The sequence below is a fragment of the Lepus europaeus genome, unplaced genomic scaffold (genome assembly GCF_033115175.1).
Source record: "Lepus europaeus isolate LE1 unplaced genomic scaffold, mLepTim1.pri SCAFFOLD_116, whole genome shotgun sequence".
NCBI lineage: Eukaryota > Metazoa > Chordata > Mammalia > Lagomorpha > Leporidae > Lepus > Lepus europaeus.
Genome location: NW_026909030.1, coordinates 368,894 through 513,072, shown reverse-complemented (window position 1 = coordinate 513,072; position 144,179 = coordinate 368,894).

Below are 144,179 nucleotides of genomic sequence, written 5' to 3'. Positions count from 1 at the left end.
AAACATTCAAAACAATAAAGTCCATTGATAATATCCAGAAAACACAAACACAGAGGCTGTAGCCATATCAGGAATTGAATAAGTAAAAAAAAAAAAAAAAAAAAAAAACCGAATATTTCTGGTTTCTTCCTGTAATATCCAGACAAAGTGGTTTGGAATTCGTATGCAATGGAATGAGAAAATCACAGTAAAAATGGTTTTGGAGAAAAGCAACGTCTTTTCGTTATACAAGTGCATAAAATGTCATAAATACAAACAAAAATATCATGTTTGTTTGCCACAGTTCCTCTAGCTTTCTCCCTAGAAAATACGAATGTGTAGAGCTGGTGTCTCCATTTGGAAACAATTAGTATATCCAAGCTCAAAATAAAATGTTCCCCAATAAAAAACATTCAAAACAATAAAGTCCATGTTTAATATCAGGAATACACAAACACAGAAGCTGTAGCAATATCTGGGATTGAGTTAGCCAAAACAAAACCGGATATTTCTGGTTTCTTCCAGTCCTATCCGGACAAACTCCTGTGGAATTCCTATGCAATGGTCCGAGAAAATCACAGTACAAATGGTTTTGGAGAAAAGCAAAGTCATTTCGTTAGGCAAGTGCATAAAATGTCATCTAGAGAAACAGAAATATCATGCTTGTTTGCCGCAGTTCCTCTAGCTTTTTCCTAGAAAATACGAATTTGTAGAGCTGGTTTCTCCATGTGGAACCAAATAGTATTTCCAAGCAAAAAATGAAATGTTCCCTGATAAAAAGCATTCAACATAATAAAGTCCGTGGATAATATCAGCAATACACAAACACAGAGGCTGTAGCAATATCTGGGATTGAGTTAGCCAAAACACAACCGGATATTTCCGGTTTCATCCAGTCATATCCGCACAAAGTGGTGTGGAATTCATATGCAATGGACCGAGAAAATCACATTAAAACTGGTTTTGGAGAAAAGCAAAGTGTTTTCGTTAGGCAAGTGCATAAAATGTCAACGAGACAAACAGAAATATCATGTTTGTTTGCCGCAGTTCCTCTAGCTTTGTCCCTAGAAAATACGAATGTGTACAGCTGGTGTCCCCATGTGGAACCAATTAGTGTTTCCAAGCACTAAAGTAAATGTTACCTGAACAAAAACTGAAAAAAATAAAGTCCGTGGATAATATCAGGAATACACAAACACCGAGGCTGTAGCAATATTTGGGATTGATTTAGCCAAAACACAACCGGATATTTCTGGTTTCATCCAGTCATATCTGGACAAACTGGTGTGGAATTCCTATGCAATGGACCGAGAAAATCACATTAAAACTGGTTTTGGAGAAAAGCATAGTCTTTTCGTTAGGCAAGTGCATAAAATGTCATCGAGACAAACAGAAATATCATGTTTGTTTGCCGCAGTTCCTCTAGCTTTCTCCTAGAAAATATGAATGTGTAGGGCTGGTGTCCCCATGTGGAACCAATAACTGTATCCAAGCTCAAAATAAAATGTTCCCCGATAAAAAACATTGAAAACAATAAAGTCCATTGTTAATATCCAGAAAACACAAACACAGATGGTGTAGCAATATCTGGGATTGAGTTAGCCAAAACAAAACCGGATATTTCCGGTTTCATCCAGTCATATCCGGACATAGTGGTGTGGAATTCGTATGCAATGGACCAAGAAAATCACAGTAAAAATGGTTTTGGTGAAAAGCAAAGTCTTTTCATTAGGCAAGTGCATAAAATGTCATCGAGACAAACAGAAATATCTTGTGTGCCAGAGTACCTCTAGCTTTCTCCCTAGAAAATATGAATGTGTTGAGCTGGTGTTCCCATGATGAACCAATTAGTGTTTCTACGGTACAAAAATAAATGTTCCCTGATAAAAATATTCAAAACAATAAAGTCCATCGATAATATCCAGAAAACACAAACACAGAGGCTGTAGCCATATCTGGAATTGAATTAGCCAAAAAAAAACCGGATGTTTCCGGTTTCATCCAGTCATATCCGGACAAAGTGGTGTTGAATTTGTATGCAATGGACCGAGAAAATCAGAGTGAAAATGGTTTTGGAGAAAAGCAAAGTCTTCTCGTTAGGCAAGTGCATAAAATGTCATCGATACAAACATAAATATCATGTGTGTTTGCCGCAGTTCCTCTAGCTTTCTCCCTAGAAAATACGATTATGTAGAGCTGGTGTCTCCATGTGGAACCAATTAGTGTTTCAAGGGTACAAAATTAAATGTTCCCTGATAAAAAACATTCAAAAAAATAAAGTCCGTGGATAATATCAGGAATACACAAACACAGAGCCTGTAGCAATATTTCGGATTGAGTTAGCTAAAAGACAAACAGATATTTCTGATTTCATCCAGTCTTATCCGGACAAAGTGGTATGGAATTCGTATGCAATGGACCGAGAAAATCAGAGTGAAAATGGTTTTGGGGAAAAGCAAAGTCTTTTCATTGGGCAAGTGCATAAAATGTCATTGATACAAACAGAAATATGTTTGTTTGCGGCAGTTCCTCTAGCTTTCTCCCTTAAAAATACGAATATGTAGAGCTGGTGTCTCCATGTGGAACCAAATACTGTATCCAAGCTCAAAATAAAATGTTCCCCAATAAAAAACATTCAAAACAATAAAGTCTGAGGATAATATCCAGAAAAAACAAACACAGAGGCTTTAGCAATATTTGGGTTTGAGCTAGCCAAAAAAAAAAAAAAAAAAACAAAAAAAACCGGATATTTCCGGTTTCATCCAGTCATATCCGGACAAAGTGGCGTGTAATTCGTATACAATGGACCGAGAAAATCATAGTACAAATGGTTTTGGAGAAAAGCAAAGTCTTTTCGTCAGGCAAGTGCATAAAATGTCATCTACATAAACATAAATATTATGTTTGTTTGCTGCAGTTCCTCTAGCATTCTCCCAAGATAATAAGAATGTGTAGAGCTGGTGTCCCCATGATGAACCAATTAGTGTTTCTACGGTACAAAATTAAATATTCCCTGATAAAAACATTCAAATAAATAAAATCCGTTGATAATATCCAGTAAACTCAAACAGAGAGGCTTTCACAATATTTCGGCTGAGTTAGCCAAAACACAACCGGATATTTCTGCTTTAATCCAGTCATATCCAGACAAACTGGTGTGGAATTCATATGCAATGGACCGAGAAAATCACAGTAAAAATGCTTTTGGAGAAAAGCAATGTCTTTTCATTAGGCAAGTGCATAAAATGTCATTGATACAAACAGAAATATCATGTTTGTTTGCCGCAGTTCCTCTAGCTTTCTCCCTAGAAAATACGATTGTGTAGAGCTGGTGGCTCCATGTGGAAAGAATTAGTGTTTCAACAGTACAAAATTAAATGTTCCCTGATAAAAAACATTCAAAAAAATAAAGTCCGTGGATAACATCAGGAATACACAAACACAGAGGCTGTAGCAATATTTCCAATAGAGTTAGCCAAAACACAACCAGATATTTCTGGTTTCATCCAGTGATATCCGGACAAAATGGTTTGGAATTCGTATGCAATGGACCGAGAAAATGACAGTAAAAATGGTTTTGGAGAAAAGCAAAGTCTTTTCGTTAGGCAAGTGCATCAAATGTCATCTATACAAAAAGAAATATCATGTTTCTTTGCCCCAGTTCCTCTAGTTCTCCCTAGAAAATACGAATGTGTAGAGCTGGTGTCTCCATGATAAACCAATTAGTGTTTCCAAGCACAAAATTAAATGTTACCTGAAAAGAAACATTCAAAACAATAAAGTCAGTGGATAATATCAGGAATACAGAAACACAGAGGCTGTAGCAATATCTGGGATTGAGTTAGCCAAAATAAAACCGGATATTTCCGGTTTCATCGAGTCATATCCGGACAAACTGATGTGGAAATACTATGCAATGGTCCGAGAAAATCACAGTAAAAATGGTTTTGGAGCAAAGCAAAGTCTTTTCTTTAGGCAAGTGCATAAAATGTCATCTATACAAACAGAAATATCATGTTTGTTTGCCACAATTCCTCTAGCTTTGTCCCTAGAAAATACGAATGTGTAGAGCAGGTGTTCCCATGATGAACCAATTAGTGTTTCCAAGAACAAAATTAAATGTTGCCTGATAAAAATATTCTAAACAATAAAGTCCATCGATAATATTCAGAAAACACAAATACAGAAGCTTTCACAGTATTTTGGATTGAGTTAGCCAAAACACAACTGGATGTTTCTGGGTTTATCCAGTCATATCCGGACAAACTGGTGTGTAATTCGTATGCAATTGACCGAGAAAATCACAGTAAAAATGCTTTTGGAGAAAAGCAAAGTCTTTTCAGTAGGCAAGTGTATAAAATGTCATCAAGACAAACAGAAATATCATGTTTGTTTTTCGCAGTTCCTCTAGCTTTCTCTGCAGAAAATACGAACGTGTAGAGCTGGTGTCTCCATGTGGAACCAATTAGTGTTTCCAAGGAAAAAATTAAATGCTCCCTGATAAAAAACATTGAAAACAAAGTCTGTGGATAAAATCAGGAATACACAAACACAGAGGCTGTAGCAATATCTGGGATTGAGTTAGCCAAAACAAAACCGGATATTTCCGGTTTCCTCCAGTCATATCCGGACAAACTCAGGTGGAATACGTATGCAATGGACCGAGGAAATCAAAGTAAAATGGTTTTGGAGAAAAGCAAATTCTTTTCGTTAGGCAAGTGCATAAAATGTCATCTACACAATAATAAATATCATGTGTGCCACAGTACCTCTAGCTTTCTCCGAAGAAAATACGAATGTGTAGAGCTGGTGTCCCCATGATGAACCAATTAGTGTTTCTACGGTACAAAATTAAATGTTCCCTGATAAAATCATTCAAAACAATAACCTCCATCAATAATATCCAGAAAACACAAACACAGATGCTTTCACAATATTTCTGATTGAGTTAGCCAAAACACAATCAGATATTTCTGGTTTCATCCAGTCATATACGGACAAAGTGGTGTGGAATTCGTATGCAATGGACCGAGACACTCACAGTAAAAATGGTTTTGGAGAAAAGCAAAGTCTTTTCGTTAGGCAAGTGCATCAAATGTCATCTAGACAAATAGAAATATCATGTTTGTTTGCCACAGTTCCTCAACCTTTCTCCCTAGAAAATACGAATGTGTAGAGCTGGTGTCTCCATGATGAACCAATTAGTGTTTCTACGGTAAAAAATTAAATGTTCCCTGAAAAAAAAACATTCAAAACAATAAAGTCAGTGGATAATATCAGGAATACACAAACACAGAGGCTGTAGCAATATCTCGATTGAGTTAGCCAAAACACAACCAGATGTTTCCGGTTTCATCCAGTCATTTCCGGACAACTCTTGTGGAATTCGTATGCAATGGACCGAGAAAATCAGAGTGAAAATGGTTTTGGAGAAAAGCAAAGTCTTTTCATTAGGCAAGTGCATAAAATGTCATCTAGACAAACAGAAATATCATGTTTGTTTGCCGCAGTTCCTCTACCTTTTTCCCTAGAAAATACAAATGTGTAGAGCTTGTGTCCCCATGATGAACCAATTAGTGTTTCTACGGTAAAAACTTAAATGTTCCCTGATAAAAAACATTCAATTCAATAAAGTTCGTGTATAATATCAGGAATACACAAACGCAGAAGCTGTAGCAATATCTGGGATTGAGTTAGCAAAAAAAAAAAAAAACTGGATATTCTCGGTTTCATCCTGTCATATTCGGACAAACTGTTGTGGAATTCGTATGCAATGGACCAAGAAAATCACAGTAAGAATGATTTGGAGAAAAGAAAAATCTTTTCGTTAGGCAGGTGCATAAAATGTCATCGATACAAACAGAAATATGATGTTTGTTTGCCACAGTTCCTCTAGCTTTGTCCCTAGAAAATAAGAATGCGCAGAGCTGGTGTTTCCATGTGGAACCAATTAGTGTTTCCAAGCAAAAAATTAAATGTTCCCTGAAAAAAAAACATTCAAAACAATAAAGTCCGTGGATAATATAAGGAATACACAAACACAAAGGCTGTAGCAATATTTCGGATTGAGTTAGCGAAAACACAACCGGATATTTCTGGTTTCATCCAGTCATATCCGCACAAAGTGGTGTGGAATTCCTATGCAATGGACCGAGAAAATCACATTAAAACTGGTTTTGGAGAAAAGCAAAGTCTTTTCTTTAGGCAAGTGCATAAAATGTCATCGAGACAAACAGAAATATCATGTTTGTTTGCCGCAGTTCCTCTTGCTTTCTCCTAGAAAATACGAATGTGTAGGGCTGGTGTCCCCATGTGGAACCAATAACTGTATCCAAGCTCAAAATAAAATGTTCCCCGATAAAAAACATTGAAAACAATAAAGTCCATTGTTAATATCCAGAAAACACAAACACAGATGGTGTAGCAATATCTGGGATTGAGTTAGCCAAAACAAAACCGGATATTTCCGGTTTCATCCAGTCATATCCGGACATAGTGGTGTGGAATTCGTATGCAATGGACTGAGAAAATCACAGTAAAAATGGTTTTGGAGAAAAGCAAAGTCTTCTCTTTAGGCAAGTGCATAAAATGTCATCGATACAAACATAAATATCATGTCTGTTTGCCGCAGTTCCTCTAGCTTTCTCCCTAGAAAATACGATTGTGTAGAGCTGGTGTCTCCATGTGTTACCAATTAGTGTTTCAAGGGTACAAAATTAAATGTTCCCTGATAAAAAACATTCAAAAAAATAAAGTCCGTGGATAATATCAGGAATACACAAACACAGAGCCTGTAGCAATATTTCGGATTGAGTTAGCTAAAAGACAAACAGATATTTCTGATTTCATCCAGTCTTATCCGGACAAAGTGGTGTGGAATTCGTATGCAATGGACCGAGAAAATCAGAGTGAAAATGGTTTTGGAGAAAAGCAAAGTCTTTTCATTGGGCAAGTGCATACAATGTCATTGATACAAACAGAAATATCATGTTTGTTTGCGGCAGTTCCTCTAGCTTTCTGCCTAGAAAATACGAATATGTAGAGCTGGTGTCTCCATGTGGAACCAAATACTGTATCCAAGCTCAAAATAAAATGTTCCCCAATAAAAAACATTCAAAACAATAAAGTCTGAGGATAATATCCAGAAAAAACAAACACAGAGGCTTTAGCAATATTTGGGTTTGAGCTAGCCAAAAAAAAAAAAAAAAAAAAAACGGATATTTCCGGTTTCATCCAGTCATATCCGGACAAAGTGGCGTGTAATTCGTATACAATGGACCGAGAAAATCACAGTACAAATGGTTTTGGAGAAAAGCAAAGTCTTTTCGTCAGGCAAGTGCATAAAATGTCATCTACATAAACATAAATATTATGTTTGTTTGCTGCAGTTCCTGTAGCATTCTCCCAAGATACTAAGAATGTGTAGAGCTGGTGTCCCCATGATGAACCAATTAGTGTTTCTACGGTACAAAATTAAATATTCCCTGATAAAAACATTCAAATAAATAAAATCCGTTGATAATATCCAGTAAACTCAAACAGAGAGGCTTTCACAATATTTCGGCTGAGTTAGCCAAAACACAACCGGATATTTCTGCTTTAATCCAGTCATATCCAGACAAACTGGTGTGGAATTCGTATGCAATGGACCGAGAAAATCACAGTAAAAATGCTTTTGGAGAAAAGCAATGTCTTTTCATTAGGCAAGTGCATAAAATGTCATTGATACAAACAGAAATATCATGTTTGTTTGCCGCAGTTCCTCTAGCTTTCTCCCTAGAAAATACGAATGTGTAGAGCTGGTGTCTCCATGTGGAAAGAATTAGTGTTTCAACGGTACAAAATTAAATGTTCCCTGATAAAAAACATTCAAAAAAATAAAGTCCGTGGATAACATCAGGAATACACAAACACAGAGGCTGTAACAATATTTCCAATAGAGTTAGCCAAAACACAACCAGATATTTCTGGTTTCATCCAGTGATATCCGGACAAAATGGTTTGGAATTCGTATGCAATGGACTGAGAAAATCACAGTAAAAATGGTTTTGGATAAAAGCAAAGTCTTTTCGTTAGGCAAGTGCATCAAATGTCATCTATACAAAAAGAAATATCAGGTTTGTTTTTCGCAGTTCCTCTAGCTATCTCCGCAGAAAATACAAACGTGTAGAGCTGGTGTCTCCATGTGGAACCAAATAGTATTTCCAAGGAAAAACTTAAATGCTCCCTGATAAAAAACATTGAAAACAAAGTCTGTGGATAAAATCAGGAATACACAAACACAGAGGCTGTAGCAATATCTGGGATTGAGTTAGCCAAAACAAAACCGGATATTTCCGGTTTCCTCCAGTCATATCCGGACAAACTCGGGTGGAATTCGTATGCAATGGACCGAGAAATTCAAAGTAAAATGGTTTTGGAGAAAAGCAAAGTCTTTTCGTTAGGCAAGTGCATAAAATGTCATCTACACAATAATAAATATCATGTGTGCCACAGTACCTCTAGCTTTCTCCGAAGAAAATACGAATGTGTAGAGCTGGTGTCCCCATGATGAACCAATTAGTGTTTCTACGGTACAAAATTAAATGTTCCCTGATAAAATCATTCAAAACAATAACCTCCATCGGTAATATCCAGAAAACTCAATCACAGATGCTTTCACAATATTTCGGATTGAGTTAGCCAAAACACAATCAGATATTTCTGGTTTCATCCAGTCATATCTGGACAAAGTGGTGTGGAATTCGGATGTAATGGACCGAGAAACTCACAGTAAAAATGGTTTTGGAGAAAAGCAAAGTCTTTTCGTTAGGCAAGTGCATCAAACGTCATCTAGACAAACAGAAATATCATGTTTGTTTGCCACAGTTCCTCAACCTTTCTCCCTAGAAAATACGAATGTGTAGAGCTGGTGTCACCATGATGAACCAATTAGTGTTTCTATGGTAAAAAATTAAATGTTCCCTGAAAAAAAAAACATTCAAAACAATAAAGTCAGTGGATAATATCAGGAATACACAAACACAGAGGCTGTAGCAATATCTCGATTGAGTTAGCCAAAACACAACCAGATGTTTCCGGTTTCATCCAGTCATTTCCGGACAACTCTTGTGGAATTCGTATGCAATGGACCGAGAAAATCAGAGTGAAAATGGTTTTGGAGAAAAGCAAAGTCTTTTCATTAGGCAAGTGCATAAAATGTCATCTAGACAAACAGAAATATCATGTTTGTTTGCCGCAGTTCCTCTACCTTTTTCCCTAGAAAATACAAATGTGTAGAGCTTGTGTCCCCATGATGAACCAATTAGTGTTTCTACGGTAAAAACTTAAATGTTCCCTGATAAAAAACATTCAATTCAATAAAGTTCGTGTATAATATCAGGAATACACAAACGCAGAAGCTGTAGCAATATCTGGGATTGAGTTAGCAAAAAAAAAAAAAAACTGGATATTCTCGGTTTCATCCTGTCATATTCGAACAAACTGTTGTGGAATTCGTATGCAATGGACCAAGAAAATCACAGTAAGAATGATTTTGGAGAAAAGAAAAATCTTTTCGTTAGGCAGGTGCATAAAATGTCATCGATACAAACAGAAATATGATGTTTGTTTGCCACAGTTCCTCTAGCTTTCTCCCTAGAAAATAAGAATGCGCAGAGCTGGTGTTTCCATGTGGAACCAATTAGTGTTTCCAAGCAAAAAATTAAATGTTCCCTGAAAAAAAAAACATTCAAAACAATAAAGTCCGTGGATAATATAAGGAATACACAAACACAAAGGCTGTAGCAATATTTCGGATTGAGTTAGCGAAAACACAACCGGATATTTCTGGTTTCATCCAGTCATATCCGGACAAAGTGGTGTGGAATTCGTATGCAATGAACCGAGAAAATCACATTAAAACTGGTTTTGGTGTAAAGCAAAGTCTTTTCGTTAGGCAAGTGCATAAAATGTCATCGAGACAAACAGAAATATCATGTTTGTTTGCCGCAGTTCCTCTTGCTTTCTCCTAGAAAATACGAATGTGTAGGGCTGGTGTCCCCATGTGGAACCAATAACTGTATCCAAGCTCAAAATAAAATGTTCCCCGATAAAAAACATTGAAAACAATAAAGTCCATTGTTAATATCCAGAAAACACAAACACAGATGGTGTAGCAATATCTGGGATTGAGTTAGCCAAAACAAAACCGGATATTTCCGGTTTCATCCAGTCATATCCGGACATAGTGGTGTGGAATTCGTATGCAATGGACTGAGAAAATCACAGTAAAAATGGTTTTGGTGAAAAGCAAAGTCTTTTCATTAGGCAAGTGCATAAAATGTCATCGAGACAAACAGAAATATCTTGTGTGCCAGAGTACCTCTAGCTTTCTCCCTAGAAAATATGAATGTGTTGAGCTGGTGTTCCCATGATGAACCAATTAGTGTTTCTACGGTACAAAAATAAATGTTCCCTGATAAAAATATTCAAAACAATAAAGTCCATCGATAATATCCAGAAAACACAAACACAGAGGCTGTAGCCATATCAGGAATTGAATTAGCCAAAAGAAACCCGGATATTTCCGGTTTCATCCAGTCATATCCGGACAAAGTGGTGTTGAATTTGTATGCAATGGACCGAGAAAATCACAGTAAAAATGGTTTTGGAGAAAAGCAAAGTCTTCTCGTTAGGCAAGTGCATAAAATGTCATTGATACAAACAGAAATATCATGTTTGTTTGCGGCAGTTCCTCTAGCTTTCTCCCTTAAAAATACGAATATGTAGAGCTGGTGTCTCCATGTGGAACCAAATACTGTATCCAAGCTCAAAATAAAATGTTCCCCAATAAAAAACATTCAAAACAATAAAGTCTGAGGATAATATCCAGAAAAAACAAACACAGAGGCTTTAGCAATATTTGGGTTTGAGCTAGCCAAAAAAAAAAAAAAAAAAACGGATATTTCCGGTTTCATCCAGTCATATCCGGACAAAGTGGCGTGTAATTCGTATACAATGGACCGAGAAAATCACAGTACAAATGGTTTTGGAGAAAAGCAAAGTCTTTTCGTCAGGCAAGTGCATAAAATGTCATCTACATAAACATAAATATTATGTTTGTTTGCTGCAGTTCCTGTAGCATTCTCCCAAGATACTAAGAATGTGTAGAGCTGGTGTCCCCATGATGAACCAATTAGTGTTTCTACGGTACAAAATTAAATATTCCCTGATAAAAACATTCAAATAAATAAAATCCGTTGATAATATCCAGTAAACTCAAACAGAGAGGCTTTCACAATATTTCGGCTGAGTTAGCCAAAACACAACCGGATATTTCTGCTTTAATCCAGTCATATCCAGACAAACTGGTGTGGAATTCGTATGCAATGGACCGAGAAAATCACAGTAAAAATGCTTTTGGAGAAAAGCAATGTCTTTTCATTAGGCAAGTGCATAAAATGTCATTGATACAAACAGAAATATCATGTTTGTTTGCCGCAGTTCCTCTAGCTTTCTCCCTAGAAAATACGAATGTGTAGAGCTGGTGTCTCCATGTGGAAAGAATTAGTGTTTCAACGGTACAAAATTAAATGTTCCCTGATAAAAAACATTCAAAAAAATAAAGTCCGTGGATAACATCAGGAATACACAAACACAGAGGCTGTAACAATATTTCCAATAGAGTTAGCCAAAACACAACCATATATTTCTGGTTTCATCCAGTCATATCCGGACAAAGTGGTGTGGAATTCGTATGCAATGGACCGAGAAAATCACAGTAAAAATGGTTTTGGAGAAAAGCAAAGTCTTTTCTTTAGGCAAGTACATAAAATGTCATCTAGACACACAGAAATATCATGGTTGTATGCTGCAGTTCCTCTAGCATTCTCCCTAGAAAATACGAATGTGTAGAGCTGGTGTCCCCATGATGAACCAATTAGTGTCACTACGGTACAAAATTAAATGTTCCCTGATTAAAACATTCAAAACAATAAATTCCATCGATAATATCCGGAAAACACAAATTCAAATGGTTTCATATATTTCGGATTGAGTTACACAAAAAAAACAGGAATTTTCTGGTTTCATCCAGTCATATGCGTACAAACTCCTGTGGAATTTCCAATGTATTGCACTGAGAAAATCACAGGAAAAATGTTTTTGGAGAAAAGCCAAGTCTTTTCATTAGGCAAGTAGATAAAATATCATTGATACAAACATAAATATCCTGTTTGTTTGCAGTAGTTCCTCTAGCTTTCTAACTAGAAAATAGGAATGTGTAAAGCTGGTGTCTCCATTTGGAACCAATTAGAGTTTCCAAGCACAATATTAAATGTTCCCTCTAAGAAACATTCAAAACAATAAAGTCCGTGGATAATATGAGGAATACACAAACACAGAGGCTGTAGCAATATCTGGGATTGAGTTAGCCAAAACAAAACTTGATGTTTTCAGTTTCATCCAGTCATATGCGGACAAACTGGTGTGGAATTCCAATGCAATGAACCGAGAAAATCACAGTAAAAATGGTTTTGGAGAAACACAAAGTCTTTTCCTTAGGCAAGTGCATAACATGTCATCTAGACAAACAGCAATACCATGTTTGTTTGCCATAATTCCCCAAGCTTTCTCCCTAGAAAATACGAAAGTGTAGAGCAGGTGTCTCCATGTGGAAACAATTAGTGTTTCCAAGCACAAAATTAAATGTTCCCCGATAAAAAAACATTCAAAACAATAAAGTCGATTGATAGTGTCAGGAATACACAAACACATAGGTGGTAACAATATCTGGGATTGTGTTAGCCAACACAAAACAGGATATTTCCGGTTTCATCCAGTCATATCCGGAAAAAGTATGTGGAATTCCTATGCAATGGACCAAGAAAATCACAGTAAAAACTGTTTTGGAGAAAAGCAAAGTCGTTTCGTTAGGCAACTGCATGAAATGTCATCCACACAAACATAAATATCATGTTTGTTTGCTGCAGTTCGTCTAGCTTTCTCCCAAGAAAATACGAATGTGTAGAGCTGGTGTCCCCAGGATGAACCAATTGGTGTTTCTACGGTACAAAATTAATTTTCCCTGATAAAAACATTCAAAACAATAAAATCCATTGATAATATACAGAAAACACAAACACAGAGGCTGTAGCAATATCTGGGATTGAGTTAGCCAAAACAAAACCGGATATTTCTGGTTTCATCCAGTCACATCCGGACAAACTCGTGTGGAATTCGTATGCAATGGACCGAGAAAATCACAGTAAAAATGCTTTTGGAGAAAAGCAAAGTCTTCTCGTTAGGCAAGTGCATAAAATGTCATCGATACAAACAGAAATATCATTTATGCTTTCCGCAGTTCCTCTAGTTTTCTCCCTAGAAAATAAGAATTTGTAGAGCTGGTGTCTCCACGTGGAAACAATTAGTGTTTCGCAGCACAAAATTAAATGTTCCCTGATAAAAACATTCAAAAAAATAAAGTCCATGGATAATATCAGGAATACACAAACACAGAGGCTGTAGCAATTTTTGGGATTGAGTTAGCCAACAAAATTCCGGATATTTCCGGTTTCATCCAGTCATATCCGGACAAACTGGTGTGGAATTCGTATGCAATGGACCGAAAAAATCACAGTGAAAATGGTTTTGGAGAAAAGCAAAGTCTTTTCGTTAGGGAAGTGTATAAAATGTCATCTAGACAAACAGAAATATCATGTTTGTTTGCCTCAGTTCCTCTAGGTTTCTCCCTAGAAAATACGAATGTGTAGAGCTGGTGTCTCCATGTGGAACCAATTAGTGTTTCCAAGCTCAAAATTAAATATTCCCTGAAAAAAAACATTGAAATATATAAATTCCATGGAAAATAACAGGAATACACAAACACAGAGGCTGTAGCAATATTTCGGATTGAGTTAGCCGAAACACCACCAGATATTTCTGGTTTCATCCAGTCATATCTGGACATAGTGGTGTGGAATTTGTATGCAATAGATCGAGGAAATCATAGTAAAAATGCTTTTGGAGAAAAGCAAAGTCTTTTCATTAGGCAGGTAGATAAAATATCATCTATACAAACAGAAATATCATGCTTTGCCGCAGTTCCTCTGGCTTTCTCCCTGGAAAATACGGATGTGTAGAGCTGGTGTCTCCATGTGGAATGAATTAGTGTTTCCAAGCACAAAATAAAATGTTCCCCGAAAAAAAAATTTCAAAAAATAAAGTCCATGGATAATATCAGGAATACACAAACACAGAGGCTGTAGCAATATCTGGGATTGAGTTAGCCAAAACAAAACCGGATATTTCCAGTTTCATCCAGTCAGATCTGGACAAACTGGTGTGGAATTCGTATGCAATGGACCGAGAAAATCACAGTAAAAATTGTATTGGAGAAAAGCAAAGTCTTTTATTTAGGAAAGTGCATAAAATATCATCTATACAAACAGAAATATCATGTGTGTTTGCCTCAGTTCCTCTAGCTTTCTCCCTAGAAAATACGAATGTGTAGAGCTGGTGTCTCCATGTGAAACCAATTACTGTTTCAACGGTACAAAATTAAATGTTCACAGATAAAACCATTCAAAATAATAAAGTCCATCGATAATATCCAGAAAACACAAACACGGATGCTTTCACAATATTTCGGATTGAGTTAGCGAAAACACAACCAGATATTTCTTTCTTTTTTTTTTTTTTTTTGACAGTCAGAGTGGACAGTGAGAGAGAGAGAGACAGAGAGAAAGGTCTTCCTTTGCCGTTGGTTCACCCTCTAATGGCCGCCGCGGTAGCGCGCTGCAGCCGGCGCACCGCGCTGTTCCGATGGCAGGAGCCAGGTGCTTATCCTGGTCTCCCATGGGGTGCAGACCCCAAACACTTGGGCCATCCTCCACTGCACTCCCTGGCCACAGCAGAGAGCTGGCCTGGAAGAGGGGCAACCGGGACAGGATCGGTGCCCCGACTGGGACTAGAACCCGTTGTGCCGGTGCCGCAAGGCGGAGGATTAGCCTGTTGAGCCACAGCGCCGGCCACAACCAGATATTTCTGTTTCAATCCAGTCATATTCGGACAAAGTGCTTAGGAATTCGTATGCAATGGACCGAGAAAATCACAGTAAGAATGATTTTGGAGAAAAGAAAAATCTTTTCGTTAGGCAGGTGCATAAAATGTCATCGATACAAACAGAAATATGATGTTTGTTTGCCACAGTTCCTCTAGCTTTCTCCCTAGAAAATAAGAATGCGCAGAGCTGGTGTTTCCATGTGGAACCAATTAGTGTTTCCAAGCAAAAAATTAAATGTTCCCTGAAAAAAAAAACATTCAAAACAATAAAGTCCGTGGATAATATAAGGAATACACAAACACAAAGGCTGTAGCAATATTTCGGATTGAGTTAGCGAAAACACAACCGGATATTTCTGGTTTCATCCAGTCATATCCGGACAAAGTGGTGTGGAATTCGTATGCAATGAACCGAGAAAATCACATTAAAACTGGTTTTGGTGTAAAGCAAAGTCTTTTCGTTAGGCAAGTGCATAAAATGTCATCGAGACAAACAGAAATATCATGTTTGTTTGCCGCAGTTCCTCTTGCTTTCTCCTAGAAAATACGAATGTGTAGGGCTGGTGTCCCCATGTGGAACCAATAACTGTATCCAAGCTCAAAATAAAATGTTCCCCGATAAAAAACATTGAAAACAATAAAGTCCATTGTTAATATCCAGAAAACACAAACACAGATGGTGTAGCAATATCTGGGATTGAGTTAGCCAAAACAAAACCGGATATTTCCGGTTTCATCCAGTCATATCCGGACATAGTGGTGTGGAATTCGTATGCAATGGACTGAGAAAATCACAGTAAAAATGGTTTTGGTGAAAAGCAAAGTCTTTTCATTAGGCAAGTGCATAAAATGTCATCGAGACAAACAGAAATATCTTGTGTGCCAGAGTACCTCTAGCTTTCTCCCTAGAAAATATGAATGTGTTGAGCTGGTGTTCCCATGATGAACCAATTAGTGTTTCTACGGTACAAAAATAAATGTTCCCTGATAAAAATATTCAAAACAATAAAGTCCATCGATAATATCCAGAAAACACAAACACAGAGGCTGTAGCCATATCAGGAATTGAATTAGCCAAAAGAAACCCGGATATTTCCGGTTTCATCCAGTCATATCCGGACAAAGTGGTGTTGAATTTGTATGCAATGGACCGAGAAAATCACAGTAAAAATGGTTTTGGAGAAAAGCAAAGTCTTCTCGTTAGGCAAGTGCATAAAATGTCATTGATACAAACAGAAATATCATGTTTGTTTGCGGCAGTTCCTCTAGCTTTCTCCCTTAAAAATACGAATATGTAGAGCTGGTGTCTCCATGTGGAACCAAATACTGTATCCAAGCTCAAAATAAAATGTTCCCCAATAAAAAACATTCAAAACAATAAAGTCTGAGGATAATATCCAGAAAAAACAAACACAGAGGCTTTAGCAATATTTGGGTTTGAGCTAGCCAAAAAAAAAAAAAACAAACGGATATTTCCGGTTTCATCCAGTCATATCCGGACAAAGTGGCGTGTAATTCGTATACAATGGACCGAGAAAATCACAGTACAAATGGTTTTGGAGAAAAGCAAAGTCTTTTCGTCAGGCAAGTGCATAAAATGTCATCTACATAAACATAAATATTATGTTTGTTTGCTGCAGTTCCTGTAGCATTCTCCCAAGATACTAAGAATGTGTAGAGCTGGTGTCCCCATGATGAACCAATTAGTGTTTCTACGGTACAAAATTAAATATTCCCTGATAAAAACATTCAAATAAATAAAATCCGTTGATAATATCCAGTAAACTCAAACAGAGAGGCTTTCACAATATTTCGGCTGAGTTAGCCAAAACACAACCGGATATTTCTGCTTTAATCCAGTCATATCCAGACAAACTGGTGTGGAATTCGTATGCAATGGACCGAGAAAATCACAGTAAAAATGCTTTTGGAGAAAAGCAATGTCTTTTCATTAGGCAAGTGCATAAAATGTCATTGATACAAACAGAAATATCATGTTTGTTTGCCGCAGTTCCTCTAGCTTTCTCCCTAGAAAATACGAATGTGTAGAGCTGGTGTCTCCATGTGGAAAGAATTAGTGTTTCAACGGTACAAAATTAAATGTTCCCTGATAAAAAACATTCAAAAAAATAAAGTCCGTGGATAACATCAGGAATACACAAACACAGAGGCTGTAACAATATTTCCAATAGAGTTAGCCAAAACACAACCATATATTTCTGGTTTCATCCAGTCATATCCGGACAAAGTGGTGTGGAATTCGTATGCAATGGACCGAGAAAATCACAGTAAAAATGGTTTTGGAGAAAAGCAAAGTCTTTTCTTTAGGCAAGTACATAAAATGTCATCTAGACACACAGAAATATCATGGTTGTATGCTGCAGTTCCTCTAGCATTCTCCCTAGAAAATACGAATGTGTAGAGCTGGTGTCCCCATGATGAACCAATTAGTGTCACTACGGTACAAAATTAAATGTTCCCTGATTAAAACATTCAAAACAATAAATTCCATCGATAATATCCGGAAAACACAAATTCAAATGGTTTCATATATTTCGGATTGAGTTACACAAAAAAAACAGGAATTTTCTGGTTTCATCCAGTCATATGCGTACAAACTCCTGTGGAATTTCCAATGTATTGCACTGAGAAAATCACAGGAAAAATGTTTTTGGAGAAAAGCCAAGTCTTTTCATTAGGCAAGTAGATAAAATATCATTGATACAAACATAAATATCCTGTTTGTTTGCAGTAGTTCCTCTAGCTTTCTAACTAGAAAATAGGAATGTGTAAAGCTGGTGTCTCCATTTGGAACCAATTAGAGTTTCCAAGCACAATATTAAATGTTCCCTCTAAGAAACATTCAAAACAATAAAGTCCGTGGATAATATGAGGAATACACAAACACAGAGGCTGTAGCAATATCTGGGATTGAGTTAGCCAAAACAAAACTTGATGTTTTCAGTTTCATCCAGTCATATGCGGACAAACTGGTGTGGAATTCCAATGCAATGAACCGAGAAAATCACAGTAAAAATGGTTTTGGAGAAACACAAAGTCTTTTCCTTAGGCAAGTGCATAACATGTCATCTAGACAAACAGCAATACCATGTTTGTTTGCCATAATTCCCCAAGCTTTCTCCCTAGAAAATACGAAAGTGTAGAGCAGGTGTCTCCATGTGGAAACAATTAGTGTTTCCAAGCACAAAATTAAATGTTCCCCGATAAAAAAACATTCAAAACAATAAAGTCGATTGATAGTGTCAGGAATACACAAACACATAGGTGGTAACAATATCTGGGATTGTGTTAGCCAACACAAAACAGGATATTTCCGGTTTCATCCAGTCATATCCGGAAAAAGTATGTGGAATTCCTATGCAATGGACCAAGAAAATCACAGTAAAAACTGTTTTGGAGAAAAGCAAAGTCGTTTCGTTAGGCAACTGCATGAAATGTCATCCACACAAACATAAATATCATGTTTGTTTGCTGCAGTTCGTCTAGCTTTCTCCCAAGAAAATACGAATGTGTAGAGCTGGTGTCCCCAGGATGAACCAATTGGTGTTTCTACGGTACAAAATTAATTTTCCCTGATAAAAACATTCAAAACAATAAAATCCATTGATAATATACAGAAAACACAAACACAGAGGCTGTAGCAATATCTGGGATTGAGTTAGCCAAAACAAAACCGGATATTTCTGGTTTCATCCAGTCACATCCGGACAAACTCGTGTGGAATTCGTATGCAATGGACCGAGAAAATCACAGTAAAAATTGTATTGGAGAAAAGCAAAGTCTTTTATTTAGGAAAGTGCATAAAATATCATCTATACAAACAGAAATATCATGTGTGTTTGCCTCAGTTCCTCTAGCTTTCTCCCTAGAAAATACGAATGTGTAGAGCTGGTGTCTCCATGTGAAACCAATTACTGTTTCAACGGTACAAAATTAAATGTTCACAGATAAAACCATTCAAAATAATAAAGTCCATCGATAATATCCAGAAAACACAAACACGGATGCTTTCACAATATTTCGGATTGAGTTAGCGAAAACACAACCAGATATTTCTTTCTTTTTTTTTTTTTTTTTGACAGTCAGAGTGGACAGTGAGAGAGAGAGAGACAGAGAGAAAGGTCTTCCTTTGCCGTTGGTTCACCCTCTAATGGCCGCCGCGGTAGCGCGCTGCAGCCGGCGCACCGCGCTGTTCCGATGGCAGGAGCCAGGTGCTTATCCTGGTCTCCCATGGGGTGCAGACCCCAAACACTTGGGCCATCCTCCACTGCACTCCCTGGCCACAGCAGAGAGCTGGCCTGGAAGAGGGGCAACCGGGACAGGATCGGTGCCCCGACTGGGACTAGAACCCGTTGTGCCGGTGCCGCAAGGCGGAGGATTAGCCTGTTGAGCCACAGCGCCGGCCACAACCAGATATTTCTGTTTCAATCCAGTCATATTCGGACAAAGTGCTTAGGAATTCGTATGCAATGGACCGAGAAAATCACAGTAAGAATGATTTTGGAGAAAAGAAAAATCTTTTCGTTAGGCAGGTGCATAAAATGTCATCGATACAAACAGAAATATGATGTTTGTTTGCCACAGTTCCTCTAGCTTTCTCCCTAGAAAATAAGAATGCGCAGAGCTGGTGTTTCCATGTGGAACCAATTAGTGTTTCCAAGCAAAAAATTAAATGTTCCCTGAAAAAAAAAACATTCAAAACAATAAAGTCCGTGGATAATATAAGGAATACACAAACACAAAGGCTGTAGCAATATTTCGGATTGAGTTAGCGAAAACACAACCGGATATTTCTGGTTTCATCCAGTCATATCCGGACAAAGTGGTGTGGAATTCGTATGCAATGAACCGAGAAAATCACATTAAAACTGGTTTTGGTGTAAAGCAAAGTCTTTTCGTTAGGCAAGTGCATAAAATGTCATCGAGACAAACAGAAATATCATGTTTGTTTGCCGCAGTTCCTCTTGCTTTCTCCTAGAAAATACGAATGTGTAGGGCTGGTGTCCCCATGTGGAACCAATAACTGTATCCAAGCTCAAAATAAAATGTTCCCCGATAAAAAACATTGAAAACAATAAAGTCCATTGTTAATATCCAGAAAACACAAACACAGATGGTGTAGCAATATCTGGGATTGAGTTAGCCAAAACAAAACCGGATATTTCCGGTTTCATCCAGTCATATCCGGACATAGTGGTGTGGAATTCGTATGCAATGGACTGAGAAAATCACAGTAAAAATGGTTTTGGTGAAAAGCAAAGTCTTTTCATTAGGCAAGTGCATAAAATGTCATCGAGACAAACAGAAATATCTTGTGTGCCAGAGTACCTCTAGCTTTCTCCCTAGAAAATATGAATGTGTTGAGCTGGTGTTCCCATGATGAACCAATTAGTGTTTCTACGGTACAAAAATAAATGTTCCCTGATAAAAATATTCAAAACAATAAAGTCCATCGATAATATCCAGAAAACACAAACACAGAGGCTGTAGCCATATCAGGAATTGAATTAGCCAAAAGAAACCCGGATATTTCCGGTTTCATCCAGTCATATCCGGACAAAGTGGTGTTGAATTTGTATGCAATGGACCGAGAAAATCACAGTAAAAATGGTTTTGGAGAAAAGCAAAGTCTTCTCGTTAGGCAAGTGCATAAAATGTCATTGATACAAACAGAAATATCATGTTTGTTTGCGGCAGTTCCTCTAGCTTTCTCCCTTAAAAATACGAATATGTAGAGCTGGTGTCTCCATGTGGAACCAAATACTGTATCCAAGCTCAAAATAAAATGTTCCCCAATAAAAAACATTCAAAACAATAAAGTCTGAGGATAATATCCAGAAAAAACAAACACAGAGGCTTTAGCAATATTTGGGTTTGAGCTAGCCAAAAAAAAAAAAAAAAAAACGGATATTTCCGGTTTCATCCAGTCATATCCGGACAAAGTGGCGTGTAATTCGTATACAATGGACCGAGAAAATCACAGTACAAATGGTTTTGGAGAAAAGCAAAGTCTTTTCGTCAGGCAAGTGCATAAAATGTCATCTACATAAACATAAATATTATGTTTGTTTGCTGCAGTTCCTGTAGCATTCTCCCAAGATACTAAGAATGTGTAGAGCTGGTGTCCCCATGATGAACCAATTAGTGTTTCTACGGTACAAAATTAAATATTCCCTGATAAAAACATTCAAATAAATAAAATCCGTTGATAATATCCAGTAAACTCAAACAGAGAGGCTTTCACAATATTTCGGCTGAGTTAGCCAAAACACAACCGGATATTTCTGCTTTAATCCAGTCATATCCAGACAAACTGGTGTGGAATTCGTATGCAATGGACCGAGAAAATCACAGTAAAAATGCTTTTGGAGAAAAGCAATGTCTTTTCATTAGGCAAGTGCATAAAATGTCATTGATACAAACAGAAATATCATGTTTGTTTGCCGCAGTTCCTCTAGCTTTCTCCCTAGAAAATACGAATGTGTAGAGCTGGTGTCTCCATGTGGAAAGAATTAGTGTTTCAACGGTACAAAATTAAATGTTCCCTGATAAAAAACATTCAAAAAAATAAAGTCCGTGGATAACATCAGGAATACACAAACACAGAGGCTGTAACAATATTTCCAATAGAGTTAGCCAAAACACAACCATATATTTCTGGTTTCATCCAGTCATATCCGGACAAAGTGGTGTGGAATTCGTATGCAATGGACCGAGAAAATCACAGTAAAAATGGTTTTGGAGAAAAGCAAAGTCTTTTCTTTAGGCAAGTACATAAAATGTCATCTAGACACACAGAAATATCATGGTTGTATGCTGCAGTTCCTCTAGCATTCTCCCTAGAAAATACGAATGTGTAGAGCTGGTGTCCCCATGATGAACCAATTAGTGTCACTACGGTACAAAATTAAATGTTCCCTGATTAAAACATTCAAAACAATAAATTCCATCGATAATATCCGGAAAACACAAATTCAAATGGTTTCATATATTTCGGATTGAGTTACACAAAAAAAACAGGAATTTTCTGGTTTCATCCAGTCATATGCGTACAAACTCCTGTGGAATTTCCAATGTATTGCACTGAGAAAATCACAGGAAAAATGTTTTTGGAGAAAAGCCAAGTCTTTTCATTAGGCAAGTAGATAAAATATCATTGATACAAACATAAATATCCTGTTTGTTTGCAGTAGTTCCTCTAGCTTTCTAACTAGAAAATAGGAATGTGTAAAGCTGGTGTCTCCATTTGGAACCAATTAGAGTTTCCAAGCACAATATTAAATGTTCCCTCTAAGAAACATTCAAAACAATAAAGTCCGTGGATAATATGAGGAATACACAAACACAGAGGCTGTAGCAATATCTGGGATTGAGTTAGCCAAAACAAAACTTGATGTTTTCAGTTTCATCCAGTCATATGCGGACAAACTGGTGTGGAATTCCAATGCAATGAACCGAGAAAATCACAGTAAAAATGGTTTTGGAGAAACACAAAGTCTTTTCCTTAGGCAAGTGCATAACATGTCATCTAGACAAACAGCAATACCATGTTTGTTTGCCATAATTCCCCAAGCTTTCTCCCTAGAAAATACGAAAGTGTAGAGCAGGTGTCTCCATGTGGAAACAATTAGTGTTTCCAAGCACAAAATTAAATGTTCCCCGATAAAAAAACATTCAAAACAATAAAGTCGATTGATAGTGTCAGGAATACACAAACACATAGGTGGTAACAATATCTGGGATTGTGTTAGCCAACACAAAACAGGATATTTCCGGTTTCATCCAGTCATATCCGGAAAAAGTATGTGGAATTCCTATGCAATGGACCAAGAAAATCACAGTAAAAACTGTTTTGGAGAAAAGCAAAGTCGTTTCGTTAGGCAACTGCATGAAATGTCATCCACACAAACATAAATATCATGTTTGTTTGCTGCAGTTCGTCTAGCTTTCTCCCAAGAAAATACGAATGTGTAGAGCTGGTGTCCCCAGGATGAACCAATTGGTGTTTCTACGGTACAAAATTAATTTTCCCTGATAAAAACATTCAAAACAATAAAATCCATTGATAATATACAGAAAACACAAACACAGAGGCTGTAGCAATATCTGGGATTGAGTTAGCCAAAACAAAACCGGATATTTCTGGTTTCATCCAGTCACATCCGGACAAACTCGTGTGGAATTCGTATGCAATGGACCGAGAAAATCACAGTAAAAATTGTATTGGAGAAAAGCAAAGTCTTTTATTTAGGAAAGTGCATAAAATATCATCTATACAAACAGAAATATCATGTGTGTTTGCCTCAGTTCCTCTAGCTTTCTCCCTAGAAAATACGAATGTGTAGAGCTGGTGTCTCCATGTGAAACCAATTACTGTTTCAACGGTACAAAATTAAATGTTCACAGATAAAACCATTCAAAATAATAAAGTCCATCGATAATATCCAGAAAACACAAACACGGATGCTTTCACAATATTTCGGATTGAGTTAGCGAAAACACAACCAGATATTTCTTTCTTTTTTTTTTTTTTTTTGACAGTCAGAGTGGACAGTGAGAGAGAGAGAGACAGAGAGAAAGGTCTTCCTTTGCCGTTGGTTCACCCTCTAATGGCCGCCGCGGTAGCGCGCTGCAGCCGGCGCACCGCGCTGTTCCGATGGCAGGAGCCAGGTGCTTATCCTGGTCTCCCATGGGGTGCAGACCCCAAACACTTGGGCCATCCTCCACTGCACTCCCTGGCCACAGCAGAGAGCTGGCCTGGAAGAGGGGCAACCGGGACAGGATCGGTGCCCCGACTGGGACTAGAACCCGTTGTGCCGGTGCCGCAAGGCGGAGGATTAGCCTGTTGAGCCACAGCGCCGGCCACAACCAGATATTTCTGTTTCAATCCAGTCATATTCGGACAAAGTGCTTAGGAATTCGTATGCAATGGACCGAGAAAATCACAGTAAGAATGATTTTGGAGAAAAGAAAAATCTTTTCGTTAGGCAGGTGCATAAAATGTCATCGATACAAACAGAAATATGATGTTTGTTTGCCACAGTTCCTCTAGCTTTCTCCCTAGAAAATAAGAATGCGCAGAGCTGGTGTTTCCATGTGGAACCAATTAGTGTTTCCAAGCAAAAAATTAAATGTTCCCTGAAAAAAAAAACATTCAAAACAATAAAGTCCGTGGATAATATAAGGAATACACAAACACAAAGGCTGTAGCAATATTTCGGATTGAGTTAGCGAAAACACAACCGGATATTTCTGGTTTCATCCAGTCATATCCGGACAAAGTGGTGTGGAATTCGTATGCAATGAACCGAGAAAATCACATTAAAACTGGTTTTGGTGTAAAGCAAAGTCTTTTCGTTAGGCAAGTGCATAAAATGTCATCGAGACAAACAGAAATATCATGTTTGTTTGCCGCAGTTCCTCTTGCTTTCTCCTAGAAAATACGAATGTGTAGGGCTGGTGTCCCCATGTGGAACCAATAACTGTATCCAAGCTCAAAATAAAATGTTCCCCGATAAAAAACATTGAAAACAATAAAGTCCATTGTTAATATCCAGAAAACACAAACACAGATGGTGTAGCAATATCTGGGATTGAGTTAGCCAAAACAAAACCGGATATTTCCGGTTTCATCCAGTCATATCCGGACATAGTGGTGTGGAATTCGTATGCAATGGACTGAGAAAATCACAGTAAAAATGGTTTTGGTGAAAAGCAAAGTCTTTTCATTAGGCAAGTGCATAAAATGTCATCGAGACAAACAGAAATATCTTGTGTGCCAGAGTACCTCTAGCTTTCTCCCTAGAAAATATGAATGTGTTGAGCTGGTGTTCCCATGATGAACCAATTAGTGTTTCTACGGTACAAAAATAAATGTTCCCTGATAAAAATATTCAAAACAATAAAGTCCATCGATAATATCCAGAAAACACAAACACAGAGGCTGTAGCCATATCAGGAATTGAATTAGCCAAAAGAAACCCGGATATTTCCGGTTTCATCCAGTCATATCCGGACAAAGTGGTGTTGAATTTGTATGCAATGGACCGAGAAAATCACAGTAAAAATGGTTTTGGAGAAAAGCAAAGTCTTCTCGTTAGGCAAGTGCATAAAATGTCATTGATACAAACAGAAATATCATGTTTGTTTGCGGCAGTTCCTCTAGCTTTCTCCCTTAAAAATACGAATATGTAGAGCTGGTGTCTCCATGTGGAACCAAATACTGTATCCAAGCTCAAAATAAAATGTTCCCCAATAAAAAACATTCAAAACAATAAAGTCTGAGGATAATATCCAGAAAAAACAAACACAGAGGCTTTAGCAATATTTGGGTTTGAGCTAGCCAAAAAAAAAAAAAAAAAAACGGATATTTCCGGTTTCATCCAGTCATATCCGGACAAAGTGGCGTGTAATTCGTATACAATGGACCGAGAAAATCACAGTACAAATGGTTTTGGAGAAAAGCAAAGTCTTTTCGTCAGGCAAGTGCATAAAATGTCATCTACATAAACATAAATATTATGTTTGTTTGCTGCAGTTCCTGTAGCATTCTCCCAAGATACTAAGAATGTGTAGAGCTGGTGTCCCCATGATGAACCAATTAGTGTTTCTACGGTACAAAATTAAATATTCCCTGATAAAAACATTCAAATAAATAAAATCCGTTGATAATATCCAGTAAACTCAAACAGAGAGGCTTTCACAATATTTCGGCTGAGTTAGCCAAAACACAACCGGATATTTCTGCTTTAATCCAGTCATATCCAGACAAACTGGTGTGGAATTCGTATGCAATGGACCGAGAAAATCACAGTAAAAATGCTTTTGGAGAAAAGCAATGTCTTTTCATTAGGCAAGTGCATAAAATGTCATTGATACAAACAGAAATATCATGTTTGTTTGCCGCAGTTCCTCTAGCTTTCTCCCTAGAAAATACGAATGTGTAGAGCTGGTGTCTCCATGTGGAAAGAATTAGTGTTTCAACGGTACAAAATTAAATGTTCCCTGATAAAAAACATTCAAAAAAATAAAGTCCGTGGATAACATCAGGAATACACAAACACAGAGGCTGTAACAATATTTCCAATAGAGTTAGCCAAAACACAACCATATATTTCTGGTTTCATCCAGTCATATCCGGACAAAGTGGTGTGGAATTCGTATGCAATGGACCGAGAAAATCACAGTAAAAATGGTTTTGGAGAAAAGCAAAGTCTTTTCTTTAGGCAAGTACATAAAATGTCATCTAGACACACAGAAATATCATGGTTGTATGCTGCAGTTCCTCTAGCATTCTCCCTAGAAAATACGAATGTGTAGAGCTGGTGTCCCCATGATGAACCAATTAGTGTCACTACGGTACAAAATTAAATGTTCCCTGATTAAAACATTCAAAACAATAAATTCCATCGATAATATCCGGAAAACACAAATTCAAATGGTTTCATATATTTCGGATTGAGTTACACAAAAAAAACAGGAATTTTCTGGTTTCATCCAGTCATATGCGTACAAACTCCTGTGGAATTTCCAATGTATTGCACTGAGAAAATCACAGGAAAAATGTTTTTGGAGAAAAGCCAAGTCTTTTCATTAGGCAAGTAGATAAAATATCATTGATACAAACATAAATATCCTGTTTGTTTGCAGTAGTTCCTCTAGCTTTCTAACTAGAAAATAGGAATGTGTAAAGCTGGTGTCTCCATTTGGAACCAATTAGAGTTTCCAAGCACAATATTAAATGTTCCCTCTAAGAAACATTCAAAACAATAAAGTCCGTGGATAATATGAGGAATACACAAACACAGAGGCTGTAGCAATATCTGGGATTGAGTTAGCCAAAACAAAACTTGATGTTTTCAGTTTCATCCAGTCATATGCGGACAAACTGGTGTGGAATTCCAATGCAATGAACCGAGAAAATCACAGTAAAAATGGTTTTGGAGAAACACAAAGTCTTTTCCTTAGGCAAGTGCATAACATGTCATCTAGACAAACAGCAATACCATGTTTGTTTGCCATAATTCCCCAAGCTTTCTCCCTAGAAAATACGAAAGTGTAGAGCAGGTGTCTCCATGTGGAAACAATTAGTGTTTCCAAGCACAAAATTAAATGTTCCCCGATAAAAAAACATTCAAAACAATAAAGTCGATTGATAGTGTCAGGAATACACAAACACATAGGTGGTAACAATATCTGGGATTGTGTTAGCCAACACAAAACAGGATATTTCCGGTTTCATCCAGTCATATCCGGAAAAAGTATGTGGAATTCCTATGCAATGGACCAAGAAAATCACAGTAAAAACTGTTTTGGAGAAAAGCAAAGTCGTTTCGTTAGGCAACTGCATGAAATGTCATCCACACAAACATAAATATCATGTTTGTTTGCTGCAGTTCGTCTAGCTTTCTCCCAAGAAAATACGAATGTGTAGAGCTGGTGTCCCCAGGATGAACCAATTGGTGTTTCTACGGTACAAAATTAATTTTCCCTGATAAAAACATTCAAAACAATAAAATCCATTGATAATATACAGAAAACACAAACACAGAGGCTGTAGCAATATCTGGGATTGAGTTAGCCAAAACAAAACCGGATATTTCTGGTTTCATCCAGTCACATCCGGACAAACTCGTGTGGAATTCGTATGCAATGGACCGAGAAAATCACAGTAAAAATGCTTTTGGAGAAAAGCAAAGTCTTCTCGTTAGGCAAGTGCATAAAATGTCATCGATACAAACAGAAATATCATTTATGCTTTCCGCAGTTCCTCTAGTTTTCTCCCTAGAAAATAAGAATTTGTAGAGCTGGTGTCTCCACGTGGAAACAATTAGTGTTTCGCAGCACAAAATTAAATGTTCCCTGATAAAAACATTCAAAAAAATAAAGTCCATGGATAATATCAGGAATACACAAACACAGAGGCTGTAGCAATTTTTGGGATTGAGTTAGCCAACAAAATTCCGGATATTTCCGGTTTCATCCAGTCATATCCGGACAAACTGGTGTGGAATTCGTATGCAATGGACCGAAAAAATCACAGTGAAAATGGTTTTGGAGAAAAGCAAAGTCTTTTCGTTAGGGAAGTGTATAAAATGTCATCTAGACAAACAGAAATATCATGTTTGTTTGCCTCAGTTCCTCTAGGTTTCTCCCTAGAAAATACGAATGTGTAGAGCTGGTGTCTCCATGTGGAACCAATTAGTGTTTCCAAGCTCAAAATTAAATATTCCCTGAAAAAAAACATTGAAATATATAAATTCCATGGAAAATAACAGGAATACACAAACACAGAGGCTGTAGCAATATTTCGGATTGAGTTAGCCGAAACACCACCAGATATTTCTGGTTTCATCCAGTCATATCTGGACATAGTGGTGTGGAATTTGTATGCAATAGATCGAGGAAATCATAGTAAAAATGCTTTTGGAGAAAAGCAAAGTCTTTTCATTAGGCAGGTAGATAAAATATCATCTATACAAACAGAAATATCATGCTTTGCCGCAGTTCCTCTGGCTTTCTCCCTGGAAAATACGGATGTGTAGAGCTGGTGTCTCCATGTGGAATGAATTAGTGTTTCCAAGCACAAAATAAAATGTTCCCCGAAAAAAAAATTTCAAAAAATAAAGTCCATGGATAATATCAGGAATACACAAACACAGAGGCTGTAGCAATATCTGGGATTGAGTTAGCCAAAACAAAACCGGATATTTCCAGTTTCATCCAGTCAGATCTGGACAAACTGGTGTGGAATTCGTATGCAATGGACCGAGAAAATCACAGTAAAAATTGTATTGGAGAAAAGCAAAGTCTTTTATTTAGGAAAGTGCATAAAATATCATCTATACAAACAGAAATATCATGTGTGTTTGCCTCAGTTCCTCTAGCTTTCTCCCTAGAAAATACGAATGTGTAGAGCTGGTGTCTCCATGTGAAACCAATTACTGTTTCAACGGTACAAAATTAAATGTTCACAGATAAAACCATTCAAAATAATAAAGTCCATCGATAATATCCAGAAAACACAAACACGGATGCTTTCACAATATTTCGGATTGAGTTAGCGAAAACACAACCAGATATTTCTTTCTTTTTTTTTTTTTTTTTGACAGTCAGAGTGGACAGTGAGAGAGAGAGAGACAGAGAGAAAGGTCTTCCTTTGCCGTTGGTTCACCCTCTAATGGCCGCCGCGGTAGCGCGCTGCAGCCGGCGCACCGCGCTGTTCCGATGGCAGGAGCCAGGTGCTTATCCTGGTCTCCCATGGGGTGCAGACCCCAAACACTTGGGCCATCCTCCACTGCACTCCCTGGCCACAGCAGAGAGCTGGCCTGGAAGAGGGGCAACCGGGACAGGATCGGTGCCCCGACTGGGACTAGAACCCGTTGTGCCGGTGCCGCAAGGCGGAGGATTAGCCTGTTGAGCCACAGCGCCGGCCACAACCAGATATTTCTGTTTCAATCCAGTCATATTCGGACAAAGTGCTTAGGAATTCGTATGCAATGGACCGAGAAAATCACAGTAAAAATGGTTTCGGAGAAAAGCAAAGTCTTTTCATTAGGCAAGTGCATAAAATATCATTGATACAAACAGAAATATCATGTTTGTTTGCCGCAGTTCCTCTAGCTTTCTCACTAGAAAATACAAATGTGTAAAGCTGGTGTCTCCATGTGGAACCAATTACTGTATCCAAGCTAAAAATAAAATGTTCCCCGATGAAAAACATTCAAAACAATAAAGTCTGGGATAATATACAGAAAAAGCAAACACAGAGGCTTTAGCAATATCTGCGAGTGAGTTAGGCAAAACAAAACCGGATATTTCCGGTTTCATCCAGTCATATGCGGACAAACTTGTTTGGAATTCGTATGCAATGGATCGTTAAAATCACAGGAAAATGGTTTTGGAGAAAAGCAAAGTCGTTTCGTTAGGCAAGTGCATAAAATGTCATCTACACAAATGTAAATATCATGTTTGTAGGCCGCATTCCTCTAGCACTCTCCCGAGAAAATACGAATGTGTAGAGCTGGTGTTCACATGATGAACCAATGAGTGTTTCAACGGTACAAAATTAAATGTTCCCTGATAGAAACATTCAAACAATGAAGTCCGTGGATAATATCAGGAATACACAAACACAGAGGCTGTAGCAATATCTGGTATTGAATTATACAAAATAAAACCGGATATTTCCGGTTTCATCCAGTCATATCCGGACAAACTGGTGTGGAATTCGTATGCAATGGACCAAGAAAATCACAGTATCTATGGTTTTGGAGAAAAGCAAAGTCTTTCATTAGGCAAGTGCATAAAATATCATCAATACAAACAGAAATATCATGTTTCCTGCAGATCCTCTAGCTTTCTCCATAGAAATACGAATATGTTCAGCTGGTGTCCCCATGATGAACCAATTGAAGATTCTACGGTACAAAATTCAATGTTCCCTGATAAAAAGCATTCAACACAATGAAGTCCGTGGATAATATCAGGAATACACAAACACCGAGGCATGGAAAGGGAGAAAGGATTAGAAGGCCTTTTTAGTGAGATACTAGCAGAATATTTCCCAGGTTTGGAGAAGGACAGAGGCATCCTAGTACAGGAAGCTCATAGAACCCCTAATAAACATGATCAAAAGAGATCCTCACCACGACACGTCGTAATGAAATTCACCACAGTGAAACACAAAGAAAAGATCCTAAAATGTGCAAGAGAGAAACGCCAGATTACTCTCAGAGGATCTGCAATTAGACTTACAGCTGACTTCTCATCAGAAACCCTACAAGCCAGGAAAGAGTGGCGAGATATAGCCCAGGTACTAAGAGAGAAAAACTGCCAGCCCAGAATATTATATCCTGCAAAGCTCTCATTTGTGAATGAAGATGAAATAAAGACCTTTCACAGCAAACAGAAATTGAAAGAATTTGTCGCCACTTGTCCAGCCCTGCAAAAGATGCTTAAAGATGTGTTACATACAGAAACACAGAAACACGTTCACCAATATGAAGGAAGGTAAAGGAAGGAAACCTCACAGCAAAAGATCACAGGAATCTCAAACCAGATATTAGAAAATATCTTTGGCAAATGGCAGGGCAAAGTTACTCCTTCTCAATAGTCACATTGAATGTTAATGGCTTGAACTGCCCAGTTAAAAGACACCGATTGGCTGATTGGGTTAAGGAAGAAAACCCATCTTTTTGCTGCTTACAAGAAACTCATCTTTCCAACAATGATCCATACAGACTGAAAGTGAAAGGCTGGAAAAAGATATATCATGCCAACAGAAATGAAAAAAGAGCGGGCGTAGCCATCTTAATATCGGACAACATAAACTTTACCACAAAAACCATCAGGAGAGACAAAGAGGGGCACTATTTAATGATTAAGGGATTCATTCAACAGGAAGATATAACAATTATCAATGTATATGCACCTAATCACAGGGCACCAGCTTATTTAAAAGACTTGTTAAGGGACTTAAAGGGAGACTTAGACCCCAATACAATAGTACTGGGAGACTTCAATACTCCACTCTCAGAGATAGACAGATCAACAGGACAGAAGATCAACAAGGAGACAGCAGATTTAAATGACACTATAGCCAAATGGATCTAACAGATATCTACAGAACATTTCATCCTACATCTAAGGACTTTACATTCTTCTGAGCAGTATATGGAACGTTCTCTAGGATTGACCACATACTAGGCCATAAAGCAAGTCTCAGCAAATTCAAGAGAATTAGAATCATACCATGCAGCTTCTCAGACCACAAAGGAATGAAATTGGAAATTAGCAACTCGGGAATCCCCAGAGCACGTGCAAACACATGGAGATTGAACAACATGCTCCTGAATGAACAATGGGTCATAGAAGAAATTAAAAGAGAAATCAAACATTTTCTGGAAGTAAATGAGGATAACAGCACAACATACCAAAACCTATGGGATACAACAAAAGCAGTGTTAAGAGGAAAGTTTATATCAATAGGTGCCTACATCAAGAAATTGGAGAGGCACCAAATAGATGAGCTTTCAAGTCATCTCAAGGATCCAGAAAATCTGCAGCAAACCAAACCCAAACCCAGTAGAAGAAGGGAAATAATTAAAATCAAAGAAGAAATCAACAGGATTGAATCCAAAAAAACATTACAAAAAATCAGCGAAACAAGGAGCTGGTTTTTGGAAAAAATAAACAAAATTGACACCCCATTGGCCCAACTAACTAAAAAAAGAAGAGAAAAGACCCAAATCAATAGGATCAGAGATGAAATGGGAAACATAACAACAGACACCACATAAATAAAAAGAATCATCAGAAATTACTACAAGGACTTGTATGCCAGCAAACAGGGAAATCTATCAGAAATGGACGGATTCTTGGACACATACAACCTACCTAAATTGAGCCAGGAAGACATAGGAAACCTAAACAGACCCATAACTGACACAGAAATTGAAACAGTAATAAAGGCCCTCCCAACAAAGAAAAGCCCAGGACCAGATGGATTCACTGCTGAGTTCTACCAGACATTTAGAGAAGAACTAACTCCAATTCTTCTCAAACTATTCAGAACAATCGAAAAAGAGGGAATCCTCCCAAATTCTTTCTATGAAGCCAGCATCACCTTAATTCCTAAGCCGGAAAAAGATGCAGCATTGAAAGAGAATTACAGACCAATATCCCTGATGAACATAGATGCAAAAATACTCAATAAAATCCTGGCCAATAGAATGCAACAACACATCAGAAACATCATCCACCCAGACCAAGTGGGATTTATCCCTGGTATGCAAGGATGGTTCAACGTCCGCAAAACAATCAACGTAATACACTACATTAACAGGCTACAGAAGAAAAACCATATGATTCTCTCAATAGACGCAGAGAAAGCATTTGATAAAATACAACACCCTTTCATGATGAAAACTCTAAGCAAACTGGGTATGGAAGGAACATTCCTCAATACAATCAAAGCAATATATGAAAAACCCACGGCCAACATCCTATTGAATGGGGAATAGTTGGAAGCATTTCCGCTGAGATCTGGTACCAGACAGGGATGCCCACTCTCACCACTGCTCTTCAATATAGTTCTGGAAGTTTTAGCCAGAGCTATTAGGCAAGAAAAAGAAATTAAAGGGATACAAATCGGGAAGGACGAACTCAAACTATCCCTCTTTGCAGATGATATGATTTTTTATTTAGGGGACCCAAAGAACTCTACTAAGAGACTACTGGAACTCATCGAAGAGTTTGGCAAAGTAGCAGGATATAAAATCAATGCACAAAAATCAACAGCCTTTGTATATATACACAGGCAATGCCACGGCTGAGGAAGAACTGCTAAGATCAATCCCATTCACAATAGCTACAAAACAATCAAATACCTTGGAATAAACTTAACCAAGGACGTTAAAGATCTCTACGATGAAAACTACAAAACCTTAAAGAAAGAAATAGAAGAGGATACCAAAAAATGGAGAAATCTTCCATGCTCATGGATTGGAAGAATCAATATCATCAAAATGTCTATTCTCCCAAAAGCAATTTATACATTCAATGCAATACCCATCAAGATCCCGAAGACCTTCTTCTCAGATCTGGAAAAAATGATGCTGAAATTCATATGGAGACACAGAAGACCTTGAATACCGAAAGCAATCTTGTACAACAAAAACAAAGCCGGAGGCATCACAATACCAGATTTCAGGGCATACTACAGGGCAGTTGTTATCAAAACAGCATGGTACTGGTACAGAAACAGATGGATAAACCAATGGAACAGAATAGAAACGCCAGAAATCAATCCAAACATCTACAGCCAACTTATATTTGACCAAAGATCCAAAACTAATCCCTGGAATAAGGACAATCTATTCAATAAATGGTGCTGGGAAAATTGGATTTCCATGTGCAGAAGCTTGAAGCAAGACCCCTACCTTTCCCCTTACACAAAAATTCACTCAACATGGATTAAAGACTTAAATCTACGACCTGAAACCATCAAATTATTAGAGAGCATTGGAGAAACCCTGCAAGATATAGGTACAGGCAAAGACTTCTTGGAAAAGACCCCAGGAGCACAGGCAGTCAAAACTTAAATTAACATTTAGGATCGCATCAAATTGAGAAGTTTCTGTACTTCAAAAGAAACAGTCAGGAAAGTGAAGAGGCAACCGACAGAATGGGAAAAAATATTCGCAAACTATACTACAGATAAAGGGTTGAAAACCAGAATCTACAAAGAAATCAAGAAAATCCACAACAACAGAACAAACAACCCACTTAAGAGATGGGCCAAGGACCTCAATAGACATTTTTCGAAAGAGGAAATCCAAATGGCCAACAGACACATGAAAAAATGTTCAAGATCACTAGCAATCAGAGAAATGCAAATCAAAACCACAATGAGGTTCCATCTCACCCCGGTGAGAATGGCTCACATCCAGAAATCTACCAACAACAGATGCTGGAGAGGATGTGGGGAAAAAGGGACACTAACCCACTGTTGGTGGGAATGCAAACTGGTTAAGCCACTATGGAAGTCAGTCTGGAGATTCCTCAGAAACCTGAACATAACCCTACCATACAACCCAGCCATCCCACTCCTTGGAATTTACCCAAAGGAAATTAATTTGGCTAATAAAAAAGCCATCTGCACATTAATGTTTATTGCAGCTCAATTCACAATAGCTAAGACCTGGAACCAACCCAAATGCCCATCAACAGTAGACTGGATAAAGAAATTATGGGACATGTACTCCATAGAATACTATACAGCAGTCAGAAACAATGAAACCCAGTCATTTGCAACAAGATGGAGGGATCTGGAAAACATCATGCTGAGTGAATTAAGCCAGTCCCAAAGAGACAAATATCATTTGTTTTCCCTGATCGTCGACAACTGAGCACCAAAGGGGAAACCTGTTGAAGTGAAATGGACACTATAAGAAACAATGACCTGATCAGCTTTTGTCCTGACTCTAGATGTACAATGTAATACTTTATCCTTTTTAGTATTTGTTGTTGTTGTTGTTGTTCTAGTACTAGTGGTTGAACTCTGTAATTAATACACAATTATTCTTAGGTGTTTAAATTTTAACTGAAAAGTGATCCCTGTTAAATTTCAGAGTGGAAAAATAGAGGGAGGAGATGCACAATTTGGGACATGCACAGTCTTGCCCCAAATGATGGAGTTAGAAATGTGCAAGATGATTCCAATACAATCCCATCAAGGTGGCATGTACCAATGCCATCTCACTAGTCCAAGTGATCAATTTCAGTTCACATTCGATGGCTTAGATAGGTCTAAAAATCAAAGGGATCACACAAACAAGACAAGTGTCTGCTAATACTAACTGATAGAATCAAAAAGGGAGAGAAAGATCCAACATGGGAAGTGGGATACACAGCAGACTCATAGAATGGCAGATGTCCTAAACAACACTCTGGCCTCAGAATCAGCCCTTAAGGCATTCGGATCTGGATGAAGAGCCCATGAGAGTATTGTAGGCATGGAAAGCCAAGACACCATGGAAAAGAAAAAAAAAAGAAGACCTAAATGAAAGATCTCTGTTAGTGAGATCCCAATGGAAAGAACGGGGCCATCAAAGAAGGAGGTACCTTTCTCTGAAGGGAGGAGAGATCTTCCACTTTGACTGTGACCCTATCGGAATAAGATCAAAGTCAGCGAACTCTAAAGGCTTCCATAGCCCTGGCAACTCATGACTAGAGCCTAGGGAGATTACTGACGCCATGAACAGGAGTGTCAAATTGTTAAGTCAGCAACAGAAGTCACTGTGTACTTACATCCCATGTGGGATCTGTCCTTAATGTGTTGTCTAATGTACAGTGATGCTATAAATAGTACTGAAACAGTATTTTTACACTTTGTGGTTCTGCGTGGGTACAAACTGATGAGATCTTTACTAGTTACATACTGAATCGATCTTCTGTATATAAAGATAATTGGAAATGAAAACAAACACCTGGTGTTAAATTGGAAATGGCATAGAAAATTAATTGATTTAAAAAGAATATGTAGGATCTAGGTCTTTATTGTGCTGTACAATCTTATTTAATGCTATAACTAGTACTCTAACAGTATTTTTTTTTTTACTTTCTGTTGCTATATGGGGGAAAATTGTTGAAATCGTTACCTAATATATACAAAACAGATCTTTTGTATATAAAGAGAATTGAAAATGAATCATGATGTGATAGGAAGGAGAGAGGGAGCGGGAGGGGGGAGAGTTGTGGGTGGAAGGAAAGTTTTGGGAGGGGGAAGCCATTGTAACACATAAGCTGTACTTTGGAAATTTATATTCATTAAATAAAAGTTTAATTAAAAAACATTCAAAACAATAAAATCCATAGATAATATCAGGAATACACAAACACAGAGGCTGTAGCAATATCTGGGGTTCAGTTACCCAAAATGAAACTGGATATTTCCGGTTTCATCCAGTCATATCCGGTAAACTGGTGTGGAATTCGTATGCAATGGACCGAAAAAATCACAGTGAAAATGGTTTTGGAGAAAAGCAAAGTCTTTTCGTTAGGCAAGTGCATAAAATGTCATCTATACAAACAGAAATATCATGTTTGTTTTTTGCAGTTCCTCTAGCTTTCTCCCTAGAATATACGAATGTATTCAGCTGTTGTCCCCATGTGGACAAATTATTGTATCCAAGCTCAAAATAAAATGTTCCCCGATAATAAACATTCAAAACAATGAAGTCCGTAGATAATATCCAGAAAACACAAACACAGAGGCTATAGCAATATCTGGGATTGAGTTAGCCAAAACAAAACCGGATATTTCCGGTTTCATCCAGTCATATCCGGAAAAACTGGTGTGGAATTCGTATGCAATGGACCGAGAAAATCACAGTAACAATGGTTTTTGAGCAAAGCAATGTCTTTTAGTGGGGCAACTGCATAAAATGTCATCGATACAAACAGAAATATCATGTTTGTTTGCCGCAGTTCCTCTAGCTTTCTCCCTAGAAAATACGAATGTGTAGAGCTGGTGTCCAGATGTGTAACCAATTAGTGTTTCAATGGTATAAAATTAAATGTTCCCTGATAAAAACATTCAAAACAATGAAGTCATGGATAATATCAGGAATACACAGACACAAAGGCTGTAGCAATATCTGGGATTGAGTTAGCCAAAACAAAACCGGATATTTCCGGTTTCATCCAGTCATATGCGGACAAACTGGTGTGGAATTCGTATGCAATGGACCGAGAAAATCACAGTAAAAATGGTTTTGGAGAAAAGCAAAGTCTTTTCGTTAGGCAAGTGCATAAAATTTCATCTATACAAACAGAAATATCATGTTTGTTTGTCACAGTTCCTCTAGCTTTCTCCCTAGAAAATAAAATGTGTAGAGATGTGTCTCCATGTGGAAAATACGAATGTGTAGAGCTGATGTCCCCATGATGAACCAATTAGTGTTTCAACGTTACAAAATTAAATGTTCCCTGATAAAAATATTCAAAGCACTAAAGTCCATCAACAATATCCAGAAATCACAAACAAAGAGGCTTTCACAATATTTCGGTATTAGTTAGCCTAAACACAACCGGATATTTCTGGTTTCATCCAGTGATATCCCGACAAGGTGGTTTGGAATTCGGATGCAATGGACAGAGAAAATTAAAGTAAAAATGGCTTTGGAGAAAACCAAAGTCTTTTCTTTAGGCAAGTGCATAAAATGTCATCGATACAAAAAGAAATATCATGTTTGTTTGCCACAGTTCCGCTAGCTTTATCTCTAGAAAACACGAATGTGTACAGCTGATGTCTCCATGTGGAACCAATTACTGTATCCAAGCTCAAACTAAAATGTTCACTGATAAAAAACATTCAAAAAAATAAAGTACTTGGATAATATCCAGAAAACACAAACACAGGGAGTTTCACAATATTTCGGATTGAGTTAGCCAAAACACAGCCAGATATTTCTGGTTTCAACCAGTCATATCCAGAAAAAAAGTCGTTTGGAATTCGGATGCAATGGACCGAGAAAATCACAGTAAAAATGGTTTTGGAGAAAAGCAAAGTCTTTTCGTTAGCCAAGTGCATAAAATGTCATCTATACAAACAGAAATATCATGTGTGTTTGCCGCAGTTACTCTAGCTTTCTCCCTAGAAAATATGATTGTGTAGAGCTGTTGTCCACATGGTGTACAAATTAGTGTTTCAATGGTACAAAATTAAAAGTTCCTGATAAAAACATTCAAAACAAATGTCCGTGGATACTATCAGGAATACAGTAACACAGAGGCTTTCACAATATTTCGGATTCAGTTAGCCAAAACACAACCGGATATTTCTGGTTTCATCCAGTCATATTCGGACAAACTGGTGTGGAATTCGAATTCAATGGACCGAGAAAATCACAGTATAAATGGTTTTGGAGAAAAGCAAAGTCTTTTCGTTACGGAAGTGCATAAAATGTCATCTATACAAACAGAAATATCATGTTTGTTTGCCGCAGTTCCTCTAGCTTTCTCCCTACAAAATACGAATGTGTAGAACTGGTGTCCCCATGATGAACCAATTAGTGTTTCAACGGTACAAAATTAAATGTTCCCTGATGAAAACATTCAAATCAATAAAGTCCATCGATAATATCCAGAAAACACAAACACAGAGGCTTTCACAATATTTCGGATTCAGTTAGCCAAAACACAACCGGATATTTCTGGGATCATCCAGTCATATCCGGACAAAGTGGTGTGGAATTTGTATGCAATGGACCGAGAAAATCACAGTAAAAATGGTTTTGGAGAAAAGCAAAGTCTTTTCATTAGACAAGTGCATAAAATGTCATCTACACAAACATAAATATCATGTTTCTTTGCCACAGTTCCTCTAGTTTCTCCCTAGAAAATACGAATATGTAGAGCTGCTTTCTACATGTGGAACCAATTAGTGTTTCCAAGCGCAAAATTAAATATTCCCTCAAAAAAAAAAACATTCAAAAAAATAAAGTCCGTGGACAATATCAGGAATACACAAACACATAGGCTGTAGCAATATTCGGATTTAGTTAATCAAAACACAACCGGATATTTCTGGTTTCATCCAGTCATATCCGGACAAAGTGGTGTGGAATTCGTATGCAATGGACCGAGAAAACCAGAGTAAAAATGGTTTTAGAGAAAAGCAATGTCTTTTCATTAGGCAAGTGCATAAAATGTCATCTATACAAACAGAAATATCATGTTTCTTTGTCGCAATTCCTCTAGGTTTCTGCCTAGAAAATACGAACTTGTAGAGCTGGTGTCCCCATGATGAAACAATTAGTGTTTCCAAGCACAAAATTAATTGTTCCCTGAAATAAAACATTCAAAAAAATAAAGTCCATGGATAATATCAGGAATGCACAAACACAGAGGCTGTAGCAATATCTGGGATTTAGTTAGCCAAAACAAAACCGGATATTTCCGGTTTCATCCAGTCATATCCAGACAAACTGGTGTGGAATTCTTATGCAATGGACCGAGAAAATTACAGTAAAAATGGTTTTGGAGAAAAGCAAAGTCTTTTCCTTAGGCAAGTGCATAAAATGTCATCTATACCAACCGAAATATCAGGTTTGTTTGTCGCAGTTCCTCTAGCTTTCTCCCCAGAAAATACCAATATGTTCAGCTGGTGTCTCCATGATGAACCAATTAGTGTTTCTACAGTACAAAATGAAATGTTCCCTATAAAAATATTGAAAACAATAAAGTCCATCGATAATATTCAGCAAACACAAACGCAGAGGCTTTCAAAATATTTCGGATTGAGTTAGTCAAAACACAGCTGCATATTTTTTGTTTCATCTAGTCATTTCCAGACAAACTGGTGTGGAATTCGTATGCAATGGGCTGAGAAAATCAGAGTAAAAATGGTTTTGGAGAAAAGCAAAAGTCTTTTGGTTAGGCAAGTGCATAAAATGTCATCTATACAAACAGAAAATCATGTTTGTTTGCTGCAGTTCCTCTAGCTTTCTCCCTAGAAAATACAAATATATAGTGCTGGTGTCTCCAAGTGGAACCAATTGAAGTATCCAAGCTCAAAATAAAATATTCCCCGGTAAAAAAACATTCAAAACAATAAAGTCCGTAGATAATATCCGGAAAAAACAAACACAGAGGCTGTAGCAATATCTGGGATTCAGTAAGCTAAAACAAAACCGGATATTTCCGGTTTCATCCAGTCATATCCGGACAAACTGGAGTGGAATTCGTATGCAATGGACCGAGAAAATCACAGTAAAATGGTTTTTGAGAAAACCAAAGTCTTTTTGTTAGGCAAGTGAATAAAATGTCATCTATACAAACAGAAATATCATGTTTGTTTGTCGCAGTTTCTCTAGCTTTCTCCCTAGAAAATAAGAATGTGTAGATCTGGTGTCTCCAAGTGGAACCAATTAGTGTTTCCAAGATCAAATAAAATGTTCCCTGATAAAAAACATTCAAAACAATAAAGTCCGTGGTTAATACCAGGAATACACAAACACAGAGGCTGTAGCAATAACTGGGATTGAGTTAGCTAAAAGAAAACAGGATATTTCTGATTTCATCCAATCATATCCGGACAAAGTGGTGTGGAATTCGTATGCAATGGACCAAGAAAATCACAGTAAAAATGGTTTTGGAGAATAGCAAAGTCTTTTCGTTAGGGAAGTGCATAAAATGTCATCTACACAAACAGAAATATCATGTTTGTTTGCCGCAGTTCCTCTAGCTTTCTCCCTACAAAATACGAATGTGTAGAGCTGGTGTCCCCATGATGAATCAATTAGTGTTTCTACGGTAGAAAATTAAATGTTCCCTAATAAAAACATTCAAAACAATAAAGTCCATCGATAATATCCAGAAAACGGCCGGCGCCGCGGCTCACTAGGCTAATCCTCCACCTTGCGGTGCCAGCACACCGGGTTCTAGTCCCGGTCGGGGCTCCGATCCTGTCCCGGTTGCCCCTCTTCCAGGCCAGCTCTCTGCTGTGGCCAGGGAGTGCAGTGGAGGATGGTCCAAGTCCTTGGGCCCTGCACCCCATGGGAGACCAGGAGAAGCACCTGGCTCCTGCCATCGGATCAGCACGGTGCGCCAGCCGCAGCGCGCCTACCGCGGTGGCCATTGGAGGGTGAACCAACGGCAAAGGAAGACCTTTCTCTCTGTCTCTCTCTCTCACTGTCCACTCTGCCTGTCAAAAAGTAAAAAAAAAAAAAAAAAAAAGATAATATCCAGAAAACACAACCACAGAGTGTTTCACAATATTTCGGATTGAGTTTGCCAAAACACAACTGGATATTTCTGGTTTCATCCAGTCATATCCGTACAACGTGCTGTGGAATTCGTATGCAATGGACCGAGAAAATCACAGTAAAAATGGATTTGGAGAAAAGCAAAGTCTTCTCGTTAGGGAAGTGCATAAAATGTCATCTATACAAATAGAAATATCTTGTTTGTTTTCCACAGTTCCTCTAGCTGTCTCCCTAGAGAATACTAATGTGTAGAGCTGGTGTCTCCATGTGGAACCAATTAGTGTTTATAAGCACAAAATTAAATGTTCACTGATAAAAATATTCAAAACAATAAAGTCCATCGATAATATCCAGAAAACACAAACACAGAGTCTTTCACAATATTTCGGATTGAGTTAGCCAAAACACAACTATATTTCTGGTTTCATCGAGTCATATCCGGAAAAAGTCGTTTGGAATTTGGATGCAAGGGACCGAGAAAATCACAGTAAAAATGGTTTTCGAGAAAAGCAAAGTCTTTTCGTTAGGCAAGTGCGTAAAATATCATCTATACAAACAGAAATATCATGTTTGTTTGCTGCAGTTGCTTTAGCTTTGTCCCTAGAAAATACGAATGTGTAGACTGGTGTCACCATGAAGATCCAATTAGTGTTTCTACGGTACAAAATGAAATGTTCCCTGAGAAAAACATTCAAAACAACAAAGTCCATCGATAATATCCAGAAAACAGAAACATAGAGGCTTTCACAATATTTCGCATTGAGTTAGCCAAAACAAAACCGGATATTACCGGTTTCATCCAGTCATATCCGGACAAACTGATGTGGAATTCGTATGCAATGCACCCAGAAAATCACAGTCAAATGGTTTTGAAGAAAAACAAAGTCTTTACGTTAGGCAAGTGCATAAAATGTCATCTATACAAACAGAAATATGATGTTTGTTTGCCGCAGTTCCTCTAGCTTTCTCCCTAGAAAATACGAATATGTTCAGCTGGTGTCTCCCTGTGGAACCAGTTACTGTATACAAGCTCAAAAAATTATTCCCCGATAAAAAACATTCCAAAAAATAAAGTCTGTGGATAATATCCAGAAAACACAAACACAGAGGCTGTAGCAATATTTGGGATTGAGTTAGCCAAAGCAAATTCGGATATTTCCGTTTTCATCCAGTCATGTCCGGACAAATTGATGTAGAATTCGTATGCAATGGACCGAGAAAATCACAGTAAAAATGGTTTTGGAGGAAAGCAAAGTCTTTTCTGTAGGCAAGTGCATAAAATGTCATCTATATAAACCGAAATATCGTGTTTGTTTGCAGCAGTTACTGTAGGTTTCTCCCTAGAAAATATGAATATATAGTGCTGGTGTCTCCATGTGGAACCAATTACTGTATCCAAGCTCAAAATAAAATATTCCCCGATAAAAAAACATACAAAAAAATAAAGTCTGGGAAGAATATCCGGAAAACACAAACACAGAGGCTGTAGCAATATCTGGGATTCACTGAGCCAAAAAAAAAACTGGATATTTCCGGTTTCATCCAGTCATATCCTGACAAACTGGTGTGGAATTCATATGCAATGGACCGAGAAAATCACAGTAAAATGGTTTTGGAGAAAATCAAAGTCTTTTCGTTAGGCAAGTGCATAAAATGTCATCTATACAAACAGAGATATCATGTTTGTTTGTCGCAGTTCCTCTATCTTTCTCCCTAGAAAATAGGAATGTGCAGAGCTGGTGTTCCCATTATGAACCAATTAGTGTTGCCAAGATCAAATAAAATGTTCCCTGATAAAAACATTCAAAACAATGAAGTCCGTGGATAATATCAGGAATACAGAAACACAGAGGCTGTAGCAATATTTCGGATTGAGTTAGCCATAACACAACGAGATATTTCCGGTTCCATCCTTTCATATCCTGACAAAGTGGCGTGGAATTCGTATGCAATGCACCCACAAAATCACAGTCAAAATGGTTTTGGAGAAAAGCAAAATCTTTTCGTTAGGCAAGTGCATAAAATGTCATCTACACAAACATAAATATCATGTGTGTTTGCCACAGTTCCTCTAGCGTTCTCCCTAGAAAATATGAATGTGTAGGGTTGGTGTTCCCATGATGAACCAATTAGTGTTTCAACGGTACAAAATTAAATGTTCCCTGATAAAAACATTCAAAACAATAAAGTTCATCGAAAATATCTAGAAAAAACAAACACAGAGGCTTTCAAAATATTTCGGATTGAGTTAGCCTAAACACAACCGGATATTTCTGGATTCATCCAGTCATATCCAGACAAACTGGTGTGGAATTCGTATGCAATGGACCGAGAAAATCACAGTAAAAATAGTTTGGAGAAAAGCAGAGTATTTTCATTAGGAATTGCATAAAATGTCATCTATACAAACTGAAATATCATGTATGTTTGCAGCAGTTCCTCTAGTTTCTCTCTATAAAATACGAATGTGTCGAGCTGGTGTCTCCATGTGGAACCAATTATTGATTCCAAGCACAAAATTAAATGTTCCCAGAGAAAAGCATTCAAAACAATAAAGACCGTGGATAATATCAGGAATACACAAACACGGAGGCTGTAGCAATATCTGGGATTGAGTTAGCCAAAACCAAACCAGATATTTCTGGTTTCAATTATTCATATCCTGACAAACTTTGTGGAGTTCGTATGAAATGGACCGAGATATTCACAGTAACAATGATTTTGGAGAAAAGCAATGTCTTTTAGTGAAGAAGCTGCATAAAATGTCATCTATAAAAATACAAATATCATGTCTGTTTGCCGCAGTTCCTATAGCATACTCCCTAGAAAATAGGAATGTGTAGAGCTGGTGTCCCCATGATGAACCAATTAGTGTTTCAACGGTACAAAATGAAATGTTCCCTGATAAAAAACATTCAAAACAAAAAAGTCCATGGATAATATCAGGAATACACAAACACAGAGGCTGTAGCAATATCTGGGATTGAGTTAGCCAAGAAAAAACCGGATATTTCCGGTTTCATCCAGTCATATCCGGATAATGGTGTGAAATTCGTATGCAATGGACCGAGAAAATCACAGTAAAAATGGTTTTGGAGAAAAGCAAAGTCTTTTTGTTAGGCAAGTGCATAAAATGTCATCTACACAAACATAAATATCATGTGTGTTTGCCGCAGTTCCTCTAGCGTTCTCCCTAGAAAATACGAATGTGTAGAGCTGGTGTCTCCATTTGGAAACACTTAGTAATTCCAAGCACAAATTAAATGTTCCCTGATAAAAAACATTGAAAACAATGAAGTGTGTGGATAATATCAGGAATACAGAAACACAGAGGCTGTAGCAATATTTCGGATTGAGTTAGCCATAACACAACCAGATATTTCCGGTTCCATCCTGTCATATCCTGACAAAGTGGTGTGGAATTCATATGAAATAGTCTGAGAAAATCAGAGTGAAAATGGTTTTGGAGAAAAGCAAAGTCTATTCGTTAGGCAATTCATAAAATGTCATCTAGACAAACAGAAATATCATGTTTGTTTGCCGCAGTTCCTCTAGCTTTCTCCAAGAAATACGAATGTGTAGAGCTGGTGTCCCCATGATGAAACAATTACAGTTTCAACGGTAGAAAATTAAATGTTCCCTGATAAAAACATTCAAAACTATAAAGTCCATTGATAATATCCATAAAGCACAAACACAGGGGCTGTCGCAATATTTCAGATTGAGTTAGCCAAAACACAACCGGATATTTCTGGTTTCATCCAGTCATATCCGGACAAAGTGGTGTGGCATTCGTATGCAATGGACCGAGAAAATCACAGTGAAAATGGTTTTGGAGAAAAGCAAAGTCTTTTCGTTAGCCAAGTGCATAAAATGTCATCTACACAAACAGAAATATCATGTTTGTTTTCCGCCGTTCCACTAGCTTTCTCCACAGAAAATACGAATGTGTATGGCTGGTGCGCCCATGATGAACCAATTAGTGTTTCTACAGTACAAAATTAAATGTTCCCTGATAAAAATATTCAAAACAATAAAGTCCATCGATAATATCCAGAAAACTCAAACACAGAGGCTGTAGCAATATGTCGGATTGAGTTAGCCAAAACAAAACCGGATATTTCCGGTTTATCCCGTCATATCCGGACAAACTAGTGTGGAATCGTATGCAATGGACCAAGAAAAACACAGTAAAATGGTTTTGTAGAACAGCAAAGTCTTTTCGTTAGGCAAGTGCATAAAATGTCATCTATACAAATAGAAATATCATGTTTGTTTGCCGCATTTCCTCTAGCTTTCTCCCTAGAAAATACGAATGTGTAGAACTGGTGTCCGCATTATGAACCAATTAGTGTTTCTATGGTACAAAATTAAATGTTCCCTGATAGAAACATTCAAAACAATAATGTCCATCGATAATATCTAGAAAAAACAAACACAGGGTCTGTAGCAATAATTCGGATTGAGTTAGCCAAAAGACAACCAGATATTTCTTGTTTCATCCAGTCATATCGGGACAAACTGGTGTGGAATTCGTATGCAATGGACTGAGAAAATCACAGTAGATATGGTTTTGTAGAAAAGCAAAGTCTTTTCATTAGGCAAGTGCATAAAATGTCATCTATACAAACAGAAATATCATGTTTGTTTGTCGCAGTTCCTTAGGCTTTCTCCCTAGAAAATACGAATGTGTAGAGCTGGTGCCCCCATGGTGAACCACATAGTGTTTCAACGGTACAAAATTAAATGTTCCCTTATAAAAAATTGAAAACAATAAAGTCCGCTGATAGTATCCAGAAAACACAAACACAGAGGCTGTAGCAATATCTGGGTTTGAGTTAGCTAAAACAACCAGATATTTCTGGTTTCATCCAGTCATATCCGGACATATGGTGTGGAATTCGTATGCATTGAAGCAAAAAAATCACAGTAAAAATGATTTTGGAGAAAAGCAAAGTCTTTTCGTTAGGCAAGAGCATAAAATGTTATCGATACAAAGAGAAATATTATGCTTGTTTGCCAGAGTTCCTCTAGCTTTCTCCCTGGAAAATACAAATGCGTAGAGCTGGTTTTTTCATATGAAATCAATTATATATCCAAGCTCAAAATAAAATGTTCCCCAATAGAAAACATTCAAAACAATAAAGTCCATTGATAATATCCATAAAGCAGAAACACAGAGGATTTCACAATATTTCGGAATGAGTTAGCCAAAACACAACCGGATATTTCTGGATTCATCCAGTCATATTCGGACAAAGTGCTTTGGAATTCCTATGCAATGGACCGAGAAAATCAGAGTAAAAATGGTTTTGGAGAAAAGCAAAGTCTTTTCGTTAGGCAACTGCATAAAATGTCATCTATACAAACAGAAATATGATATTTGTTTGTCGCAGTTCCCCTAGCTTTCTCCCTAGAAAATACGGATGTGTAGAGCTGGTTTCTCCATGTGGATCCAATTAGTGTTTCAAAGCCCAAAATTAAATGTTCCCTGATAAAAGCATTCAAAACCATAAAGTCCATGGATAATATCAGGAATACACAATCACAGAGGCTGTAGCAATATCTGGGATTGAGTTAGCCAAAACAAAACCGGATATTTCTGTTTACATCCAGTCATATCCGTCAAAGTGGTGTGGAATTCGCATGCAATGGACCGAGAAAATCACAGTAAAAATGGTTTTTTAGAAAAGCAAAGTATTTTCTTTAGAGAAGGCATAAAATGTCATATAGACTAACAGAAATATCATGTTTGTTTGCAGCAGTTCCTCTAACATTCTCCCTAGAAAATACGAATGTGTAGATCTGATGTCTCCATGTGGAACCAATCAGTGTTTCCAAGCTCAAAATTAAATGTTCCCCGAAAAAAAAAAAACATTCAGAAAAATATAGTCCGTGGATAATATCAGGAGTACTCTAACACAGAGGCTTTCACAATATTTTGGATTGACTGACAGAAATATCATGTTTGTTTGCCGCAGTTCCTCTAGCTTTCTCCCGAGAAAATACGAATGTGTAGTGCTGGTGTCTCCATGTGGAAAGAATTAGTGTTTCGCAGCACAAAATTAAATGTACCCTGATTAAAAACATTGAAAACAAAAAGTCTGTGGATAATATCAGGAATACACAAACAAAGAGGCTGCAGCAATATCTGGGATAGTGTTAGCCAAAACAAAACCGGATATTTCCGGTTTCATGCAGTCATATCCGGACAAACTTGTGTGGAATTCGTATGCAATGAACCGAGAAAATCAGAGTAAAAATGGTTTTGAAGAACAGAAATTCTTTTCGTTAGGCAAATGCATAAAATGTCATCTATACAAACAGAAATATCATGTTTGTTGGCTGCAGTCCTCTAGGTTTCTCCCTAGAAAATACGAATATGTAGAGCTGGTGTCTCCATGTGGAACCAATTAGTGTTTCCAAGCGCAAAATTAAATGTTCCCTGAAAAAAAAATTGAAAACAATAAAGTCCATTGATAATTTCCAGAAAACACAAGCATAGGGGCTGTCGCAATATTTCAGATTGAGTTAGCCAAAACACAACCGGATATTTCTGTTTTCATCCAGTCATATCCGGAGAAAGTGGTGTGGCATTCGTATGCAATGGACCGAGAAAATCACAGTGAAAATGGTTTTGGAGAAAAGCAAAGTCTATTCGTTAGCCAAGTGCATAAAATGTCATCTACACAAACAGAAATATCATGTTTGTTTTCCGCCGTTCCACTAGCTTTCTCCATAGAAAATACGAATGTGTAGAGCTGGTGCCCCCATGATGAACCAATTAGTGTTTCTACAGTACAAAATTAAATGTTCCCTGATAAAAATATTCAAAACAATAAAGTCCATCGATAATATCCAGAAAACTCAAACACAGAGGCTGTAGCAATATGTCGGATTGAGTTAGCCAAAACAAAACCGGATATTTCCGGTTTATCCCGTCATATCCGGACAAACTAGTGTGGAATCGTATGCAATGGACCAAGAAAAACACAGTAAAATGGTTTTGTAGAACAGCAAAGTCTTTTCGTTAGGCAAGTGCATAAAATGTCATCTATACAAATAGAAATATCATGTTTGTTTGCCGCATTTCCTCTAGCTTTCTCCCTAGAAAATACGAATGTGTAGAACTGGTGTCCCCATTATGAACCAATTAGTGTTTCTATGGTACAAAATTAAATGTTCCCTGATAGAAACATTCAAAACAATAATGTCCATCGATAATATCTAGAAAAAACAAACACAGGGTCTGTAGCAATAATTCGGATTGAGTTAGCCAAAAGACAACCAGATATTTCTTGTTTCATCCAGTCATATCGGGACAAACTGGTGTGGAATTCGTATGCTATGGACTGAGAAAATCACAGTAAATATGGTTTTGTAGAAAAGCAAAGTACTTATGTATGCAATGGAACGACACAATCACAGTAAAAATGGTTTTGGGGAAAACCAAAGCATTTTCGTTAGGAAAGTGCATAAAATGTCATCTATAGAAACAGAAATATCATGTTTGTTTGCCTCGGTTCCACTATCTTTCTCCCTAGAAAATACGAATGTGTAGAGCTGGTGTCACCATGTGGAAACAATTAGTGTTTCCAAGCACAAAATTAAATGTTCCCTGATGAAAACATTCAAAACAATGAAGTCCATGGATAATATCAGGAATACACATACACCGAGGCTGTAGCAATATTTCAGATTGAGTAATACAAAAGACAACCTGATATTTCTGGTTTCATCCAGTCATATCCAAACTAAGTGGTGTAGAATACCTATGCAAAGGACCAAGAAAATCACAGTAAAAATGGTTTTGGAGAAAAGCAAAGTCTTTATGTTAGGCAAGTGCATAAAATGTCATCTATACAAACAGAAATATCATGTTTGTTTGCCGCAGTTCCTCTAGCTTTCTCCAGAGAAAATATGAATGTGTAGAGCTGGTGTCTCCATGTGGAAAGAATTAGTGTTTCGCAGCACAAAATTAAGTGTACCCTGATAAAAAACATTGAAAACAATGATATCTGTGTATAATATCAGGAATACACAAACACAGAGGCTGTAGCAATATCTGGGATTTAGTTAGCCAAAAGAAAACCCGGATATTTCCGGTTTTATGCAGTCATATCCGGACAAACTTGTGTGGAATTTCTATGCAATGGACCGAGATATTCACAGTAAAAATGGTTTTGGAGAAAAGCAAAGTCTTTTCGTTAGGCAAATGCATAAAATGTCATCTATACAAACAGAAATATCATGTTTGTTGGCTGCAGTCCTCTAGGTTTCTCCCTAGAAATTATGAATGTGTAGAGCAGGTGTCTCCATGTGGAACCAATTACTGTATCCAAGCTCAAAATAAAATGTTCCCCGCGAAAATGCATTAAAAACAATAAAGTCCATTCATAGTATCCAGAAAAAAAACAAACTCAGAGGCTGTAGCAATATCTGCGATTGAGTTAGCCAAAACAAAACCGGATATTTCCGGTTTCATCCAGTCATATCCGGAAAGTGGTGTGGAGTTCGTATGCAATGCACCCAGAAAATCACAGTAAGAATGGTTTTGGGGAAAAGCAAAGTCCTTCGCTAGGCAAGTGCATAAATTGTCATCTGTACAAACAGAAATATCATGTTTGTTTGCCGCAGTTCCTCTAGATTTTTCCCTAGAAAATACGAATGTGTAGAGCTGGTTTCTCCATGTGGAAACATTTAGTGTTTCTACGGTACAAAATTAAATGTTCCCTGATAAAAAACATTCAAAACAATAAAGTCTGTGGGTAATATCAGGAATACACAAACACAGAGGCTGTAGCAATATCTGGGATTGAGTTAGCCAAAACAAAACCGGATATGTCTGTTTTCATCCAGTCATATCTGGACAAACTGGTGTGGAATTCCTATGCAATGGACCGGGAAAATCACAGTAAAAATGGTTTTGGAGAAAAACAAAGTCTTTTGGTTAGGCAAGTGCATAAAATGTCATCTACACAAACAGAAATATCATGTTTTTTGCCGCAGTTCCTCTAGCTTTCTCCCTAGAAAATACGAATAAGTTAAGCTGGTGTCTCCATGTGGAACCAATTACTGTATCCAAGCTCAAAATAAATTGTTCCCCGATAAAAAGCATTAAAAACAATAAAGTCCATTGATAGTATCCAGAAAAAAAACAAACTCAGAGGCTGTAGCAATATCTGGGATTGAGTTAGCCAAAACAAAGCCGGATATTTCTGGATTCATCCAGTCATATCCGGAGAAACTGGTGTGGAATTTGTATGCAATGGAATGAGAAAATTACAGTAAAAATGGTTTTGGAGAAAAGCAAAGCTTTTCATTAGGCAAGTGCATAAAATGTCATCTAGACAAACAGAAATATCATGTTTGTTTGTTGCAGTTCCTCTAGCTTTCTCCCTAGAAAATATGAATGTGTAGAGCTGCTGTTCCCATGATGAACGAAATAGTGTTTCAACCGTATAAAATTAAATGTTCCCTGAGAAAAACATTCAGAACAATAAAGTTCATCGATAATATCCAGAAAACACAAACACAGAGACTTTCACAATATTTCGGATTGAGTTAGCCAAAACTCAACCGGATATTTCTGGTTTCATCCAGTCATATCCCGACAAACTTGTGTGGAATTCGTATGCAATGGACCGAGAAAATCACAGTAAAAATGATTTTGGAGAAAAGCAAAGTCTTTTCGTAAGGCAAGTGCATAAAATGTCATCTAGACAAACAGAAATATCATGCTTGTTTGCCGCAGTTCCTCTAGCTTTCTCCCTAGAAATACGAATATGTAGAGCTGGTGTCTCTATGTGGAACCAGTTAGTGTATCTAAGCTCAAAATTAAATGTTCCCCGATAAAAAAACATTCAAAAGAAGAAAGTCCATGGATAATAGCCAGAAAAAAACAAACACAGAGTTTGTAGCAATATCTGGGATTGAGTTAGCCAAAAGAAAACCGGATATTTCCGGTTTCATCCAGTCATATCCGGACAAAGTGGTGTGGAATTCATATGCAATAGTCCGAGAAAATCGCAGTACAAATGGTTTTGGAGAAAAGCAAAGTCTATTCGTTAGGCAATGCATAAAAAGTCATCTATACAAACAGAAATATCATGTTTGTTTGTCGCAGTTCCTCTAGCTTTCTCCCTAGAAAATACGAATGTGTAGAGCTGCTGTTCCCATGATGAACGAAATAGTGTTTCAACCATATAAAATTAAATGTTCCCTAGAAAAACATTCAGAACAATAAAGTTCATCGATAATATCCAGAAAACACAAACACAGAGGCTTTCACGATATTTCAGATTGAGTTAGCCAAAACTCAACCGGATATTTCTGGTTTCATCCAGTCATATCCCGACAAACTTGTGCGGAATTCATATGCAATGGACGAGAAAATCACATTAAACATGATTTTGGAGAAAAGCAAAGTCTTTTCGTAAGGCAAGTGCATACAATGTCATCTATAGAAACATAAATATCATGTTTGCTTGCCGCAGTTCCTCTAGCTTTCTCCCTAGAAAATACGAAAGTGTAGAACTGGTGTCCCCATCATGAACCAATTAGTGTCTCTACGGTACAAAATGAAATGTTCCCTGATAAAACATTCAAAACAATAAAGTCCATGGATAATATCAGGAAAACACAAACACAGAGGCTGTAGCAATATCTGGGATAGACTTCGCCAAAACACAAAATTTTCCGGTTTCATCCAGTCATATCCGGGCATATGGTGTGGAATGCGTATGCAATGGACCTAGAAAATCACAGTGCAAATGGTTTTGGAGAAAAGCAAAGTGTATTCATTAGGCAATGCATAAAATGTCATCTATACAAACAGAAATATCAGGTTTCTTTGCTGTGGTTCCTCTAGCTTTCTCCCTAGAAAATATGAATGTGTAGAGCTGGTGTCTCCATGTGGAACCAATAACTGTATCCAATCTCAACATAAAATATTCCTGATAAAAATCATTCAAAACAATAAAGTCCGTGGATAATATCAAAAATACACAAACACAGAGGCTGTAGCAATATCTAGGATTGAGTTAGCCAAAACAAAACCGGATATTTCCGGTTTCATCCAGTCATATCCGGACAAACGTGTGGAATTCGTATGCAATTGGCTGAGAAAATCAAAGTAAAAATTGTTTTGGAGCAAAGCAGAGTGTTTTCGTTAGGCTAGTGCATAAAATATCGTGGATAGAAACAGAAATATCATGTTTGTTTGCGGCAGTTCATCTAGCTTTCTCCCTGAAAATACGAATATGTTCAGCTGGTGTCTCCATGTGGATCCAATTAGTGTATCCAAGCTCAAAATAAAATATTCCCCCTATAAAAACATTCAAAAAAATAATCCGTTGATAATATCCAGAAAAAAAAAAAAAACACCGAGGCTTAGCAATATTTGTGATTGAGTTAGGAAAAACAAAACCAGATATTTCTGGTTTCATCCAGTCATATCTGGTAAAATGGTGTGGAATTCGTAAGCAGTGGTCCGAATAAATCACAGTAAAAATGATTTTGCAGAAAAGCAAAGTCTTTTTGTTAGGAAATTGCATAAAATGTCATCTAGACAAACAGAAATATCATGTTTGTTTGTCACAGTTCCTCTAGCTTTCTCCATATAAAATACGAATGTGTAGAGCTGGTGTCTCCAGGTGGAACCAATTAGTGTTTCCAAGCATAAAATTAAATGTTACCTTATAAAAATATTCAAAACAATAAAGTCCATAGATAATATCCAGAAATATAAACACAGAGGCTTTCACAATATTTCGGATTGAGTTAGCCAAATCACAACCGGATATTTCTGGTTTCATCCAGTCATATCCAGACAAACTGGTGTGGAATTCGTATGCAATGGACCGAGAAAATCACAGTAAAAATGGTTTGCATAAAAGCAAAGTCTTTTCGTTAGGCAAGTGCATAAAATGTCATCTAGACAAACAGAAATATCATGTTTGTTTGTCGCAGTTCCTCTAGCGTTCTCCCTAGAAAATAGGAATGTGTAGAGCTGGTGTCTCCATGTGGAACCAATTAGTGTTTAAAAGATCAAAATTAAATGTTCCCTGATAAAAACATTCAAAACAATAAAGTCTTTGGATAATATCAGGAAGACACAATCACAGAGGCTGTAGCAATATTTGGCATTGAGTTAGCCAAAAAAAACCCGGATATTTCTGTTTTCATCCAGTCATATCCGGACAAACTGGTATGGAATTCATATTCAATGGACCGAGAAAATCACAGTAAAAATGGTGTTGGAGAAAAGTAATGTATTTTCATTAGGCAAGTGCTTAGAATGTCATCTATACAAACAGAAATATCATGTTTGTTTGCCACAGTTCCTCTAGCTTTCTCCAAAAAAAATACTAATATGTTCAGCTGGTGTCTCCATGTGGACGAATTACTGTATCCAAGCTCAAAATAAAATGTTGCCCGATAAAAACATTCAAAAAAAATAAGTCCGATGATAATATCCATAAAACACAAACACAGAGGCTGTACGAATATTTGGGATTGATTTAGCCAAAACAAAACCAGATATTTCCGGTTTCATCCAGTCATATCCGGACAAACTGGTGTGGAATTCGTATTCAATGGACCGAGAAAATCACAGTAAAAATGGTTTGCATAAAAGCAAAGTCTTTTCGTTAGGCAAGTGCATAAAATGTCATCTAGACAAACAGAAATATCATGTTTGTTTGTGGCAGTTCCTCTAGCGTTCTCCCTAGAAAATACGAATGTGTATAGCTGGGGTTCCCATGATGAAACAGTTAGTGTTTCAACGTTACAAAATTAAATGTTCCCTATAAAAACATTCAAAACAATGAAGTCCGTGGATAATATCAGGAATACACAAACACAGAGGCTGTAGGCATATCTGCAATTGAGTTAGCCAAAACCAAACCGGATATTTCCGGTTTCATCCAGTCATATCGGGACAAAGTGGTGGGGAATTCGTATGCAATGGACCTAGAAAATCACAGTAAAATTGGTTTTGGAGAAAAGCACAGTCTTTTCGTTAGGCAAGTGCATAAAATGTCATTGATACAAACAGAAATATCATGTTTGTTGTCCACAGTTCCTCTAGCTTTCTCCCTAGAAAATACGAATGTGTAAAGCTGGTATCTCCACGTGGAACCAATTAGTGATTGCAAGCACAAAATTAAATGTTCCCTGATAAAAACATTCAAAACAATAAAGTCCGTGGATAATATCAGGAATAAACAAACACAGAGGCTGTAGCAATATCTGGGATTGAGTTAGCTAAAACAAAACCGGATATTTCCGGTTTCATCCAGTCATATCGGGACAAAGTGGTGGGGAATTCGTATGCAATGGAACGAGAAAATCGCAGTAAAATGGTTTTGGAGAAAAGCAAAGTCTTTTTGTTAGGCAAGTGCATAAAATGTCATCGATACAAACAGAAATATCATGTTTGTTTGCCGCAGTTCCTCTAGCTTTCTCCCTAGAAAATTCGAATATGTTCAGCTGGTGTGTCCATGTGGAACCAATTATTGTATCCAAGCTCAAAATAAAATGTTCCCCGATAAAAAACATTCCAAAAAAATAAAGTCTGATGATAATATCCATAAAACACAAACACAGAGGCAGTAGGAATATTTGGGATTGAGTTAGCCAAAACAAACCAGATATTTTCGGTTTCGTCCTGTCATATACGGAGAAACTGGTGTGGAATTTGTGTGCAATAGACCGAGAAAATCACTGTAAAAATGGTTTTTGAGCAAAGCAAAGTCTTTTCCTTAGACAAGTGCATAAAATGTCATCTATGCAAACAGAAATATCATGTTTGTTTGCCGCAGTTCCTCTAGCTTTCTCCCTAGAAATACGAATGTGTAGAGCTGGTGTCCCCATGATGAACCAATTACAGTTTCAACGGTAGAAAATTAAATGTTCCCTGATAAAAAAAATGAAAACAATAAAGTCCATTGATAATTTCCAGAAAACACAAGCACAGGGGCTGTCGCAATATTTCAGATTGAGTTAGCCAAAATACAACCGGATATTTCTGTTTTCATCCAGTCATATCCGGACAAAGTGGTGTGGCATTCGTATGCAATGGACCGAGAAAATCACAGTGAAAATGGTTTGGAGAAAAGCAAAGTCTATTCGTTAGCCAAGTGCATAAAATGTCATCTACACAAACTGAAATATCATGTTTGTTTTCCACCGTTCCACTAGCTTTCTCCATAGAAAATACGAATGTGTAGAGCTGGTGCCCCCATGATGAACCAATTAGTGTTTCTACAGTACAAAATTAAATGTTCCCTGATAAAAATATTCAAAACAATAAAGTCCATCGATAATATCCAGAAAACTCAAACACAGAGGCTGTAGCAATATGTCGGATTGAGTTAGCCAAAACAAAACCGGATATTTCCGGTTTATCCCGTCATATCCGGACAAACTAGTGTGGAATCGTATGCAATGGACCAAGAAAAACACAGTAAAATGGTTTTGTAGAACAGCAAAGTCTTTTCGTTAGGCAAGTGCATAAAATGTCATCTATACAAATAGAAATATCATGTTTGTTTTCCGCAGTTCCCCTAGCTTTCTCCCTAGAAAATACGAATGTGTAGAGCTGATGTCTCCATGTGGAACCAATTAGTGTTTAAAAGATCAAAATTAAATGTTCCCTGATAAAAACATTCAAAACAATAAAGTCTTTGGATAATATCAGGAATACACAATCACAGAGGCTGTAGCAATATTTGGCATTGAGTTAGCCAAAAAAAACCTGGATATTTCTGTTTTCATCCAGTCATATCCGGACAAACTTGTGTGGAATTCATATTCAATGGACCGAGAAAATCACAGTAAAAATGGTGTTGGAGAAAAGTAATGTATTTTCATTAGGCAAGTGCTTAGAATGTCATCTATACAAACAGAAATATCATGTTTGTTTGCCACAGTTCCTCTAGCTTTCTCCAAAAAAATACGAATATGTTCAGCTGGTGTCTCCATGTGGACGAATTACTGTATCCAAGCTCAAAATAAAATGTTGCCTGATAAAAAACATTCAAAAAAAAAATAAGTCCGATGATAATATCCATAAAACACAAACACAGAGGCTGTACGAATATTTGGGATTGATTTAGCCAAAACAAAACCAGATATTTCCGGTTTCATCCAGTCATATCCGGACAAACTGGTGTGGAATTCGTATTCAATGGACCGAGAAAATCACAGTAAAAATGGTTTGCATAAAAGCAAAGTCTTTTCGTTAGGCAAGTGCATAAAATGTTATCTAGACAAACAGAAATATCATGTTTGTTTGTGGCAGTTCCTCTAGCGTTCTCCCTAGAAAATACGAATGTGTATAGCTGGGGTTCCCATGATGAAACAGTTAGTGTTTCAACGTTACAAAATTAAATGTTCCCTATAAAAACATTCAAAACAATGAAGTCCGTGGATAATATCAGGAATACACAAACACAGAGGCTGTAGGCATATCTGCAATTGAGTTAGCCAAAACCAAACCGGATATTTCCGGTTTCATCCAGTCATATCCGGACAAAGTGGTGGGGAATTCGTATGCAATGGACCTAGAAAATCACAGTAAAAATGGTTTTCGAGAAAAGCACAGTCTTTTTGTTAGGCAAGTGCATAAAATGTCATTGATACAAACAGAAATATCATGTTTGTTTGTCGCAGTTCCTCTAGCTTTCTCCCTAGAAAATTCGAATATGTTCAGCTGGTGTGTCCATGTGGAACCAATTATTGTATCCAAGCTCAAAATAAAATGTTCCCCGATAAAAAACATTCCAAAAAAAATATAGTCTGATGATAATATCCATAAAACACAAACACAGAGGCAGTAGGAATATTTGGGATTGAGTTAGCCAAAACAAAACCAGATATTTTCGGTTTCGTCCTGTCATATACGGAGAAACTGGTGTGGAATTTGTATGCAATAGACCGAGAAAATCACTGTAAAAATGGTTTTTGAGCAAAGCAAAGTCTTTTCCTTAGGCAAGTGCATAAAATGTCATCTATACAAACAGAAATATCATGTTTGTTTGCCGCAGTTCCTCTAGCTTTCTCCCTAGAAATACGAATGTGTAGAGCTGGTGTCCCCATGATGAACCAATTACAGTTTCAACGGTAGAAAATTAAATGTTCCCTGATAAAAACATTCAAAACTATAAAGTCCATTGATAATATAAATAAAGCACAAACACAGGGGCTGTCGCAATATTTCAGATTGAGTTAGCCAAAACACAACCGGATATTTCTGTTTTCATCCAGTCATATCCGGACAAAGTGGTGTGGCATTCGTATGCAATGGACCGAGAAAATCACAGTGAAAATGGTTTGGAGAAAAGCAAAGTCTATTCGTTAGCCAAGTGCATAAAATGTCATCTACACAAACAGAAATATCATGTTTGTTTTCCGCCGTTCCACTAGCTTTCTCCATAGAAAATACGAATGTGTAGAGCTGGTGCCCCCATGATGAACCAATTAGTGTTTCTACAGTACAAAATTAAATGTTCCCTGATAAAAATATTCAAAACAATAAAGTCCATCGATAATATCCAGAAAACTCAAACACAGAGGCTGTAGCAATATGTCGGATTGAGTTAGCCAAAACAAAACCGGATATTTCCGGTTTATCCCGTCATATCCGGACAAACTAGTGTGGAATCGTATGCAATGGACCAAGAAAAACACAGTAAAATGGTTTTGTAGAACAGCAAAGTCTTTTCGTTAGGCAAGTGCATAAAATGTCATCTATACAAATAGAAATATCATGTTTGTTTTCCGCAGTTCCCCTAGCTTTCTCCCTAGAAAATACGAATGTGTAGAGCTGATGTCTCCATGTGGAACCAATTAGTGTTTAAAAGATCAAAATTAAATGTTCCCTGATAAAAACATTCAAAACAATAAAGTCTTTGGATAATATCAGGAATACACAATCACAGAGGCTGTAGCAATATTTGGCATTGAGTTAGCCAAAAAAAACCTGGATATTTCTGTTTTCATCCAGTCATATCCGGACAAACTTGTGTGGAATTCATATTCAATGGACCGAGAAAATCACAGTAAAAATGGTGTTGGAGAAAAGTAATGTATTTTCATTAGGCAAGTGCTTAGAATGTCATCTATACAAACAGAAATATCATGTTTGTTTGCCACAGTTCCTCTAGCTTTCTCCAAAAAAATACGAATATGTTCAGCTGGTGTCTCCATGTGGACGAATTACTGTATCCAAGCTCAAAATAAAATGTTGCCTGATAAAAAACATTCAAAAAAAAATAAGTCCGATGATAATATCCATAAAACACAAACACAGAGGCTGTACGAATATTTGGGATTGATTTAGCCAAAACAAAACCAGATATTTCCGGTTTCATCCAGTCATATCCGGACAAACTGGTGTGGAATTCGTATTCAATGGACCGAGAAAATCACAGTAAAAATGGTTTGCATAAAAGCAAAGTCTTTTCGTTAGGCAAGTGCATAAAATGTTATCTAGACAAACAGAAATATCATGTTTGTTTGTGGCAGTTCCTCTAGCGTTCTCCCTAGAAAATACGAATGTGTATAGCTGGGGTTCCCATGATGAAACAGTTAGTGTTTCAACGTTACAAAATTAAATGTTCCCTATAAAAACATTCAAAACAATGAAGTCCGTGGATAATATCAGGAATACACAAACACAGAGGCTGTAGGCATATCTGCAATTGAGTTAGCCAAAACCAAACCGGATATTTCCGGTTTCATCCAGTCATATCCGGACAAAGTGGTGGGGAATTCGTATGCAATGGACCTAGAAAATCACAGTAAAAATGGTTTTCGAGAAAAGCACAGTCTTTTCGTTAGGCAAGTGCATAAAATGTCATTGATACAAACAGAAATATCATGTTTGTTTGTCGCAGTTCCTCTAGCTTTCTCCCTAGAAAATTCGAATATGTTCAGCTGGTGTGTCCATGTGGAACCAATTATTGTATCCAAGCTCAAAATAAAATGTTCCCCGATAAAAAACATTCCAAAAAAAATATAGTCTGATGATAATATCCATAAAACACAAACACAGAGGCAGTAGGAATATTTGGGATTGAGTTAGCCAAAACAAAACCAGATATTTTCGGTTTCGTCCTGTCATATACGGAGAAACTGGTGTGGAATTTGTATGCAATAGACCGAGAAAATCACTGTAAAAATGGTTTTTGAGCAAAGCAAAGTCTTTTCCTTAGGCAAGTGCATAAAATGTCATCTATACAAACAGAAATATCATGTTTGTTTGCCGCAGTTCCTCTAGCTTTCTCCCTAGAAATACGAATGTGTAGAGCTGGTGTCCCCATGATGAACCAATTACAGTTTCAACGGTAGAAAATTAAATGTTCCCTGATAAAAACATTCAAAACTATAAAGTCCATTGATAATATAAATAAAGCACAAACACAGGGGCTGTCGCAATATTTCAGATTGAGTTAGCCAAAACACAACCGGATATTTCTGTTTTCATCCAGTCATATCCGGACAAAGTGGTGTGGCATTCGTATGCAATGGACCGAGAAAATCACAGTGAAAATGGTTTGGAGAAAAGCAAAGTCTATTCGTTAGCCAAGTGCATAAAATGTCATCTACACAAACAGAAATATCATGTTTGTTTTCCGCCGTTCCACTAGCTTTCTCCATAGAAAATACGAATGTGTAGAGCTGGTGCCCCCATGATGAACCAATTAGTGTTTCTACAGTACAAAATTAAATGTTCCCTGATAAAAATATTCAAAACAATAAAGTCCATCGTTAATATCCAGAAAACTCAAACACAGAGGCTGTAGCAATATGTCGGATTGAGTTAGCCAAAACAAAACCGGATATTTCCGGTTTATCCCGTCATATCCGGACAAACTAGTGTGGAATCGTATGCAATGGACCAAGAAAAACACAGTAAAATGGTTTTGTAGAACAGCAAAGTCTTTTCGTTAGGCAAGTGCATAAAATGTCATCTATACAAATAGAAATATCATGTTTGTTTGCCGCATTTCCTCTAGCTTTCTCCCTAGAAAATACGAATGTGTAGAACTGGTGTCCCCATTATGAACCAATTAGTGTTTCTATGGTACAAAATTAAATGTTCCCTGATAGAAACATTCAAAACAATAATGTCCATCGATAATATCTAGAAAAAACAAACACAGGGTCTGTAGCAATAATTCGGATTGAGTTAGCCAAAAGACAACCAGATATTTCTTGTTTCATCCAGTCATATCGGGACAAACTGGTGTGGAATTCATATGCAATGGACTGAGAAAATCACAGTAAATATGGTTTTGTAGAAAAGCAAAGTCTTTTCATTAGGCAAGTGCATAAAATGTCATCTATACAAACAGAAATATCATGTTTGTTTGTCGCAGTTCCTCTAGCTTTCTCCCTAGAAAATACGAATGTGTAGAGCTGCTGTTCCCATGATGAACGAAATAGTGTTTCAACCGTATAAAATTAAATGTTCCCTGGGAAAAACATTCAGAACAATAAAGTTCATTGATAATATCAAGAAAACACAAACACAGAGGCTTTCACAATATTTCGGATTGAGTTAGCCAAAACTCAACCGGATATTTCTGGTTTCATCCAGTCATATCCCGACAAACTTGTGTGGAATTCGTATGCAATGGACCGAGAAAATCACATTAAAAATTATTTTGGAGAAAAGAAAAGTCTTTTTGTAAGGCAAGTGCATAAAATGTCATCTAGACAAACAGAAATATCATATATGTTTGCCGCAGTTCCTCTAGGTTTCTCCGTAGAAAATACGAATATGTAGAGCTGGCGTCTCCATGTGGAACCAATTAGTGTATCTAAGCTCAAAATTAAATGTACCCTGATAAAAAACATTCAAAACAATAAAGTCTGTTGATTATATCCAGAAAACACAAACACAGAGGCTCTCACAATATTTCGGATTAAGTAGCCAAAACACAACTGGATATTTCTCTTTTCATCCAGTCATACCCGGACAAACTGGTGTGGAATTCGTATGCAATGGACAAAGGAAATCACAGTAGAAATGGTTTTGGAGAAAAGCAAAGTCTTTTTGTTAGGCAAGTGCATAAAATGTTTCTAGACAAACAGAAATATCATGTTTGTTTGCCGCAGCTCCTCTAGCTTTCTCCCTAGAAATACGAATATGTAGAACTGGTGTATCCATGTGGAAACAATTACTGTATCCATGCTCAAAATAAAATGTTTCCTGATAAAAAAACATTCAAAACAAGAAAGTCCATGGATAATATCCAGAAAAAAACAAACACAGAGGTTGTAGCAATATCTGGGATTGAGTTAGCCAAAAGAAAACCGGATATTTCCGGTTTCATCCAGTCATATCCGGACAAAGTGGTGTGGAATTCGTATGCAATAGTCCGAGAAAATCACAGTACAAATGGTTTTGGAGAAAAGCAAAGTCTATTCGTTAGGCAATGCATAAAATGTCATCTAGACAAACAGAAATATCATGTTTGTTTGCCACAGTTCCTACAGCTTTCTCCCTAGAAAATACGAATGTGTAGAGCTGCTGTCCCCAGGATGAACAAAATAGAGTTTCAACCGTATAAAATTAAATGTTCCCTAGAAAAACATTCAGAACAATAAAGTTCATCGATGATATCCAGAAAACACAAACACAGAGGCTTTCACAATATTTCGGATTGAGTTAGCCAAAACTCAACCGGATATTTCTGGTTTCATCCAGTCATACCCGGACATATGGTGTGGAATTCGTATGCAATAGTCCGAGAAAATCACAGTAAAAATGGTTTTGGAGAAAAGCAAAGTCTTTTCGTAAGGCAAGTGCATAAAATGTCATCTATAGAAACATAAATATCATGTTTGCTTGCCGCAGTTCCTCTAGCTTTCTCCCTAGAAAATACGAAAGTGTAGAACTGGTGTCCCCATCATGAACCAATTAGTGTCTCTACGGTACAAAATGAAATGTTCCCTGATAAAACATTCAAAACAATAAAGTCCATGGATAATATCAGGAAAACACAAACACAGAGGCTGTAGCAATATCTGGGATAGACTTAGCAAAAACACAAATATTTCCGGTTTCATCCAGTCATATCCGGATAAAGTGGTGTGGAATTCGTATGCAGTTAACCAAGATATTCACAGCAAAAACCGTTTTGGAGAATAGCAAAGTCTTTTCATTAGGCAAGTGCATAAAATGTCATCTATACAAACAGAAATATCATGTTTGCTTGCCGCAGTTCCTACAGCTTTCTCCCTAGAAAATATGAATGTGTAGAGCTTGTATCTCCATGTGGAACCAATAACTGTATCCAATCTCAACATAAAATATTCCTGATAAAAATCATTCAAAACAATAAAGTCTGTGGAAAATACCAAAAATACACAAACACAGAGGCTGTAGCAATATCTAGGATTGAGTTAGCCAAAACAAAACCGGATATTTCCAGTTTCATCCAGTCATATCCGGACAAACGTGTGGAATTCGTATGCCATTGGCTGAGAAAATCACAGTAAAATTGGTTTTGGAGCAAAGCAAAGTGTTTTCGTTAGGCTAGTGCATAAAATATCGTAGATAGAAACAGAAATATCATGTTTGTTTGCCGCAGTTCATCTAGCTTTCTCTCTGAAAATACAAATATGTTCAGCTGGTGTCTCCATGTGGATCCAATTAGTGTATCCAAGCTCAAAATAAAATATTCCCCCTATAAAAACATTCAAAAAATAATCTGTTGATAATATCCAGAAAAAAAAAAAAAACACCGAGGCTTAGCAATATTTGGGATTGAGTTAGGAAACACAAAACCAGATATTTCTGGTTTCATCCAGTCATATCTGGTAAAATGGTGTGGAATTCGTAAGCAGTGGTCCGAATAAATCACAGTAAAAATGATTTTGCAGAAAAGCAAAGTCTTTTCGTTAGGAAATTGCATAAAATGTCATCTAGACAAACAGAAATATCATGTTTGTTTGTCACAGTTCCTCTAGCTTTCTCCATAGAAAATACGAATGTGTAGAGCTGGTGTCTCCAGGTGGAACCAATTAGTGTTTCCAAGCATAAAATTAAATGTTACCTTATAAAAATATTCAAAACAATAAAGTCCATCGATAATATCCAGAAATATAAACACAGAGGCTTTCACAATATTTCGGATTGAGTTAGCCAAATCACAACCGGATATTTCCGGTTTCACCCAGTCATATCCTGGCAAACTGGTGTGGAATTCGTATGCAATGGACCGAGAAAATCACAGCAAAAATGGTTTGGAGGATAGCAAAGTCTTTTCGTTTAGTTGTGCATAAAATATCATCGATACAAACAGAAACATCATGTTTGTTTGTCGCATTTCCTCTAGCTTTCTCCCTAGAAAATAGGAATGTGTAGAGCTGGTGTCTCCATGTGGAACCAATTAGTGTTTAAAAGATCAAAATTAAATGTTCCCTGATAAAAACATTCAAAACAATAAAGTCCGTGGATAATATCAGGAATAAACAAACACAGAGGCTGTAGCAATATCTGGGATTGAGTTAGCTAAAACAAAACCGGATATTTCCGGTTTCATCCAGTCATATCGGGACAAAGTGGTGGGGAATTCGTATGCAATGGACCGAGAAAATCGCAGTAAAATGGTTTTGGAGAAAAGCAAAGTCTTTTCGTTAGGCAAGTGCATAAAATGTCATCGATACAAACAGAAATATCATGTTTGTTTGCCGCAGTTCCTCTAGCTTTCTCCCTAGAAAATTCGAATATGTTCAGCTGGTGTGTCCATGTGGAACCAATTATTGTATCCAAGCTCAAAATAAAATGTTCCCCGATAAAAAACATTCCAAAAAAATAAAGTCTGATGATAATATCCATAAAACACAAACACAGAGGCAGTAGGAATATTTGGGATTGAGTTAGCCAAAACAAAACCAGATATTTTCGGTTTCGTCCTGTCATATACGGAGAAACTGGTGTGGAATTTGTATGCAATAGACCGAGAAAATCACTGTAAAAATGGTTTTTGAGCAAAGCAAAGTCTTTTCCTTAGGCAAGTGCATAAAATGTCATCTATACAAACAGAAATATCATGTTTGTTTGTCACAGTTCGTCTAGCTTTCTCCCTAGAAAACACAAATGTGCAGAGCTGGTGTCTCCATGTAAAAACAATTAGTGTTTCCAAGCTAAAAATAAAATATTCCCTGAAAAAAAAACATTCAATAAATTAAAGTCCGTGGATAATATCAGGAATACAGAAACTCAGAGGCTGTAGCAATATCTGGGATTGAGTTAGCCAAGACAAAAACGGATATTTCCGGTTTCATCCAGTCATATCCGGATAATGGTGTGAAATTCGTATGCAATGGACCGAGAAAATCACAGTACAAATGGTTTTGGAGAAAAGCAAAGTCTATTCGTTAGGCAATGCATAAAATGTCATCTAGACAAACAGAAATATCATGTTTGTTTGCCGCATTTCCTCTAGTTTTCTCCCAAGAAATACGAATGTGTAGCGCTGGTGTCCCCATGATGAACCAATTAGAGTTTCAACGGTAGAAAATTAAATGTTCCCTGATAAAAACATTCAAAACTATAAAGTCCATTGATAATATCCATAAAGCACAAACACAGAGGATTTCACAATATTTCGGATTGAGTTAGCCAAAACACAACCGGATATTTCTGGATTCATCCAGTCATATTCGGACAAAGTGCTTTGGAATTCCTATGCAATGGACCGAGAAAATCAGCGTAAAAATGGTTTTGGAGAAAAGCAAAGTCTTTTCGTTAGGCAAGTGCATAAAATGTCATCTATACAAACAGAAATATGATATTTGTTTGTCGCAGTTCCCCTAGCTTTCTCCCTAGAAAATACGGATGTGTAGAGCTGGTTTCTCCATGTGGATCCAATTAGTGTTTCAAAGCCCACAATTAAATGTTCCCTGATAAAAGCATTCAAAACCATAAAGTCCATGGATAATATCAGGAATACACAATCACAGAGGCTGTAGCAATATCTGGGATTGAGTTAGCCAAAACAAAACCGGATATTTCTGTTTACATCCAGTCATATCCGTCAAAGTGGTGTGGAATTCGCATGCAATGGACCGAGAAAATCACAGTAAAAATGGTTTTTTAGAAAAGCAAAGTATTTTCTTTAGGGAAGGCATAAAATGTCATATAGACTAACAGAAATATCATGTTTGTTTGCAGCAGTTCCTCTAACATTCTCCCTAGAAAATACGAATGTGTAGAGCTGATGTCTCCATGTGGAACCAATCAGTGTTTCCAAGCTCAAAATTAAATGTTCCCCGAAAAAAAAAAAAAAAACATTCAGAAAAATATAGTCCGTGGATAATATCAGGAGCACTCTAACACAGAGGCTTTCACAATATTTTGGATTGACTGACAGAAATATCATGTTTGTTTGCCACAGTTCCTCTAGCTTTCTCCATAGAAAATACGAATGTGTAGAGCTGGTGTCTCCAGGTGGAACCAATTAGTGTTTCCAAGCATAAAATTAAATGTTACCTTATAAAAATATTCAAAACAATAAAGTCCATCGATAATATCCAGAAATATAAACACAGAGGCTTTCACAATATTTCGGATTGAGTTAGCCAAATCACAACCGGATATTTCCGGTTTCACCCAGTCATATCCTGTCAAACTGGTGTGGAATTCGTATGCAATGGACCGAGAAAATCACAGCAAAAATGGTTTGGAGGATAGCAAAGTCTTTTCGTTTAGTTGTGCATAAAATATCATCGATGCAAACAGAAACATCACGTTTGTTTGTCGCAGTTCCTCTAGCTTTCTCCCTAGAAAATAGGAATGTGTAGAGCTGGTGTCTCCATGTGGAACCAATTAGTGTTTAAAAGATCAAAATTAAATATTCCCTGATAAAAACATTCAAAACAATGAAGTCTTTGGATAATATCAGGAATACACAATCACAGAGGCTGTAGCAATATTTGGCATTGAGTTAGCCAAAAAAAACCCGGATATTTCTGTTTTCATCCAGTCATATCCGGACAAACTGGTGTGGAATTCATATTCAATGGACCGAGAAAATCACAGTAAAAATGGTGTTGGAGAAAAGTAATGTATTTTCATTAGGCAAGTGCTTAGAATGTCATCTATACAAACAGAAATATCATGTTTGCTTGCCACAGTTCCTCTAGCTTTCTCCAAATAAATATGCATATGTTCAGCTGGTGTCTCCATGTGGACGAATTACTGTATCCAAGCTCAAAATAAAATGTTGCCTGATAAAAAACATTCAAAAAAAAATAAGTCCGATGATAATATCCATAAAACACAAACACAGAGGCTGTACGAATATTTGGGATTGATTTAGCCAAAACAAAACCAGATATTTCCGGTTTCATCCAGTCATATCCAGACAAACTGGTGTGGAATTCATATTCAATGGACCGAGAAAATCACAGTAAAAATGGTTTGCATAAAAGCAAAGTCTTTTCGTTAGGCAAGTGCATAAAATGTTATCTAGAGAAACAGAAATATCATGTTTGTTTGTGGCAGTTCCTCTAGCGTTCTCCCTAGAAAATACGAATGTGTATAGCTGGGGTTCCCATGATGTAACAGTTAGTGTTTCAACGTTACAAAATTAAATGTTCCCTATAAAAACATTCAAAACAATGAAGTCCATGGATAATATCAGGAATACACAAACACAGAGGCTGTAGGCATATCTGCAATTGAGTTAGCCAAAACAAAACCGGATATTTCCGGTTTCATCCAGTCATATCGGGACAAAGTGGTGGGGAATTCATATGCAATGGACCTAGAAAATCACAGTAAAATTGGTTTTGGAGAAAAGCACAGTCTTTTCGTTAGGCAAGTGCATAAAATGTCATTGATACAAACAGAAATATCATGTTTGTTTGCCGCAGTTCCTCTAGCTTTCTCCCTAGAAAATACGAATGTGTAAAGCTGGTATCTCCATGTGGAACCAATTAGGGATTGCAAGCACAAAATTAAATGTTCCCTGATAAAAACATTCAAAACAATAAAGTCCGTGGATAATATCAGGAATAAACAAACACAGAGGCTGTAGCAATATCTGGGATTGAGTTAGCTAAAACAAAACCGGATATTTCCGGTTTCATCCAGTCATATCGGGACAAAGTGGTGGGGAATTCGTATGCAATGGACCGAGAAAATCGCAGTAAAATGGTTTTGGAGAAAAGCAAAGTCTTTTCGTTAGGCAAGTGCATAAAATATCATCGATACAAACAGAAATATCATGTTTGTTTGCCGCAGTTCCTCTAGCTTTCTCCCTAGAAAATTCGAATATGTTCAGCTGGTGTGTCCATGTGGAACCAATTATTGTATCCAAGCTCAAAATAAAATGTTCCCCGATAAAAAACATTCCAAAAAAATAAAGTCTGATGATAATATCCATAAAACACAAACACAGAGGCAGTAGGAATATTTGGGATTGAGTTAGCCAAAACAAAACCAGATATTTTCAGTTTCGTCCTGTCATATACGGAGAAACTGGTGTGGAATTTGTATGCAATAGACCGAGAAAATCACTGTAAAAATGGTTTTTGAGCAAAGCAAAGTCTTTTCCTTAGGCAAGTGTATAAAATGTCATCTATACAAACAGAAATACCATGTTTGTTTGTCGCAGTTCCTCTAGCTTTCTCCCTAGAAAACACAAATGTGCAGAGCTGGTGTCTCCATGTAAAAACAATTAGTGTTTCCAAGCTAAAAATAAAATATTCCCTGAAAAAAAAAACATTCAATAAATTAAAGTCCGTGGATAATATCAGGAATACACAAACTCAGAGGCTGTAGCAATATCTGGGATTGAGTTAGCCAAGACAAAAACGGATATTTCCGGTTTCATCCAGTCATATCCGGATAATGGTGTGAAATTCGTATGCAATGGACCGAGAAAATCACAGTACAAATGGTTTTGGAGAAAAGCAAAGTCTATTCGTTAGGCAATGCATAAAATGTCATCTAGACAAACAGAAATATCATGTTTGTTTGCCGCATTTCCTCTAGCTTTCTCCCTAGAAATACGAATGTGTAGAGCTGGTGTCCCCATGATGAACCAATTAGAGTTTCAACGGTAGAAAATTAAATGTTCCCTGATAAAAACATTCAAAACTATAAAATGCATTGATAATATCCATAAAGCACAAACACAGAGGATTTCACAATATTTCGGATTGAGTTAGCCAAAACACAACCGGATATTTCTGGATTCATCCAGTCATATTCGGACAAAGTGCTTTGGAATTCCTATGCAATGGACCGAGAAAATCAGAGTAAAAATGGTTTTGGAGAAAAGCAAAGTCTTTTCGTTAGGCAAGTGCATAAAATGTCATCTATACAAACAGAAATATGATATTTGTTTGTCGCAGTTCCCCTAGCTTTCTCCCTAGAAAATACGGATGTGTAGAGCTGGTTTCTCCATGTGGATCCAATTAGTGTTTCAAAGCCCACAATTAAATGTTCCCTGATAAAAGCATTCAAAACCATAAAGTCCATGGATAATATCAGGAATACACAATCACAGAGGCTGTAGCAATATCTGGGATTGAGTTAGCCAAAACAAAACCGGATAGTTCTGTTTACATCCAGTCATATCCGTCAAAGTGGTGTGGAATTCGCATGCAATGGACCGAGAAAATCACAGTAAAATGGTTTTTTAGAAAAGTATTTTCTTTAGGGAACGCATAAAATGTCATATAGACTAACAGAAATATCATGTTTGTTTGCAGTAGTTCCACTAACATTCTCCCTAGAAAATACGAATGTGTAGAGCTGATGTCTCCATGTGGAACCAATCAGTGTTTCCAAGCTCAAAATTAAATGTTCCCCGAAAAAAAAAAACATTCAGAAAAATATAGTCCGTGGATAATATCAGGAGCACTCTAACACAGAGGCTTTCACAATATTTTGGATTGACTGACAGAAATATCATGTTTGTTTGCCGCAGTTCCTCTAGCTTTCTCCCGAGAAAATACGAATGTGTAGTGCTGGTGTCTCCATGTGGAAAGAATTAGTGTTTCGCAGCACAAAATTAAATGTACCCTGATAAAAAACATTGAAAACAATAAAGTCTGTGGATAATATCGGGAATACACAAACAAAGAGGCTGCAGCAATATCTGGGATAGTGTTAGCCAAAGCAAAACCGGATATTTCCGGTTTCATGCAGTCATATCCGGACAAACTTGTGTGGAATTCGTATGCAATGAACCGAGAAAATCAGAGTAAAAATGGTTTTGAAGAACAGAAATTCTTTTCGTTAGGCAAATGCATAAAATGTCATCTATACAAACAGAAATATCATGTTTGTTGGCTGCAGTCCTCTAGGTTTCTCCCTAGAAAATACGAATATGTAGAGCTGGTGTCTCCATGTGGAACCAATTAGTGTTTCCAAGCGCAAAATTAAATGTTCCCTGAAAAAAAAAATGAAAACAATAAAGTCCATTGATAATTTCCAGAAAACACAAGCACAGGGGCTGTCGCAATATTTCAGATTGAGTTAGCCAAAACACAACCGGATATTTCTGTTTTCATCCAGTCATATCCGGACAAAGTGGTGTGGCATTCGTATGCAATGGACCGAGAAAATCACAGTGAAAATGGTTTTGGAGAAAAGCAAAGTCTATTCGTTAGCCAAGTGCATAAAATGTCATCTACACAAACAGAAATATCATGTTTGTTTTCCGCGGTTCCACTAGCATTCTCCATAGAAAATACGAATGTGTAGAGCTGGTGCCCCCATGATGAACCAATTAGTGTTTCTACAGTACAAAATTAAATGTTCCCTGATAAAAATATTCAAAACAATAAAGTCCATCGATAATATCCAGAAAACTCAAACACAGAGGCTGTAGCAATATGTCGGATTGAGTTAGCCAAAACAAAAACGGATATTTCCGGTTTATCCCGTCATATCCGGACAAACTAGTGTGGAATCGTATGCAATGGACCAAGAAAAACACAGTAAAATGGTTTTGTAGAACAGCAAAGTCTTTTCGTTAGGCAAGTGCATAAAATGTCATCTATACAAATAGAAATATCATGTTTGTTTGCCGCATTTCCTCTAGCTTTCTCCCTAGAAAATACGAATGTGTAGAACTGGTGTCCCCATTATGAACCAATTAGTGTTTCTATGGTACAAAATTAAATGTTCCCTGATAGAAACATTCAAAACAATAATGTCCATCGATAATATCTAGAAAAAACAAACACAGGGTCTGTAGCAATAATTCGGATTGAGTTAGCCAAAAGACAACCAGATATTTCTTGTTTCATCCAGTCATATCGGGACAAACTGGTGTGGAATTCGTATGCTATGGACTGAGAAAATCACAGTAAATATGGTTTTGTAGAAAAGCAAAGTCTTTATGTATGCAATGGAACGACACAATCACAGTAAAAATGGTTTTGGAGAAAAGCAAAGCATTTTCGTTAGGAAAGTGCATAAAATGTCATCTGTGCAAACAGAAATATCATGTTTGTTTGCTGCGGTTCCACTATCTTTCTCCCTAGAAAATACGAATGTGTAGAGCTGGTGTCACCATGTGGAAACAATTAGTGTTTCCAAGCACAAAATTAAATGTTCCCTGATAAAAACATTCAAAACAATGAAGTCCATGGATAATATCAGGAATACACATACACCGAGGCTGTAGCAATATTTCAGATTGAGTTATACAAAAGACAACCAGATATTTCTGGTTTCATCCAGTCATATCCAAACTAAGTGGTGTAGAATACCTATGCAAAGGACCAAGAAAATCACAGTAAAAATGGTTTTGGAGAAAAGCAAAGTCTTTATGTTAGGCAAGTGCATAAAATGTCATCTATACAAACATGTTTGTTTGCCGCAGTTCCTCTAGCTTTCTCCAGAGAAAATATGAATGTGTAGAGCTGGTGTCTCCATGTGGAAAGAATTAGTGTTTCGCAGCACAAAATTAAGTGTACCCTGATAAAAAACATTGAAAACAATGATATCTGTGTATAATATCAGGAATACACAAACACAGAGGCTGTAGCAATATCTGGGATTGAGTTAGCCAAAAGAAAACCCGGACATTTCCGGTTTTATGCAGTCATATCCGGACAAACTTGTGTGGAATTTCTATGCAATGGACCGAGAAAATCACAGTAAAAATGATTTTGGAGAAAAATAAAGTCTTTTCGTTAGGCAAATGCATAAAATGTCATCTATACAAACAGAAATATCATGTTTGTTGGCTGCAGTCCTCTAGGTTTCTCCCTAGAAATTATGAATGTGTAGAGCAGGTGTCTCCATGTGGAACCAATTACTGTATCCCAGCTCAAAATAAAATGTTCCCCGAGAAAATGCATTAAAAACAATAAAGTCCATTCATAGTATCCAAAAAAAAACAAACTCAGAGGCTGTAGCAATATCTGCGATTGAGTTAGCCAAAACAAAACCGGATATTTCCGGTTTCATCCAGTCATATCTGGACAAAGTGGTGTGGAGTTCGTATGCAATGCACCCAGAAAATCACAGTAAGAATGGTTTTGGGGAAAAGCAAAGTCCTTCGCTAGGCAAGTGCATAAATTGTCATCTATACAAACAGAAATATCATGTTTGTTTGCCGCAGTTCCTCTAGATTTTTCCCTAGAAAATACGAATGTGTAGAGCTGGTTTCTCCATGTGGAAACAGTGTTTCGCAGCACAAAATTCAATGGTCCCTGATAAAAACCATTCAAAACAATAAAGTCTGTGGATAATATCAGGAATACACAAACACACAGGCTGTAGCAATATCTGGGATTGAGTTAGCCAAAACACTGTTTTCATCCAGTTATATCCGGAGAAACTGGTGTGGAATTCATATGCACTGGACCGAGAAAATCACAGTAAAATGGTTTTGGAGAAAAGCAAAGTCTTTTCATTAGGCAAATAGATAAAATGTCATCTAGACAAACAGAAATATCATGTTTGTTTGCCGCAGTTCCTCCAGCCTTCTCCGTAGAAAATTCGAATGTGTAAAGCTGGTGTCTCCATGTGGAAACAATTAGTGTTTCTATGGTACAAAATTAAATGTTCCCTGATAAAAAACATTCAAAACAATAAAGTCTGTGCGTAATATCACGAATACACAAACACAGAGGCTGTAGCAATATCTGGGATTGAGTTAGCCAAAACACAACCGGATATGTCTATTTTCATCCAGTCATATCTGGACAAACTGGTGTGGAATTCCTATGCAATGGACCGGGAAAATCACAGTAAAAATTGTTTTGGAGAAAAACAAAGTCTTTTGGTTAGGCAAGTGCATAAAATGTCATCTACACAAACAGAAATATCATGTTTTTTGCCGCAGTTCCTCTAGCTTTCTCCCTAGAAAATACGAATAAGTTAAGATGGTGTCTCCATGTGGAACCAATTACTGTATCCAAGCTCAAAATAAATTGTTCCCCGATAAAAAGCATTAAAAACAATAAAGTCCATTGATAGTATCCAGAAAAAAAACAAACTCAGAGGCTGTAGCAATATCTGGGATTGAGTTAGCCAAAACAAAGCCGGATATTTCTGGATTCATCCAGTCATATCCGGAGAAACTGGTGTGGAATTTGTATGCAATGGAATGAGAAAATTACAGTAAAAATGGTTTTGCCATGGTGAACCATATAGTGTTTCAACGGTACAAAATTAAATGTTCCCTTATAAAAAATTGAAAACAATAAAGTCCTCTGATAGTATCCAGAAAACACAAACACAGAGGCTTAGCAATATCTGGGATTGAGTTAGATAAAACAACCAGATATTTCTGGTTTCATCCATTCATATCCGGACAAAGTGGTGTGGAATTCGTATGCAATGAAGCAAAAAAATCACAGTAAAAATGTTTTTGGAAAAAGGCAAAGTCTTCTCGTTAGGCAAGAGCATAAAATGTCATCGATACAAACAGAAATATCATGCTTGTTTGCCGCAGTTCCTCTAGCTTCTCCCTGGAAAATACAAATGTGTAGAGCTGGTTTTTCCATATGAAAACAATTATATATCCAAGCTCAAAATAAAATGTTCCCCAATAAAAAACATTCAAAACAATAAAGTCCATTGATAATACCCAGAAAACACAAACACAGAGGCTGTAGCAATATCCGGGATTGAGTTAGTCAAAACAAAGCCGGATATTTCTGGATTCATCCAGTCATATCTGGAGAAACTGGTGTGGAATTTGTATGCAATGGACCGAGAAAATTACAGTAAAAATGGTTTTGGAGAAAAGCAAACTCTTTTCATTAGGCAAGTGCATAAAATGTCATCTATACAAACAGAAATATCATGTTTGTTTGTCGCAGTTCCTCTAGCTTTCTCCCTAGAAAATATGAATGTGTAGAGCTGGAGCCCCCATGGTGAACCAAATATTGTTTCAACGGTACAAAATTGAATGTTGCCTTATAAAAAAATGAAAACAATAAAGTCCATCGATAATATCCAGAAAACACAAACACAGAGGCTTTCACAATATTTCGGATTGAGTTAGCCATAATACAACTTGGTATTTCTGTTTTCATCCAGTCATATCCGGACATATGGTGTGGAATTGGTATGCAACGGACCGAGAAATCACAGTAAAAATGGTTTTGGAGAAAAGCAAAGTCTTTTCGTTAGGCAAGTGCATAAAATGTCATTGATACAAACAGAAATATCATGCTTGTTTACCGCAGTTCCTCTAGCTTTCTCCCTGGAAAATACAAATGTTTAGAGCTGGTTTCTCCATATGAAACCAATTATGCATCCAAGCTCAAAATAAAATGTTCCCCAATAAAAACATTCAAAACAATAAAGTCCATTGATAATATCCAGAAAACACAAACACACAGGCTGTAGCAATATCTGGGATTGAGTTAACCAAATGAAACCGAATATTTCCGGTTTCATCCAGTCATATCCGGACAAACTGGTGTGGAATTCATATGCAATGGACTGAGAAAATTGCAGTAAATATGGTTTTGGAGAAAAGCAAAGTCTTTTCGTTAGGCTAATGCATAAAATGTCATCTATACAAAGAGAAATATCATGTTTGTTTGTTGCAGTTCCTCTAGCTTTCTCCCTAGAAAATATGAATGTGTAGAGCTGCTGTTCCCATGATGAACGAAATAGTGTTTCAACCGTATAAAATTAAATGTTCCCTGAGAAAAACATTCAGAACAATAAAGTTCATCGATAATATCCAGAAAACACAAACACAGAGACTTTCACAATATTTCAGATTGAGTTAGCCAAAACTCAACCGGATATTTCTGGTTTCATCCAGTCATATCCCGACAAACTTGTGTGGAATTCGTATGCAATGGACCGAGAAAATCACAGAAAAAATGATTTTGGAGAAAAGCAAAGTTTTTCGTAAGGCAATTGCATAAAATGTCATCTAGACAAACAGAAATATCATATTTGTTTGCCGCAGTTCCTCTAGGTTTCTCCGTAGAAAATACGAATATGTAGAGCTGGTGTCTCTATGTGGAACCAATTAGTGTATCTAAGCTCAAAATAAAATGTTCCCCGATAAAAAAACATTCAAAAGAAGAAAGTCCATGGATAATAGCCAGAAAAAAACAAACACAGAGTTTGTAGCAATATCTGGGATTGAGTTAGCCAAAAGAAAACCGGATATTTCCGGTTTCATCCAGTCATATCCGGACAAAGTGGTGTGGAATTCATATGCAATAGTCCGAGAAAATCACAGTACAAATGGTTTTGGAGAAAAGCAAAGTCTATTCGTTAGGCAATGCATAAAATGTCATCTAGACAAACAGAAATAGCATGTTTGTTTGCCACAGTTCCTACAGCTTTCTCCCTAGAAAATACGAATGTGTAGAGCTGCTGTTCCCATGATGAACGAAATAGTGTTTCAACCGTATAAAATTAAATGTTCCCTAGAAAAACATTCAGAACAATAAAGTTCATCGATAATATCCAGAAAACACAAACACAGAGGCTTTCACAATATTTCGGATTGAGTTAGCCAAAACTCAACCGGATATTTCTGGTTTCATCCAGTCATATCCCGACAAACTTGTGCGGAATTCATATGCAATGGACCGAGAAAATCACATTAAAAATGATTTTGGAGAAAAGCAAAGTCTTTTCGTAAGGCAAGTGCATACAATGTCATCTATAGAAACATAAATATCATGTTTGCTTGCCGCAGTTCCTCTAGCTTTCTCCCTAGAAAATACGAAAATGTAGAACTGGTGTCCCCATCATGAACCAATTAGTGTCTCTACGGTACAAAATGATAAAACATTCAAAACAATAAAGTCCATGGATAATATCAGGAAAACACAAACACAGAGGCTGTAGCAATATCTGGGATAGACTTAGCCAAAACACAAATATTTCCGGTTTCATCCAGTCATATCCGGACATATGGTGTGGAATTCGTATGCAATAGTCCGAGAAAATCACAGTGCAAATGGTTTTGGAGAAAAGCAAAGTCTATTCATTAGGCAATGCATAAAATGTCATCTATGCAAACAGAAATATCAGGTTTCTTTGCCGCAGTTCCTCTAGCTTTCTCCCTAGAAAATAAGAATGTGTAGAGCTGCTGTCCCCATGATGAACCAATTAGTGTATCAAAGCTCAAAATAAAATGTTCCCCGATAAAAAAACATTCAAAACAATAAAGTCCATTGATAATTTCCAGAAAAAAAAAAAACACCGAGGCTTAGCAATATTTGGGATTGAGTTAGCAAAAAAAACCCAGATATTTCCGGTTTCATCCAGTCATATCCGGTAAAATGGTGTGGAATTCGTATGCAATGGACCAAGAAAATCACAGTAAAATTAGTTTTGGTGAAAAGCAAAGTCTTTTCGTTAGGCAAGTGCATAAAATGTCATCTATACAAACAGAAATATCAGGTTTCTTTGCCGTAGTTCCTCTAGCTTTCTCCCTAGAAAATATGAATGTGTAGAGCTGGTGTCTCCATGTGGAACCAATAACTGTATCCAATCTCAACATAAAATATTCCTGATAAAAATCATTCAAAACAATAAAGTCCGTGGATAATATCAAAAATACACAAACACAGAGGCTGTAGCAATATCTAGGATTGAGTTAGCCAAAACAAAACCGGATATTTCCGGTTTCATCCAGTCATATCCGGACAAACATGTGGAATTCCTATGCAATTGGCTGAGAAAATCGAATTAAAAATGGTTTTGGAGCAAAGTGTTTTCGTTAGGCTAGTGCATAAAATATCGTGGATAGAAACAGAAATATCATGTTTGTTTGCTGCAGTTCATCTAGCTTTCTCCCTGAAAATACGAATATGTTCAGCTGGTGTCTCCATGTGGACGAATTACTGTATCCAAGCTCAAAATAAAATGTTGCCCGATAAAAACATTCAAAAAAAATAAGTCTGATGATAATATCCATAAAACACAAACACAGAGGCTGTACGAATATTTGGGATTGATTTAGCCAAAACAAAACCAGATATTTCCGGTTTCATCCAGTCATATCCGGACAAACTGGTGTGGAATTCGTATGCAATGGACCGAGAAAATCACAGCAAAAATGGTTTGGAGGATAGCAAAGTCTTTTCGTTTAGTTGTGCATAAAATATCATCGATGCAAACAGAAACATCACGTTTGTTTGTCGCAGTTCCTCTAGCTTTCTCCCTAGAAAATAGGAATGTGTAGAGCTGGTGTCTCCATGTGGAACCAATTAGTGTTTAAAAGATCAAAATTAAATGTTCCCTGATAAAAACATTCAAAACAATAAAGTCTTTGGATAATATCAGGAATACACAATCACAGAGGCTGTAGCAATATTTGGCATTGAGTTAGCCAAAAAAAACCCGGATATTTCTGTTTTCATCCAGTCATATCCGGACAAACTGGTGTGGAATTCATATTCAATGGACCGAGAAAATCACAGTAAAAATGGTTTGCATAAAAGCAAAGTCTTTTCGTTAGGCAAGTGCATAAAATGTTATCTAGAGAAACAGAAATATCATGTTTGTTTGTGGCAGTTCCTCTAGCGTTCTCCCTAGAAAATACGAATGTGTATAGCTGGGGTTCCCATGATGTAACAGTTAGTGTTTCAACGTTACAAAATTAAATGTTCCCTATAAAAACATTCAAAACAATGAAGTCCATGGATAATATCAGGAATACACAAACACAGAGGCTGTAGGCATATCTGCAATTGAGTTAGCCAAAACAAAACCGGATATTTCCGGTTTCATCCAGTCATATCGGGACAAAGTGGTGGGGAATTCATATGCAATGGACCTAGAAAATCACAGTAAAATTGGTTTTGGAGAAAAGCACAGTCTTTTCGTTAGGCAAGTGCATAAAATGTCATTGATACAAACAGAAATATCATGTTTGTTTGCCGCAGTTCCTCTAGCTTTCTCCCTAGAAAATACGAATGTGTAAAGCTGGTATCTCCATGTGGAACCAATTAGGGATTGCAAGCACAAAATTAAATGTTCCCTGATAAAAACATTCAAAACAATAAAGTCCGTGGATAATATCAGGAATAAACAAACACAGAGGCTGTAGCAATATCTGGGATTGAGTTAGCTAAAACAAAACCGGATATTTCCGGTTTCATCCAGTCATATCGGGACAAAGTGGTGGGGAATTCGTATGCAATGGACCGAGAAAATCGCAGTAAAATGGTTTTGGAGAAAAGCAAAGTCTTTTTGTTAGGCAAGTGCATAAAATATCATCGATACAAACAGAAATATCATGTTTGTTTGCCGCAGTTCCTCTAGCTTTCTCCCTAGAAAATTCGAATATGTTCAGCTGGTGTGTCCATGTGGAACCAATTATTGTATCCAAGCTCAAAATAAAATGTTCCCCGATAAAAAACATTCCAAAAAAATAAAGTCTGATGATAATATCCATAAAACACAAACACAGAGGCAGTAGGAATATTTGGGATTGAGTTAGCCAAAACAAAACCAGATATTTTCAGTTTCGTCCTGTCATATACGGAGAAACTGGTGTGGAATTTGTATGCAATAGACCGAGAAAATCACTGTAAAAATGGTTTTTGAGCAAAGCAAAGTCTTTTCCTTAGGCAAGTGTATAAAATGTCATCTATACAAACAGAAATACCATGTTTGTTTGTCGCAGTTCCTCTAGCTTTCTCCCTAGAAAACACAAATGTGCAGAGCTGGTGTCTCCATGTAAAAACAATTAGTGTTTCCAAGCTAAAAATAAAATATTCCCTGAAAAAAAAAACATTCAATAAATTAAAGTCCGTGGATAATATCAGGAATACACAAACTCAGAGGCTGTAGCAATATCTGGGATTGAGTTAGCCAAGACAAAAACGGATATTTCCGGTTTCATCCAGTCATATCCGGATAATGGTGTGAAATTCGTATGCAATGGACCGAGAAAATCACAGTACAAATGGTTTTGGAGAAAAGCAAAGTCTATTCGTTAGGCAATGCATAAAATGTCATCTAGACAAACAGAAATATCATGTTTGTTTGCCGCATTTCCTCTAGCTTTCTCCCTAGAAATACGAATGTGTAGAGCTGGTGTCCCCATGATGAACCAATTAGAGTTTCAACGGTAGAAAATTAAATGTTCCCTGATAAAAACATTCAAAACTATAAAATCCATTGATAATATCCATAAAGCACAAACACAGAGGATTTCACAATATTTCGGATTGAGTTAGCCAAAACACAACCGGATATTTCTGGATTCATCCAGTCATATTCGGACAAAGTGCTTTGGAATTCCTATGCAATGGACCGAGAAAATCAGCGTAAAAATGGTTTTGGAGAAAAGCAAAGTCTTTTCGTTAGGCAAGTGCATAAAATGTCATCTATACAAACAGAAATATGATATTTGTTTGTCGCAGTTCCCCTAGCTTTCTCCCTAGAAAATACGGATGTGTAAAGCTGGTTTCTCCATGTGGATCCAATTAGTGTTTCAAAGCCCAAAATTAAATGTTCCCTGATAAAAGCATTCAAAACCATAAAGTCCATGGATAATATCAGGAATACACAATCACAGAGGCTGTAGCAATATCTGGGATTGAGTTAGCCAAAACAAAACCGGATAGTTCTGTTTACATCCAGTCATATCTGTCAAAGTGGTGTGGAATTCGCATGCAATGGACCGAGAAAATCACAGTAAAATGGTTTTTTAGAAAAGTATTTTCTTTAGGGAACGCATAAAATGTCATATAGACTAACAGAAATATCATGTTTGTTTGCAGTAGTTCCACTAACATTCTCCCTAGAAAATACGAATGTGTAGAGCTGATGTCTCCATGTGGAACCAATCAGTGTTTCCAAGCTCAAAATTAAATGTTCCCCGAAAAAAAAAACATTCAGAAAAATATAGTCCGTGGATAATATCAGGAGCACTCTAACACAGAGGCTTTCACAATATTTTGGATTGACTGACAGAAATATCATGTTTGTTTGCCGCAGTTCCTCTAGCTTTCTCCCGAGAAAATACGAATGTGTAGTGCTGGTGTCTCCATGTGGAAAGAATTAGTGTTTCGCAGCACAAAATTAAATGTACCCTGATAAAAAACATTGAAAACAATAAAGTCTGTGGATAATATCGGGAATACACAAACAAAGAGGCTGCAGCAATATCTGGGATAGTGTTAGCCAAAACAAAACCGGATATTTCCGGTTTCATGCAGTCATATCCGGACAAACTTGTGTGGAATTCGTATGCAATGAACCGAGAAAATCAGAGTAAAAATGGTTTTGAAGAACAGAAATTCTTTTCGTTAGGCAAATGCATAAAATGTCATCTATACAAACAGAAATATCATGTTTGTTGGCTGCAGTCCTCTAGGTTTCTCCCTAGAAAATACGAATATGTAGAGCTGGTGTCTCCATGTGGAACCAATTAGTGTTTCCAAGCGCAAAATTAAATGTTCCCTGAAAAAAAAAATGAAAACAATAAAGTCCATTGATAATTTCCAGAAAACACAAGCACAGGGGCTGTCGCAATATTTCAGATTGAGTTAGCCAAAACACAACCGGATATTTCTCTTTTCATCCAGTCATATCCGGACAAAGTGGTGTGGCATTCGTATGCAATGGACCGAGAAAATCACAGTGAAAATGGTTTTGGAGAAAAGCAAAGTCTATTCGTTAGCCAAGTGCATAAAATGTCATCTACACAAACAGAAATATCATGTTTGTTTTCCGCGGTTCCACTAGCATTCTCCATAGAAAATACGAATGTGTAGAGCTGGTGCCCCCATGATGAACCAATTAGTGTTTCTACAGTACAAAATTAAATGTTCCCTGATAAAAATATTCAAAACAATAAAGTCCATCGATAATATCCAGAAAACTCAAACACAGAGGCTGTAGCAATATGTCGGATTGAGTTAGCCAAAACAAAAACGGATATTTCCGGTTTATCCCGTCATATCCGGACAAACTAGTGTGGAATCGTATGCAATGGACCAAGAAAAACACAGTAAAATGGTTTTGTAGAACAGCAAAGTCTTTTCGTTAGGCAAGTGCATAAAATGTCATCTATACAAATAGAAATATCATGTTTGTTTGCCGCATTTCCTCTAGCTTTCTCCCTAGAAAATACGAATGTGTAGAACTGGTGTCCCCATTATGAACCAATTAGTGTTTCTATGGTACAAAATTAAATGTTCCCTGATAGAAACATTCAAAACAATAATGTCCATCGATAATATCTAGAAAAAACAAACACAGGGTCTGTAGCAATAATTCGGATTGAGTTAGCCAAAAGACAACCAGATATTTCTTGTTTCATCCAGTCATATCGGGACAAACTAGTGTGGAATTCGTATGCAATGGACTGAGAAAATCACAGTAAATATGGTTTTGTAGAAAAGCAAAGTCTTTATGTATGCAATGGAACGACACAATCACAGTAAAAATGGTTTTGGAGAAAAGCAAAGCATTTTCGTTAGGAAAGTGCATAAAATGTCATCTGTGCAAACAGAAATATCATGTTTGTTTGCCGCGGTTCCACTATCTTTCTCCCTAGAAAATACGAATGTGTAGAGCTGGTGTCACCATGTGGAAACAATTAGTGTTTCCAAGCACAAAATTAAATGTTCCCTGATAAAAACATTCAAAACAATGAAGTCCATGGATAATATCAGGAATACACATACACCGAGGCTGTAGCAATATTTCAGATTGAGTTATACAAAAGACAACCAGATATTTCTGGTTTCATCCAGTCATATCCAAACTAAGTGGTGTAGAATACCTATGCAAAGGACCAAGAAAATCACAGTAAAAATGGTTTTGGAGAAAAGCAAAGTCTTTATGTTAGGCAAGTGCATAAAATGTCATCTATACAAACAGAAATATCATGTTTGTTTGCCGCAGTTCCTCTAGCTTTCTCCAGAGAAAATATGAATGTGTAGAGCTGGTGTCTCCATGTGGAAAGAATTAGTGTTTCGCAGCACAAAATTAAGTGTACCCTGATAAAAAACATTGAAAACAATGATATCTGTGTATAATATCAGGAATACACAAACACAGAGGCTGTAGCAATATCTGGGATTGAGTTAGCCAAAAGAAAACCCGGACATTTCCGGTTTTATGCAGTCATATCCGGACAAACTTGTGTGGAATTTCTATGCAATGGACCGAGAAAATCACAGTAAAAATGATTTTGGAGAAAAACAAAGTCTTTTCGTTAGGCAAATGCATAAAATGTCATCTATACAAACAGAAATATCATGTTTGTTGGCTGCAGTCCTCTAGGTATCTCCCTAGAAATTATGAATGTGTAGAGCAGGTGTCTCCATGTGGAACCAATTACTGTATCCCAGCTCAAAATAAAATGTTCCCCGAGAAAATGCATTAAAAACAATAAAGTCCATTCATAGTATCCAAAAAAAAAAACAAACTCAGAGGCTGTAGCAATATCTGCGATTGAGTTAGCCAAAACAAAACCGGATATTTCCGGTTTCATCCAGTCATATCTGGACAAAGTGGTGTGGAGTTCGTATGCAATGCACCCAGAAAATCACAGTAAGAATGGTTTTGGGGAAAAGCAAAGTCCTTCGCTAGGCAAGTGCATAAATTGTCATCTATACAAACAGAAATATCATGTTTGTTTGCCGCAGTTCCTCTAGATTTTTCCCTAGAAAATACGAATGTGTAGAGCTGGTTTCTCCATGTGGAAACAGTGTTTCGCAGCACAAAATTCAATGGTCCCTGATAAAAACCATTCAAAACAATAAAGTCTGTGGATAATATCAGGAATACACAAACACACAGGCTGTAGCAATATCTGGGATTGAGTTAGCCAAAACACTGTTTTCATCCAGTTATATCCGGAGAAACTGGTGTGGAATTCATATGCACTGGACCGAGAAAATCACAGTAAAATGGTTTTGGAGAAAAGCAAAGTCTTTTCGTTAGGCAAATAGATAAAATGTCATCTAGACAAACAGAAATATCATGTTTGTTTGCCGCAGTTCCTCCAGCCTTCTCCGTAGAAAATTCGAATGTGTAAAGCTGGTGTCTCCATGTGGAAACAATTAGTGTTTCTATGGTACAAAATTAAATGTTCCCTGATAAAAAACATTCAAAACAATAAAGTCTGTGCGTAATATCACGAATACACAAACACAGAGGCTGTAGCAATATCTGGGATTGAGTTAGCCAAAACACAACCGGATATGTCTATTTTCATCCAGTCATATCTGGACAAACTGGTGTGGAATTCCTATGCAATGGACCGGGAAAATCACAGTAAAAATGGTTTTGGAGAAAAACAAAGTCTTTTGGTTAGGCAAGTGCATAAAATGTCATCTACACAAACAGAAATATCATGTTTTTTGCCGCAGTTCCTCTAGCTTTCTCCCTAGAAAATACGAATAAGTTAAGATGGTGTCTCCATGTGGAACCAATTACTGTATCCAAGCTCAAAATAAATTGTTCCCCGATAAAAAGCATTAAAAACAATAAAGTCCATTGATAGTATCCAGAAAAAAAACAAACTCAGAGGCTGTAGCAATATCTGGGATTGAGTTAGCCAAAACAAAGCCGGATATTTCTGGATTCATCCAGTCATATCCGGAGAAACTGGTGTGGAATTTGTATGCAATGGAATGAGAAAATTACAGTAAAAATGGTTTTGCCATGGTGAACCATATAGTGTTTCAACGGTACAAAATTAAATGTTCCCTTATAAAAAATTGAAAACAATAAAGTCCTCTGATAGTATCCAGAAAACACAAACACAGAGGCTTAGCAATATCTGGGATTGAGTTAGATAAAACAACCAGATATTTCTGGTTTCATCCATTCATATCCGGACAAAGTGGTGTGGAATTCGTATGCAATGAAGCAAAAAAATCACAGTAAAAATGTTTTTGGAAAAAAGCAAAGTCTTCTCGTTAGGCAAGAGCATAAAATGTCATCGATACAAACAGAAATATCATGCTTGTTTGCCGCAGTTCCTCTAGCTTCTCCCTGGAAAATACAAATGTGTAGAGCTGGTTTTTCCATATGAAATCAATTATATATCCAAGCTCAAAATAAAATGTTCCCCAATAAAAAACATTCAAAACAATAAAGTCCATTGATAATACCCAGAAAACACAAACACAGAGGCTGTAGCAATATCCGGGATTGAGTTAGTCAAAACAAAGCCGGATATTTCTGGATTCATCCAGTCATATCTGGAGAAACTGGTGTGGAATTTGTATGCAATGGACCGAGAAAATTACAGTAAAAATGGTTTTGGAGAAAAGCAAACTCTTTTCATTAGGCAAGTGCATAAAATGTCATCTATACAAACAAATATCATGTTTGTTTGTCGCAGTTCCTCTAGCTTTCTCCCTAGAAAATATGAATGTGTAGAGCTGGAGCCCCCATGGTGAACCAAATATTGTTTCAACGGTACAAAATTGAATGTTGCCTTATAAAAAAATGAAAACAATAAAGTCCATCGATAATATCCAGAAAACACAAACACAGAGGCTTTCACAATATTTCGGATTGAGTTAGCCATAATACAACTTGGTATTTCTGTTTTCATCCAGTCATATCCGGACATATGGTGTGGAATTGGTATGCAACGGACCGAGAAATCACAGTAAAAATGGTTTTGGAGAAAAGCAAAGTCTTTTCGTTAGGCAAGTGCATAAAATGTCATTGATACAAACAGAAATATCATGCTTGTTTACCGCAGTTCCTCTAGCTTTCTCCCTGGAAAATACAAATGTTTAGAGCTGGTTTCTCCATATGAAACCAATTATGCATCCAAGCTCAAAATAAAATGTTCCCCAATAAAAACATTCAAAACAATAAAGTCCATTGATAATATCCAGAAAACACAAACACACAGGCTGTAGCAATATCTGGGATTGAGTTAACCAAATGAAACCGAATATTTCCGGTTTCATCCAGTCATATCCGGACAAACTGGTGTGGAATTCATATGCAATGGACTGAGAAAATTGCAGTAAATATGGTTTTGGAGAAAAGCAAAGTCTTTTCGTTAGGCTAATGCATAAAATGTCATCTATACAAAGAGAAATATCATGTTTGTTTGTTGCAGTTCCTCTAGCTTTCTCCCTAGAAAATATGAATGTGTAGAGCTGCTGTTCCCATGATGAACGAAATAGTGTTTCAACCGTATAAAATTAAATGTTCCCTGAGAAAAACATTCAGAACAATAAAGTTCATCGATAATATCCAGAAAACACAAACACAGAGACTTTCACAATATTTCAGATTGAGTTAGCCAAAACTCAACCGGATATTTCTGGTTTCATCCAGTCATATCCCGACAAACTTGTGTGGAATTCGTATGCAATGGACCGAGAAAATCACAGAAAAAATGATTTTGGAGAAAAGCAAAGTTTTTCGTAAGGCAATTGCATAAAATGTCATCTAGACAAACAGAAATATCATATTTGTTTGCCGCAGTTCCTCTAGGTTTCTCCGTAGAAAATACGAATATGTAGAGCTGGTGTCTCTATGTGGAACCAATTAGTGTATCTAAGCTCAAAATAAAATGTTCCCCGATAAAAAAACATTCAAAAGAAGAAAGTCCATGGATAATAGCCAGAAAAAAACAAACACAGAGTTTGTAGCAATATCTGGGATTGAGTTAGCCAAAAGAAAACCGGATATTTCCGGTTTCATCCAGTCATATCCGGACAAAGTGGTGTGGAATTCATATGCAATAGTCCGAGAAAATCACAGTACAAATGGTTTTGGAGAAAAGCAAAGTCTATTCGTTAGGCAATGCATAAAATGTCATCTAGACAAACAGAAATAGCATGTTTGTTTGCCACAGTTCCTACAGCTTTCTCCCTAGAAAATACGAATGTGTAGAGCTGCTGTTCCCATGATGAACGAAATAGTGTTTCAACCGTATAAAATTAAATGTTCCCTAGAAAAACATTCAGAACAATAAAGTTCATCGATAATATCCAGAAAACACAAACACAGAGGCTTAGCAATATCTGGGATTGAGTTAGATAAAACAACCAGATATTTCTGGTTTCATCCATTCATATCCGGACAAAGTGGTGTGGAATTCGTATGCAATGAAGCAAAAAAATCACAGTAAAAATGTTTTTGGAAAAAAGCAAAGTCTTCTCGTTAGGCAAGAGCATAAAATGTCATCGATACAAACAGAAATATCATGCTTGTTTGCCGCAGTTCCTCTAGCTTCTCCCTGGAAAATACAAATGTGTAGAGCTGGTTTTTCCATATGAAATCAATTATATATCCAAGCTCAAAATAAAATGTTCCCCAATAAAAAACATTCAAAACAATAAAGTCCATTGATAATACCCAGAAAACACAAACACAGAGGCTGTAGCAATATCCGGGATTGAGTTAGTCAAAACAAAGCCGGATATTTCTGGATTCATCCAGTCATATCTGGAGAAACTGGTGTGGAATTTGTATGCAATGGACCGAGAAAATTACAGTAAAAATGGTTTTGGAGAAAAGCAAACTCTTTTCATTAGGCAAGTGCATAAAATGTCATCTATACAAACAAATATCATGTTTGTTTGTCGCAGTTCCTCTAGCTTTCTCCCTAGAAAATATGAATGTGTAGAGCTGGAGCCCCCATGGTGAACCAAATATTGTTTCAACGGTACAAAATTGAATGTTGCCTTATAAAAAAATGAAAACAATAAAGTCCATCGATAATATCCAGAAAACACAAACACAGAGGCTTTCACAATATTTCGGATTGAGTTAGCCATAATACAACTTGGTATTTCTGTTTTCATCCAGTCATATCCGGACATATGGTGTGGAATTGGTATGCAACGGACCGAGAAATCACAGTAAAAATGGTTTTGGAGAAAAGCAAAGTCTTTTCGTTAGGCAAGTGCATAAAATGTCATTGATACAAACAGAAATATCATGCTTGTTTACCGCAGTTCCTCTAGCTTTCTCCCTGGAAAATACAAATGTTTAGAGCTGGTTTCTCCATATGAAACCAATTATGCATCCAAGCTCAAAATAAAATGTTCCCCAATAAAAACATTCAAAACAATAAAGTCCATTGATAATATCCAGAAAACACAAACACACAGGCTGTAGCAATATCTGGGATTGAGTTAACCAAATGAAACCGAATATTTCCGGTTTCATCCAGTCATATCCGGACAAACTGGTGTGGAATTCATATGCAATGGACTGAGAAAATTGCAGTAAATATGGTTTTGGAGAAAAGCAAAGTCTTTTCGTTAGGCTAATGCATAAAATGTCATCTATACAAAGAGAAATATCATGTTTGTTTGTTGCAGTTCCTCTAGCTTTCTCCCTAGAAAATATGAATGTGTAGAGCTGCTGTTCCCATGATGAACGAAATAGTGTTTCAACCGTATAAAATTAAATGTTCCCTGAGAAAAACATTCAGAACAATAAAGTTCATCGATAATATCCAGAAAACACAAACACAGAGACTTTCACAATATTTCAGATTGAGTTAGCCAAAACTCAACCGGATATTTCTGGTTTCATCCAGTCATATCCCGACAAACTTGTGTGGAATTCGTATGCAATGGACCGAGAAAATCACAGAAAAAATGATTTTGGAGAAAAGCAAAGTTTTTCGTAAGGCAATTGCATAAAATGTCATCTAGACAAACAGAAATATCATATTTGTTTGCCGCAGTTCCTCTAGGTTTCTCCGTAGAAAATACGAATATGTAGAGCTGGTGTCTCTATGTGGAACCAATTAGTGTATCTAAGCTCAAAATAAAATGTTCCCCGATAAAAAAACATTCAAAAGAAGAAAGTCCATGGATAATAGCCAGAAAAAAACAAACACAGAGTTTGTAGCAATATCTGGGATTGAGTTAGCCAAAAGAAAACCGGATATTTCCGGTTTCATCCAGTCATATCCGGACAAAGTGGTGTGGAATTCATATGCAATAGTCCGAGAAAATCACAGTACAAATGGTTTTGGAGAAAAGCAAAGTCTATTCGTTAGGCAATGCATAAAATGTCATCTAGACAAACAGAAATAGCATGTTTGTTTGCCACAGTTCCTACAGCTTTCTCCCTAGAAAATACGAATGTGTAGAGCTGCTGTTCCCATGATGAACGAAATAGTGTTTCAACCGTATAAAATTAAATGTTCCCTAGAAAAACATTCAGAACAATAAAGTTCATCGATAATATCCAGAAAACACAAACACAGAGGCTTTCACAATATTTCGGATTGAGTTAGCCAAAACTCAACCGGATATTTCTGGTTTCATCCAGTCATATCCCGACAAACTTGTGCGGAATTCATATGCAATGGACCGAGAAAATCACATTAAAAAATGATTTTGGAGAAAAGCAAAGTCTTTTCGTAAGGCAAGTGCATACAATGTCATCTATAGAAACATAAATATCATGTTTGCTTGCCGCAGTTCCTCTAGCTTTCTCCCTAGAAAATACGAAAATGTAGAACTGGTGTCCCCATCATGAACCAATTAGTGTCTCTACGGTACAAAATGAAATGTTCCCTGATAAAACATTCAAAACAATAAAGTCCATGGATAATATCAGGAAAACACAAACACAGAGGCTGTAGCAATATCTGGGATAGACTTAGCCAAAACACAAATATTTCCGGTTTCATCCAGTCATATCCGGACATATGGTGTGGAATTCGTATGCAATAGTCCGAGAAAATCACAGTGCAAATGGTTTTGGAGAAAAGCAAAGTCTATTCATTAGGCAATGCATAAAATGTCATCTATGCAAACAGAAATATCAGGTTTCTTTGCCGCAGTTCCTCTAGCTTTCTCCCTAGAAAATAAGAATGTGTAGAGCTGCTGTCCCCATGATGAACCAATTAGTGTATCAAAGCTCAAAATAAAATGTTCCCCGATAAAAAAACATTCAAAACAATAAAGTCCATTGATAAATCCAGAAAAAAAAAAAAAACACCGAGGCTTAGCAATATTTGGGATTGAGTTAGCAAAAAAAACCCAGATATTTCCGGTTTCATCCAGTCATATCCGGTAAAATGGTGTGGAATTCGTATGCAATGGACCAAGAAAATCACAGTAAAATTAGTTTTGGTGAAAAGCAAAGTCTTTTCGTTAGGCAAGTGCATAAAATGTCATCTATACAAACAGAAATATCAGGTTTCTTTGCCGTAGTTCCTCTAGCTTTCTCCCTAGAAAATATGAATGTGTAGAGCTGGTGTCTCCATGTGGAACCAATAACTGTATCCAATCTCAACAGAAAATATTCCTGATAAAAATCATTCAAAACAATAAAGTCCGTGGATAATATCAAAAATACACAAACACAGAGGCTGTAGCAATATCTAGGATTGAGTTAGCCAAAACAAAACCGGATATTTCCGGTTTCATCCAGTCATATCCGGACAAACATGTGGAATTCCTATGCAATTGGCTGAGAAAATCAAATTAAAAATGGTTTTGGAGCAAAGTGTTTTCGTTAGGCTAGTGCATAAAATATCGTGGATAGAAACAGAAATATCATGTTTGTTTGCTGCAGTTCATCTAGCTTTCTCCCTGAAAATACGAATATGTTCAGCTGGTGTCCCCATGTGGATCCAATTAGTGTATCCAAGCTCAAAATAAAATATTCCCCCTATAAAAACATTCAAAAAAATAATCCGTTGATAATATCCAGATTAAAAAAAAAAAACACCGAGGCTTAGCAATATTTGGGATTGAGTTAGGAAAAACAGAACCAGATATTTCTGGTTTCATCCAGTCATATCTGGTAAAATGGTGTGGAATTCGTAAGCAGTGGGCCGAATAAATCACAGTAAAAAAGATTTTGCAGAAAAGCGAAGTCTTTTCGTTAGGAAATTGCATAAAATGTCATCTAGACAAACAGAAATATCATGTTTGTTTGTCACAGTTCCTCTAGCTTTCTCCATAGAAAATACGAATGTGTAGAGCTGGTGTCTCCAGGTGGAACCAATTAGTGTTTCCAAGCATAAAATTAAATGTTACCTTATAAAAATATTCAAAACAATAAAGTCCATAGATAATATCCAGAAATATAAACACAGAGGCTTTCACAATATTTCGGATTGAGTTAGCCAAATCACAACCGGATATTTCTGGTTTCATCCAGTCATATCCAGACAAACTGGTGTGGAATTCGTATGCAATGGACCGAGAAAATCACAGCAAAAATGGTTTGGAGGATAGCAAAGTCTTTTCGTTTAGTTGTGCATAAAATATCATCGATATAAACAGAAACATCATGTTTGTTTATCGCAGTTCCTCTAGCTTTCTCCCTAGAAAATAGGAATGTGTAGAGCTGGTGTCTCCATGTGGAACCAATTAGTGTTTAAAAGATCAAAATTAAATGTTTCCTGATAAAAACATTCAAAACAATAAAGTCTGTGGATAATATCAGGAATACACAAACACAGAGGCTGTAGCAATATTTGGCATTGAGTTAGCCAAAAAAAAACCGGATATTTCTGTTTTCATCCAGTCATATCCGGACAAACTGGTGTGGAATTCATATCCAATGGACCGAGAAAATCACAGTAAAAATGGTGTTGGAGAAAAGTAATGTATTTTCATTAGGCAAGTGCATAGAATGTCATCTAGACAAACAGAAATATCATGTTTGTTTGCCACAGTTCCTCTAGCTTTCTCCAAAAAAATACTAATATGTTCAGCTGGTGTCTCCATGTGGACGAATTACTGTATCCAAGCTCAAAATAAAATGTTGCCCGATAAAAACATTCAAAAAAAATAAGTCCGATGATAATATCCATAAAACACAAACACAGAGGCTGTACGAATATTTGGGATTGATTTAGCCAAAATAAAACCAGATATTTCCGGTTTCATCCAGTCATATCCAGACAAACTGGTGTGGAATTCGTATTCAATGGACCGAGAAAATCACAGTAAAAATGGTTTGCATAAAAGCAAAGTGTTTTCATTAGGCAAGTGCATAAAATGTCATCTAGACAAACAGAAATATCATGTTTGTTTGTGGCAGTTCCTCTAGCGTTCTCAATGAAAATACGAATGTGTATAGCTAGGGTTCCCATGATGAAACAGTTAGTGTTTCAACGTTACAAAATTAAATGTTCCCTATAAAAACATTCAAAACAATGAAGTCCGTGGATAATATAAGGAATACAAAACACAGAGGCTGTAGCAATATCTGGGATTGAGTTAGCCAAAACCAAACCGGATATTTCCGGTTTCATCCAGTGTTATCCAGACAAAGTGGTTTGGAATGCGTATGCAATGGACCTAGAAAATCACAGTAAAATTGGTTTTGGAGAAAAGCACAGTCTTTTCGTTAGGCAAGTGCATAAAATGTCATCTAGACCAACAGAAATATCATGTTTGTTTGTCGCAGTTACTCTAGCTTTCTCCCTAGAAAATACGAATGTGTAAAGCTGGTATCTCCATGTGGAACCAATTAGTGATTGCAAGCACAAAATTAAATGTTTCTCGATAAAAACATTCAAAACAATAAAGTCCGTGGATAATATCAGGAAGAAACATACACAGAGGCTGTAGCAATATCTGGGATTGAGTTAGCCAAAACAAAACCGGATATTTCCGGTTTCATCCAGTCATATCGGGACAAAGTGGTGGGGAATTCGTATGCAGTGGACGGAGAAAATCGCAGTAAAATGGTTTTGGAGAAAAGCAAAGTCTTTTCGTTAGGCAAGTGCATAAAATGTCATCGATACAAACAGAAATATCATGTTTGTTTGCCACAGTTCCTCTAGTTTTCTCCCTAGAAAATTCGAATATGTTCAGCTGGTGTGTCCATGTGGAACCAATTATTGTATCCAAGCTCAAAATAAAATGTTCCCTGATAAAAAAACAGTCCAAAAAAAATAAAGTCTGATGATAATATCCATAAAACACAAACACAGAGCCTGTAGGAATATTTGGGATTGAGTTAGCCAAAACAAAACCAGATATTTTCAGTTTCATCCTGTCATATACGAAGAAACTGGTGTGGAATTTGTATGCAATAGACCGAGAAAATCACTGTAAAAATGGTTTTTGAGCAAAGCAAAGTCTTTTCCTTAGGCAAGTGCATAAAATGTCATCTATACAAACAGAAATATCATGTTTGTTTGCCGCAGTTCCTCTAGCTATCTCCCTAGAAAACACAAATGTGCAGAGCTGGTGTCTCCATGTAAAAACAATTAGTGTTTCCAAGCTAAAAATAAAATATTCCCTGAAAAAAAAAACATTCAATAAATTAAAGTCCATGGATAATATCAGGAATACACAAACTCAGAGGCTGTAGCAATATCTGGGATTCAGTTAGCCAAAACAAAACCGGATATTTCCGGTTTAATCCACTCATATCTGGACAAACTGGTGTAGAATTCATATGCAATGGACCGAGAAAATCACAGTAAAAATGGTTTTGGAGAAAAGCAAAGTTTTTTCATTAGGCAAGTGCATAAAATGTCATCTATACAAACAGAAATATCCTGTTTGTTTGTCGCAGTTCCTCTAGCTTTTTCCCTAGAAATACGAATGTGTAGAGCTGGTGTCCAGATGTGGAACCAATTAATGTTTCAATGGTATAAAATTAAATGTTCCCTGATAAAAACATTCAAAACAATAAAGTCCGTGGATAATATCAGGAATACACAAACACAGAGGCTGTAGCAATATCTGGGATTCAGTTAGCCAAAACAAAACCGGTTATTTCCAGTTTCATCCAGTCATATCTGGACAAAGTGGTGTGAAATTCCTATGCATTGGGCTGAGAAAATCAGAGTAAAATGGTTTTGGAGAAAAGCAAAGTCTTTTCGTTAGGCAAGTGCATGAAATATCATCGATAAAACAGAAATATCAGGTATGTTTGCTATAGATCCTCTACCTTTCTCCCTAGAAAATCGAATATGTTCAGCTGGTGTCTCCATGTGGAATGAATTACTGTATCCAAGCTTAAAATAAAATGTTCCACGATAAAAAACATTCAAAAAATAAAGTCCATGGATAATATCCGGAAAACACAAACACAGAGGCTATAGCAATATCTGGGATTGAGTTAGCCAAAACGAAACCGGATATTTCCGGTTTCATCCACTCAATCTGTACAAACTGGTGTGGGATTCAATGAAGTGTACTGAGAAAATCAAAGTAAAAATGGTTTTGGAGAAAAGCAAAGTCTATTCGTTAGGCAAGTGTATAAAATGTCATCTATACAAACAGAAATATCATGTTTGTTTGCCGCAGTTCATCTAGCTTTCTCTCTGAAAATAGGAATATGTTCAGCTGGTGTCTCCATGTGGATCCAATTAGTGTATCCAAGCTCAAAATAAAATATTCCCCCTATAAAAACATTCAAAAAAATAATCCGTTGATAATATCCAGAAAAAAAAAAAAAACACCGAGGCTTAGCAATATTTGGGATTGAGTTAGGAAAAACAAAACCAGATATTTCTGGTTTCATCCAGTCATATCTGGTAAAATGGTGTGGAATTCGTAAGCAGTGGGCCGAATAAATCACAGTAAAAAAGATTTTGCAGAAAAGCAAAGTCTTTTCGTTAGGAAATTGCATAAAATGTCATCTAGACAAACAGAAATATCATGTTTGTTTGTCACAGTTCCTCTAGCTTTCTCCATAGAAAATACGAATGTGTAGAGCTGGTGTCTCCAGGTGGAACCAATTAGTGTTTCCAAGCATAAAATTAAATGTTACCTTATAAAAATATTCAAAACAATAAAGTCCATAGATAATATCCAGAAATATAAACACAGAGGCTTTCACAATATTTCGGATTGAGTTAGCCAAATCACAACCGGATATTTCTGGTTTCATCCAGTCATATCCTGTCAAACTGGTGTGGAATTCATATCAAATGGACCGAGAAAATCACAGTAAAAATGGTGTTGGAGAAAAGTAATGTATTTTCATTAGGCAAGTGCTTAGAATGTCATCTAGACAAACAGAAATATCATGTTTGTTTGCCACAGTTCCTCTAGCTTTCTCCGAAAAAATACGAATATGTTCAGCTGGTGTCTCCATGTGGACGAATTACTGTATCCAAGCTCAAAATAAAATGTTGCCCGATAAAAACATTCAAAAAAAATAAGTCCGATGATAATATCCATAAAACACAAACACAGAGGCTGTACGAATATTTGGGATTGATTTAGCCAAAACAAAACCAGATATTTCCGGTTTCATCCAGTCATATCCAGACAAACTGGTGTGGAATTCGTATTCAATGGACCGAGAAAATCACAGTAAAAATGGTTTGCATAAAAGCAAAGTCTTTTCATTAGGCAAGTGCATAAAATGTCATCTAGACAAACAGAAATATCATGTTTGTTTGTCGCAGTTACTCTAGCTTTCTCCCTAGAAAATATGAATGTGTAAAGCTGGTATCTTCATGTGGAACCAATTAGTGATTGCAAGCACAAAATTAAATGTTCCCTGATAAAAACATTCAAAACAATAAAGTCCGTGGATAATATCAGGAATAAACATACACAGAGGCTGTAGCAATATCTGGGATTGAGTTAGCTAAAACAAAACCGGATATTTCCGGTTTCATCCAGTCATATCGGGACAAAGTGGTGGGGAATTCGTATGCAATGGACCGAGAAAATCGCAGTAAAATGGTTTTGGAGAAAAGCAAAGTCTTTTCGTTAGGCAAGTGCATAAAATGTCATCGATACAAACAGAAATATCATGTTTGTTTGCCACAGTTCTTCTAGTTTTCTCGCTAGAAAATTCGAATATGTTCAGCTGGTGTGTCCATGTGGAACCAATTATTGTATCCAAGCTCAAAATAAAATGTTCCCCGATAAAAAACAGTCCAAAAAAAATAAAGTCTGATGATAATATCCATAAAACACAAACACAGAGGCTGTAGGAATATTTGGGTTGAGTTAGCCATAACAAAACCAGATATTTTCAGTTTCATCCTGTCATATACAGAGAAACTGGTGTGGAATTTGTATGCGATAGACCGAGAAAATCACTGTAAAAATGGTTTTTGAGCAAAGCAAAGTCTTTTCCTTAGGCAAGTGCATAAAATGTCATCTATACAAACAGAAATATCATGTTTGTTTGCCGCAGTTCCACTAGCTTTCTCCCTAGAAAACACGAATGTGCAGAGCTGGTGTCTCCATGTAAAAACAATTAGTGTTTCCAAGCATAAAATTAAACGTTCCGTGATAAAAAACATTCAAAACAATAAAGTCCGTGGATAATATCAGGAATACGCAAACACAGAGGCTGTAGCTATATCTGGGATTGAGTTAGGCAAAACAAAACCGGATATTTCCATCTTGAACCAGTCATATCCCGTCAAACTGGTGTGGAATTCGTATGCAATGGACAAAAGAAATCACAGTAAAAATGATTTTGGAGAAAAGCACATTCTTTTCATTAGGCAAGTGCATAAAATATCATCTAGACAAACAGAAATATCATGTTTGTTTGTCGCATTTCCTCTAGCTTTCTACCTAGAATATACGAATGTGTAGAGCTGGTGTCTCCATGTGGAACCAATTAGTGTTTCCAAGAACAAAATTAAATGTGTCCTGATGAAAAACATTCAAAACTATAAAGTCCGTGGGTATTATCAGGAATACACACACAAAAAAGCAGTAGCAATATCTGGGATTGAATTAGCCAAAACACAACCGGATATTTCCCGTTTCATCCAGTTAAATCCGGTAAACTGGTGAGGAATTCGTATGAAATGGACCAAGAAAATCACAGTAAAAATGGTGTTGGAGAAAAGCAAAGTCTTTTCGTTAGGCAAGTACATAAAATGTCATCTATACAAACAGAAATATGATGTTTGTTTGCCGCAGTTCCTCTAGCTTTTCCCTAGAAAATACGAATGTGTAGAGCTGGTGTCCAGATGTGGAACCAATTAATGTTTCAATGGTATAAAATTAAATGTTCCCTGATAAAAACATTCAAAACAATAAAGTCCGTGGATAATATCAGGAATACACAAACACAGACGCTGTAGCAATATCTGGGATTCAGTTAGCCAAAACAAAACCGGATATTTCCGGTTTCATCCAGTCATATCCGGTAAACTGGTGTGGAATTCGTATGATAAAATCATTCAAAACAATAAAGTCCATCGATAATATCCAAAAACACAAACACAGTTGCTTTCACAATATTTCGGATTGAGTTAGCCAAAATACAACTGGATATTTCTGGTTTCATCCAGTCATATCCGGAAAAACTGGTGTGGAATTCGGATGCAATGGACCCAGAAAATCAGTGTAAAAATGGTTTTGGAGCAAAGGAAAGTCTTTTCGCTAGGCAAGTGCATAAAATGTCATCTATACAAACAGAAATATCATGTTTGTTTGCAGCAGTTCCTCTAGCTTTCTCCATAGAAAATAAAAATATGTTAACCTGGTGTCTCCATGAGGACCAATTACTGTATCCAGGCTCAAAATAATATGTTCCCTGTTAAAAACATTCAAAACAATAAAGTCCATCGATAATATCCAGAAAACATAAACACAGAGGCTTTCACAATATTTCAGATTGAGTTAGCCAAAACACAACCGGATATTTCTGGTTTCATCCAGTCATATCCGGAAAAACTGGTGTGGAATTCGTATGCAATGGACCGAGAAAATCACAGTACAAATTGTTTTGGAGAAAAGCAAAGTCTTTTCTTTAGGCAAATGCATAAAATATCTTCGATACAAACAGAAATATCTTGTTTGTTTGCCGCAGTTCCTCTAGCTTTCTCCCTAGAAAATACGAATATGTAGAGCTGGTGTCTCCATGTGGAACCAAGTAGTGCTTCCAAGCAGTAAATTAAATGTTCCCTGATAAAAAACATTCAAAACAATAAAGTCCGTGGATAATATCAGGAATATACAAACACAGAGGCTTTCACAATATTTCAGATTGAGTTAGCCAAAACACAACCGGATATTACTGGTTTCATCCAGTCATATCCAGACAAACTGGTGTGGAGTTCATATGCAATGGGCAGAGATAATCAGACTAAAAATGGTTTTGGAGAAAAGTAAAGTCTTTTCCTTTGGCAAGTGCATAAAATATCTTCGATACAAACAGAAATATCATGTTTGTTAGCCGCAGTTCATCTAGCTTTCTCCCTAGAAAATACAAATGTGTAGAGCTGGTGTCTCCATGTGGAACCAATTAGTGTTTCCAAGAACAAAATGAAATGTTCCCTGATAAAATACATTCAAAACAATAAAGTCCGTGGATAATATCAGGAATACACAAGCATAGAGGCTGCAGCAATATCTGGGATTGAGTTAGCCAAAACAAAACTGGATATTTCCGGTTTCTTCCCGTCATATCCGGACAAAATTTTGCGGAATTCGTATGCAATGGACCGAGAAAATATCCAGAAAACACAAACACAGAGGCGAGGCTTTCACAATATTTCGGATTGAGTTAGCCAAAACACAACCGGATACTTCTTGATTCATCCAGTCATATCCGGACAAAGTGTTGTGGAATTCGTTTGCATTGGGCTGAGAAAATCAGAGTAAAATGGTTTTGGAGAAAAGCAAAGTCTTTTCGTTAGGCAAGTGCATAAAATATCATCGATACAAACATTAATATCAGGTTTGTTTGCCACAGATCCTCTAGCTTTCTCCCTAGAAAATACAAATATGTAGAGCTGGTGTCTCCATGTGGAACCAATTATTGTATCCAAGCTCAAAATAAAATGTTCCACGATAAAAAACATTCAAAACAATAAAGTCCGCGGATAATATCCGGAAAACACAAACACAGAGGCTATAGCAATATCTGGGATTGAGTTAGCCAAAACGAAACCGGCTATTTCCGGTTTCATCCACTCAATCTGTACAAACTGGTGCGGAGTTCAATGAAGTGTACTGAGAAAATCAAAGTAAAAATGGTTTTGGAGAAAAGCAAAGTCTTTTTGTTAGGCAAGTGCATAAAATGTCATCTATACAAACAGAAAAATCATGTTTGTTTGTCGCAGTTCCTCTGGCTTTCTCCCTAGGAAATACGAATGTGTAGAGCTGGTGTGTCCATGTGGAATCCATTTTTGTTTCCAAGACCAAAATAAAATGTTACCTAATAAAAAACATTCAAAACAATAACGTCCGTGGATAATTTCAGGAATACACAAACACAGAGTCTGTAGCAACATTTGGGATTGAGTCAGCCAAAACAAAACCACATATTTCCGGTTTCATCCAGTCATATCCGGACAAACTGGTGTGGAATTCGTATGCAATGGACCGAGAAAAACACAGTAAAAATGATTTGGAGAAAAGCAAAGTCTTTTCCTTAGGCAAGTGCATGAAATGTCATCTATACAAACAGAAATATCATGTTTGTTTGTCGCAGTTCCTCTTGCTTTCTTCCTAGAAAATACGAATGTGTACAGCTGGTGTCCCCATGATGAACCAATTAGTGTTTCCACAGTACAAAATTCAATGTTCCCTGATAAAATCATTCAAAAAAATAAAGTCCATCTATAATATCAAGAAGACACAAACACAGAGGCTGTAGCAATATCTGGGATTGAGGTAGCCAAAACACAACCGGATATTTCTGGTTTCATCCAGTCATATCCGGACAAAGTGGTGTGAAATTCCTATGCATTGGGCTGAGAAAATCAGAGTAAAATGGTTTTGGAGAAAAGCAAAGTCTTTTCGTTAGGCAAGTGCATGAAATATCATCGATAAAACAGAAATATCAGGTATGTTTGCTATAGATCCTCTACCTTTCTCCCTAGAAAATCGAATATGTTCAGCTGGTGTCTCCATGTGGAACGAATTACTGTATCCAAGCTCAAAATAAAATGTTCCACGATAAAAAACATTCAAAAAATAAAGCCCATGGATAATATCCGGAAAACACAAACACAGAGGCTATAGCAATATCTGGGATTGAGTTAGCCAAAACGAAACCGGCTATTTCCGGTTTCATCCACTCAATCTGTACAAACTGGTGCGGAGTTCAATGAAGTGTACTGAGAAAATCAAAGTAAAAATGGTTTTGGAGAAAAGCAAAGTCTTTTTGTTAGGCAAGTGCATAAAATGTCATCTATACAAACAGAAAAATCATGTTTGTTTGTCGCAGTTCCTCTGGCTTTCTCCCTAGAAAATACGAATGTGTAGAGCTGGTGTGTCCATGTGGAATCCATTTTTGTTTCCAAGACCAAAATAAAATGTTACCTGATAAAAAACATTCAAAACAATAACGTCCGTGGATAATTTCAGGAATACACAAACACAGAGTCTGTAGCAACATTTGGGATTGAGTCAGCCAAAACAAAACCACATATTTCCGGTTTCATCCAGTCATATCCGGACAAACTGGTGTGGAATTCGTATGCAATGGACCGAGAAAAACACAGTAAAAATGATTTGGAGAAAAGCAAAGTCTTTTCCTTAGGCAAGTGCATGAAATGTCATCTATACAAACAGAAATATCATGTTTGTTTGTCGCAGTTCCTCTTGCTTTCTTCCTAGAAAATACGAATGTGTACAGCTGGTGTCCCCATGATGAACCAATTAGTGTTTCCACAGTACAAAATTCAATGTTCCCTGATAAAATCATTCAAAAAAATAAAGTCCATCTATAATATCAAGAAGACACAAACACAGAGGCTGTAGCAATATCTGGGATTGAGGTAGCCAAAACACAACCGGATATTTCTGGTTTCATCCAGTCATATCCGGACAAAGTGGTGTGAAATTCCTATGCATTGGGCTGAGAAAATCAAAGTAAAATGGTTTTGGAGAAAAGCAAAGTCTTTTCGTTAGGCAAGTGCATGAAATATCATCGATAAAACAGAAATATCAGGTATGTTTGCTATAGATCCTCTACCTTTCTCCCTAGAAAATCGAATATGTTCAGCTGGTGTCTCCATGTGGAACGAATTACTGTATCCAAGCTCAAAATAAAATGTTCCACGATAAAAAACATTCAAAAAATAAAGCCCATGGATAATATCCGGAAAACACAAACACAGAGGCTATAGCAATATCTGGGATTGAGTTAGCCAAAATGAAACCGGCTATTTCCGGTTTCATCCACTCAATCTGTACAAACTGGTGCGGAGTTCAATGAAGTGTACTGAGAAAATCTAAGTAAAAATGGTTTTGGAGAAAAGCAAAGTCTTTTTGTTAGGCAAGTGCATAAAATGTCATCTATACAAACAGAAAAATCATGTTTGTTTGTCACAGTTCCTCTGGCTTTCTCCCTAGAAAATACGAATGTGTAGAGCTGGTGTGTCCATGTGGAATCCATTTTTGTTTCCAAGACCAAAATAAAATGTTACCTGATAAAAAACATTCAAAACAATAACGTCCGTGGATAATTTCAGGAATACACAAACACAGAGTCTGTAGCAATATTTGGGATTGAGTCAGCCAAAACAAAACCACATATTTCTGGTTTCATCCAGTCATATCCAGATAAACTGGTGTGGAATTCGTATGCAATGGACCGAGAAAAACACAGTAAAAATGATTTGGAGAAAAGCAAAGTCTTTTCCTTAGGCAAGTGCATGAAATGTCATCTATACAAACAGAAATATCATGTTTGTTTGTCGCAGTTCCTCTTGCTTTCTCCCTAGAAAATACGAATGTGTACAGCTGGTGTCCCCATGATGAACCAATTAGTGTTTCCACAGTACAAAATTCAATGTTCCCTGATAAAATCATTCAAAAAAATAAAGTCCATCTATAATATCAAGAAGACACAAACACAGAGGCTGTAGCAATATCTGGGATTGAGGTAGCCAAAACACAACCGGATATTTCTGGTTTCATCCAGTCATATCCGGACAAAGTGGTGTGAAATTCCTATGCATTGGGCTGAGAAAATCAGAGTAAAATGGTTTTGGAGAAAAGCAAAGTCTTTTCGTTAGGCAAGTGCATGAAATATCATCGATAAAACAGAAATATCAGGTATGTTTGCTATAGATCCTCTACCTTTCTCCCTAGAAAATCGAATATGTTCAGCTGGTGTCTCCATGTGGAACGAATTACTGTATCCAAGCTCAAAATAAAATGTTCCACGATAAAAAACATTCAAAAAATAAAGTCCATGGATAATATCCGGAAAGCACAAACACAGAGTCTATAGCAATATCTGGGATTGAGTTAGCCAAAACGAAACCGGCTATTTCCGGTTTCATCCACTCAATCTGTACAAACTGGTGCGGAGTTCAATGAAGTGTACTGAGAAAATCAAAGTAAAAATGGTTTTGGAGAAAAGCAAAGTCTTTTTGTTAGGCAAGTGCATAAAATGTCATCTATACAAACAGAAATATCATGTTTGTTTGTCACAGTTCCTCTAGCTTTCTCCATAGAAAATACGAATGTGTAGAGCTGGTGTCTCCAGGTGGAACCAATTAGTGTTTCCAAGCATAAAATTAAATGTTACCTTATAAAAATATTCAAAACAATAAAGTCCATCGATAATATCCAGAAATATAAACACAGAGGCTTTCACAATATTTCGGATTGAGTTAGCCAAAACACAACCGGATATTTCCGGTTTCACCCAGTCATATCCTGTCAAACTGGTGTGGAATTCGTATGCAATTGACCGAGAAAATCACAGCAAAAATGGTTTGGAGGATAGCAAAGTCTTTTCGTTTAGTTGTGTGTAAAATATCATCGATACAAACAGAAACATCATGTTTGTTTGTCGCAGTTACTCTAGCTTTCTCCCTAGAAAATAGGAATGTGTAGAGCTGGTGTCTCCATGTGGAACCAATTAGGGATTGCAAGCACAAAATTAAATGTTCCCTGATAAAAACATTGAAAACAATAAAGTCCGTGGATAATATCAGGAATAAACAAACACAGAGGCTGTAGCAATATCTGGGATTGAGTTAGCTAAAACAAAACCGGATATTTCCGGTTTCATCCAGTCATATCGGGACAAAGTGGTGGGGAATTCCTATGCAATGGACCGAGAAAATCGCAGTAAAATGGTTTTGGAGAAAAGCAAAGTCTTTTTGTTAGGCAAGTGCATAAAATGTCATCGATACAAACAGAAATATCATGTTTGTTTGCCGCAGTTCCTCTAGCTTTCTCCCTAGAAAATTCGAATATGTTCAGCTGGTGTGTCCATGTGGAACCAATTATTGTATCCAAGCTCAAAATAAAATGTTCCCCGATAAAAAACAGTCCAAAAAAATAAAGTCTGATGATAATATCCATAAAACACAAACACAGAGCCTGTAGGAATATTTGGGATTTAGTTAGCCAAAACAAAACCAGATATTTTTGGTTTCATCCTGTCATATACGGAGAAACTGGTGTGGAATTTGTATGCAATAGACCGAGAAAATCACTGTAAAAATGGTTTTTGAGCAAAGCAAAGTCTTTTCCTTAGGCAAGTGCATAAAATGTCATCTATACAAACAGAAATATCATGTTTGTTTGCCGCAGTTCCTCTAGCTTTCTCCCTAGAAAACACAAATGTGCAGAGCTGCTGTCTCCATGTAAAAACAATTAGTGTTTCCAAGCTAAAAATAAAATATTACCTGAAAAAAAAACATTCAATAAATTAAAGTCCGTGGATAATATCAGGAATACACAAACTCAGAGGCTGTAGCAATATCTGGGATTGAGTTAGCGAAATAAAAAACGGATATTTCCGGTTTCATCCAGTCATATCCGGATAATGGTGTGAAATTCGTATGCAATGGACCGAGAAAATCACAGTACAAATGGTTTTGGAGAAAAGCAAAGTCTATTCGTTAGGCAATGCATAAAATGTCATCTAGACAAACAGAAATATCATGTTTGTTTGCCGCATTTCCTCTAGCTTTCTCCCTAGAAATACGAATGTGTAGCGCTGGTGTCCCCATGATGAACCAATTAGAGTTTCAACGGTAGAAAATTAAATGTTCCCTGATAAAAACATTCAAAACTATAAAGTCCATTGATAATATCCATAAAGCACAAACACAGAGGATTTCACAATATTTCGGATTGAGTTAGCCAAAACACAACCGGATATTTCTGGATTCATCCAGTCATATTCGGACAAAGTGCTTTGGAATTCCTATGCAATGGACCGAGAAAATCAGAGTAAAAATGGTTTTGGAGAAAAGCAAAGTCTTTTCGTTTAGTTGTGCATAAAATATCATCGATATAAACAGAAACGTCATGTTTGTTTATCGCAGTTCCTCTAGCTTTCTCCCTAGAAAATAGGAATGTGTAGAGCTGGTGTCTCCATGTGGAACCAATTAGTGTTTAAAAGATCAAAATTAAATGTTCCCTGATAAAAACATTCAAAACAATAAAGTCTGTGGATAATATCAGGAATACACAAACTCAGAGGCTGTAGCAATATTTGGCATTGAGTTAGCCAAAAAAATACCGGATATTTCTGTTTTCATCCAGTCATATCCGGACAAACTGGTGTGGAATTCATATCCAATGGACCGAGAAAATCACAGTAAAAATGGTGTTGGAGAAAAGTAATGTATTTTCATTAGGCAAGTGCATAGAATGTCATCTAGACAAACAGAAATATCATGCTTGTTGGCCACAGTTCCTCTAGCTTTCTCCAAAAAAATACTAATATGTTCAGCTGGTGTCTCCATGTAGACGAATTACTGTATCCAAGCTCAAAATAAAATATTGCCCAATAAAAACATTCAAAAAAAAATAAGTCCGATGATAATATCCATAAAACACAAACACAGAGGCTGTACGAATATTTGGGATTGATTTAGCCAAAACAAAACCAGATATTTCCGGTTTCATCCAGTCATATCCAGACAAACTGGTGTGGAATTCGTATTCAATGGACCGAGAAAATCACAGTAAAAATGGTTTGCATAAAAGCAAAGTCTTTTCGTTAGGCAAGTGCATAAAATGTCATCTAGACAAACAGAAATATCATGTTTGTTTGTGGCAGTTCCTCTAGCGTTCTCCCTAGAAAATACGAATGTGTATAGCTAGGGTTCCCATGATGAAACAGTTAGTGTTTCAACGTTACAAAATTAAATGTTCCCTATAAAAACATTCAAAACAATGAAGTCCGTGGATAATATAAGGAATTCACAAACACAGAGGCTGTAGCAATATCTGGGATTGAGTTAGCCAAAACAAAACCGGATATTTCCGGTTTCATCCATTCATATCCAGACAAAGTGGTTTGGAATGCGTATGCAATGGACCTAGAAAATCACAGTAAAATTGGTTTTGGAGAAAAGCACAGTCTTTTCGTTAGGCAAGTGCATAAAATGTCATCTAGACAAACAGAAATATCATGTTTGTTTGTCACAGTTACTCTAGCTTTCTCCCTAGAAAATACGAATGTGTAAAGCTGATATCTCCATGTGGAACCAATTAGTGATTGCAAGCACAAAATTAAATGTTCCCCGATAAAAACATTCAAAACAATAAAGTCCATGGATAATATCAGGAAGAAACATACACAGAGGCTGTAGCAATATCTGGGATTGAGTTAGCTAAAACAAAACCGGATATTTCCGGTTTCATCCAGTCATATCGGGACAAAGTGGTGGGGAATTCGTATGCAATGGACCGAGAAAATCGCAGTAAAATGGTTTTGGAGAAAAGCAAAGTCTTTTCATTAGGCAAGTGCATAAAATGTCATCTATACAAACAGAAATATGATGTTTGTTTGCCGCAGTTCCTCTAGCTTTCTCCCTAGAAAATTCGAATATGTTCAGCTGGTGTGTCCATGTGGAACCAATTATTGTATCCAAGCTCAAAATAAAATGTTCCCCGATAAAAAACATTCCAAAAAAATAAAGTCTGATGATAATATCCATAAAACACAAACACAGAGGCTGTAGGAATATTTGGGATTGAGTTAGCCAAAACAAAACCAGATATTTTCAGTTTCATCCTGTCAGATACGGAGAAACTGGTGTGGAATTTGTATGCAATAGACCGAGAAAATCACTGTAAAAATGGTTTTTGAGCAAAGCAAAGTCTTTTCCTTAGGCAAGTGCATAAAATGTCATCTATACAAACAGAAATATCATGTTTGTTTGCCGCAGTTCCTCTAGCTTTCTCCCTAGAAAACACGAATGTGCAGAGCTGGTGTCTCCATGTAAAAACAATTAGTGTTTCCAAGCTAAAAATAAAATATTCCCTGAAAAAAAAACATTCAATAAATTAAAGTCCATGGATAATATCAGGAATACACAAACTCAGAGGCTGTAGCAATATCTGGGATTCAGTTAGCCAAAACAAAACCGGATATTTCCGGTTTAATCCACTCATATCCGGACAAACTGGTGTAGAATTCATATGCAATGGACCGAGAAAATCACAGTAAAAATGGTTTTGGAGAAAAGCAAAGTTTTTTCGTTAGGCAAGTGCATAAAAAGTCATCTATACAAACAGAAATATCATGTTTGTTTGTCGCAGTTCCTCTAGCTTTCTCCCTAGAAAATACGAATGTGTAGAGCTGGTGTCTCCATGTGGAACTAGTTAGTGATTCCAAGCATAAAATTAAACGTTCCGTGATAAAAAACATTCAAAACAATAAAGTCCGTGGATAATATCAGGAATACGCAAACACAGAGGCTGTAGCTATATCTGGGATTGAGTTAGGCAAAACAAAACCGGATATTTCCATCTTGAACCAGTCATATCCCGTCAAACTGGTGTGGAATTCGTATGCAATGGACAAAAGAAATCACAGTAAAAATGATTTTGGAGAAAAGCACATTCTTTTCATTAGGCAAGTGCATAAAATATCATCTAGACAAACAGAAATATCATGTTTGTTTGTCGCATTTCCTCTAGCTTTCTACCTAGAATATACGAATGTGTAGAGCTGGTGTCTCTATGTGGAACCAATTAGTGTTTTCAAGAACAAAATTAAATGTGTCCTGATGAAAAACATTCAAAACTATAAAGTCCGTGGGTATTATCAGGAATACACACACAAAAAAGCAGTAGCAATATCTGGGATTGAATTAGCCAAAACACAACCGGATATTTCCCGTTTCATCCAGTTAAATCCGGTAAAATGGTGAGGAATTCGTATGAAATGGACCAAGAAAATCACAGTAAAAATGGTGTTGGAGAAAAGCAAAGTCTTTTCGTTAGGCAAGTACATAAAATGTCATCTATACAAACAGAAATATGATGTTTGTTTGCCGCAGTTCCTCTAGCTTTTCCCTAGAAAATACGAATGTGTAGAGCTGGTGTCCAGATGTGGAACCAATTAATGTTTCAATGGTATAAAATTAAATGTTCCCTGATAAAAACATTCAAAACAATAAAGTCCATGGATAATATCAGGAATACACAAACACAGAGGCTGTAGCAATATCTGGGATTCAGTTAGCCAAAACAAAACCGGATATTTCCGGTTTCATCCAGTCATATCCGGTAAACTGGTGTGGAATTCGTATGATAAAATCATTCAAAACAATAAAGTCCATCGATAATATCCAGAAAACACAAACACAGATGCTTTCACAATATTTCGAATTGAGTTAGCCAAAATACAACCGGATATTTCTGGTTTCATCCAGTCATATCCGGAAAAACTGGTGTGGAATTCGGATGCAATGGACCCAGAAAATCACTGTAAAAATGGTTTTGGAGCAAAGCAAAGTCTTTTCGCTAGGCAAGTGCATAAAATGTCATCGATACAAACAGAAATATGATGTTTGTTTGCCGCAGTTCCTCTAGCTTTCTCCCTAGAAAATTCGAATATGTTCAGCTGGTGTGTCCATGTGGAACCAATTATTGTATCCAAGCTCAAAATAAAATGTTCCCCGATAAAAAACATTCCAAAAAAATAAAGTCTGATGATAATATCCATAAAACACAAACACAGAGGCTGTAGGAATATTTGGGATTGAGTTAGCCAAAACAAAACCAGATATTTTCAGTTTCATCCTGTCAGATACGGAGAAACTGGTGTGGAATTTGTATGCAATAGACCGAGAAAATCACTGTAAAAATGGTTTTTGAGCAAAGCAAAGTCTTTTCCTTAGGCAAGTGCATAAAATGTCATCTATACAAACAGAAATATCATGTTTGTTTGCCGCAGTTCCTCTAGCTTTCTCCCTAGAAAACACGAATGTGCAGAGCTGGTGTCTCCATGTAAAAACAATTAGTGTTTCCAAGCTAAAAATAAAATATTCCCTGAAAAAAAAACATTCAATAAATTAAAGTCCATGGATAATATCAGGAATACACAAACTCAGAGGCTGTAGCAATATCTGGGATTCAGTTAGCCAAAACAAAACCGGATATTTCCGGTTTAATCCACTCATATCCGGACAAACTGGTGTAGAATTCATATGCAATGGACCGAGAAAATCACAGTAAAAATGGTTTTGGAGAAAAGCAAAGTTTTTTTGTTAGGCAAGTGCATAAAAAGTCATCTATACAAACAGAAATATCATGTTTGTTTGTCGCAGTTCCTCTAGCTTTCTCCCTAGAAAATACGAATGTGTAGAGCTGGTGTCTCCATGTGGAACTAGTTAGTGATTCCAAGCATAAAATTAAACGTTCCGTGATAAAAAACATTCAAAACAATAAAGTCCGTGGATAATATCAGGAATACGCAAACACAGAGGCTGTAGCTATATCTGGGATTGAGTTAGGCAAAACAAAACCGGATATTTCCATCTTGAACCAGTCATATCCCGTCAAACTGGTGTGGAATTCGTATGCAATGGACAAAAGAAATCACAGTAAAAATGATTTTGGAGAAAAGCACATTCTTTTCATTAGGCAAGTGCATAAAATATCATCTAGACAAACAGAAATATCATGTTTGTTTGTCGCATTTCCTCTAGCTTTCTACCTAGAATATACGAATGTGTAGAGCTGGTGTCTCTATGTGGAACCAATTAGTGTTTTCAAGAACAAAATTAAATGTGTCCTGATGAAAAACATTCAAAACTATAAAGTCCGTGGGTATTATCAGGAATACACACACAAAAAAGCAGTAGCAATATCTGGGATTGAATTAGCCAAAACACAACCGGATATTTCCCGTTTCATCCAGTTAAATCCGGTAAAATGGTGAGGAATTCGTATGAAATGGACCAAGAAAATCACAGTAAAAATGGTGTTGGAGAAAAGCAAAGTCTTTTCGTTAGGCAAGTACATAAAATGTCATCTATACAAACAGAAATATGATGTTTGTTTGCCGCAGTTCCTCTAGCTTTTCCCTAGAAAATACGAATGTGTAGAGCTGGTGTCCAGATGTGGAACCAATTAATGTTTCAATGGTATAAAATTAAATGTTCCCTGATAAAAACATTCAAAACAATAAAGTCCATGGATAATATCAGGAATACACAAACACAGAGGCTGTAGCAATATCTGGGATTCAGTTAGCCAAAACAAAACCGGATATTTCCGGTTTCATCCAGTCATATCCGGTAAACTGGTGTGGAATTCGTATGATAAAATCATTCAAAACAATAAAGTCCATCGATAATATCCAGAAAACACAAACACAGATGCTTTCACAATATTTCGAATTGAGTTAGCCAAAATACAACCGGATATTTCTGGTTTCATCCAGTCATATCCGGAAAAACTGGTGTGGAATTCGGATGCAATGGACCCAGAAAATCACTGTAAAAATGGTTTTGGAGCAAAGCAAAGTCTTTTCGCTAGGCAAGTGCATAAAATGTCATCGATACAAACAGAAATATCATGTTTGTTTGCCGCAGTTCCTCTAGCTTTCTCCCTAGAAAATTCGAATATGTTCAGCTGGTGTGTCCATGTGGAACCAATTATTGTATCCAAGCTCAAAATAAAATGTTCCCCGATAAAAAACATTCCAAAAAAATAAAGTCTGATGATAATATCCATAAAACACAAACACAGAGGCTGTAGGAATATTTGGGATTGAGTTAGCCAAAACAAAACCAGATATTTTCAGTTTCATCCTGTCAGATATGGAGAAACTGGTGTGGAATTTGTATGCAATAGACCGAGAAAATCACTGTAAAAATGGTTTTTGAGCAAAGCAAAGTCTTTTCCTTAGGCAAGTGCATAAAATGTCATCTATACAAACAGAAATATCATGTTTGTTTGCCGCAGTTCCTCTAGCTTTCTCCCTAGAAAACACGAATGTGCAGAGCTGGTGTCTCCATGTAAAAACAATTAGTGTTTCCAAGCTAAAAATAAAATATTCCCTGAAAAAAAAACATTCAATAAATTAAAGTCCATGGATAATATCAGGAATACACAAACTCAGAGGCTGTAGCAATATCTGGGATTCAGTTAGCCAAAACAAAACCGGATATTTCCGGTTTAATCCACTCATATCCGGACAAACTGGTGTAGAATTCATATGCAATGGACCGAGAAAATCACAGTAAAAATGGTTTTGGAGAAAAGCAAAGTTTTTTCGTTAGGCAAGTGCATAAAAAGTCATCTATACAAACAGAAATATCATGTTTGTTTGTCGCAGTTCCTCTAGCTTTCTCCCTAGAAAATACGAATGTGTAGAGCTGGTGTCTCCATGTGGAACTAGTTAGTGATTCCAAGCATAAAATTAAACGTTCCGTGATAAAAAACATTCAAAACAATAAAGTCCGTGGATAATATCAGGAATACGCAAACACAGAGGCTGTAGCTATATCTGGGATTGAGTTAGGCAAAACAAAACCGGATATTTCCATCTTGAACCAGTCATATCCCGTCAAACTGGTGTGGAATTCGTATGCAATGGACAAAAGAAATCACAGTAAAAATGATTTTGGAGAAAAGCACATTCTTTTCATTAGGCAAGTGCATAAAATATCATCTAGACAAACAGAAATATCATGTTTGTTTGTCGCATTTCCTCTAGCTTTCTACCTAGAATATACGAATGTGTAGAGCTGGTGTCTCTATGTGGAACCAATTAGTGTTTTCAAGAACAAAATTAAATGTGTCCTGATGAAAAACATTCAAAACTATAAAGTCCGTGGGTATTATCAGGAATACACACACAAAAAAGCAGTAGCAATATCTGGGATTGAATTAGCCAAAACACAACCGGATATTTCCCGTTTCATCCAGTTAAATCCGGTAAAATGGTGAGGAATTCGTATGAAATGGACCAAGAAAATCACAGTAAAAATGGTGTTGGAGAAAAGCAAAGTCTTTTCGTTAGGCAAGTACATAAAATGTCATCTATACAAACAGAAATATGATGTTTGTTTGCCGCAGTTCCTCTAGCTTTTCCCTAGAAAATACGAATGTGTAGAGCTGGTGTCCAGATGTGGAACCAATTAATGTTTCAATGGTATAAAATTAAATGTTCCCTGATAAAAACATTCAAAACAATAAAGTCCATGGATAATATCAGGAATACACAAACACAGAGGCTGTAGCAATATCTGGGATTCAGTTAGCCAAAACAAAACCGGATATTTCCGGTTTCATCCAGTCATATCCGGTAAACTGGTGTGGAATTCGTATGATAAAATCATTCAAAACAATAAAGTCCATCGATAATATCCAGAAAACACAAACACAGATGCTTTCACAATATTTCGAATTGAGTTAGCCAAAATACAACCGGATATTTCTGGTTTCATCCAGTCATATCCGGAAAAACTGGTGTGGAATTCGGATGCAATGGACCCAGAAAATCACTGTAAAAATGGTTTTGGAGCAAAGCAAAGTCTTTTCGCTAGGCAAGTGCATAAAATGTCATCGATACAAACAGAAATATGATGTTTGTTTGCCGCAGTTCCTCTAGTTTTCTCCCTAGAAAATTCGAATATGTTCAGCTGGTGTGTCCATGTGGAACCAATTATTGTATCCAAGCTCAAAATAAAATGTTCCCCGATAAAAAACATTCCAAAAAAATAAAGTCTGATGATAATATCCATAAAACACAAACACAGAGGCTGTAGGAATATTTGGGATTGAGTTAGCCAAAACACAACTGGATATTTCTGGTTTCATCCAGTCATATCCGGAAAAACTGGTGTGGAATTCGTATGCAATGGACCGAGAAAATCACAGTACAAATTGTTTTGGAGAAAAGCAAAGTCTTTTCTTTAGGCAAATGCATAAAATATCTTCGATACAAACAGAAATATCTTGTTTGTTTGCCGCAGTTCCTCTAGCTTTCTCCCTAGAAAATACGAATGTGTAGAGCTGGTGTCTCCATGTGGAACCAAGTAGTGCTTCCAAGCAGTAAATTAAATGTTCCCTGATAAAAAACATTCAAAACAATAAAGTCCGTGGATAATATCAGGAATATACAAACACAGAGGCTTTCACAATATTTCAGATTGGGTTAGCCAAAACACAACCGGATATTACTGGTTTCATCCAGTCATATCCAGACAAACTGGTGTGGAGTTCATATGCAATGGGCAGAGATAATCAGACTAAAAATGGTTTTGGAGAAAAGCAAAGTCTTTTCCTTTGGCAAGTGCATAAAATATCTTCGATACAAACAGAAATATCATGTTTGTTAGCCGCAGTTCATCTAGCTTTCTCCCTAGAAAATACGATTGTGTAGAGCTGGTGTCTCCATGTGGAACCAATTAGTGTTTCCAAGAACAAAATGAAATGTTCCCTGATAAAATACATTCAAAACAATAAAGTCCGGGGATAATATCCGGAAAACACAAACACAGAGGCTATAGCAATATCTGGGATTGAGTTAGCCAAAACAAAACCGGATATTTCCGGTTTCATCCACTCAATCTGTACAAACTGGTGCGGAGTTCAATGAAGTGTACTGAGAAAATCAAAGTAAAAATGGTTTTGGAGAAAAGCAAAGTCTTTTTGTTAGGCAAGTGCATAAAATGTCATCTATACAAACAGAAATATCATGTTTGTTTGTCGCAGTTCCTCTGGCTTTCTCCCTAGAAAATACGAATGTGTAGAGCTGGTGTGTCCATGTGGAATCCATTTTTGTTTCCAAGACCAAAATAAAATGTTACCTGATAAAAAACATTCAAAACAATATCGTCCGTGGATAATTTCAGGAATACACAAACACAGAGTCTGTAGCAATATTTGGGATTGAGTCAGCCAAAACAAAACCACATATTTCCGGTTTCATCCAGTCATATCCGGACAAACTGGTGTGGAATTCGTATGCAATGGACCGAGAAAAACACAGTAAAAATGATTTGGAGAAAAGCAAAGTCTTTTCCTTAGGCAAGTGCATGAAATGTCATCTATACAAACAGAAATATCATGTTTGTTTGTCGCAGTTCCTCTTGCTTTCTCCCTAGAAAATACGAATGTGTACAGCTGGTGTCCCCATGATGAACCAATTAGTGTTTCCACAGTACAAAATTCAATGTTCCCTGATAAAATCATTCAAAAAAATAAAGTCCATCTATAATATCAAGAAGACACAAACACAGAGGCTGTAGCAATATCTGGGATTGAGTTAGCCAAAACACAACCGGATATTTCTGGTTTCATCCAGTCATATCCGGACAAAGTGGTGTGAAATTCCTATGCATTGGGCTGAGAAAATCAGAGTAAAATGGTTTTGGAGAAAAGCAAAGTCTTTTCGTTAGGCAAGTGCATGAAATATCATCGATAAAACAGAAATATCAGGTATGTTTGCTATAGATCCTCTACCTTTCTCCCTAGAAAATCGAATATGTTCAGCTGGTGTCTCCATGTGGAACGAATTACTGTATCCAAGCTCAAAATAAAATGTTCCACGATAAAAAACATTCAAAAAATAAAGCCCATGGATAATATCCGGAAAACACAAACACAGAGTCTATAGCAATATCTGGGATTGAGTTAGCCAAAATGAAACCGGATATTTCCGGTTTCATCCACTCAATCTGTACAAACTGGTGTGGGATTCAATGAAGTTTACTGAGAAAATCAAAGTAAAAATGGTTTTGGAGAAAAGCAAAGTCTATTCGTTAGGCAAGTGTATAAAATGTCATCTATACAAACAGAAATATCATGTTTGTTTGCGGCAGTTCATCTAGCTTTCTCCCTGAAAATACGAATATGTTCAGCTGGTGTCTCCATGTGGATCCAATTAGTGTATCCAAGCTCAAAATAAAATATTCCCCCTATAAAAACATTCAAAAAAATAATCCGTTGATAATATCCAGATTAAAAAAAAAAAACACCGAGGCTTAGCAATATTTGGGATTGAGTTAGGAAAAACAGAACCAGATATTTCTGGTTTCATCCAGTTATCTGGTAAAATGGTGTGGAATTCGTAAGCAGTGGGCCGAATAAATCACAGTAAAAACGATTTTGCAGAAAAGCAAAGTCTTTTCGTTAGGAAATTGCATAAAATGTCATCTAGACAAACAGAAATATCATGTTTGTTTGTCACAGTTCCTCTAGCTTTCTCCATAGAAAATACGAATGTGTAGAGCTGGTGTCTCCAAGTGGAACCAATTAGTGTTTCCAAGCATAAAATTAAATGTTACCTTATGAAAATATTCAAAACAATAAAGTCCATCGATAATATCCAGAAATATAAACACAGAGGCTTTCACAATATTTCGGATTGAGTTAGCCAAATCACAACCGGATATTTCCGGTTTCATCCAGTCATATCCTGTCAAACTGGTGTGGAATTCGTATGCAATGGACCGAGAAAATCACAGCAAAAATGGTTTGGAGGATAGCAAAGTCTTTTCGTTTAGTTGTGCATAAAATATCATCGATACAAACAGAAACATCATGTTTGTTTATCGCAGTTCCTCTAGCTTTCTCCCTAGAAAATAGGAATGTGTAGAGCTGGTGTCTCCATGTGGAACCAATTAGTGTTTAAAAGATCAAAATTAAATGTTCCCTGATAAAAACATTCAAAACAATAAAGTCTGTGGATAATATCAGGAATACACAAACTCAGAGGCTGTAGCAATATTTGGCATTGAGTTAGCCAAAAAAAAACCGGATATTTCTGTTTTCATCCAGTCATATCCGGACAAACTGGTGTGGAATTCATATCCAATGGACCGAGAAAATCACAGTAAAAATGGTGTTGGAGAAAAGTAATGTATTTTCATTAGGCAAGTGCATAGAATGTCATCTAGACAAACAGAAATATCATGTTTGTTTGCCACAGTTCCTCTAGCTTTCTCCAAAAAAAATACTAATATGTTCAGCTGGTGTCTCCATGTGGACGAATTACTGTATCCAAGCTCAAAATAAAATGTTGCCCGATAAAAACATTCAAAAAAAATAAGTCCGATGATAATATCCATAAAACACAAACACAGAGGCTGTACGAATATTTGGGATTGATTTAGCCAAAACAAAACCAGATATTTCCGGTTTCATCCAGTCATATCCAGACAAACTGGTGTGGAATTCGTATTCAATGGACCGAGAAAATCACAGTAAAAATGGTTTGCATAAAAGCAAAGTCTTTTCGTTAGGCAAGTGCATAAAATGTCATCTAGACAAACAGAAATATCATGTTTGTTTGTGGCAGTTCCTCTAGCGTTCTCCCTAGAAAATACGAATGTGTATAGCTAGGGTTCCCATGATGAAACAGTTAGTGTTTCAACGTTACAAAATTAAATGTTCCCTATAACAACATTCAAAACAATGAAGTCCGTGGATAATATAAGGAATACAAAACACAGAGGCTGTAGCAATATCTGGGATTGAGTTAGCCAAAACAAAACCGGATATTTCCTGTTTCATCCAGTCATATCCAGACAAAGTGGTTTGGAATGCGTATGCAATGGACCTAGAAAATCACAGTAAAATTGGTTTTGGAGAAAAGCACAGTCTTTTCGTTAGGCAAGTGCATAAAATGTCATCTAGACAAACAGAAATATCATGTTTGTTTGTCGCAGTTACTCTAGCTTTCTCCCTAGAAAATACGAATGTGTAAAGCTGGTATCTCCATGTGGAACCAATTAGTGATTGCAAGCACAAAATTAAATGTTCCCCGATAAAAAAATTCAAAACAATAAAGTTCATGGATAATATCAGGAAGAAACATACACAGAGGCTGTAGCAATATCTGGGATTGAGTTAGCTAAAACAAAACCGGATATTTCCGGTTTCATCCAGTCATATCGGGACAAAGCGGTGGGGAATTCGTATGCAATGGACCGAGAAAATCGCAGTAAAATGGTTTTGGAGAAAAGCAAAGTCTTTTCGCTAGGCAAGTGCATAAAATGTCATCGATACAAACAGAAATATCATGTTTGTTTGCCGCAGTTCCTCTAGCTTTCTCCCTAGAAAATTCGAATATGTTCAGCTGGTGTGTCCATGTGGAACCAATTATTGTATCCAAGCTCAAAATAAAATGTTCCCCGATAAAAAACATTCCAAAAAAATAAAGTCTGATGATAATATCCATAAAACACAAACACAGAGGCTGTAGGAATATTTGGGATTGATTTAGCCAAAACAAAACCAGATATTTTCAGTTTCATCCTGTCATATACGGAGAAACTGGTGTGGAATTTGTATGCAATAGACCGAGAAAATCACTGTAAAAATGGTTTTTGAGCAAAGCAAAGTCTTTTCCTTAGGCAAGTGCATAAAATGTCATCTATACCAACAGAAATATCATGTTTGTTTGCCGCAGTTCCTCTAGCTTTCTCCCTAGAAAACACGAATGTGCAGAGCTGGTGTCTCCATGTAAAAACAATTAGTGTTTCCAAGCTAAAAATAAAATATTCCCTGAAAAAAAAACATTCAATAAATTAAAGTCCGTGGATAATATCAGGAATACACAAACTCAGAGGCTGTAGCAATATCTGGGATTCAGTTAGCCAAAACAAAACCGGATATTTCCGGTTTAATCCACTCATATCCGGACAAACTGGTGTAGAATTCATATGCAATGGACCGAGAAAATCACAGTAAAAATGGTTTTGGAGAAAAGCAAAGTTTTTTCGTTAGGCAAGTGCATAAAAAGTCATCTATACAAACAGAAATATCATGTTTGTTTGTCGCAGTTCCTCTAGCTTTCTCCCTAGAAAATACGAATGTGTAGAGCTGGTGTCTCCATGTGGAACTAGTTAGTGATTCCAAGCATAAAATTAAACGTTCCGTGATAAAAAACATTCAAAGCAATAAAGTCCGTGGATAATATCAGGAATACGCAAACACAGAGGCTGTAGCTATATCTGGGATTGAGTTAGGCAAAACAAAACCGGATATTTCCATCTTGATCCAGTCATATCCCGTCAAACTGGTGTGGAATTCGTATGCAATGGACAAAAGAAATCACAGTAAAAATGATTTTGGAGAAAAGCACATTTTTTTCATTAGGCAAGTGCATAAAATATCATCTAGACAAACAGAAATATCATGTTTGTTTGTCGCATTTCCTCTAGCTTTCTACCTAGAATATACGAATGTGTAGAGCTGGTGTCTCCATGTGGAACCAATTAGTGTTTCCAAGAACAAAATTAAATGTGTCCTGATGAAAAACATTCAAAACTATAAAGTCCGTGGGTATTATCAGGAATACACACACAAAAAAGCAGTAGCAATATCTGGGATTGAATTAGCCAAAACACAACCGGATATTTCCCGTTTCATCCAGTTAAATCCGGTAAACTGGTGAGGAATTCGTATGAAATGGACCAAGAAAATCACAGTAAAAATGGTGTTGGAGAAAAGCAAAGTCTTTTCGTTAGGCAAGTACATAAAATGTCATCTATACAAACAGAAATATGATGTTTGTTTGCCGCAGTTCCTCTAGCTTTTCCTTGAAAATACGAATGTGTAGAGCTGGTGTCCAGATGTGGAACCAATTAATGTTTCAATGGTATAAAATTAAATGTTCCCTGATAAAAACATTCAAAACAATAAAGTCCGTGGATAATATCAGGAATACACAAACACAGACGCTGTAGCAATATCTGGGATTGAGTTAGCCAAAACAAAACCGGATATTTCCGGTTTAATCCAGTCATATCCGGTAAACTGGTGTGGAATTCGTATGATAAAATCATTCAAAACAATAAAGTCCATCGATAATATCCAGAAAACACAAACACAGATGCTTTCACAATATTTCGGATTGAGTTAGCCAAAATACAACCGGATATTTCTGGTTTCATCCAGTCATATCCGGAAAAACTGGTGTGGAATTCGGATGCAATGGACCCAGAAAATCACTGTAAAAATGGTTTTGGAGCAAAGCAAAGTCTTTTCGCTAGGCAAGTGCATAAAATGTCATCTATACAAACAGAAATATCATGTTTGTTTGCAGCAGTTCCTCTAGCTTTCTCCATAGAAAATAAAAATATGTTAACCTGGTGTCTCCATGAGGACCAATTACTGTATCCAGGCTCAAAATAATATGTTCCCTGATAAAAACATTCAAAACAATAAAGTCCATCGATAATATCCAGAAAACACAAACACAGAGGCTTTCACAATATTTCGGATTGAGTTAGCCAAAACACAACCGGATATTTCATCCAGTCTTTTCTTTAGGCAAATGCATAAAATATCTTCGATACAAACAGAAATATCTTGTTTGTTTGCCGCAGTTCCTCTAGCTTTCTCCCTAGAAAATATGAATGTGTAGAGCTGGTGTCCTCATGTGGAACCAAGTAGTGCTTCCAAGCAGTAAATTAAATGTTCCCTGATAAAAAACATTCAAAACAATAAAGTCCGTGGATAATATCAGGAATATACAAACACAGAGGCTTTCACAATATTTCAGATTGAGTTAGCCAAAACACAACCGGATATTACTGGTTTCATCCAGTCATATCCAGACAAACTGGTGTGGAGTTCATATGCAATGGGCAGAGATAATCAGACTAAAAATGGTTTTGGAGAAAAGCAAAGTCTTTTCCTTTGGCAAGTGCATAAAATATCTTCGATACAAACAGAAATATCATGTTTGTTAGCCGCAGTTCATCTAGCTTTCTCCCTAGAAAATACGAATGTGTAGAGCTGGTGTCTCCATGTGGAACCAATTAGTGTTTCCAAGAACAAAATGAAATGTTCCCTGATAAAATACATTCAAAACAATAAAGTCCATGGATAATATCAGGAATACACAAGCACAGAGGCTGCAGCAATATCTGGGATTGAGTTAGCCAAAACAAAACTGGATATTTCCGGTTTCTTCCCGTCATATCCGGACAAAATTTTGCGGAATTCGTATGCAATGGACCGAGAAAATATCCAGAAAACACAAACACAGAGGCATTCACAATATTTCGGATTGAGTTAGCCAAATCACAACCGGATATTTCCGGTTTCATCCAGTCATATCCTGTCAAACTGGTGTGGAATTCATATGCAATGGACCGAGAAAATCACAGCAAAAATGGTTTGGAGGATAGCAAAGTCTTTTCGTTTAGTTGTGCATAAAATATCATCGATATAAACAGAAACATCATGTTTGTTTATCGCAGTTCCTCTAGCTTTCTCCCTAGAAAATAGGAATGTGTAGAGCTGGTGTCTCCATGTGGAACCAATTAGTGTTTAAAAGATCAAAATTAAATATTCCCTGATAAAAACATTCAAAACATAAAGTCTTTGGATAATATCAGGAATACACAAACACAGAGGCTGTAGCAATATTTGGCATTGAGTTAGCCAAAAAAAAAAACCGGATATTTCTGTTTTCATCCAGTCATATCTGGACAAACTGGTGTGGAATTCATATCCAATGGACCGAGAAAATCACAGTAAAAATGGTGTTGGAGAAAAGTAATGTATTTTCATTAGGCAAGTGCATAGAATGTCATCTAGACAAACAGAAATATCATGTTTGTTTGCCACAGTTCCTCTAGCTTTCTCCAAAAAAATACGAATATGTTCAGCTGGTGTCTCCATGTGGACGAATTACTGTATCCAAGCTCAAAATAAAATGTTGCCCGATAAAAACATTCAAAAAAAATAAGTCCGATGATAATATCCATAAAACACAAACACAGAGGCTGTACGAATATTTGGGATTGATTTAGCCAAAACAAAACCAGATATTTCCGGTTTCATCCAGTCATATCCAGACAAACTGGTGTGGAATTCGTATTCAATGGACCGAGAAAATCACAGTAAAAATGGTTTGCATAAAAGCAAAGTCTTTTCGTTAGGCAAGTGCATAAAATGTCATCTAGACAAACAGAAATATCATGTTTGTTTGTGGCAGTTCCTCTAGCGTTCTCCCTAGAAAATACGAATGTGTATAGCTAGGGTTCCCATGATGAAACAGTTAGTGTTTCAACGTTACAAAATTAAATGTTCCCTATAACAACATTCAAAACAATGAAGTCCGTGGATAATATAAGGAATACAAAACACAGAGGCTGTAGCAATATCTGGGATTGAGTTAGCCAAAACAAAACCGGATATTTCCTGTTTCATCCAGTCATATCCAGACAAAGTGGTTTGGAATGCGTATGCAATGGACCTAGAAAATCACAGTAAAATTGGTTTTGGAGAAAAGCACAGTCTTTTCGTTAGGCAAGTGCATAAAATGTCATCTAGACAAACAGAAATATCATGTTTGTTTGTCGCAGTTACTCTAGCTTTCTCCCTAGAAAATACGAATGTGTAAAGCTGGTATCTCCATGTGGAACCAATTAGTGATTGCAAGCACAAAATTAAATGTTCCCCGATAAAAAAATTCAAAACAATAAAGTTCATGGATAATATCAGGAAGAAACATACACAGAGGCTGTAGCAATATCTGGGATTGAGTTAGCTAAAACAAAACCGGATATTTCCGGTTTCATCCAGTCATATCGGGACAAAGCGGTGGGGAATTCGTATGCAATGGACCGAGAAAATCGCAGTAAAATGGTTTTGGAGAAAAGCAAAGTCTTTTCGCTAGGCAAGTGCATAAAATGTCATCGATACAAACAGAAATATCATGTTTGTTTGCCGCAGTTCCTCTAGCTTTCTCCCTAGAAAATTCGAATATGTTCAGCTGGTGTGTCCATGTGGAACCAATTATTGTATCCAAGCTCAAAATAAAATGTTCCCCGATAAAAAACATTCCAAAAAAATAAAGTCTGATGATAATATCCATAAAACACAAACACAGAGGCTGTAGGAATATTTGGGATTGATTTAGCCAAAACAAAACCAGATATTTTCAGTTTCATCCTGTCATATACGGAGAAACTGGTGTGGAATTTGTATGCAATAGACCGAGAAAATCACTGTAAAAATGGTTTTTGAGCAAAGCAAAGTCTTTTCCTTAGGCAAGTGCATAAAATGTCATCTATACCAACAGAAATATCATGTTTGTTTGCCGCAGTTCCTCTAGCTTTCTCCCTAGAAAACACGAATGTGCAGAGCTGGTGTCTCCATGTAAAAACAATTAGTGTTTCCAAGCTAAAAATAAAATATTCCCTGAAAAAAAAACATTCAATAAATTAAAGTCCGTGGATAATATCAGGAATACACAAACTCAGAGGCTGTAGCAATATCTGGGATTCAGTTAGCCAAAACAAAACCGGATATTTCCGGTTTAATCCACTCATATCCGGACAAACTGGTGTAGAATTCATATGCAATGGACCGAGAAAATCACAGTAAAAATGGTTTTGGAGAAAAGCAAAGTTTTTTCGTTAGGCAAGTGCATAAAAAGTCATCTATACAAACAGAAATATCATGTTTGTTTGTCGCAGTTCCTCTAGCTTTCTCCCTAGAAAATACGAATGTGTAGAGCTGGTGTCTCCATGTGGAACTAGTTAGTGATTCCAAGCATAAAATTAAACGTTCCGTGATAAAAAACATTCAAAGCAATAAAGTCCGTGGATAATATCAGGAATACGCAAACACAGAGGCTGTAGCTATATCTGGGATTGAGTTAGGCAAAACAAAACCGGATATTTCCATCTTGATCCAGTCATATCCCGTCAAACTGGTGTGGAATTCGTATGCAATGGACAAAAGAAATCACAGTAAAAATGATTTTGGAGAAAAGCACATTTTTTTCATTAGGCAAGTGCATAAAATATCATCTAGACAAACAGAAATATCATGTTTGTTTGTCGCATTTCCTCTAGCTTTCTACCTAGAATATACGAATGTGTAGAGCTGGTGTCTCCATGTGGAACCAATTAGTGTTTCCAAGAACAAAATTAAATGTGTCCTGATGAAAAACATTCAAAACTATAAAGTCCGTGGGTATTATCAGGAATACACACACAAAAAAGCAGTAGCAATATCTGGGATTGAATTAGCCAAAACACAACCGGATATTTCCCGTTTCATCCAGTTAAATCCGGTAAACTGGTGAGGAATTCGTATGAAATGGACCAAGAAAATCACAGTAAAAATGGTGTTGGAGAAAAGCAAAGTCTTTTCGTTAGGCAAGTACATAAAATGTCATCTATACAAACAGAAATATGATGTTTGTTTGCCGCAGTTCCTCTAGCTTTTCCTTGAAAATACGAATGTGTAGAGCTGGTGTCCAGATGTGGAACCAATTAATGTTTCAATGGTATAAAATTAAATGTTCCCTGATAAAAACATTCAAAACAATAAAGTCCGTGGATAATATCAGGAATACACAAACACAGACGCTGTAGCAATATCTGGGATTCAGTTAGCCAAAACAAAACCGGATATTTCCGGTTTAATCCAGTCATATCCGGTAAACTGGTGTGGAATTCGTATGATAAAATCATTCAAAACAATAAAGTCCATCGATAATATCCAGAAAACACAAACACAGATGCTTTCACAATATTTCGGATTGAGTTAGCCAAAATACAACCGGATATTTCTGGTTTCATCCAGTCATATCCGGAAAAACTGGTGTGGAATTCGGATGCAATGGACCCAGAAAATCACTGTAAAAATGGTTTTGGAGCAAAGCAAAGTCTTTTCGCTAGGCAAGTGCATAAAATGTCATCTATACAAACAGAAATATCATGTTTGTTTGCAGCAGTTCCTCTAGCTTTCTCCATAGAAAATAAAAATATGTTAACCTGGTGTCTCCATGAGGACCAATTACTGTATCCAGGCTCAAAATAATATGTTCCCTGATAAAAACATTCAAAACAATAAAGTCCATCGATAATATCCAGAAAACACAAACACAGAGGCTTTCACAATATTTCGGATTGAGTTAGCCAAAACACAACCGGATATTTCATCCAGTCTTTTCTTTAGGCAAATGCATAAAATATCTTCGATACAAACAGAAATATCTTGTTTGTTTGCCGCAGTTCCTCTAGCTTTCTCCCTAGAAAATATGAATGTGTAGAGCTGGTGTCCTCATGTGGAACCAAGTAGTGCTTCCAAGCAGTAAATTAAATGTTCCCTGATAAAAAACATTCAAAACAATAAAGTCCGTGGATAATATCAGGAATATACAAACACAGAGGCTTTCACAATATTTCAGATTGAGTTAGCCAAAACACAACCGGATATTACTGGTTTCATCCAGTCATATCCAGACAAACTGGTGTGGAGTTCATATGCAATGGGCAGAGATAATCAGACTAAAAATGGTTTTGGAGAAAAGCAAAGTCTTTTCCTTTGGCAAGTGCATAAAATATCTTCGATACAAACAGAAATATCATGTTTGTTAGCCGCAGTTCATCTAGCTTTCTCCCTAGAAAATACGAATGTGTAGAGCTGGTGTCTCCATGTGGAACCAATTAGTGTTTCCAAGAACAAAATGAAATGTTCCCTGATAAAATACATTCAAAACAATAAAGTCCATGGATAATATCAGGAATACACAAGCACAGAGGCTGCAGCAATATCTGGGATTGAGTTAGCCAAAACAAAACTGGATATTTCCGGTTTCTTCCCGTCATATCCGGACAAAATTTTGCGGAATTCGTATGCAATGGACCGAGAAAATATCCAGAAAACACAAACACAGAGGCATTCACAATATTTCGGATTGAGTTAGCCAAATCACAACCGGATATTTCCGGTTTCATCCAGTCATATCCTGTCAAACTGGTGTGGAATTCATATGCAATGGACCGAGAAAATCACAGCAAAAATGGTTTGGAGGATAGCAAAGTCTTTTCGTTTAGTTGTGCATAAAATATCATCGATATAAACAGAAACATCATGTTTGTTTATCGCAGTTCCTCTAGCTTTCTCCCTAGAAAATAGGAATGTGTAGAGCTGGTGTCTCCATGTGGAACCAATTAGTGTTTAAAAGATCAAAATTAAATATTCCCTGATAAAAACATTCAAAACATAAAGTCTTTGGATAATATCAGGAATACACAAACACAGAGGCTGTAGCAATATTTGGCATTGAGTTAGCCAAAAAAAAAAAACCGGATATTTCTGTTTTCATCCAGTCATATCTGGACAAACTGGTGTGGAATTCATATCCAATGGACCGAGAAAATCACAGTAAAAATGGTGTTGGAGAAAAGTAATGTATTTTCATTAGGCAAGTGCATAGAATGTCATCTAGACAAACAGAAATATCATGTTTGTTTGCCACAGTTCCTCTAGCTTTCTCCAAAAAAATACGAATATGTTCAGCTGGTGTCTCCATGTGGACGAATTACTGTATCCAAGCTCAAAATAAAATGTTGCCCGATAAAAACATTCAAAAAAAATAAGTCCGATGATAATATCCATAAAACACAAACACAGAGGCTGTACGAATATTTGGGATTGATTTAGCCAAAACAAAACCAGATATTTCCGGTTTCATCCAGTCATATCCAGACAAACTGGTGTGGAATTCGTATTCAATGGACCGAGAAAATCACAGTAAAAATGGTTTGCATAAAAGCAAAGTCTTTTCGTTAGGCAAGTGCATAAAATGTCATCTAGACAAACAGAAATATCATGTTTGTTTGTGGCAGTTCCTCTAGCGTTCTCCCTAGAAAATACGAATGTGTATAGCTAGGGTTCCCATGATGAAACAGTTAGTGTTTCAACGTTACAAAATTAAATGTTCCCTATAACAACATTCAAAACAATGAAGTCCGTGGATAATATAAGGAATACAAAACACAGAGGCTGTAGCAATATCTGGGATTGAGTTAGCCAAAACAAAACCGGATATTTCCTGTTTCATCCAGTCATATCCAGACAAAGTGGTTTGGAATGCGTATGCAATGGACCTAGAAAATCACAGTAAAATTGGTTTTGGAGAAAAGCACAGTCTTTTCGTTAGGCAAGTGCATAAAATGTCATCTAGACAAACAGAAATATCATGTTTGTTTGTCGCAGTTACTCTAGCTTTCTCCCTAGAAAATACGAATGTGTAAAGCTGGTATCTCCATGTGGAACCAATTAGTGATTGCAAGCACAAAATTAAATGTTCCCCGATAAAAAAATTCAAAACAATAAAGTTCATGGATAATATCAGGAAGAAACATACACAGAGGCTGTAGCAATATCTGGGATTGAGTTAGCTAAAACAAAACCGGATATTTCCGGTTTCATCCAGTCATATCGGGACAAAGCGGTGGGGAATTCGTATGCAATGGACCGAGAAAATCGCAGTAAAATGGTTTTGGAGAAAAGCAAAGTCTTTTCGCTAGGCAAGTGCATAAAATGTCATCGATACAAACAGAAATATCATGTTTGTTTGCCGCAGTTCCTCTAGCTTTCTCCCTAGAAAATTCGAATATGTTCAGCTGGTGTGTCCATGTGGAACCAATTATTGTATCCAAGCTCAAAATAAAATGTTCCCCGATAAAAAACATTCCAAAAAAATAAAGTCTGATGATAATATCCATAAAACACAAACACAGAGGCTGTAGGAATATTTGGGATTGATTTAGCCAAAACAAAACCAGATATTTTCAGTTTCATCCTGTCATATACGGAGAAACTGGTGTGGAATTTGTATGCAATAGACCGAGAAAATCACTGTAAAAATGGTTTTTGAGCAAAGCAAAGTCTTTTCCTTAGGCAAGTGCATAAAATGTCATCTATACCAACAGAAATATCATGTTTGTTTGCCGCAGTTCCTCTAGCTTTCTCCCTAGAAAACACGAATGTGCAGAGCTGGTGTCTCCATGTAAAAACAATTAGTGTTTCCAAGCTAAAAATAAAATATTCCCTGAAAAAAAAACATTCAATAAATTAAAGTCCGTGGATAATATCAGGAATACACAAACTCAGAGGCTGTAGCAATATCTGGGATTCAGTTAGCCAAAACAAAACCGGATATTTCTGGTTTAATCCACTCATATCCGGACAAACTGGTGTAGAATTCATATGCAATGGACCGAGAAAATCACAGTAAAAATGGTTTTGGAGAAAAGCAAAGTTTTTTCGTTAGGCAAGTGCATAAAAAGTCATCTATACAAACAGAAATATCATGTTTGTTTGTCGCAGTTCCTCTAGCTTTCTCCCTAGAAAATACGAATGTGTAGAGCTGGTGTCTCCATGTGGAACTAGTTAGTGATTCCAAGCATAAAATTAAACGTTCCGTGATAAAAAACATTCAAAGCAATAAAGTCCGTGGATAATATCAGGAATACGCAAACACAGAGGCTGTAGCTATATCTGGGATTGAGTTAGGCAAAACAAAACCGGATATTTCCATCTTGATCCAGTCATATCCCGTCAAACTGGTGTGGAATTCGTATGCAATGGACAAAAGAAATCACAGTAAAAATGATTTTGGAGAAAAGCACATTTTTTTCATTAGGCAAGTGCATAAAATATCATCTAGACAAACAGAAATATCATGTTTGTTTGTCGCATTTCCTCTAGCTTTCTACCTAGAATATACGAATGTGTAGAGCTGGTGTCTCCATGTGGAACCAATTAGTGTTTCCAAGAACAAAATTAAATGTGTCCTGATGAAAAACATTCAAAACTATAAAGTCCGTGGGTATTATCAGGAATACACACACAAAAAAGCAGTAGCAATATCTGGGATTGAATTAGCCAAAACACAACCGGATATTTCCCGTTTCATCCAGTTAAATCCGGTAAACTGGTGAGGAATTCGTATGAAATGGACCAAGAAAATCACAGTAAAAATGGTGTTGGAGAAAAGCAAAGTCTTTTCGTTAGGCAAGTACATAAAATGTCATCTATACAAACAGAAATATGATGTTTGTTTGCCGCAGTTCCTCTAGCTTTTCCTTGAAAATACGAATGTGTAGAGCTGGTGTCCAGATGTGGAACCAATTAATGTTTCAATGGTATAAAATTAAATGTTCCCTGATAAAAACATTCAAAACAATAAAGTCCGTGGATAATATCAGGAATACACAAACACAGACGCTGTAGCAATATCTGGGATTCAGTTAGCCAAAACAAAACCGGATATTTCCGGTTTAATCCAGTCATATCCGGTAAACTGGTGTGGAATTCGTATGATAAAATCATTCAAAACAATAAAGTCCATCGATAATATCCAGAAAACACAAACACAGATGCTTTCACAATATTTCGGATTGAGTTAGCCAAAATACAACCGGATATTTCTGGTTTCATCCAGTCATATCCGGAAAAACTGGTGTGGAATTCGGATGCAATGGACCCAGAAAATCACTGTAAAAATGGTTTTGGAGCAAAGCAAAGTCTTTTCGCTAGGCAAGTGCATAAAATGTCATCTATACAAACAGAAATATCATGTTTGTTTGCAGCAGTTCCTCTAGCTTTCTCCATAGAAAATAAAAATATGTTAACCTGGTGTCTCCATGAGGACCAATTACTGTATCCAGGCTCAAAATAATATGTTCCCTGATAAAAACATTCAAAACAATAAAGTCCATCGATAATATCCAGAAAACACAAACACAGAGGCTTTCACAATATTTCGGATTGAGTTAGCCAAAACACAACCGGATATTTCATCCAGTCTTTTCTTTAGGCAAATGCATAAAATATCTTCGATACAAACAGAAATATCTTGTTTGTTTGCCGCAGTTCCTCTAGCTTTCTCCCTAGAAAATATGAATGTGTAGAGCTGGTGTCCTCATGTGGAACCAAGTAGTGCTTCCAAGCAGTAAATTAAATGTTCCCTGATAAAAAACATTCAAAACAATAAAGTCCGTGGATAATATCAGGAATATACAAACACAGAGGCTTTCACAATATTTCAGATTGAGTTAGCCAAAACACAACCGGATATTACTGGTTTCATCCAGTCATATCCAGACAAACTGGTGTGGAGTTCATATGCAATGGGCAGAGATAATCAGACTAAAAATGGTTTTGGAGAAAAGCAAAGTCTTTTCCTTTGGCAAGTGCATAAAATATCTTCGATACAAACAGAAATATCATGTTTGTTAGCCGCAGTTCATCTAGCTTTCTCCCTAGAAAATACGAATGTGTAGAGCTGGTGTCTCCATGTGGAACCAATTAGTGTTTCCAAGAACAAAATGAAATGTTCCCTGATAAAATACATTCAAAACAATAAAGTCCATGGATAATATCAGGAATACACAAGCACAGAGGCTGCAGCAATATCTGGGATTGAGTTAGCCAAAACAAAACTGGATATTTCCGGTTTCTTCCCGTCATATCCGGACAAAATTTTGCGGAATTCGTATGCAATGGACCGAGAAAATATCCAGAAAACACAAACACAGAGGCATTCACAATATTTCGGATTGAGTTAGCCAAATCACAACCGGATATTTCCGGTTTCATCCAGTCATATCCTGTCAAACTGGTGTGGAATTCATATGCAATGGACCGAGAAAATCACAGCAAAAATGGTTTGGAGGATAGCAAAGTCTTTTCGTTTAGTTGTGCATAAAATATCATCGATATAAACAGAAACATCATGTTTGTTTATCGCAGTTCCTCTAGCTTTCTCCCTAGAAAATAGGAATGTGTAGAGCTGGTGTCTCCATGTGGAACCAATTAGTGTTTAAAAGATCAAAATTAAATATTCCCTGATAAAAACATTCAAAACATAAAGTCTTTGGATAATATCAGGAATACACAAACACAGAGGCTGTAGCAATATTTGGCATTGAGTTAGCCAAAAAAAAAAACCGGATATTTCTGTTTTCATCCAGTCATATCTGGACAAACTGGTGTGGAATTCATATCCAATGGACCGAGAAAATCACAGTAAAAATGGTGTTGGAGAAAAGTAATGTATTTTCATTAGGCAAGTGCATAGAATGTCATCTAGACAAACAGAAATATCATGTTTGTTTGCCACAGTTCCTCTAGCTTTCTCCAAAAAAATACGAATATGTTCAGCTGGTGTCTCCATGTGGACGAATTACTGTATCCAAGCTCAAAATAAAATGTTGCCCGATAAAAACATTCAAAAAAAATAAGTCCGATGATAATATCCATAAAACACAAACACAGAGGCTGTACGAATATTTGGGATTGATTTAGCCAAAACAAAACCAGATATTTCCGGTTTCATCCAGTCATATCCAGACAAACTGGTGTGGAATTCGTATTCAATGGACCGAGAAAATCACAGTAAAAATGGTTTGCATAAAAGCAAAGTCTTTTCGTTAGGCAAGTGCATAAAATGTCATCTAGACAAACAGAAATATCATGTTTGTTTGTGGCAGTTCCTCTAGCGTTCTCCCTAGAAAATACGAATGTGTATAGCTAGGGTTCCCATGATGAAACAGTTAGTGTTTCAACGTTACAAAATTAAATGTTCCCTATAACAACATTCAAAACAATGAAGTCCGTGGATAATATAAGGAATACAAAACACAGAGGCTGTAGCAATATCTGGGATTGAGTTAGCCAAAACAAAACCGGATATTTCCTGTTTCATCCAGTCATATCCAGACAAAGTGGTTTGGAATGCGTATGCAATGGACCTAGAAAATCACAGTAAAATTGGTTTTGGAGAAAAGCACAGTCTTTTCGTTAGGCAAGTGCATAAAATGTCATCTAGACAAACAGAAATATCATGTTTGTTTGTCGCAGTTACTCTAGCTTTCTCCCTAGAAAATACGAATGTGTAAAGCTGGTATCTCCATGTGGAACCAATTAGTGATTGCAAGCACAAAATTAAATGTTCCCCGATAAAAAAATTCAAAACAATAAAGTTCATGGATAATATCAGGAAGAAACATACACAGAGGCTGTAGCAATATCTGGGATTGAGTTAGCTAAAACAAAACCGGATATTTCCGGTTTCATCCAGTCATATCGGGACAAAGCGGTGGGGAATTCGTATGCAATGGACCGAGAAAATCGCAGTAAAATGGTTTTGGAGAAAAGCAAAGTCTTTTCGCTAGGCAAGTGCATAAAATGTCATCGATACAAACAGAAATATCATGTTTGTTTGCCGCAGTTCCTCTAGCTTTCTCCCTAGAAAATTCGAATATGTTCAGCTGGTGTGTCCATGTGGAACCAATTATTGTATCCAAGCTCAAAATAAAATGTTCCCCGATAAAAAACATTCCAAAAAAATAAAGTCTGATGATAATATCCATAAAACACAAACACAGAGGCTGTAGGAATATTTGGGATTGATTTAGCCAAAACAAAACCAGATATTTTCAGTTTCATCCTGTCATATACGGAGAAACTGGTGTGGAATTTGTATGCAATAGACCGAGAAAATCACTGTAAAAATGGTTTTTGAGCAAAGCAAAGTCTTTTCCTTAGGCAAGTGCATAAAATGTCATCTATACCAACAGAAATATCATGTTTGTTTGCCGCAGTTCCTCTAGCTTTCTCCCTAGAAAACACGAATGTGCAGAGCTGGTGTCTCCATGTAAAAACAATTAGTGTTTCCAAGCTAAAAATAAAATATTCCCTGAAAAAAAAACATTCAATAAATTAAAGTCCGTGGATAATATCAGGAATACACAAACTCAGAGGCTGTAGCAATATCTGGGATTCAGTTAGCCAAAACAAAACCGGATATTTCCGGTTTAATCCACTCATATCCGGACAAACTGGTGTAGAATTCATATGCAATGGACCGAGAAAATCACAGTAAAAATGGTTTTGGAGAAAAGCAAAGTTTTTTCGTTAGGCAAGTGCATAAAAAGTCATCTATACAAACAGAAATATCATGTTTGTTTGTCGCAGTTCCTCTAGCTTTCTCCCTAGAAAATACGAATGTGTAGAGCTGGTGTCTCCATGTGGAACTAGTTAGTGATTCCAAGCATAAAATTAAACGTTCCGTGATAAAAAACATTCAAAGCAATAAAGTCCGTGGATAATATCAGGAATACGCAAACACAGAGGCTGTAGCTATATCTGGGATTGAGTTAGGCAAAACAAAACCGGATATTTCCATCTTGATCCAGTCATATCCCGTCAAACTGGTGTGGAATTCGTATGCAATGGACAAAAGAAATCACAGTAAAAATGATTTTGGAGAAAAGCACATTTTTTTCATTAGGCAAGTGCATAAAATATCATCTAGACAAACAGAAATATCATGTTTGTTTGTCGCATTTCCTCTAGCTTTCTACCTAGAATATACGAATGTGTAGAGCTGGTGTCTCCATGTGGAACCAATTAGTGTTTCCAAGAACAAAATTAAATGTGTCCTGATGAAAAACATTCAAAACTATAAAGTCCGTGGGTATTATCAGGAATACACACACAAAAAAGCAGTAGCAATATCTGGGATTGAATTAGCCAAAACACAACCGGATATTTCCCGTTTCATCCAGTTAAATCCGGTAAACTGGTGAGGAATTCGTATGAAATGGACCAAGAAAATCACAGTAAAAATGGTGTTGGAGAAAAGCAAAGTCTTTTCGTTAGGCAAGTACATAAAATGTCATCTATACAAACAGAAATATGATGTTTGTTTGCCGCAGTTCCTCTAGCTTTTCCTTGAAAATACGAATGTGTAGAGCTGGTGTCCAGATGTGGAACCAATTAATGTTTCAATGGTATAAAATTAAATGTTCCCTGATAAAAACATTCAAAACAATAAAGTCCATGGATAATATCAGGAATACACAAACACAGACGCTGTAGCAATATCTGGGATTCAGTTAGCCAAAACAAAACCGGATATTTCCGGTTTAATCCAGTCATATCCGGTAAACTGGTGTGGAATTCGTATGATAAAATCATTCAAAACAATAAAGTCCATCGATAATATCCAGAAAACACAAACACAGATGCTTTCACAATATTTCGGATTGAGTTAGCCAAAATACAACCGGATATTTCTGGTTTCATCCAGTCATATCCGGAAAAACTGGTGTGGAATTCGGATGCAATGGACCCAGAAAATCACTGTAAAAATGGTTTTGGAGCAAAGCAAAGTCTTTTCGCTAGGCAAGTGCATAAAATGTCATCTATACAAACAGAAATATCATGTTTGTTTGCAGCAGTTCCTCTAGCTTTCTCCATAGAAAATAAAAATATGTTAACCTGGTGTCTCCATGAGGACCAATTACTGTATCCAGGCTCAAAATAATATGTTCCCTGATAAAAACATTCAAAACAATAAAGTCCATCGATAATATCCAGAAAACACAAACACAGAGGCTTTCACAATATTTCGGATTGAGTTAGCCAAAACACAACCGGATATTTCATCCAGTCTTTTCTTTAGGCAAATGCATAAAATATCTTCGATACAAACAGAAATATCTTGTTTGTTTGCCGCAGTTCCTCTAGCTTTCTCCCTAGAAAATATGAATGTGTAGAGCTGGTGTCCTCATGTGGAACCAAGTAGTGCTTCCAAGCAGTAAATTAAATGTTCCCTGATAAAAAACATTCAAAACAATAAAGTCCGTGGATAATATCAGGAATATACAAACACAGAGGCTTTCACAATATTTCAGATTGAGTTAGCCAAAACACAACCGGATATTACTGGTTTCATCCAGTCATATCCAGACAAACTGGTGTGGAGTTCATATGCAATGGGCAGAGATAATCAGACTAAAAATGGTTTTGGAGAAAAGCAAAGTCTTTTCCTTTGGCAAGTGCATAAAATATCTTCGATACAAACAGAAATATCATGTTTGTTAGCCGCAGTTCATCTAGCTTTCTCCCTAGAAAATACGAATGTGTAGAGCTGGTGTCTCCATGTGGAACCAATTAGTGTTTCCAAGAACAAAATGAAATGTTCCCTGATAAAATACATTCAAAACAATAAAGTCCATGGATAATATCAGGAATACACAAGCACAGAGGCTGCAGCAATATCTGGGATTGAGTTAGCCAAAACAAAACTGGATATTTCCGGTTTCTTCCCGTCATATCCGGACAAAATTTTGCGGAATTCGTATGCAATGGACCGAGAAAATATCCAGAAAACACAAACACAGAGGCATTCACAATATTTCGGATTGAGTTAGCCAAAACACAACCGGATATTTCTTGATTCATCCAGTCATATCCGGACAAAGTGGTGTGGAATTCGTTTGCATTGGGCTGAAAAAATCAGAGTAAAATGGTTTTGGAGAAAAGCAAAGTCTTTTCGTTAGGCAAGTGCATAAAATATCATCGATACAAACATTAATATCAGGTTTGTTTGCCACACATCCTCTAGCTTTCTCCCTAGAAAATACAAATATGTAGAGCTGGTGTCTCCATGTGGAACCAATTAGTGTATCCAAGCTCAAAATAAAATGTTCCACGATAAAAAACATTCAAAACAATAAAGTCCGGGGATAATATCCGGAAAACACAAACACAGAGGCTATAGCAATATCTGGGATTGAGTTAGCCAAAACAAAACCGGATATTTCCGGTTTCATCCACTCAATCTGTACAAACTGGTGCGGAGTTCAATGAAGTGTACTGAGAAAATCAAAGTAAAAATGGTTTTGGAGAAAAGCAAAGTCTTTTTGTTAGGCAAGTGCATAAAATGTCATCTATACAAACAGAAATATCATGTTTGTTTGTCGCAGTTCCTCTGGCTTTCTCCCTAGAAAATACGAATGTGTAGAGCTGGTGTGTCCATGTGGAATCCATTTTTGTTTCCAAGACCAAAATAAAATGTTACCTGATAAAAAACATTCAAAACAATAACGTCCGTGGATAATTTCAGGAATACACAAACACAGAGTCTGTAGCAATATTTGGGATTGAGTCAGCCAAAACAAAACCACATATTTCCGGTTTCATCCAGTCATATCCGGACAAACTGGTGTGGAATTCGTATGCAATGGACCGAGAAAAACACAGTAAAAATGATTTGGAGAAAAGCAAAGTCTTTTCCTTAGGCAAGTGCATGAAATGTCATCTATACAAACAGAAATATCATGTTTGTTTGTCGCAGTTCCTCTTGCTTTCTCCCTAGAAAATACGAATGTGTACAGCTGGTGTCCCCGTGATGAACCAATTAGTGTTTCCACAGTACAAAATTCAATGTTCCCTGATAAAATCATTCAAAAAAATAAAGTCCATCTATAATATCAAGAAGACACAAACACAGAGGCTGTAGCAATATCTGGGATTGAGGTAGCCAAAACACAACCGGATATTTCTGGTTTCATCCAGTCATATCCGGACAAAGTGGCGTGAAATTCCTATGCATTGGGCTGAGAAAATCAGAGTAAAATGGTTTTGGAGAAAAGCAAAGTCTTTTCGTTAGGCAAGTGCATGAAATATCATCGATAAAACAGAAATATCAGGTATGTTTGCTATAGATCCTCTACCTTTCTCCCTAGAAAATCGAATATGTTCAGCTGGTTTCTCCATGTGGAATGAATTACTGTATCCAAGCTCAAAATAAAATGTTCCACGATAAAAAACATTCAAAAAATAAAGCCCATGGATAATATCCGGAAAACACAAACACACAGTCTATAGCAATATCTGGGATTGAGTTAGCCAAAACGAAACTGGATATTTCCGGTTTCATCCACTCAATCTGTACAAACTTGTGTGGGATTCAATGAAGCGTACTGAGAAAATCAAAGTAAAAATGGTTTTGGAGAAAAGCAAAGTCTATTCGTTAGGCAAGTGTATAAAATGTCGTGGATAGAAACAGAAATATCGTGTTTGTTTGCCGCAGTTCCTCTAGCTTTCTCCCTAGAAAATACGAATGTGTAGAGGTGGTGTCTCTATGTGGAACCAATTAGTGATTCCAAGCACAAAGTTAAATATTCCCTGATAAAAACATTCAAAACAATAAACTCCGTGGATAATATCAGGAATACACAAACACAGAGGCTGTAGCAATATCTGGGATTGAGTTAGCCAAAAGAAAACCGGATATTTCCGGATTCATCCAGTTATATCCAGTAAACTGGTGTGGAATTCGTATGCAATGGACGGAAAGTCACAGGAAGAATGCTTTTGGAGAAAAGCAAAGTCTTTTCGTTAGGCAACTGCATAAAATGTCATCTATACAAACAGAAATATCATGTTTGTTTGTCGCAGTTCCTCTAGCTTTCTCCCTAGAAAATACGAATGTGTAGCGCTAGTGTCTCCATGTGGAACCCATTTTTGTTTCCAAGACCAAAATAAAATTTTACCTGATAAAAAACTTTCAAAACAATAAAGTCCGTGGATAATATCAGGAATACACAAACACAGAGGCTGTAGGAATATCTGGGATTGAGTTAGCCAAAACAAACCGGATATTTCTGTTTTCATCCAGTCATACCCGGACAAACTGGTGTGGAATTCAGATGCAATGGACCGAGAAAATCACAGTAAGAATGCTTTTGGAGAAAAGCAAAGTCTTTTCCTTAGGCAATTGCATAAAATGTCATCTATACAAACAGAAATATCATGTTTGTTTGCCGCAGTTCCTCTAGCTTTCTCCCTAGAAAATACGAATGTGTAGAGCTGGTGTCCCCATGATGAAACAATTAGTGTTTCAACGGTACAAAATTAAATGTTCCCTGATAAAATCATTCAAAACAATAAAGTCCATCTATAATATCCAGAAAACACAAACACAGAGGCTTTCACAATATTTCTGATTGAGTTAGCCAAAACAAAACCGGATATTTCTGGATTCATCCAGTCATATCCGGACAAAGTGGTGTGGAATTCGTATGCATTGGGCTGAGAAAATCAGAGTAAAATGGTTTTGGAGAAAAGCAAAGTTTTTTCGTTAGGCAAGTGCATAAAATATCATCGATACAAACAGAAATATCAGGTTTGTTTGCCACAGATCCTCTAGCTTTCTCCCTAGAAAATACAAATATGAAGAGCTGGTGTCTCCATGAGGAATGAATTACTGTATCCAAGCTCAAAATAAAATGTTCCACGATAAAAAACATTCAAAACAATAAAGTCCGGGGATAATATCTGGAAAACACAAACACAGAAGCTATAGGAATATCTGGGATTGAGTTAGCCAAAACAAAACCGGATATTTCTGGTTTCATCCACTCAATCTGTACAAACTGGTGCGGAATTCAATGAAGTGTACTAAGAAAATGAAAGTAAAAATGGTTTTGGAGAAAAGCAGTCTTTTTGTTAGGCAAGTGCATAAAATGTCATCTATAGAAACAGAAATATCATGTTTGTTTGTCGCAGTTCCTCTGGCTTTCTCCCTAGAAAATACGAATGTGTAGAGCTGGTGTGCCCATGATGAACCAATTAGTGTTTCTACAGTACAAAATTAAATGTTCCCTGATAAAATCATTCAAAACAATAAAGTCCATCAATAATATCCAGAAAACACAAACACAGAGGCTTTCACAATATTTCAGATTGAGTTAGCCAAAACACAACAGGATATTTCTGGTTACATCCAGTCATATCCGGACAAAGTGGTGTGGAATTCCTATACATTGGGCTGCGAGAATCAGAGTAAAATGATTTTGGAGAAAAGCAAAGTCTTTTCATTAGGCAAGTGCATAAAATGTCATTGATACAAACAGAAATATCATGTTTGTTTTTCGCAGTTCCTCTAGCTTTCTCCCTAGAAGATACGAATATGTAGAGCTGGTGTCTCCATGTGGAACCAATTGCTGTATCCAAGCTGAACATAAAATGTTACACGATAAAAAACATTCAAAACAATAAAGTCCGTGGATAATCTCCGAAAAACACAAACACAGAGGCTGTAGCAATATTTGGGATTGAGTTAGCCAAAACAAAACCGGATATTTCCGGTTTAATCCACTCATATCCGGACAAACTGGTGTAGAATTCATATGCAATGGACCGAGAAAATCACAGTAAAAATGGTTTTGGAGAAAAGCAAAGTTTTTTCGTTAGGCAAGTGCATAAAAAGTCATCTATACAAACAGAAATATCATGTTTGTTTGTCGCAGTTCCTCTAGCTTTCTCCCTATAAAATACGAATGTGTAGAGCTGGTGTCTCCATGTGGAACTAGTTAGTGATTCCAAGCATAAAATTAAGCGTTCCGTGATAAAAAACATTCAAAGCAATAAAGTCCGTGGATAATATCAGGAATACGCAAACACAGAGGCTGTAGCTATATCTGGGATTGAGTTAGGCAAAACAAAACCGGATATTTCCATCTTGATCCAGTCATATCCCGTCAAACTGGTGTGGAATTCGTATGCAATGGACAAAAGAAATCACAGTAAAAATGATTTTGGAGAAAAGCACATTTTTTTCATTAGGCAAGTGCATAAAATATCATCTAGACAAACAGAAATATCATGTTTGTTTGTCGCATTTCCTCTAGCTTTCTACCTAGAATATACGAATGTGTAGAGCTGGTGTCTCCATGTGGAACCAATTAGTGTTTCCAAGAACATAATTAAATGTGTCCTGATGAAAAACATTCAAAACTATAAAGTCCGTGGGTATTATCAGGAATACACACACAAAAAAGCAGTAGCAATATCTGGGATTGAATTAGCCAAAACACAACCGGATATTTCCCGTTTCATCCAGTTAAATCCGGTAAACTGGTGAGGAATTCGTATGAAATGGACCAAGAAAATCACAGTAAAAATGGTGTTGGAGAAAAGCAAAGTCTTTTCGTTAGGCAAGTACATAAAATGTCATCTATACAAACAGAAATATGATGTTTGTTTGCCGCAGTTCCTCTAGCTTTTCCCTAGAAAATACAAATGTGTAGAGCTGGTGTCCAGATGTGGAACCAATTAATGTTTCAATGGTATAAAATTAAATGTTCCCTGATAAAAACATTCAAAACAATAAAGTCCGTGGATAATATCAGGAATACACAAACACAGACGCTGTAGCAATATCTGGGATTCAGTTAGCCAAAACAAAACCGGATATTTCCGGTTTAATCCAGTCATATCCGGTAAACTGGTGTGGAATTCGTATGATAAAATCATTCAAAACAATAAAGTCCATCGATAATATCCAGAAAACACAAACACAGATGCTTTCACAATATTTCGGATTGAGTTAGCCAAAATACAACCGGATATTTCTGGTTTCATCCAGTCATATCCGGAAAAACTGGTGTGGAATTCGGATGCAATGGACCCAGAAAATCACTGTAAAAATGGTTTTGGAGCAAAGCAAAGTCTTTTCGCTAGGCAAGTGCATAAAATGTCATCTATACAAACAGAAATATCATGTTTGTTTGCAGCAGTTCCTCTAGCTTTCTCCATAGAAAATAAAAATATGTTAACCTGGTGTCTCCATGAGGACCAATTACTGTATCCAGGCTCAAAATAATATGTTCCCTGATAAAAACATTCAAAACAATAAAGTCCATCGATAATATCCAGAAAACACAAACACAGAGGCTTTCACAATATTTCGGATTGAGTTAGCCAAAACACAACCGGATATTTCATCCAGTCTTTTCTTTAGGCAAATGCATAAAATATCTTCGATACAAACAGAAATATCTTGTTTGTTTGCCGCAGTTCCTCTAGCTTTCTCCCTAGAAAATACGAATGTGTAGAGCTGGTGTCCTCATGTGGAACCAAGTAGTGCTTCCAAGCAGTAAATTAAATGTTCCCTGATAAAAAACATTCAAAACAATAAAGTCCGTGGATAATATCAGGAATATACAAACACAGAGGCTTTCACAATATTTCAGATTGAGTTAGCCAAAACACAACCGGATATTACTGGTTTCATCCAGTCATATCCAGACAAACTGGTGTGGAGTTCATATGCAATGGGCAGAGATAATCAGACTAAAAATGGTTTTGGAGAAAAGCAAAGTCTTTTCCTTTGGCAAGTGCATAAAATATCTTCGATACAAACAGAAATATCATGTTTGTTAGCCGCAGTTCATCTAGCTTTCTCCCTAGAAAATACGAATGTGTAGAGCTGGTGTCTCCATGTGGAACCAATTAGTGTTTCCAAGAACAAAATGAAATGTTCCCTGATAAAATACATTCAAAACAATAAAGTCCATGGATAATATCAGGAATACACAAGCACAGAGGCTGCAGCAATATCTGGGATTGAGTTAGCCAAAACAAAACTGGATATTTCCGGTTTCTTCCCGTCATATCCGGACAAAATTTTGCGGAATTCGTATGCAATGGACCGAGAAAATATCCAGAAAACACAAACACAGAGGCTTTCACAATATTTCGGATTGAGTTAGCCAAAACACAACCGGATATTTCTTGATTCATCCAGTCATATCCGGACAAAGTGGTGTGGAATTCGTTTGCATTGGGCTGAGAAAATCAGAGTAAAATGGTTTTGGAGAAAAGCAAAGTCTTTACATTAGGCAAGTGCGTAAAATGTCATCTATAGAAACAGAATTATCATGTTTGTTTGTAGCAATTCCTCTAGCGTTCACCCTAGAAAATACGAATGTGTAGAGCCGTTGTCTCCATGTGGAAACAATTAGTGTTTCAATGGTACAAAATGAAATGTTCCCTGAAAAAGAAATTCAAAAAAATAAAGTCCGTGTATAATATCAGGAATACACAAACACAGAGGCTGTAGCAATATTTCGGATTGAGTTATCCAAAAGACAACCAGATATTTCTGGTTTCATCCAGTCATATCAGGGAAAAGTGGTGTGGAATTCGTATGCAATGGACCGAGAAAATCACAGTAAAAATGGTTTTGGAGAAAAGCAAAGTCTTTTCGTTAACAAGTGCATAAAATGTCATCTATACAAACAGAAATATCATGTTTGTTTGCCATAGTTCCTCTAGCGTTCTCCCTAGAAAATAGGAATGTGTAGAGCTGGTGTCCCCATGATGAACCAATTAGTGTTTCCACGGTACAAAATTTAATGTTCCCTGATAAAAGTATTCAAAAAATAAAATGCATCGATAATATCCAGAAAACAGAAACACAGAGGCTGCAGCAATTTTTGGGATTGAGTTAGTCAAAACAAAACCGGATATTTCCGGTTTTATCCAGTCATATCCAGACAATCTGTTGCGGAATTCATATTACATGTACCGAGAAATCACAGAAAAATGGTTTTGGAGAAAAGCAAAGTCTTTTCATTAGGCAAATGCATAAAATGTCATCGATATAAACAGAAATATCAGGTTTGTTTGCCGCAAATCCTCTAGCTTTCTCCCTAGAAAATATGAATATGTAGAGCTGGTGTCTCCATGTGGAACCAATTACTGTATGCAAGCTCAAAGTAAAATGTTCCACGATAAAAAACATTAAACACAATAAAGTCCGCTGATAATATCCGGAAAACACAAACACAGTGGCTATAGCAATATCTGGGATTGAGTTAGCCAAAACAAAACCAGATATTTCCGGTTTCATCTTGTCATATCCGGACAAACTGGTGTGGAATTTGTATGCAATGGACCAAGAAAATTACAGTAAAAATGGTTTTGGAGAATAGCAAAGTCTTTTTGTTAGGCAAGTGCATAAAATGTCATCTATACAAACAGAAATATGTTTGTTTGCCGCAGTTCCTCTTGCTTTCTCCAAAGAAAATACGAATGTGTAGAGCTGGTGTCTCCATGTGGAACCAATTAGTGATTCCAAGCACAAAGTTAAATGTTCTGTAATAAAAAACATTCCAAAAAAAAAGTCCCTTGATAATATCCAGAAAACACAAACACAGAGGCTTTCACAATATTTCGGATTCAGTTAGCAAAAACACAAATGTATATTTCTGTTTTCATCCAGTCATATCCGAACAAACTGGTGTGGAATTCAGATGCAATGGACCGAGAAAATCACAGTACAAATGGTTTTGGAGAAAAGCAAAGTCTTTTCGTTAGGCAAGTGCATAAAATGTCATCTATACAAACAGAAATATCATTTTTGTTTGCCGCTGTTCCTCCAGCTTTCTCCGTAGAAAATACGAGTGTGTAAAGCTGGTATCCCCATGATGAACCAATTAGTGTTTGCATGGTACAAAATTCAATGTTCCATGATAAAAACATTCAAAACAATAAAGTTCATCTATTATATCCAGAAAACACGAATACAGAGGCTTTCACAATATTTCGGATTGAGTTAGCCAAAACAAAACCGGATATTTCTGTTTTCATCCAGTCATATCCGGACAAACGGGTGTGGAATCCGTATGCAATGGACCGAGAAAATCACAGTAAAAATGGTTGTGGATAAAAGCAAAGTCTTTTCGTTAGGCAAGTGCATAAAATGTCATCTATACAAACAGAAATATTATGTTTGTTTGTGGCAGTTTCTCTAGCTTTCTCCCTAGAAAATACGAATGGGTAGAGCTGTTGTGTCTATGTGGAACCCATTTTTGTTTCCAAGACCAAAATAAAATGTTCCCTGATAAAAAACATTGAAAACAATAAAGACCGTGGATAATTTCAGGAATAAACAAACACAGAGCCTGTAGCAATATTTGGGCTTGAGTCAGCCAGAAAAAAAACAGATATTTCCGGTTTCATCCAGTCATATCTGGACAAACTGGTGTGGAATTCTTATGCAATGGATGGAGAAAATCACAGTAAAAATGGTTTGGAGAAAAACAAAGTCTTTTCGTTAGGCAAGCGCATAAAATGTCATCTATACAAACAGAAATATCATCTTTGTTTGCAGCTGTTTCTCTAGCTTTCTCTCTAGAAAATACGAATGTGTAGAGCTGGTGTCCCCATGATGAACCAATTAGTGTTTCCATGGTACAAAATTAAATGTTCCCTGATAAAATCATTCAAAACAATAAAGTCCATCGTTAATATCCAGAAAACACAAACACAGAGGCTTTCACAATATTTCGGATTGAGTTAGGCAAAACACAACCTGATATTTCTGGTTTCATCCACTGATATCCGGACAAAGTGGTGTGGAATTCGTATGCATTGGGCTGAGAAAAACAGAGCAAATGATTTTGGAGAAAAGTAAAGTCTTTTCGTTAGGCTAGTGCATAAAATATCATCGATACAAACAGAAATATCAGGTTTGTTTGCCACAGATCCTCTAGCTTTCTCCCTAGAAAATACCAATATGTAGAACTGGTGTCTCCATGTGGAACCAATTACTGTATCCAAGCTCAACATATAATATTCCCTGATAAAAAACATTCAAAACAATAAAGTCTGGGGATAATATCCGGAAAACACAAACACAGTGGCTTTCACAATATTTCGGATTGAGTTAGCCAAAACACAACCGGATATTCCGGTTTCATTCACTCAATAAGGACAAACTTGTGTGGAATTCGTATGCAATGGACCAGAGAAAATCACAGTAAAAATAGTTTTGGAGAAAAGCAAAGTCTTTTTGTTAGGCAAGTGCATAAAATGTCATCTATACAAACAGAAATATCATGTTTGTTTGCCGCAGTTCCTGTAGCGTTCTCCCTAGAAAATAAGAATGTGTAGAGCTGGTGTCTCCAGGTGTAAACAATTAGTGTTTCAATGGTACAAAATTAAATGTTCACTGATAAAAATCATTCGAACGATAAAGTCCATGGATAATATTGGGAATACGCAAACAGAGAGTCTGCAGCGATTTCTGGGATTGAGTAAGCCAAAACAAAACCGGATGTACTCGGTTTCATCCAGTCATATCCGGTAAACTGGTGTGGAATTCGTATGCAATGGACCGAGAAAATCACAGTAAAAATGGTTGTGGATAAAAGCAAAGTCTTTTCGTTAGGCAAGTGCATAAAATGTCATCTAGACAAACAGAAATATCATGTTTGTTTGCCGCAGTTCCTCTGGCTTTCTCCCTAGAAAATACGAATATGTAGAGCTGGTGTCCCCCAGATTAACCAATTAGTGTTTCTACGGTAGAAAATTAAATATTCCCTGATAAAAAAATTCAAAACAATAAAATCCGTTGATAATATATAGAAAACACAAACACAGAGGCTTTCACAATATTTCGGATTGAGTTAGCCAAAACACAACCGGATATTTCTGGTTTTATCTAGTCATATCCGGACAAAGTGGTTTGGAATTAGTATGGAATGAACCAAAAAAATCACAGTAAAAATGGTTTTGGAGAAAAGCAAAGTCTTTTCGTTAGGCAAGTGCATAAAATGTCATCTATACAAACAGAAATATCATGTTTGTTTGCTGCAGTTCCTCTAGCTTTCTCCCAAGAAAATACGAATATGTTCAGCTGGTGTATCCATGTGGAACTAATTACTGTATCCAAGCTGAATATAAAATGCTCCCCGATAAAAAAACATTCAACAAAATATAGTCCGTTAATAATATCCAGAAAATACAAACACAGAGGCTTTCACAATATTTCGGATTGAATTAGCCAAAACAGAACCGGATATTTCTGGTTTCATCCAGTCATATCCAGACAAACTGGTGTGGAATTCGTATGCAATGAACCAAAAACATCACAGTAAAAATTGTTTTGGAGAATAGCAAAGTGTTTTCGATGTGCAAGTGCATAAAATGTCATCTATATTAACAGAAATATCATGTTTGTTTTTGCCAGTTCCTCTAGTTTTCTCCCAAGAAAGTGAGAGTGTGTAGAGCTGGTGTCTCCATGTGGAACCAATTATTAATCCAAGCACAAAATCAAATGCTCCCTGATAAAAAAACATTCAAAACAATAAAGTCCGTGGATAATATCAGGAGTACACAAACACAGAGGCAGTAGCAATAGCTGGGATTGAGTTAGCCAAAACAAAACCGGATATTTCCGGATTCATCCAGTTATATCCGGTAAACTGGAGTGGAATTCGTATGCAATGGACTGAGATATTCACAGTAAAAATGGTTTTGGAGAAAAGCAAAGTCTTTTAGTTAGGCAAGTGCATAAAATGTCATTGATACAAACAGAAATATCAGGTTTGTTTGCCGCAGTTCCTCTAGTTTTCTCCCTAGAAAATACGAATATGTTTAGCTTTTGGCTCCATATGGACCAACTGCTGTATCCAAGCTCAAAATAAAATGTTCACCGATAAAACCATTCAAAACAATAAAGTCCGTTTATAATATAAAGAAAACACAAACACAAAGGCTGTAGCAATATTTGCGATTGAGTTAGCCAAATACAACCGGTTATTTCTGTTTACATCCAGTCATACCCGGACAAACTGGTGAGGAATTCGTATGCAATGCACCGAGAAAATAACAGTAAAAATGGTTTTGGAGCAAAGCAAAGTCTTTTCGTTAGGCAAGTGCATAAAATATCATCGATACAAACAGAAATATCAGGTTTGTTTGCCGCAGATCCTCTAGCTTTCTCCCTAGAAAATACCAATATGTAGAGCTGGTGTCTCCATGTGGAACCAATTACTATATCCAAGCTCAAAATTAAATGTTCCATGATAAAAAAACATTCAAAACAATAAAGTCAGGGGATAATATCCGGAAATCACAAACACAGAGGCTATAGCAATAGGTGGGATTGAGTTAGCTAACACAAAACCGGATATTTCCGGTTTCATCCACTCAATCTGTACAAACTGGTGCGGAATTCAATGAAGTGTACAGAGAAAATCAAAGTAAAAATGGTTTTGGAGAAAAGCAAAGTCTTTTCATTAGGCAAGTGCATAAAATGTCATCTATACAAACTGAAATGTCATGTTTGTTTGCCGCAGTTCCTCTGGCTTTCTCCCTAGAAAATACGAATGTGTAGAGATGGTGTCCCCAAGATGAACCAATTAGTGTTTCTACAGTACAAAATTTAATATTCCCTGATAAAAAAATTCAAAACCATAAAATCCATCGATAATATCCACAAAACACAAACACAGAGGCTTTCACAATATTTCGGATTGAGTTAGCCATAATACAACTTGGTATTTCTGTTTTCATCCAGTCACACCCGGACAAAGTGGTGTGGAATTCGCATGCAATGGACCAAGAAAATCCCAGTAGAAATGGTTTTGGAGAAAAGCAAAGACTTTTCGTTAGGCAAGTGCATAAAATATCATTGATACAAACAGAAATATCAGGTTTGTTTGCCGCAGTTCCTCTAGGTTTCTCCCTAGAAAATACGAAAGTGTAGAGCTGGTGTCTCCATGTGGAACCAATTAGTGTTTCCAAGAACAAAATTAAGCGCTCAGCTCTCTGCATCTTTGCTGAGCCGCCCGCCTGGCCTGGTCAGGTGTAATCTCTCCACTCCTTCCTCCTCTCCAGTCTCTCAGGCTCTGTCTGGAGAGGTGCCCATCTGTTTTTACGGATGTCCCTTCCTAATAAACCTTGCTATTTTACCTCCCACTACTCTCTGTCTCACGCCTGAATTCTTTCTTGCGTGGAGACAAGAACCCTGCAATTTCTCCGGTAACATTTTTGGCAACCACGAAGGGATTTTGAGAAGACATCGGAGGTCAGTATTCCTTCCCTCAAGCAGGACCGGATCTGTGGAAGTGACCGTTGAGTGTCCGGCACCCCACAGCTCTCCGAGAACGTGGAGTCCCCCCAGCCATGGCTTAGCTACGGCCGAAA